The sequence below is a fragment of the Dipodomys merriami genome, unplaced genomic scaffold (genome assembly GCF_024711535.1).
Source record: "Dipodomys merriami isolate MVZ:Mamm:240054 unplaced genomic scaffold, mDipMer1.0.p SCAF_13, whole genome shotgun sequence".
In the NCBI taxonomy this organism is placed as follows: Eukaryota; Metazoa; Chordata; class Mammalia; order Rodentia; family Heteromyidae; genus Dipodomys; species Dipodomys merriami.
In genome coordinates, this window is record NW_027202604.1 from 13,257,804 (window position 1) to 13,367,533 (window position 109,730).

At 42.5% G+C, this 109,730-nt stretch overlaps 3 protein-coding genes across 7 annotated transcripts; 2 read left to right on the forward strand and 1 right to left on the reverse strand.

The window, feature by feature from the left end:
* Positions 1-20,779: 20,779 nt before the first annotated feature.
* Positions 20,780-79,261, forward strand: LOC138824678 (ubiquitin-conjugating enzyme E2 E1). Of its 2 annotated transcripts, none has more exons than XM_070018692.1 (6): positions 20,780-20,986; positions 22,054-22,145; positions 26,083-26,133; positions 75,996-76,128; positions 77,601-77,748; positions 78,502-79,261. In XM_070018692.1, exons 2-6 carry the CDS (start codon positions 22,105-22,107, stop codon positions 78,597-78,599), a joined length of 471 nt encoding a protein of 156 aa, XP_069874793.1. In that variant the 5' UTR covers positions 20,780-20,986; positions 22,054-22,104; the 3' UTR covers positions 78,600-79,261. The 2 variants fall into 2 exon arrangements, with proteins under 2 accessions (XP_069874793.1, XP_069874792.1); XM_070018691.1 differs by having other exon boundaries at positions 20,785-20,986; positions 21,961-22,145.
* On the reverse strand, positions 78,388-91,918 carry Nkiras1 (NFKB inhibitor interacting Ras like 1). Of its 4 annotated transcripts, XM_070018694.1 has the most exons (5): positions 91,724-91,918; positions 91,410-91,464; positions 85,602-85,711; positions 82,241-82,482; positions 78,388-81,943 (listed from the first exon to the last, which is right to left on the reverse strand). In XM_070018694.1, exons 3-5 carry the CDS (start codon positions 85,693-85,695, stop codon positions 81,701-81,703), a joined length of 579 nt encoding a protein of 192 aa, XP_069874795.1. In that variant the 5' UTR covers positions 85,696-85,711; positions 91,410-91,464; positions 91,724-91,918; the 3' UTR covers positions 78,388-81,700. The 4 variants fall into 4 exon arrangements, with proteins under 4 accessions (XP_069874795.1, XP_069874796.1, XP_069874794.1 ...); XM_070018695.1 differs by lacking the exon at positions 91,410-91,464 and having other exon boundaries at positions 91,744-91,918; XM_070018693.1 differs by lacking the exon at positions 91,410-91,464.
* Positions 91,919-92,023: 105 nt separating this feature from the next.
* On the forward strand, positions 92,024-94,408 carry Rpl15 (ribosomal protein L15). Its single transcript, XM_070018690.1, has 4 exons — positions 92,024-92,117; positions 92,806-92,987; positions 93,189-93,325; positions 94,049-94,408. The coding sequence occupies exons 2-4, from the start codon at positions 92,816-92,818 to the stop codon at positions 94,352-94,354; spliced, it is 615 nt and encodes a 204-aa protein (XP_069874791.1). The 5' UTR covers positions 92,024-92,117; positions 92,806-92,815; the 3' UTR covers positions 94,355-94,408.
* The last annotated feature ends 15,322 nt before the right edge of the window (positions 94,409-109,730 follow it).

Sequence of the window (109,730 nt, forward strand, 5' to 3'; positions counted from 1 at the left end):
GAAGCCGAAGGAATTGAAACTAAGTGGAGAAGATGCTTGCAATTCTGGGTCCAATCCCTAGGACCACAAAAACAGCTAGCTAGAAAAATGCTTCTGATCAGTTTTTGAGCCCAAAGAAGCAGCTTGTGTATTCACTGGTTTAAACTATTACAAAAATGCTTATCTTCTAAATGTGAAGAGGAAAAGAAAAAATTCAGGATGTAAATGTATATACAGAATGGTCCCACTTTGGTAAAAATATACGTATGTAATGCATAAGCACATATGTGTAGTGAAAAAATCCTGGAAGGAAATGCAACTCAATATTTCTAAGGTTATCTCAGGATAGTGGGTTTTCATGTTATATTCGCTTTACATTTTAATTTTTGTGAAATCTCATTTTTAGTTTTTGTGATCTTTTATGCAGACAAGGTTTATTCAACTTTCAAAAATGGCCTATAAAGATTTAGAAAACAGTTGCAAAATCCCAAACACCTAACACATTTAATCTTATTGAATTCTCAATAGAATTGTTCTCAAACAACTCTTGTTGTTTGTTTGTTTGCTGAGACCAGATCTCACTATGTATCCTAGGTTGTCCTTAACTAACAATCCTCGTGACTCAGCCTCCTGAGTACTGGGATTAAAAACATAAACTGCAAATTCTGCCAAAACCCATCTTCATTTTATCTTTTTTGGGGGCGGGGGGGGGGTCCGGTCGTGGGGCCTGAACTCTGGGCCTGGGCGCTGTCCCTCAGTTCTTCAGCTCAAGGCTAGCGCTCTACCACTTGAGCCATAGCACCACTCCCGGCTTTTTTCTTTTTGCTTATGTGGTGCTGAGGAATCGAACCCAGGGCCTCAGGCATGCAAGGCAAGTGCTCTACCACTAAGCCACCTTCCCAGCCCCATTTTATCTATTTTTATCTTGGCTGAATCTCAGAAAGGTGGACCACACACAGTAGTAAGGTCCAGAGTGAGGAATTAGAATACCAATTCTAAGACAGATAAGCCAGGAAACAAATTACTTTTTCCAGTATCAGGGTTTGAATTCAGGGCCTCATGCTCACTTCACTTACTTGTTTGGCTGTACTCTACCACTTGAGCAAAGCCTCAAGCCTGGCTTTTTTTGCTGGTCATTTTGGAAATGGAATCTCTTAAGTTTTTCTTCCAGCTTGGCTTTGAACTGTGATCCTCCAGATCTTAGTTTCCTGAGCAGCTTGAATTAATGGCATGAGCCATCAGTGTCTAGCAAGCCATGGGACTTTAACTCCCTCCTTGTCTGTGTCCTGTTTTTTCACCTGTAAATGAAGAAGAAATCTGTAGAGCAAGCAGCAGAGAGTTCCACAACAGACAGTAGCCATTTTCATAAACTCTGAGGCTGCTCCTGAGTTACACCACACGTACACTTCCCCTACCAGCCAGCCTTACTGGAATCCATCAATGACTCTCTTATTGTAGGAGCCCTGAGCACAGCCCCAACTCACCCACGCTGAGACATAAATATTGTCGAAAGGCCTCTGTTTGCAAGAAGGCCCAAGAAAATACTAGGTCTTTCTTTCCTGGAGCGACTGACTGCAAACCTTCTTCTTCTTCTTTTTTTTTTTTTTTTTTAAGGGAGGATCTTTAGATGAAAGGTTCACTTGGGGGCTGAGAATTAAAAGGTGATGTTCCTGAACTCCCCCCAAAAAACAAGTTTCTGGGAATTCTAAAGTTTTAAAATGAACGCAAAAGACCATGGATGAAGGGAGAGGGTGGCAATGAGGGAATTCAGGAATAAAAAGAAAAGGTAAAGAAGATTCATCAGAGCTGAGTGTGATAAATCGTGCCTATAATCCCAGCTACTTAAGAAAGAGGTGGGAGGATGGTGGCTCCAGGGCAAGCTAAGCAATTGAAGTTAGCAACACCCTATTTCCAAGAACAAGCCAGGGTTGGGCATCAGTAACTCATGCCCGCAATCCTACTTACATGGGAGGCTGGGTTCAGGAGAATTGCAGTTTGAGGCCAGCCTGGGCAGAAAATTTTTGAAATCCCTTCTCAACCTTTAGCTGGGTACCGTGGCATGCATCTGTCATCCTAAACTATGTGAAAAGCTGAGAATGAGAGGATTATGATTCTAAGTCAGCCCAGGAGAGAAAAGTCCACAGGACTCCAGAGCCAAGAAGGGAAGCTGGGAATGTGTGTCATTCATCAACTGTGGAAAGCATCAGATAGGCAGATTGTGTCTCAGGTACTCACTTGGGGGAGGAAAGAAGACTAGATAAAAATTAACCAGTAAAAACAGCATAGGGTAATGCGACTCAAGTGGTAGAAGAGCCAGCCTAGCAAGCAGAAGGTCCCGAATTCCAGAACTATTAAAAAAAAAAAACCTAAACTGAGTGTGGTGGTACATGCCTGTATTCCTCGCTACTTGGGAGATGGGAACAGGAACATGATAAGTTTGGGAAGGTAACAGCAAGCCTTCGGCCATAGTTCAAGTGGTACAGTGCTGATCTAGTATGCGCAAGACCCTCACAGAGTTCAATCGCCAGTAACACACATACATAAGACTTAGAAGAGAGAAGCCCACATATTCTGGCTTTGTGTGTCATCGGTCTAAGATCACTTGTTGAGGGAAAGCCAGTGGCAATGGTTTCAGTTATTCAGGTGAATCCTAACAAGGGAAAGGAGTGAGTTAGCCTGGATCAAGAAAATAGGCCTGAGTTTTGTCCTGCCCATTTCTCGTTCAATGGATGGGAAGGAAGGCAAGTGCACAGTGAGCAGTACTGGAGGTACTGCTTCAGCCCACCTGCCTCTTCTCAGACTTGCTGACTGTCCTAAGGGCAATGCCATAATGGAAGTATGGAATATGGCAGAGGGCTGACAGCCACAGAGCTCTGACTGCAGGGTAGTTATAGCTTAGATGATGTCTAGAACGAGCACAGCTGGTCCAGAGGCTTTCAGGGCCTTCCTCAGGATGAGACCACAGCCTTCCTTGCTCCCAGGGTGTCCTTGGAACAGCTGGGCCTCATGGAAGACCTCTTGAGTTACAATCTGTTTTGTTCCAGGAAGTAATGGCCTGGATTCCTGAATTCTTTCCCCATCACCCCCCTTTCTTTCTGTGCTAGTACTGGAGCTTGAACTCAGGGCCTACGTGCTATCCCTTTAGCCTTTTTTGCTCCAGGCTGGTGGTCTGTCACTGGAACACACCCACACTTCTGGCTTTTAGCCCTAATTAGAGATTATAGTCTTATAGACTTTCACCCCTAGCTGGCTTTGAACCTTGATCCTCAGGTCTTTACCTTCTGAGTAGCTAGGATTACAGGTATGAGCCACTGGCTCCGGGTTTCATTTAACAAATATTTCCTTTTATTTTTTCATTGTAAAGGTGATGTATAAAGGGGTTACAGTACATAAATAAGTCTATTTCTTTTCAAACAGTGTTACCCCTCCCTCATTTTCTCCTGCTTCCCCTCCCCCCAAACTCTCTTCCCTCCATAGTTGTAAAGTTCATTTCCAACATACTGTCTTGTGAGTATCACTGTTGCATTGGTTCACCCTCTGTCCTTTGGCTCATCATTTCTGTGATTCCCTTTCTTGTCCTCAAATCAGATAAACTTATATACAATACAAAGGGTACTAAAATCAAAAACAGTTACAACTGGGGAGAGAGAAAGAGAAAAGAAATAACTGCATACAACACACTAAGAAAAACAAAAACCAACCCTCTTGTTTCCATATCTTGTAGTTCATTTCAATTAGCATCATTTTATAAGGTCATATGTGCATAGCTATTGAGCTATTGTGATGTTCTGCTAGGACTTCCTAGACATATACTAATTATTACAAATGAGTAAAACCAGGCATCCTATCATTTCAGTGCATGAATGGGTCAAGAAAATGTGGTATATATACACAATGGAATTCTATGCTTTCATCAGAATGGCATCGCCTCATTCATAAGGAAATGTAAAGATTTGGAAAAAAATCATTCAACAAATATTTCTTAATCGACTGCTGAATGGAATGGAGAGAATGGGAAGAAGACATTTGGTCAGCTGGGGCTTGGGTCAGGAAGCACAGGCTGGCTTTGAAGGTCTTCAAAAAGAATGTACCTAGGTAGGCATTGGGGCTGTAGACTCACATCTGTAATCCCAGCTACTCAGGAGGCTAAGATCTAAGGATCACAGTTCAAAGCCAGCCTGGACAGAAAACTATGAAATGCTTATCTTAAAAAAGTTTTTTTTTTAAAAAAGAAAAGTAATGGAGCTGTGGTTCAAGTGGTAGAGCACTAGCCTTGAGCAAAACAAGCCCAGGCCCTGAGTTCAAACTCCAGGACTGGCACACACACACACACACACACACACACACACACACACACACACACACACACACACACACACACACACACACACACACACACAGGGAATGCACACCCAGGCAGCTATGCAGAATAGAAGAGATTCCTGGTTCAGCCTAAACCTCTTCTCTACTAATTCAGGAAATGTGAATCTTGAGTACAGCTTCCCAAACTTTAATTTTCTCCCACTTTCCTGGATAGTGGGTTCCGTGGGAGAATTCTACTTGGTGCAGAGTTTGCATAGGCTTAGGTGTTAAGATTTACATGATGGACATTGTAATCATTATTAATTGTTTGGGACTAGATAGGAAGATTAGCTTCTGGAATGAGAGCCCGAATTTGTACTCTGGCTCTATAACTGAACAACCCTGTGACTATTCTACTACTCAACCTCTCTAAGCCTGTTTTTCCGTCTGTGAGTTAGGGCTAATAAAGGTAGTACTTTAAAGGAATGGTGTAAAGATTAAAGAAAATAATGAAGGTAAGTCTTTAGGGAGCCAAAACATATCTGCCATTATTTATAACCCTTCCAAAAGGTAAAAATCCATCCAGTAGAAAAAGATATGTGAAATTTCCACAGAATTTTTTTTTTGTCAGCAGGGGGACTTGAACTCAGTGGCTAGACACTGTCCCTGAGCTCTTTTGCTCAAGGATAATGCTCTACCAACTTTGAGCCACAGTACCATGTACTTTCCTGCCCCGGGTGGCTTTTGAGCCACGATCCTCAGACTCCTGTTCCTAGAATTTCAGGCATGAGTCACCAGTGCCTAGCAGAACTAATTTTTATTACCACTAAGACATAATGAAAGATAAATATAATTTTTTTTAAACTCTGATAAGCCTGGCATAAGTGGCTCATACCTAAAATCCTAGCTAATCAGGAAGCTGAGACCTGAGCATGACAGTTTGAAGCCAGCTTGGGCAATAAAGTATGTGAGACTCTTATCTCCAATAAACCACTCAGAAAAGGCCTGAAGTGGCACTGTGGCTCTGTAGTATGCTGGCCTTGAGCACAAAGAGGCCCAGGGACAGCACCTAGTGCCTGAATTCAAGTCCCAGGCCTGGAAAAAAAAAAATCTATGATATAGTTATCTTTTCACAAATTGCTAATATTCTTGTTTTATTTTTCCCCCAATGAAGGATACATTTGTTTTCAAATCTATTTCAAAGATCTTACTGACCTTTTTATAAAGCCATAATAAATATTTCCAGAGGTAGGACTGCTACCAAATTAAACATTATGTATTGTGTGAAGCAGAATGGAAAGGTGGAAAAACAAAAACTTGGCGATTTTATTTTCAAAAGTCTTTTTTTTTTGTCAGCCCTGGGGTTTGAACATGAACTTTTGTACTTGCTAAGTACACACTCTACCACTAAAGCCACACTTCTAACTCCTTTTGCTTTAGTTATTTTTCAGGTAATGTCTTGCTTTTTTTTTTTTTTTTTTTTTTGCTTAAGGTCGTTGTCAGAGTGCCATTCTCCTACCCACACCTCTATCCCACATAACTGGGATCACAGGTGCTCATCACCACACCCAGCTTGTGTTGAGATGAGATCTCACAAACCTGTTTCCTAGGCTGTCCTTAAACCACAATCCTCCTTGTCTCTGCCTCCTGAGTTGCTGGGATTATAGATAGGAGCTGTTGTACCTGGCTACAAAGGTCTTTTGAGAAATGCAATCTATACTGGGTGGGTATAAGGACTGGATAAGGACTGTGTGACTCAGGTGCTGTTTGCTGAGTGTGATTTTTGCATCTGGGAGAGGACAGATACTGAGATAATGTGCTAACACTGAGTGCTCTTAGACACCTTAACCATAACCTTTAAAAAGAAAGTGCATGGCATCATGTTTGGGTGCAATTGACCAACTGACTTTCTTGATTCAAAAGCCTGAAAGAGAAAAAGGAAAACAAGAGGAATTTTCAAAACAGAAACCATAGAGATCTTTCCAGCTACCACATGGTCTGTTAAGATTGTTTTAGGACCAATTATGGCTATTTGAAAGTCAATATTGAAATATTTTAATGAAGTGAGCCATATGTCAAATAAAGCAAGACAAAGGAGTAAAATTGTGAAGAGGAAAATACAGACTATTTGTTGGTGCCATCAGTTCCTAGTCTGATTTCCCTCCAGGCAAAGTTCCTCATTGTCAACTCACTGTCAGTTGGATGACAGTACCACTAGAGCAGGTACTTAATACATGATTCAAATTGATATTTCATATTCACATTCTGTGTCTCACCCTGGAAGTACCTATTCATTTTAAGATTATTACAACAATAGAATAACGTTGGTGAAGGTCTGCAGAACAAACAACCACTGCTTCAAGTTGGTATGACACATTAACTTCCTACATAGGCTTGTAGCCAAGCTGACTGGCTATAATAACTAATCTTCCACTTGCCTCTTACCACCTGTTTGATCTGGGTCAAGTTGCTTAACCTCTCTGTGCTGTTTCCTCCCCTGTGTAATGTGACCATCTCTTGAGGGTATTGTAAGGATTAACTAAGTGGTGAAGGGAAGGATTTTTGCAAAGGATGTGTATAGTGATTCCTCAGTAGGTGATGGCTACTGGTGATGTGGCTCATTTTTCCTGCCACCCTTACAGCCCTGTGCTGTTAGAGAGGCTGGGATTTCTTTTGTTTCTCACAAAACAACTGAGGATGGGGAAGGGTAAGTGGTGGCATGGGTCCAGAGGTAGTTTCGTTCATTGTTGTTGCTGTTTAAGACCAATGTGAAATGGCAGATATTTCTGCTTCTCCACTGATGCCTTTGAAGAGACAGCTAGTCGCCCAGAAAGGTAGGGGAGGGCTGCAGGGAGGCAGGCAAGCAGCTTGGAGAGTTAGGAGACTGTCCTAGATAAAAGAGGTGCTTGGCTCTTAGTAGGATACTGATTTGTACCTAAAAGAAAATCAGGGGGAGCCGGCCCCAGTGGCTCACACCTGTAATCCCAGCTACTGAGGAGGCTGAGATCTCAGGATCATGGTTCAAAGCCAGCCCAGGCAAAAAAGTCTGTGAGATTCTTATCTCCAATTAACCAATAGAAAACCGGAAGTGGTGCTGTGGCGCAAGCGGTAGAACACTCACCTTGAGCTGAAGAGCACAGGGACAGCACCTAAGCCCAGAGTTCAAGCCCCATGACCGACGAAAAGAAAAAAAGAAAAGAAAGGAAGAAAAAGAAAATCAGGGGGTTGGGAACGTGCCTTAATGGTTGAGTGCTTGGCAGCATGCATGAAGCCTTGGGTTTGATTCCTTAGTACCACATAAACAGAAAGAGCCAGAAGTGATATTGTAGCTCATGTGGTAGAGCACTATCCTTGAGCAAAAGAAGCTCAGGGACAGTTCCCAGGCCCTGGGTTCAAGCCCCAGGACTGGCGAAAGAAAAAAAAGGAAGGAAGGAAGGGAGGAAGGGAGGGAGGAAGGGAGGGAGGGAGGGAGGGAGATATCAGGGAACTGATCTCTAAGTTCAGATCCTAGTATTGCCAAACAAATAAGTGGTGTGCGAGGCCAGGGCCTAGCCAGATGCCATGTGCACATGTCTGTTCAGGAACACACAGCCTGTGTTTGCATCTTATACACAATTGGGAATTTCATGTATTTTTCATGAGCAGAGGATACAGAAGTTGTATACTGAAACAAAACCTCAGACCTCCTGGGAAAACATCTTTAGCCATTTTTGTGAAGGGCCAACCTAAGTCATCTAGTTTGAGAGCTATACAGCATTAGATGTGTAAGAAATAAGTGACAGAATGCAATGATTAACAGTAGGTGTTTGCTAATAAAATCATAAAATGAGATAATTGTAAAAGAAAGACTGCTGGGGGGTAGAGAAGAGAGGAGGAAGAAAGGAGAGGTTGATGGGGATTAATATGCATTTTATATATATAAATACACATACAAATAGGTGTATGTCTATAGGTGCACATAAATACATATGTGTATTTAAATACATATGATAAATACATGTATGCATGCACTTAAAGACATATATGTATATAAATACATATGAATAAATAAATGCATGTGTTGTAAATAAATGCATGTGTTGTAAATAAATGCATGTGTATAAATATACACACATACATTTGTGTGTATATTTATACAAATGTGTATATGTATGTGTATGTGTATATGTATATGCACTATGTATATTACACATGTGTATAAATATACACACATATGTACATATACATAAATTTTTATATACACATAAATATGTATTTACATTAATATAAATATCACACTGAAACTCCTTTGTATAACTAATTTAAGTAAGTGTTTGTAATGCAAACACATTGGGACTGTACTTTCTTTCTGACGAATAAGAGGACAGTTGATGATTTGTGTGAAGACTGATCCACAAGCAGGAACAGAGCTAAAATCTATAGAATTTGATTTCTCAACTCTGGGATCTTCACTGACCCTTTCACTTAGGAGTGACAATATTTGCAGAGAGTAAATGTATTCACCTCCAAGTTCATAAAATCTTTATTTTCCTTCCAAGCCAAGTTCAAGGAAAATCACAGGCTTCCATTTCATTCTCTAACAGTTTCCAAAAATAACATCTTAAATATATACCACTTAGACTAACCCATCACCCTAAGGATTTATTTTAAGCAAAGACACAAATGGAACCAAATAAACTCTCAGAATTGGAACATAAATCTGAGTATAGAAAGGACCTTCTGGTTTATCCACCTAGAGCAACCAAGAACACAGTGATGCCACAGGCTGACCTACACTGGCTTTTTCACTGTTCGGTGGTTTCTGAATATGAATTTTATTTCTTACAATTATAGGGGGAAATCTGTTTTCAGAGAACATTGAAAGCCATAACTAATGGCTATCAGTCCCTTAATGCAGTTAAAAATTTTAAATGCTAAGACAAAGTCTGGTGCCTGTGGCACATGCCTATAATCTTCGCTACTCAGAAGACTAAGCTCTAAGGATTGAGGTTCAAAGGCAGCCCTGAGCAGATAAATCAGAGAGATTATCTCCAATTAACCAGCAAAAAAGCCCAAAGTAGAGATATGTATCAAGTAGTAGATAGGGCCTTGAGTTCAAGCCCCAGTATGAGAACAAAAAAGTAATAAAAATATAAAAATATTAAGATAAATACTTCTCTAGATTCTCCAGTTCTCTCTTTTATATTATATGTAAGAACTTGAATAGCTCATAGAGGTGGCAGGAAATAGTCTTTTCAAAACAAAAAGTGTTGATTATAATAGGTTTATTGTTTCTAAGAATCCAGTATGTAAATTTTCTCAAGGAGAAGCAGCATGATAAGAAGCCTGAACAGTTCCATATTTTCCAATAAAATGATTAACAAGCTTCCCATGAATGTTCTTTGTCTTTAACATTTTTTCTTTTCTTTTTTCTTCTTTGCGGGGGGGGGGGGGGATGAGGGGCAGGTACCTATGGCTTACACCTACAGTCCTAGCTATTCAGGAGCCTGAGATCTGAGGATCACTGTTCAAAGCCAGCATAGGCAGGAAAATCTGTGAGTCTTATCTCCAATTAACCACCAAACACATAAAAGTGAAGCTATGGCTCAAGTGGAAAAGTGCTACCCTTGAGTGAAAAGGGTCAGTGCCTAGCCCCTAAGTTTTTTCACAAAGGCTAGCACTCTACCACTTTGAGCCACAGTGCCACTTTCAGTTTTCTGGTGGTTAATTAGAGGTAAGAGTCTCACAGACTTTCCTGCCAGGGCTGGCTTGAAATCACAATCCTCAGATCTCAGCCTCCTGAGTAGCTAGGATTACAGGCATAAGCCACCAGCACCCAGCTAATAAATATAATGTACGTTCTTTGAAAATTCCAAGTTGCTAGATCTCTTGATTTACCACCAGTACTGGACTGGGGATGGAAGCCAGGAAGCGTATGGTCAGGACAAGAACTACAACCTCAACTCTTCACATAACCCTCCTAAGGAGCCAAAGTACTACCTTTCCATCTCAAGAGAAAGAGAAATTAATTCCAGGTAATGAGCAGACATCTGCAAAGATCCTTTACCTGACAGTTTTCCCAACAACTTAAGCAGAAGAAGTAATACTTGGACCATTCTGGCTCATTCTGTTTAGAAAGAAGCATTTCTGAACATGGGCCAGATGTTTTCTCATTTACCTGTGTGTTCATGCTTTCAGAGACTCCTATTGCTCTAACCATCTATGAGCAGGTGGTTACTCAGCTCCAGGTATGAGCTTGGCAATGGCCTAAGCTAGAAAAGTGCAGGGTCTTCCTCCTCTTTTCCTTACAATTTCTCAACCAACAGAATAAGGTTTGCCTGCCTGTGCCCTTCTAATTTAACTCTGAAATGGCCTAACGAAGTCCAAAGTCACCAGGTGCTGGTGGCTCACACCTGTAATTCTAGCTCCTCAGGAGGCTGAATTCTGAAGACCAAGGGTGGAAATTAGCTTGGGTAGACAAATCAGAGAAAGTTTTATTTCCAATTAACCAGCATAAAGCTAGAAGTGGAGAGGTGGCTTAAGTGACAGTGCCAACCTTGAGCAAAAGCACGAGTGAGAATGTGAAGCCCTGAGTTAAAGTCCCAACACACACACACACACACACACACACACACACACACACACACACACACACACACACACACACACACACACACACACACACACACACACACACACACACACACATCTCTTTTCTCTGCTCCTCAGCTTCCTTCTGTCAATAGAACAGGCTGACCTGGATGAGGTCTAAGGTTCTTTCAATTTGGAATTCTGTAATTGATGACAAGTCTGGGAGTTCCTTTCCATACTGGGGGTCACTTGGCCTTACCCTGAGGTAACTCACACTCCCCTAGGGACCAACAACATGAACACACAAGAACTCTACATGTTCCTTGCTAACTATTTGATGGTGTAATAATTGTGTGACTAACAGGCATTTTTTTTTTAAGGGGGAAAAGAGTACTGCTGAAGGCAGGGATGGTTTTCATTTCCTATTATTATTATTGTTGTTGTTGTTGTAAGTTGTAGAGCTTGAACTCAGGGCCTGGGCTCTGTCCCTGAGTCTCTTTTTGCTCAAGGTTTATACTCTAACACTTGAGCCATAAGCGCCACTTCGGCTTTTTTGAATAGTCTATTGGAGATAAAAGTTTCACAGGGACTTTTCTGCCAGGGCTGGCTTTGAATTATGATCTTTAGATCTCAGCCTTTTGAGAAGCTAGGATTATAAGTGTGAGCCACCAGTGTCCAGATATCATAATCATCATCATCATCATCATCATCATCATCATCATCATCATCAACAACAACAAGATTTCACTATATAACCTAGACCAGCTTCCAAAACTCTTGATCTTCCTCAGCCTCCCAAGTGCTGGGATTACAGACATGCACCCCAGGCCTAATCTTTTTATTACATCTATTGGGTGCCAAACACTGTTGTCCAAGACCACACTAAACAGACAAATTCTCTGTTATCATGGAATTTAAAATTCCCAGAACTTCGGCATTGAAAGGTGATCAATTAAAATAAGGCTGGAGAATTAAGACTTTGTAATTGCTTCCCTAAGCCCAGACTTCTTCAATGGCTTCCTCCCAGGTTTCCTTGACTTCTTTCTGCCTTTTCTATCCAACTAATCTTCTTTAAAGACTCCTAAGCTAATATACCATTGAGGTCTGTTCTTTGTACTTTTTATCCTGTAATGAAATCCAGGCTTTTTTACCCTCCCCAAGTGCTCACTGCCTGTTTTATATCATTCCTCTTTCTACCCATTCATTAAGGTTTCTGAGTCCCTCAACCAGATGAGTCTATTCGTAGTCTCCCCAATCATTTTCTGTTTTTCTGCTTCTTATGTTGTTGTTTAAAGATTTAAGGCTTGGGTTTTTCAGAGAGTACTAGAGTAATGCTAGAGTCATCCACTTTTCTTTTAAGAAACAATACAGGAATTTAGATAATCAGTCCTTCATTTCATTCCCTCAGGTCACAAGAAAGTCACAAGAACTTTATAGAGAACATTCATATACCCTGTGCCAAGATTCACCAATTTCTACCATTTGGGTACGTTCTATCTGTCTGTCTGTCTCTCCTCCATCTTCTTCTCTCCTCTCCTCCCCTCTCCTCTCCTCTTCTTTCTTCTCCTCTTTCTCTCCCCATACCCACTGTTATTTTCTTTGCTTAAGTATTTGAAATAGTTTACAGACATCATGCCCCTTTGCCCTTTAATATTTCAGAGTATATTTCCTTACAAAAATATCCTCAGTATAATTATCTACTTCAGGAAATTAAACATTGATACAATACTGTTATCTAATCTAACTTCCATCCTCTAATTTTTTTCAATTGACCTAGTTCTGTCCTTTATAATTTTTTCCCCACACAGTACAGGACGGGGTCTTGGATCACCTGTTACATTTAGTTCCTTTGTCCCTTTAGTCTCCTTCAATCTAGAACCTTCTCTCTCTCTCTCTCTCTCTCTCTCTCTCTCTCTCTCTCTCTCTCTCTCTCTCTCTCTCTCTCTCTCTCTCTCTCTCTCTCTCATGCCAGTGATATTTTTGAAGAATAAGGGCCAGTTTCTTTCTGTATTTGTTTTCAACATATTCAGTATTTTAGCCAGGTGCCAATGGCTTATGCCACTCAGGAAGCTGAGATCTGAGGATCAAGGTCCAAGTAATAAAGTCTGTGAGAGTCTTCTCTCTAATTAACCACTGAAAGGCCTGAAGTAGAGTTATGGCTCAGGTGGTAGAGCACCAACCTTGAATGAATAAAGTTCAAGTCCCAGTACTGGTACACACACAAAATTAGTTAGTATTGTATAGTTTTTATGTATGTATATGTATATATACATACAGATATTATCCCTATTTTAAAAGTTACAAGGTTTTGCTATGTTGCCTAGGCTAAGCTTGAATTCCTAGGCTCAACAGATCCTTCTGTCTCAGCCTCCTGAGCAGCTCAGACTACAGTCAAGCACTACTGCTGCTTACTGGCTGCTATTTTTTCCCCATGTCATTCAATTTTTGAGAATGCCTCTCAAGCTTCCAAGTCCTGCTTGTCTTTCTAGGCCTGTGCCTGCTCTGGCTCTCCCTCTCTGCTCTCTTTCTCTCTCTCCCCCTGTCTGAGTCTCTCCCTCTCTTGGCAGTACTAGGGATTGAATTTAGGGTCTCTTGTATTCCCATCCCTTTTTATTTTTCTAAGTATATTATTATCTTTAAGTCATTGAACAAAGGCGCTGCCACTTAACAAAGCAGCTTATGAACACAATATGTTTTGATCAGTGTCACCCCTTTCATCATTCCCCCCATCCCATGCCTTTTGGTTTTCAGTTTTTCCCTTGTAGTCTCTGTCTTGCTTTGCCTGAGCCAGCCTGATACAGCACACCTCCTACCTCTGGCTCCCAAGTTGCTGGGATCACAGGCATGCACCACCACATTTAGGTTCTTGGCTTTTGCTGGAAGCCCTCTTAGGATCCTTTCCTTCAGCCTAGGCACTTAGACGAGGCTTACCCCACATGAGCTACTTAATAAATATTTGTTGATTAATTGACTTCAAGCTCAAACATGAGTACTATCTGTTGTGAAGACAGTATTTATCCCATCAGCTGACCAAGTCAAGGTTGACATCTTTGCTGTTGATGGCTTCTGGGCTTTGCAATTATTCAGGTAAATTCTGGATTTAAAACTAGACCCCCAACTGGGCGCCGGTTCACGCCTGTAATCCTAGCTACTCAGGAGGCTGAGATCTGAGGATCGCGGTTCAAAGCCAGCCCGGGCAAGAAAGTCCGTGAGACTCCTATCTCCAATAAACCACCAGAAAACCGGAAGTGGCGCTGTAGCTCAAGTGGTAGAGCGCTTGCCTTGAGCTGAAGAGCTGAGGGACAGCACCCAGGCCCAGAGTTCAAGCCCCACGACCGACCAAAAAAAAAAAAAAAAAAAAAAGAAAAGAAAACCGGAAGTGGCGCTGTGGCTCAAGTGGTAGAGCACTCACCTTGAGCTGAAGAGCGCAGGGACAGTGCCCAAGCCCAGAGTTCAAGCCTCACGACCAACAACAACAACAAAAAAACTAGACCCCTGACTACAGATTTGTCACACAATAGAACTGTGAAGAAGTTGACTTGTTCTGTGTGTGTGTGTGTGTGTGTGTGTGTGTGTGTGTGTGTGTGTGTACCTGGACCTGGGGTTTGAACTCAGGACTTGGATGTTGTCCCTGAGCATTTTTTTTTGTCGGTCGTGGGGCTTGAACTCTGGGCCTGGGCGCTGTCCCTCAGCTCTTCAGCTCAAGGCGAGCACTCTACCACTTGAGCTACAGTGCCACTTCCGGTTTTCTGGTGGTTTATTGGAGATAGGAGTCTCACGGTCTCTCCTGCCCGGGCTGGCTTTGAACCGCGATCCTCAGATCTCAGCCTCCTGAGTAGCTAGGATTACAGGCGTGAGCCACCAGCGCCCGGCATCCCTGAGCATTTTTGCTCAAGGCTAGTGTTCTACCACTTGAGCCACAGCTCCACTTCCAGCTCTTTTGGTAGTTAATTAGAGATAAAAGTCTCTTAGGGGGCTGGGAAGTTGGCTCAGGGGTAGAGCGCTTGCCTTGCATGCCAGAGGCCCTGGGTTCGATTCCTCAGCACCACATAAGCAAAAAGAAAAAAGCCGGAAGTGGCGCTGTGACTCAAGTGGTAGAGCGCTAGCCTTGAGCTGAAGAGCTGAGGGACAACGCCCAGGCCCAGAGTTCAGGCCCCAAGACCGGAACCAAACAAAAAAAAAGAGTCTCTTAGGTAGCTGCTGGGCACTGGTGTTTCACACCTGTAATCCTAGCTACTCAGGAGGCTGAGATCTAAGGATCACAGTTCAAAGCCAGATTGGGCAGGAAAGTCCAATTAACCACCAAAAAGCTGGAAGTAGAGCTGTGGTCCAAAGTGGTAGAGTGCTAGCCTTAAGCAAAAGAGTTCAGGGACAGGGTCCAGGCCCTGAGTTCAAGTCACCACTAACAACAAAAAAAAAGACTCTCATGGGCTTTCCTTCCTGGGCTGGCCTCAAACTAAGAGCTTCAGATCTCAGCTTCCTGAGTAGCTAGGATTACAGGTGTGAAACACCAGTGCTCCCACAGAAATTATTATTTTTTAAAAGCTTCACAATAATTATATGTAAAATAAAAATGATTTCCCCCTACTATTTCTTCCTCCAAACTCTGGCAAACTGAAAAAAAGTCTTAAAGTTAAAAAAAAGGTTTCATAGATTAATGAATGAGCCAAACTGCTCAAATCCCAACCTTGTAAATATCAGTATACTGTTCTTACACATGATCAATGTATGAAGGCTGAAGAAGGCTAATTTATTTAGGAAATATTATACAGAGGAGATGTTAAATCATAAACTGAGAAAAGAGCTCTCATCTTCAGTAATATTCATTCTTGGTCTTCAGATAAGCTCTTTTGTGCTTATATGAAAGAGCATTAGACTCTTATCAGACTGTGGTGAATTTTGAAAATCACATGGTGTTCAATGCCTCCATGTGGTAGAAGGAAAGAATTTAGTTCTATTCTAGCTGCCTTGGACAGTGACATTCAGGGCCAGTAGTGTCTGACAGCATCAGAGCCCTTCCATGGGATCAACTTTCATTTATTTTATTTGATTAATTATTGGCCTATGGGAAAGGAACTGATTCCCCTCCCCCCGCCCCGCTTTCTCCTCATGAACCTTCCTTACCTGTGTAAAGAATGGATGTCTTTCCACTAAGTAGCATTGCAAAGGGAAACAAGTGGACTGAAATTCAGAGTCTATCTTTCCTAGGAAAGCTTTGGAGAAATTCTTTGTTGCTGGGGCTTGAATTTGGGGGCTTGGCTTTTTCACTCAAAGCTGGCATTCTGTCACTTGAGCCACACCTCCACTTCCAACTTTTTGCTGGAAAATTGGAGATAGGAGTTTCATGGATTTGTTTGCCCAAAATGGCTTCAAACTGGGGGGGGGGGGAGGGTTGAGGTGGGGGAGGAATCCTCAGATATCTCAGTCTCCTGAATAGCTTGGATTACAGGTGTGAGCCAACAGAACCTGACTGAAGACATTCTTTTAAAGTTCCCAAACCAGCTACTTCATTTATTTCACAGAAAAAAAAAAAAAAGGAAACACCTTTTATTTTTAGTCATAGGTAAATTTTAAAAAACATATCAACAAATGCCAATTTGATCTTTCTTTGCCCGAGGAGATTGATTCTGTTTATGAAGTAGTAGAATTTCAGTGTCAGCAGGAAGCCAAAAATAGGAGCACTCAAAAAGTTATACTAGGTCTCTTTCTTTGGGATTAATGGCTTCGTTTCGCCTCTTGGGGTCTTGATTTTCAAGTGCTTCTACTTAAAAGTACTTGATACCCCCAAGATGACTTTGAAAAGCAAAAGGTAGGTACTAGAGCAGGGCACTGGTGGCTCCATGCCTGTAATCTCAGCTCAGAGGGTTGAGATCTGAGGATCTCAGTTCGAAGCCAGCCTGAGCAGGAAAGCCTGAGACCCTTATCTACAATTAACTATCAAAAAGACTGGAAGTGGTGCTATGGCTCAAGTAGTACAACACTACTAGCCTTGAGGAAAAAAGCTTAGAAATAGCACTCAGGACCTGAGTGCAAAGCCCAGAAGAGCCCCCTCCCTCCAACCCCAACTCCCCCTACCCCCCGCAAAAAAAAAAAAAAAAGAAAAGAAAAGAAAGAAAAAAATAGGTGCCAGGAAGAAGAAGAATGGGAGCCCATTTTCTTCAAGCCCAAGTAGTGTCTCAGACAGCATCACTGGGTTTACATCTTTAAAATGTAAATTGAGCACTCTAATCAAAGCATTCCTAAAGTCTGGCATTGACTTGTGTGTGCATAGACTTCAATAGGAATCTGTTTCCTCCAGGAAATTAGGAGTGGGGGGAGGAGCAAAAGGTCATTTTCTTTAGGGAAAAATAGCATTAAAACGTATGATATGTTTAAAAATATATCCATACATGTAAAATAAACAGTGAGGATTATTTACAGGTTGAGGAGGTCATTAGTTTATTCAAGGAAATGTTACAAATGCAGTGATTTCCTTAGCTTACTCAGTTTTCCCACTTTCCCAACTGTTTTGATTGTTAATGCATTCTTGAAAGCACTATCAAGTTGTTTTTTTTTTTTTATGATATAGATAGATAGATATTCCTCCTCCTCCCCCGCCCCCACAACCTCCCAGTGTAATTGAGGCTCTTCTACCATCCCAATATTGCCAGAACTGACAAGATTATCTAAGGACAGCAAAGGTCATAATTGTTATTTTGCCACCAATTTACTGTTTGACCTTGGGTTAGATAAACTGGCTTTCTTACCAGGCACTGGTGGCTCAGGCCTGTAGTCAGTCCTAGCTACTCAGGAGGCTGAGATCTGAGGATTGAGATTCACAGCCAACTAGCCCAGGAAAGTCTGTGAGCCTCTTATCTCCAATTAACCAGCAAAATGCCACAAGAGGAGTTGTGACTCAAGTGGTAGATATAACACCAGCCTTGAGTGAAAAAGCTAAGGGATAGTGAGTGCCCAGGCTCTGAGTTCAAGCCCCAGTACTTACAGACAGACAGACAGACAGACAGACAGACAGACACACACACACACACACACACACACACCCCAATTAGATTTCTTTACCTTACTTTCGTCATTGTAACATGAATGGTAAAATACTAATTTCTTGATCTGCCTCCCTTCTAGAAGATTTTTTTTTTTTTTTGAGAAGTAAAATTTACTTGAGAAACTCTCTTTAATTGGATGGGTCTAGAAGATTTCTTATGTACTACTTGTCTTCAATTGTAAATGATAAAAATTCAAATGCAAGAAGACCAGAGTGGAATTATTAATAATTTACTTTGTACAACAGTTAAGAAACCATGTTTGTTATAATACACATTTCATTCCGTCATTCAATATACTACAGGTAGAGAAGAAACTAAACTCAGAGAGGTCATTTTAATTTCTTAGACTTTGTAGTTAATAAGTAGAAGAGCCAGAAGTGTAAATTACTTTTTTTTCCTGTACTTAAAATACTCTGGCCAGGCACTGGTGGCTCACACCTATATTCCTAGCTACTCAGGAGGCTGAGATATGAGGATCTTGGGTCAAAGCCAACCCAGGTAGGAAAGTCTGTAAGACTCATCTCCAATTAACTACCAGAAAACTGGAAGGGCACTGTGGCTCAAAGTGGTAGCTTTGAGCAGAAAAAGCTCAGGGACAGTGCCTAGGCCCTGAGTTCAAGCCCCACAATGAACATAATAATAATAATAATAATACTCTGATGTAAAGATGAATCTTAGCTAAATCAGCTGTAATCCTAGCACTTGGGAGGCTGAGGTTGGAGAATGGAGAGTAGCTAGGCCAGCCTGGGTACATAGTAAGATCCTGTCTCAAACAAACAAGTCTTTTGAAAGCAGATTCTTTTTTTGTTGTTTGTTTTTGTTGGTCGTAGGGCTTGAACTCTGGGCTTGGGCGCTGTCCAGTTCTGTAGCTCAAGGCAAGCGCTCTACCACTTGAGCCACAGCGCCACTTCTGGCTTTTTTCTTTTTTGCTTATGTGGTGCTGAGGAATGGAACCCAGGGCCTCATGCATGCAAGGCAAGCGCTCTACCACTGAGCCACCTTCCCAGCCCCACAGATTCTTTTCTAAACACTTCAAGTTCTTTATTCCCCTGCAGTAGGTCATTCTAAAAACAAAAAGCAATAATTTACACTATTGCATATTAAAGGTTAGAGGTCATAGTTCACAGAAGAGGGTTACCAGTCTGCTGGACAGAGAAATGAGGACACATTCTCTGTACTGGAAGAGCCCTTGGAGTTCACAATTTATTCTCCAGTCTAGCATCAACTATAAAACAAAGTCTCATATTTCTTTCTTTAAAAAAATTATATAGCTTCCACCTGTACAATTTATGTCAACCAATATAAAGGGGAAAATCTATCCACTATCCTTTGTTTCAGCAAATCAGGCCTTTTATTTTTCTACAACTTCTGCCAGCTCTTGTCTTCATACTTGATTTTTTTTTTTTAATGCTGAGATTACAGGTGTGTAACACTACATTAACAAATGGCTTCATTTTGAAACGTGGTAACAGAACCTCTGAAACCAAACCCTGAGAGAGGTTATGTTCAGAATCTTCAAATGTTCAGAATCTGGAGGCAGGAGGCCAAAATGATGCTTTACAAGGATTATTTTATTTTCTGATTCTATGGCAGCTCCTGGTAAATATAGGTTTCCTTATAAGAATTGAGCAAGAAGTGGATATAATTATTTCATGAATATTAATAAAGATGAACTTTCAGATTAAGGGCTAGGAGAGGTAATAAGAATGCCTGTTTTCTTGGTTATTGGATGTGCCATGGGTTTTATAGTTTGTCTTGTCTTACGGTAACTAAAGCCACCGTAGCCATGGAAAATGACAGCAATTTGAATGAGATAATTTGAAATGGACCATAGCAATCAAGGTTATGTCCTCAATGTACAAGATCTTATATGTGTGGCCCAGCTGTTGTAGCAGGATAGTACATGTTTCTTCCTTTCAAATTGAAGGACAAATTGGCATGAAAATTAGTCATAATTTGAAGGCTTAGTATTTTTAACAATCCATTTTGATACAATGCTAAATAATTAGGTAGTATTACTGTGATTTTTTTCTAAATGTATTATTTGAAGAGCATTTATATTTGTAGCAAAAGTAGGTACAGCAGTCCCTAAAACTTCCCATCAATTTCTAAAAATCCAACTTTCTATATAATACACACGGACACCCCAAATTCCCAATCTTCTGTAATTGAGCAGTAGATGGGTTAGTCCCAGTGATTTCTTCACATTTGCAAGTCTCCCTGCACGACAGCTTTTACCTGTCACCAGATCCTTTCTATCACTTGCTATAAAACATCACTTTGGATTTTTTTTTTTAAAGTGAATAGACAATCCCATGTTGCAAAACTGCACGTGTCTCGGCCCTGAATAGAAAGGTTAGGGGTATGACCTCTGCCCCTAGCAGGTGAGTTGTCCAGGGGGGGAAGTAAGTCTCAGCCCAAAGGCACCCCAGTTATGGGAGATTCCCCCCCCCTCGGTCTCTGTCTGTCTGTCTATCTGTCTGTCTCTGTCTCTCTCTCACACACCTTTTAGAAGCCTTCTCCAGTACAAAGTCCTGGTCACCAGATGACCATCCCTCTGCGTCCCCTCCTTTGGGTGACCCCCAATTCCACGTAGTTAGGATCGTGTCCCCTCCCCAGCCCCCCCCCCCCCCCGCTTCCTTTCGGGAGCCCTGAAACCCAGATCCTCAAACCACTGAAGGGAAAATTCTCACCCGGGGCCCGCTCCCGAGCGCAGGGGGAGGCGCGGGGCTGGGGGTGCGGGTGGGGGGGACCGGGCTTTCCCGGGTCCTCCCGGCGGGGCCCCCCTTCCCAGGTGCGGCGGCGGAGGGGGAGGGCAGGTGGGGGCAGGGAGCGGGCCGCGTGGGGGAGGGGAGCGAGGAAGAGGAGGGAGGCGGAGGGGGAGGAGGAGGAGTGCGGAGCGTGTGTGGCTGGGGGAAGCCATTGCCTGTTTAATAGTTGCTGTTGCTGCACTTCCGCCTCTCTCTCCCAGTGAGAGAGAGAGAGAGGAGAGGAGAGGGGAGAGAGAGAAAGAGAGACACGAGTGGCCAGGCCCAGCCGCAGCCGCAGCAGCAGCCGCCGCGGCGGCCCGGAGGAGCCAGACACAAAGAGAGGTACGGGGATCCCCCCGCCGCCCGCCGCCCCCCGGCCGCGCCGCCGGGCCCGGGGACACCCCCGCCGCCTCCGCGACCTGTGCCGCCGGGCCGCGGGCCCCGGGGCCGGCGACGGCGGCGGGGGGGGGGGGGCGGCCGGGGCGCCCCGGGGGTGCGGGGCCCACGGGGGGGATGGGCGGGACCCCGGGCCGCGTGGGGTGCGTGGCCGCCCGCGGGGGGGGGGCGCCGGGGCCCGAACTGTCAGCGCCGCCCGGGAGCCCCCTCGGGTCCTCCTGCCGGGCCTGCGCGGGGTGCGGGGAGCCCCGGTTTCTCCCCCCCCCACCCGGGGCGGGGGCCCGCGGGGTTCACCCCTCGGGGCCCGCGGGGCGCATTGTTGTTCCTCGGCGGCGGAGGCCGAGCGTCCCCCCCACCGCCCCCCCCCCAGCCCGCATCCCAGCCGTCCGCGGTGGCGCCCGGCGGGTGCTGGGACCCCGCGTCCCCGGCCGGCCGTCCCCGAGGGGCCGCGGGCGGGCCTGGGCCTGGACGCCCGGGGGCCCCCGCCGCCCTCCCCGCCCCCACCGGGCCCCGCTCCCCGCCTCCGGCCCCCCGCCTCGGCTTCCTCTCTCTCCCCTCCCCGCCCCTCCGCTCTCCCCGACCCCGCCAAACTCCGCTCGCCCGCCCTCCCCCCCCCCCAGCCCCGCCAGGACTCCGGGCCCCGCGACCCCCCCCACACACGGTGGCGGACAAAACCCAGCCCCAGGCCGCCGGGACTCCCCTACCCCCCCCCGCGGGGCACCCGGCCCTGTCCCGCCTCCTCGGGGCTCCCTCCGGGCCGGCGGGGACCCCGGTCCCCACGGATTCCCCCCCCCCCCGCCCCGGGCCCCTGAATAAACAAGCCGGCGGCGGGCCCGGGGCGCGGAGCCCGCGCGGAGGGCCGCCTGACAGCGCCCGCATGGGCTGGCTTTCTGTTTTGTTTCCCCCCTCTCCGCCTGCAGGGGCCGTTTGCGGGGTGGGGTGGGGGGTTCGCTATGTCGGATGACGATTCGAGGGCCAGCACCAGCTCCTCCTCATCTTCGTCCTCCAACCAGCAAACCGAGAAAGAAACAAACACCCCCAAGAAGAAGGAGAGTAAAGTCAGCATGAGCAAAAACTCCAAGCTCCTCTCCACCAGCGCCAAGAGGTACCCCATTCTTCTACCCACCTCCCCCCTGCATGCCTTCGGCCTGGCCAGCCACCCACCCCCACCCCCACCCCACTGAGGGTGGCTGACATGCTCCTCATACTTTGTGTGCTCCCAGGAACGAAAAGGGAGCCGTGGGAATCCTATTTTCTCGATTGCTGCTTTTGTTTTATAGTTTAGTCTTCGTCCACTTGGCTGTAGTTGTGACTTGTCTGGTCCAGGTCTTGCTGAAGTTTGTGGGAATCCTTATTTAGTGATACACCCCCCCCCCCATCTCCCCTCTCCCCATCAGATTACAGATTCAAGGTTGATTCCTAGGAATCAGGAATCTATGACCCTCCCCAAGGCTGACATCCCCCTAAATAATCAGAGATACCTTCCTAGACAGCTCTGTCGAAATGAATTCTGTGACCATCTTTCTTGCTTTTCACCTGTTGCCGGATGATCTCTTTTGAATAGAGCTCTCTTCACCAACTGCATAAGGAATAAGTAATTCACACCAGTGAGTCAAATATTTAGTAGGAGGCATTTTCTGACGGGATTTAAAGAGCTGTTTCTGATTTGGAGAGTGAAGGCAAATGAATGATTGCAAAATGGTTATTACAGTTGTTGTTGTTGTTGTGTGTGTGTGTGTGTGTGTGTGTGTGTGTGTGTGTGTGTGTTATGGGGTCTCTTGTTCTGTTTAAGAACTTGTGCTTGCCTGTGTTCAGATTTTTTTTTCTTCCATTTTGTTTTTCTTCTCCTCCTCTTCGTCCTCCTTCATCTTCGTCTTCTTCCTTTTTGAGTTTGAACTTAGGGCCTTGTTATTTGCTTTATTGGTCACCTTTTGCTTGATGCCCCCACACCTTTTTATTCCGGTTATTTAAAAAAAAAATAAGGCCTTGTCTTTTTTGCCCCAGCTGACTTGGACCATGATCCTGTTATTTATACTTCCCTGTATCTGGGGTGACTAGAAATGGTGCCACTACCAACTTTTTGATTTGGTGGCCTTTACCAGAACCACAGCCCTACTCATCTAGGATTACCCACAGATACCACTCTTGTTTGCTCTGAGGTAAAATGTTACTTCACTGTTGGTTTTTTTTTCCCCCAACTAAATTCAAGCAGTAGCTTTTCCTTTTTTCTTTTCTCAGGAGGGAGCTACTTCTTACCTTTTTCATTCTCTTAGCCCCATGACCCTTCAAATAATCCATATTAGATTCCTGGGAGCCCTAGCCACCTTTGCATAAATTCTGTTCGCAGTCAGAAAGTTGTTAAACCTTAAAAAGACCAGCATGGAAGATAGTAAATCACCCAAATGGTGGGATAGGTAGGGTTCCATTCTGAAAAGAATTTAAAAGAAAACGAAACAGTAGGCTTCAGATCTCTCTGCTTTGGAGTTAGGAGTTTGAGACTGTCAGCTATCAAAGTCCACACTTCGATTTGAAATTGGAAAGGTTGGCAAACTGTTTTGGTGATAGAACCTTGGTTCATAATAGTGACTAGCTTCCCCCACGTCCCCCCTGGTCCTGCTGCTTGAATTCTGGGCCTGGGAGCTGTCCCTGAGCCTCTTTGGGCTCAAGGTTAGTGCTCTACCATTTGAGCCTCCATGCCACTTCTGGCTTTTTCTAGAGGTAAGAGTCTCATGGACTTTTCTGCCTGGGCTGGCTTTGAATTGCAATCCTCAGATCTCAACCTCCTGTATAGCTAGGATTACAGGTGTGAGCCACCAGTGCCTGATCTTTTTTTTTTTTAAAATAAATGTTTATACTGGGGCTTGAACTTAAGACCTTGCACTCTTGCTTGGTTTTTCCACTCTATACTGGTGTTCTATCACTTGAGCCACACCTCCACTTTTTGCTAGTTAATTGGAGATCAAATCTCTTGGATATATCTGCCCAGCTAGCTTCGAACTGTGATCTTCCGGCCTCAACCATCATCACTCAGCTGATTTTAGCTGTTTTAAATAGTGTGGAGGTCTTCAGACAAATAGCAGAGAGTCGGTTTGATTACGTATGAGCCTCTCAAGAGTCTTAACTGTTCTTGGATATAGCCTTATGTGGTTTCCCCAAAAGCTGGCATTTACCCTGTCCACTCTGGATGGGCTCTTCCTTAACAGTCTGCCCTCCCCCAAACTTAGAAGCTCCCCGTCCTTACTCAGCTGTTGGCCTGCTCTGCCCCACTGCAGGCTCTTTGCATTAAGTCATTCGTATTTCTATATTTTGCTGGCTATCTCCCTGGTATGCCCAAATGCATCTCAGGAGAAAGGGATCAAGTCAAAAGTAATTTGCTTTTTGTCAGTAAATTACTGATTTTTTTTTTCCTTAGACACAATTTGTCCATTTATCCTAAGGAAATTAAAAACTTACTTGGAAATGCCTGGGAAAGAGATGGTAGGTGTAGAAAATGAATGGTAGGAAGCCATGAATAGTAATTTTACCTATAAAATTAACATCATGGGTTTTTTTGGTTGTCGTTGTTGCTTCTGCTTTTTGGTGCAGTAAATTTTGATCCCTGAATGTCCTGCTTAAAGAGCAGCTGTTTGTGTTAAAGGAATAAGGTGAATATTCAAAAGGCACAAAGTAGAGGCTAGTGTAGCCGGGAAAGTGTAAGGCTAAATTGATGTTAGTGGGATCCTGTAGAGGTGGATCTGTGAAGGCTATTGATTCCAGTGCTATTGCCCATAGTACTGGAGGGGACACATCTACCAGGAGATGGAAGGAAAAGGAAGTAAACCTGAGTTGGCAGACTGTCTGATTCTCAGTGTACATTGGAAAGCAGAGGGAGAACCCCCAGGGAGAGTGGGCTGAAGTTGAAGAATTCTCCCCACTCTCCCCCTATACACACACACACACACACACACACACACACACATCTACCTGGGAGGTCCTCTTGCAACTCCTTAGCCAATTTTTTGGAAATGGTGCAACTGCAGTAGGTAAAGCACTGTGGTAATACAATTTTTAGGCATTAAAGAAGTAGTAATGCCTCAGGAGGAAATGTTTGCCTGTGCATAGATCCTAAGACACAGTACAAAAACATGCAAGAGATTCTTAATGAATCAGGAAACCAGGGTTCTAAACTCTTAGTCTAACATCCTATGAGTCTCAGAACAGAAATGCTTATTGGGTAGCAGTAGAACTGAGCAGGACACTGCTGTCAATCACTGTCAGTAGAGATGGAACATACCTTATCTGAAAGCTGCCCAGATTTGTAGACCACAAGAAATGTCTTTCAATAGGAAAGTTTAAAGAACTTCCCCACCCATCACACTTCATTTCTTTTTACTTAGAAGATAAGGGCCTTTAACTTCTTTACATATAAGTGACCTACCCTGGGAAAACATTTGCAAAGAGAAAAACATGTCTTGTCACCCACATTGTTCTGGGTTTTACTACACTGTGCCACCTTGGTGAGGTTTTAAAGTTGTAACCCCGTAGGGCTATGATAGAACAGGTTTTTTAAAGTAGAAGGTGGAGTTTGCCCAATAATTGATGCTCTGAGCCCCTAGGTAAGCAGAAGACTAAGGCCTGGCTTGGTGTGAACTGTCGGCCCATGGCCCAGGGGCGGGGGATGGGCCCTTTGTGAAGTGGGGGTGGCTGTGACCCACAGTGGGGCGGGAAGGGGCAGCAGGTGGAAGCTGGGGGGGGGGACAGGGGAGAGGGTGCCGTAGGCTCAGGGGCCGGTGCAGGGCTGAGCTGCGTGCAGAGGCCAAGGCCCAGAGGGCATCCCCACCCCCTCCACCCGCAACTTCATCATGCACAGGGCCCCGGCCTGTGCCCCCCCCATCCCAGCCCCGCAGGCTGCCAGGCCCATAGGGGGGAGCAGGGGCGGGGGGAGGCCTTGTTGCGGGCACACCGGGCACACCTGGGCATGCTTGGGCCTGTGCCCCGCCCCTGCAGGTGGGAGGCCATAGTCTTCACCCACTAATGCCCCTGTGCTTGTCTCCTCCCTCCAGGATTCAGAAGGAACTGGCAGACATCACTTTAGACCCGCCGCCCAACTGCAGGTGAGCGCCCTGTGCCAGAGCCTTTTCTTTTGAATTCTTTACCCCCTTCTCCCCCCGAGTTTTCTTCCTGGCATTGTGCTTCTCTGGTCAATGCTTTTTTCCGTGGTCCTGACCTCGAGTTGCAGCTAGAATTTCTGATGATTCGAGTTTTTGTGGGATGGTTTGCTGAACCTTTGACAAGTGTTGAACTGTGCTTTTCTGGCTCATGCCTACTCGGGAGGCTGAGATCTGCAGCTCAAGGCTGGAAGGCAGGCCTGGTAGGAAAGGCCCTGACAATCCTACTTCCAGTTAATCACCAAAATGCTTGAAGTGGAGCTGTGTGGCTCAAGCGGTGGTGGAGTGCTAACCTTGAGCAGACACTCAAGGACAGCATCCAGGCCCTGAGTTCAAGCCCCAGGTCTGGCATAAAAACAAATAACTATGTCACAGAGAATATTTGTTTGGAGTGGACCCATGTACGTGAAACAAAACGGCAAAGTCAATTTAAAGGAGCACCATTGTCCAGTGGACCATTGATACGTTATCTAAAGGCAATGTAAAACCTGTTTGGTACTCAGATACATCTTGGTTTAGAGAAATGCTTTGCTGTAGTAATCTCTTATTCAAGCTCCATTAAGCTTGTAGAACATAGAATTAGATAAATCAAACATTGGATCCCCCAACTTATTCCATGTGTGTAATTTTGTATTGGACTTTTGGCACAGTGATTCAGGAAATAATTTGTGGCTTGATAAAAAAGGATTTTGTTTTAAATTATAGATTTAAAATCTTACAAGGTGGTATTTTTCCTTGATATTGCCTCATTCAGACTGTAAATATAGGTGTGTGTTTCACTTGCAACACAATTGGAAACCAGCTTTTAAAGCGTTTGTTGGTCATTGAACTTCATTTAAAATAGCATTTTGCTACTATTGAGTCAAGGTGGAAAGAAAACTTGATGACTTTACTATCTTATATGAAATAGCAATAATGAGACAAAAGAGATGGAACCGTTTAAGGGAGACTCACTGTTCAGTTCTATTAACTCTTATAGTTTCATAATTAAATACAGAGTTGGCACCATGGCTCATGCCTATAACCCCAGCTGCCTGGGAGGTGGAGATGGGGAGGATCGAGGTTGCATGCAAGCCAGCACAGAAGTTTCAGGAGACATCATCTCACTAGCTGGTGGAGGTGGTGTATGCCTGTCATCCCATCCCCTATGCATACCTAAGTGGGCGTACCTCATTCAGGCAAAAATGAATGACTATTCAAAAAATGAGGCAAAAAAGTACAAGGAGCATGGATCAAGTAGTGAGAGTCCTGGCTCCACAGGGTTACCAGATAAACACACACAAACATAATTAATTAAGCCTCTCAGGATTGGTATATGAATTGCACGTGAGATTTCATCAGTGTTGTGAATTTATAAGTAGGAATAGAAATTAACAGAAAGTACCTAGTGACCCTATGCAAAATTTAAGGTGGATAGTGGACATGTTCAGATTGGAAGCTAATAAAATGTTTTGCTTATTGCCACTCAGTTTTCTACTGTAATGACTGGATTAAATGCAAGCTTTTGTGTTTGTTTTGGACACATTTGTTCTTGGTGTTGATCAGTTGTGAAATGCTCTTTGGTGACAGTTTTGCCCTGTTTCTGTGATGAAAGTCATACTGAGTTTGAAATGCTCTTAAAGGTGTAGTTTGTAACTGAACCATTTAATCACTCTGGAGGAGTTTCTTCATAGCCTATCAGAATCTTCTCAGATGGTGGAAAAAGTGGAAAAATATTAACAGCTCCCTGGTTGTTTGTGTGGAATCCCCATGACAGATCTGTGCTGTGGAGTTACTACTCCTGTCGTGTTCCTGGCTGTCCTGCGTATCTCTTGAGCTTTGGCTGCTCAAGTGATAATGCATAGTTTGAAAATGAATCATTTATTAAAACACATAGATGGCTTTCTTGTGAATAAGTACTGTCAAATTTAAAAATATAAACAATTGGAAGATTTTCATGGGATTAATCATTTTGTAACAACAGGATAAGTACAATTGAGTTTCCCCATCATTTTAGCTAAATTCATATCTGAGAGATTTTTGTTTCTGATGCTTGTGGAATTTTCAATCTTTGGAAAGCCCTTCTAATTAATTAATTCTTCAAGGTGAAACCTTTGGGCAGTACCTGTGGTCTTGGATGGCTCTTGGGTGGTTGGTGGTGGGAAGACCCCCCCCCATTCCCCCTCATACTTATCGGTTTCAGGGAAACTGTGATTTCAGAGCAGATATCAGGCATATTTATTTTGTAAGAGAATATATGTCGCATTGTTCTTCATAAATAATGACTGCTCTATTTTCTGTCCATAGGGGTCTTTTCAGTACTATAAACTAAATTTTCTACTTTTGAGTACCTTACTAGTGTTATCTTGGTGTCCTGATATTCAGCTCTCTTACTTGAACTTGGTTTTGTTTTCTGCTAGTACACTTACAGGATTTAACTATTTAACATGTTAATGTACTTTATTGTTGGAGATGGAAATGGATAATTTTCCTTAGTCATACTTTCTGAAGTTAGCCTCAATTAAAATATGTGAATTAAATGATATATTAAAGTCCTTGTGTTTTCAAAAAGATTTTCATAAGTTAGCCTCAACTCAGAAGTTTGGCTCCTGTTGAAATTGTAATCCCACCAGTATTATTATTATTATTATTATTATTACTATTACTATTGTTATTTTGTCAGTCGTGGGGCTTGAACTCTGGGACTGGGCACTGTCCCTCAGCTTTCAGCTTAAGGCAAGAGCTCTACCACTTCAGCCACAGCACCACTTCCAGTTTTCTCATGGTTAATTGGCGATAAGAGTCTCAGGGACTTTCCTGTCTGGGCTGGCTTTGAACTGTAATTCTCATATCTCAGGCTCCTGAGTAGCTAGGATTACAGATGTGAGTAGCCAGCGCCCTGCTAATATTATTATATTTTGAATGAGACAAAAGAATTGGTTTTCTACTCAGTGTATCTTAGAATATGTTTTTTTACTGTTCCCAGAACTTTCTTCAGTTAGTGAACACTGCTTCCTTCTATCCAGTGATTGCTGATAGCCAATCAGTATTCATTGTATAGTTTTAAATTTAAGCACATTACTTAAAACATAGCCTGTGGCACATAGTATCTTTCCAGTACTCAGTTATTTTAAATCAGGAGAATTACTATTTGTTGTTGTTGTTGGTTGTGAGGCTTAAACTCTGGGCCTGGAAGCTGTCCCTGAGGTCTTCAGCTCAAAGCTAGTGGTCTACCACTTGAGCCATAGCACCACTTCCAGTTTTCTGGTGGTTAATTGGAGATAAGAGTCTCATGGACTTTCCTGCCTGGCCTGGCTTTGAACCATGATCCTCAGATCTCAGCCTCCTGAGTAGCTAGGATTACAGGTGTGAGCCACCAGTGCCTAGCAGAATTACTGCTCTTGAAGGATGATACATTGCTTGTGTTCACTAATGTTAACAAATGACAAAAAGTACTTAAATTTGAAGTTATTGAACTTCAAAACTTATATTATTCATCGGGTGTATTATATTGAGTAGATTTTTGTTAGGTCAAATGTAATGCAGATTATACTTAATGACCAGGACAAAAGTATTGTCAGGTTGTTTTTTTGTTTGTTTATGTTTATGTTTTGTTTTATTTTGATGTACTGGAGTTCAAACTCAGGGATTCAAGCTTGCAAGGCAGGTGCTGTATCACTGAGCCATACCTCCAGCCGTTTTTGCACTGGTAAATTTTGAAATGGGAGTTCACTTTCTGCCTGGGCACATGCCTGGACCCCAATCCTCCTATCTTTGATTTCCTTACTGTAGCTGAGATGACAGGTGCATGCCACCACATCCATCTTCCCTCTGTTGAATGGAGACTTGAGGACTTTCTTGCTTAGGTTGGGTGAGATCTCCTAGATCTCAGCTTTCCTTGGAATTGAAGGTGATAGTCCTGTGCTGTTGCATCCAGCTGTGGGTTGAGAAGGGATCTCTTGGACTTTCCTGCCCATAGTGTTCTTGAACCTTGATCTTCCTTTTCTTAGCTGCTTCCTAAACATGTAGGATTATAGGAATGAGTCTGCATCACCTGGCTCAGATATTTTTATATTACTTTATATTGCTATATAAGTAAAAAAAATGTTTAGTATCTGAACTTTTAGGTATATGTATATATTGTCTCTGTGTATATACATATGAATGAATGAAATAGTCTTGCAACTCTATATATTTAGTTGGGCTTTTTTTCTACCATTTGGCTTTTTTCTTTTGGAAAATAATACCATCTTAACTGCTGTACTGATTTCCTAAAGCTTCTTCCATCATGAATTGTCAAATTATAGCTGGTGAACTGTGGGCCACCGCTCAAGCTTTGCCGAGCTGACTAGTTACAGCTATATAACTAGATATAAATGTGTATAGAATTGTATGTTTATCACAGTTGGCATATTTTGCCCAAGTAAATAATTTAAACTTCAGATTTTATTTAGTGGATGCATTTGTAATAAGAGTAAACTTCTCAGGGTTTGGTGGTGGTTGTTGTTGTTGTTTTTTGCCAACCATGGGGCTTGAACTCTGGGCCTGGGCACTGTCTCTGAGTTTTTCAGCTTAAGGCAAGCGCTCTACCACTTGAGCCATAGCCTGCTTCCAGTTTTCTGGTAGTTAATTGTGCATTTTCCTGCCCTGCCTGGCTTTGAACTGTGATCCTCAGATCTGAGCTTCTTGAGTAGCTGGGATTACAGGCATGAGCCATAAGAGCTTTTTTGAGATAGATCATGCTTTGTAGCTCAGTGTGGCCTTATACTTGTGATCCTCCTGCCTCAGTCTTTTGAGTAATGGGATTATACTTGGAAATACCAGTATTTTTGGAAAATAACAAATGTGAGTGACAGAAAGGTTAAGAGAGATTACTTTGACCTGGGTATGAAGGGTGGTGTGGGAGCACTTAGTTAATCAGGCCCCACAGAGGAGGCGAGAAGTTTGAGCAGAGGAAACCAGGTCAGCAAAGACAGAGCATAGGGCTGACAGTTGGACAATCAATAAACCTTTGGCTGACCAGGAAGAAACAAATGGGAGAATATAATAAGGATGACAGTAAGAGATAAAACTTGTGGTATTCCTATCTCAGGCTACTTTCATTCTGTGGAAACTGGAGAATCACTGAAACTTTTTTGAGCTTAAGCTAAAGTTCGTTCACCTAGGACTGCATCCCTGGATTGAGTCTAAGTAAGGATTGAGCAGAGCTGGGTAGAAAGTGGAAAGCTTGGAGATGGCTGCAGTATGCAGGTAGTCCTCATGCAAGTGGGAGAGAAGGGAGCAGAGGCAGTAGACTTGGTTGCTGAATTAGTGAGGAGAGCTTGGGAAGGGACCAGAGGTTCTTCTGGGTTTGGGGGAAGATAAGCTGCCATCAGAGAAGTGGGTGCTTCAGGAAAATGAACATGCATGGGGGAGGCAGGGATCCTTTCCCCCAGGAGCATGTGCTTCGTTGACCATACGCAGTGCATAGTATGTTGCTGCCACTTGGGTAGGCCCTAAGCAAATACTTGCAGTTTGATCCTGTATTGAGTTCATTATTCACCAAATCAGTGAACTCTCACATCTGCCTCCTTTTAAATAAGATTAGACAAATTAAGTCAACCCTAAATTCCCTAAAAGGCAAGGGGACTGATTTTACTTAATGGATACCTTTATGAATCAACCTCTCATGGAGTGATGTAATGTGACTCAGAATTCAGATTTTTGTCTGGCTCTCTATGTTTTCCCAGCTTTTTAGTTTGAAACAGTGAGCACTCCTTACCCTTGTTTCATCAACTTAACATTTCGCCATTGGTGTTGCTTTGTTTATGTGCTTATTGTGTAGGACCCTGTGGCTGTGGCCGTGGCTGTAGGCATCATAATGCTTCCATGTGTTTGTAGGCATTGAATCTGAGCAGGGTTGGGCCCGGGATTGGCCATGGAAGTCCATGTTAGATTTGCAAGTGTTTGTGATATAAAAGGCTTGAGATTGCCCAAGGGAATTGTGTATGGTAGTGCACCTGACAGCCTCAGCACTCACAAGGCTCTACTCAGTGAAACCTTGTCTCCGAAACGACAATAAGAGGAAAAGGAGGAAGAAGAATTGAGAGCTGTCAAAAATGAACAATGGGTAAGGGAAATGGACACAGAAAAAGCAGTAGAAATTGAGTAAGCACAGCTTGTAAAAGCACTAGCAGGGAAATTAAGGAAATTTCTTAGAAGGCTACAGTGTGAAAACAGAGGACTAGGCCTGTGCACTAGAGGAAAAGTGAACAGAGGAAGAGGATGAAAAAGCAAGGGAGGGAGAGATATAGAGGTATTATTTTTCTTTAAAAAATGTAAAGGTGATGTACAGAGGGGTTGCCATTTCATAAGTCATATATTGAGTGCATTTCCTTTTGGACAGTGTCACTCAGATGTAGTGTTTTTAAACACAGTTGTGGAGCAGGTGAAACTGAGGCCCCAAGTGCAGATTGTGTTTACAGTTCCCCCCACCCTGGTCATGGGGCTTGAACTCGGGGCCAGGGCACTGTCCCTGAGCTTTTTCCACTCAGGGTTAGCACTCCACCACTTTCAGCCACAGCACCACTTCCACCATAGTATTTTGAAAAGCTGGTAGCCTGAAGTTTTGATGGAGTGATAGTTTTCTGCAAGATCAGAAGTTGTCTTGGGCAGGATGTTGAGACAATTTGCTGTGTAGCCCAGACTGGTCTTGAACTTATGTAGCCAGAGTCTGGTCAGAAACGAAAATCCTTCAGCCTCCCAAATACTGGGATTACAGGTATGCACCATTACATCTGACTTCGAAACATTTTTTGGTGCTTGAGAAACACTAGTTCATTCCATAGAATTCAAAGAAACAGCATCTGTCTCCCGTTTAAAAATCTCTCAGTAGACTAAGCTCCATAAAAACAGGGATTAATATCTTTTCATTCCTGTAATGCCAAGAAAGGATAAGCAATACAGATTTGTCAAATTAAAACACATATATGAAAATGTAATTTAGGTGTGATGGTTTAATGAAACCTCTTCATTACCCTCTTCAGAATATAATTGGGAAATGCCTGGGAACATGGCTGACAGTCTTTCTGAATTGGCACCCGAACAGTTTGGCAATCTGGACCCTTCTGGAATTACACAGAAGCTGGAGTCAGAGTAATACAGAAGATGTGAGCTGTGCCAAAGGCTAACCTGAAATGAGATAGCAAAGAAGTTAAAGCTCCGCCTCACAGGTTAAGGCTTTATGAAGTTACCTTGTGCCAACAAGTGGGCCTGGGTCTAAGGGTACTAAATGTATTGATGGGGCTTCCAAAGATGCTCTCTCAAATCCTGCAGCTATTCCAAATAGTTGGTTGTATTAGAAATGTTGGCACCTGCTTTAGATATCTGACACATTCCTTGTCACCAGTGAAATGGGACAAGTTTTCATAGGCCCATTCTTAGCCATGCTTTCAAGAGGAGCACAAGACCTAGTATCAGGGGTCAAACTATGCTACAGGTCCTCTGGCAACCTGTTCCATGGACTGAAAGCTCATTAAAGTCTTTGAGGACCATAATCCAGGAACTGCCCATACTAATTGGTCTTTTCTTGAAGCATGTATGCAGGTGGTGGATTGCTTTTATCACTACACAGGTTCATATGGAGACTATAGAGCTGTTCCCAGGTTTTGCTACTGAAGCAGCATACTATTCACTAATACTTTTTTTAATAGAGTCGTTAACAACTGAATTCTGTCTGCTTGTCAAAGAACATGCTGACCTGAATGTGACAATGAAATAGCAGGGCAAAGAAAAGGAGCTGGTATTATTTAGCTCTTCATAACATCCAGAGATTTGCCAGAGGTGTCACATCTGGACTTGTTCAGATTGACCTATGTCAGTTCTAAGTTTTAAAATAGTAATAATCAATGAAGAGGTGTCAAAGAGTTTCTGCTAGCATTGAAATGATGGTCATTATATGCACTGTCAGGACCTGAGGCATTTGTATTTATTTTAATTGATGGCAAATTGATGTGGGATGGGTCCCCCTAGTAAATTCTACAGAGAAGTCAGTGAAGCACATTTTCAAACAGTAATTGTAGCTGAGGAAGGATGATCTTACCTGAAGAAAAATCGGAATGATGATCAGGAAGCAGTGTTGTGCATAGTAACAACAGCATGAGTAAATCAAATCCTAGTCATTTAAAATAGTATTGTGTGCTGTGAATGAGGTACCCTATAGGTGAGGGCAACAAAGCTAGCCTCTGTCTTGTGAAACTTGAGTTATAGTAGGCAGTACAGACAGCACATAAAAGGAGCAGTACAAGTTTTAATGGCTAGTTGGAAAGAAAATAATGGAGTATGGTGATGGTGAATAATTAGTAGATGGAGGAAGGTGGGGAACTGGGTGACATGGATCATGTAAACCACTGTACAGACATTCTAACAACAGTCAACAGTAAGCCATTTAGGTAAAAGTGACATGTAAACCACTGTACAGACATTCTAACAACAGTCAACAGTAAGCCATTTAGGTAGAAGTGAAGAGCTAAGCTAGTAGTGACTTAATGATTTTAAAGGCTTTTCTCACCCTCCCTGTTGTAAGGAAAATAGCTGTGAGGAAGGCACTAGTGGTGGGGGGAGAGTATTTTCCTGTTGGTAGTAAGGCTTTAGGTGCTGGCAGTGGAGATGAGGTTAGAATACCTGGACCTGTTGCGGTTTTGCTATTGGTTAGATGATAATAGTTTACAGATAAGTAGAAGCCTTGTGTAGAGCCAATTGTATGTGTGCTCAAGGAAGGTATTAACTGAGGGGTATAGCTCAGTGGTAAGCGCACCTAGAAAGCAAAGGTTTAGTGAGAAGAGGCCCAGGATGGAGTGTGGACACTAGCATTTATGTTTATGTTAGGGGAACCCATCAAGGAGACAGAAGGAAAATGAATATGTGGTGTGAGAAAGCAGGACGTAGAAAGTGTTTGAAGGTAGAGTGATCAGCCATCAAGCCTCAAATGTTAATGACCATTGAGTACAACTTTAAGTTCAATGATTTCACATGACAGCTAGACCCAATTAAGATAACATGATTAAAAAAAAGAGAGAAAGATTGAAAGAGAGGAGATAAATTTATCCAGAAGAGATTGGTTACCATCTCACTTTTCTTTTTCAGGACAGACTTTCTTAATATTGTATATATTATTTTTCAGGGAGGGAAGGTATGTCATTTTTAGTGAATTCTCAATTTTTTTTGGTGATTTTATAACATTGTAATATGCTATTGTAAATAAATAGTACTAGATTTATATATTACATCTTGATGAATTCCTTTTGCCAGGACAAAGTTTGAAAATACTGGGAAGTATGTAAATTGGAAAATCAACAAATTGCTGCTGTCATTATTTTTATTATTATAAAAGTGATATACAGAGGGGTTACAGGTTCATAAGTCAGGTAATGAGTACATTTCTTTTGGAACCATGCCAGCCATTCTTCACTGTCTCCCAGTTTCATTCTTAAAATTGTTTTATGCTTTGGTTTACATCAACCTTGTGTATTTGCTTAAACTCAAGAGTGCATTAGAATGAGTGAGACTATGTGCTTGCTTTTCATTGTTAGGGATGGAACCCAGAGTCTCTTTCTTGCATGTTAGGGAAGTGCTTTACAACTGACTCATATACCCATATGTTTACTTTGAACACAATAGAAGTTACTCATCATATTTATTTTTTTCAGCCTTTTTAAGACTGCTTTACATTAGAACTCTTTAAAATACCTTATAAGCATCATCTTTCTAGTCATCTACTGGTCATTTCAGGTTATTCTAGGTGCTTATGGCTCTGCTTAATTTGAATAGTAGAGGGTTGAATTTAGAAATTTTCAGGCTTAGGAGTCATTCTAGTTCAAAGAGCAGTAATTTGGGTTGCAAAAGCATTAGATGCTGCCAGAGGAAAGCCAGAGATAACAGAGGGAACCACAAGTGTTTTGGCTACCTAGGAATTTTGCTGTGCAGGTAGGTTAACTTTCTCCTCCTACTACTCACAACCTTTGATCCTCTGTTGGAAGTAATCACTGGACTCATCATTATCAAAATTTATTTCCTAGCACATTTAGTCTAAAAAAAGAAGATCATTGAATTGTTATACATAAAACCCTAAAAGAAAACATTTGTTTTTTATTGTACACCTCAGGAGGATTTCTTTTTTTTTTTTTTTTTTTTGGTCCAGTCATTGGGCCTGAACTCTAGGCCTGGGCTCTATCCCTCAGCTCTTCAGCTCAAGGCTAGCACTGTACCACTTGAGCCACAGCGCCACTTCCGGCTTTTTTCTTTTTGCTTATGTGGTGCTGAGGAATCGAACCCAGGGCCTCGCGCATGCAAGGCAAGCACTCTACCACTAAGCCACCTTCCCAGCCCCAGGAGGATTTCTTTTTTTTTTTTGTCGGCCGTGGGGCTTGAACTCTGGGCCTGGGCGCTGTCCCTCAGCTCTTCAGCTCAAGGCGAGCACTCTACCACTTGAGCTACAGCGCCACTTCCGGTTTTCTGGTGGTTTATTGGAGATAGGAGTCTCACGGTTTCTCCTGCCCGGGCTGGCTTTGAACCGCGATCCTCAGATCTCAGCCCCCTGAGTAGCTAGGATTACAGGCGTGAGCTACAAGCGCCCGGCTTGAGGATTTCTTATAAACATAAAATATAGCTTTTTTTTTTTTTTTGTCAGTCGTGGGGCTTGAACTCCGGGCCTAGGCGCGGTCCCTCAGCTCTTCAGCTCAAGGCAAGCGCTCTACCACTTGAGCTACAGCGCCCTTTCCAGTTTTCTGAGTGGTTTATTAGAGCTAAGAGTCTCACAGACTTTCCTGCCTGGGCTGGCTTTGAACCACGACTCTCTGATCTCAGCCTCCTGAGTAGCTAGGATGACAGGCATGTATGTGCTGGCACCCAGCCATAAAATATAGCTTTAACCACAGTAACTTTCAAAATAAATGCATGCTCAGTGATTGTAGTATTGCAGAAACAGACTGACAGTGAAGTTAGTAACTTAGACTCCTTATTATTAGCTTATGGTACTGTTTGGGCCTTTATCTTTTTTCTTCATAGCTTCTGGGTGAAAATTCTCTGGTTGCATAACTTCACTCTTCAGAAATACTGGTAGACCCCCCCCCAGAGGGGGGGATAGCTTAGTATCCCTGAGATGTTCTCCCATCCAAAGTAAACAATGTCCGTTGATAGGGACCAATCCAGAAATAAGTCACCTGTTGAAGATATATGTAGAAGTTCTTGGAGCTGAAATTGAAATTGGTTTCCCTGTTGTCCATTCATTCTACTGGATCAGGGTTCTTAATATAGCAGTGACTTAGTACCAAGAAAAGTAGCAGTAGTCTTATCCCTTCTGCCTCCAGGTGATGTGTTTTAACTTAAAAGCTTTCTATATTCTGTGATTTTTCACCACTTTCCAAAGATTTGAACTTCCCACCTGGTAGTTAGCCCTCTGAGATCTTTGAGTTCTGAACCTCTGTTTCCCTTCAAATCCCCATGAAGGAGTACTAGGTATGAGGATGATCATGTTTACTCAGCATCATTTGATCAAAATGCATAAAAAGAAATGCCATCTTGCTGTGTAATATACGGAGTTCAGTCTCAATGTGTTTAGTAACATTACTGCAGGCTTAATTTGCATCTTTCTCTCTGGTTGATATGTTTTGTCAGTTTACTTGTAAAATTCTGACTTTCTCTAAGCCTGGTGTGCTTCCTTCCTTTCTTGCTCTGTTAAAAACAAAAACAAAAAAACTTGCCTACCTCCCTCTTCCCTCCCCTTCCCTCACATCCTAAACTCTCTCTCCCTCCTTCCTCTCCTCTCTCCTCTGGTCTTGGTCTATATCCCAGGCTAGCCTCAAACTCAAGATCCTCTTGCTTAAGCCTCCTCAGTGCTGGGATTACAGGAGTGTGACACCATACCTTGTTTATGAATTCTGAAGGGCCTAAACTTGGTACAAATGCATACCAAGCCCAGTAGAATTAGTAGTTTTCTCCTTTGAGTGAGTTTAAAAATATATATAGCATATCAAATACATATTGTTTGCATCATGAGAATCATCTGTACTAACAACAGATTTTTGTTTATTCCAGTTAAGTCTTATTACTAGTTTTGCAAGTACACTGAAGCCTGGCGTAGTTACTGGTGACTCAGCTGGGGTGGGAAGGGCTTTCTTTTACCTGCCCCACCTATATTTCTCTGCCTGTTGCATAGAGTCCCAGCCTGAGCAATGCCAATCACTGACATCACTGCCACTACTTTGGTCCCTCTACTGTCCTGGCTCACTTTTGTCTTGTGGCCCTTTGATTCAAAGTACAGCTATGAGCAGTGGATCCTCACCATACTCATTAATTCCAGCATTTTTATTTGGCATTTACTATTGTGTGAAGTGTACTAAAGATACAATAGTAGGAAAGGTGGTGTCATGCTCTCATGGAGCGTTCATTCATATGCAAGGAAAGGCATGTGTACAAAAGTAATTTCAGATAATGGCACTGAGAGATTAAATGGGGAGTAATGACACAGCATGTGACTGGGCAAGTTGAGGCATTAGTGGGCACTACGATTTGGAAGATGGCTGATACTGGTTGAAAAAGACACAACTATGCAAAGGGCATCTTAGGCGAAATGACAAGTAAACTAGAAAGATGCTGAACAGAAAAGGCCAATGTGGCTGGACATAGAGTAAATGGCAGGTGAGAGGCATGGGTCAGGTTTTATTTTTAGTTCAGTAGGAAGCTACAAACAGAGAGCTTTAAACAGAGGAGTGATATACCAACCAGGTTGGCCTGTAGTTGAATACTACAAATCTCCAATTTATGAAAACAGAGATCATGGAGATACATGTTTGTATGTAGATGTGTGTGTGCATGCATGCACGTGCCACAACCAGTACTGAAGTCTGAACTCAAGATGTCAAGCTTTGCTTAACTAATTGGAGATAAAAGTCTCTCTTAGAAGTGGCACTGTGGCTCAAGTGGTAGAGAGCTCACCTTGAACTGAAGAGCTGAGGGACAGCGCCCAGACCCACAGTTCAAGCTCCATGACTGACTGAAAAAAAAAAAGTCTCTCAGTGTTGTCTGCTGGGCTGGCTTCAAACTTCAATCCTCAGATACCAGCCTCCTGAGTAGTTTGTTTATTTATTTAGCTGTGGTTCTTGAACTCAGGGCCTGGCCACTGTCCCTGAGCTCCCAGCTCCCTGCATAGTTTAGTAGCTAGGTGTGAGCCACCAATACCTGGACCCCCGCCCCGCGCCCCCCCCCCCCCCCCGTCCTGCCTGGGCACTGCCCCTGAGCTGCTTTTGCTCAAGGCTAATGCTCAACCACTTGAGTCACAGCTCCACTTCTGGCTTTTTTGTTAACTTAGTATAGATAAGAGACTCTTCTGCCTGGGCTGGCTTTGAAACCTAACGGTAATCTTTATATCAGCCTCCAGAGTAGGATTACAGTAGGATTACAGGCAGGAGCCACTGGCATCAGGTTTTCTAAATACTTTTTTGTGTATGTGTGCCAGTGCTGGGGCTTGAACTCAGGGCCTGGATGCTGTTCCTGAGCTTTCAATTTTGTTTTTGTTTTTTGTGTGGGTTGTTTCCCTCAAGTCTAGTGCTCTACCATTTGAGCCACACCTCTACTTCTGGCTTTTTGGTAGTTAATTGGAGATTAGAGTCTCAAGGACTTTCCTGCCTGGGCTAGAACCTGTGATCCTTAGGTGTTAGCCTCCTGAGTAGCTAAGATTACAGGTGTGAGCCACGCAGCTGTAAGTACTTTTTTGCCTTAAAAATTTCACTGACATTTCTTCATATATCAGTTGTCATATTTTCTATAAAACTTAGCAAAAACTTGTGTCTCCACCTGTGAAAGGAAGGATAGTACTGCTAAACACAACGGATGAAAATGTGAGTGCTTTGTAATGGAGATAGAACATTCAAGGCTAACAAAAACCATTTCAAGTCTGCTTGCTTGGGCCTGAGTCCTGGCAGTAGAAAGCACCAAGAGCTTGGCCTTCTACCTCTGCAGAGCAGGAATAGCAAATGAGATGGCAGGTGGGGAAACAGGCAGAGCTGGGCAGCTTGGAAGCAGTCAGGGGATCTCAGCAGTCCTGGAGACAGCCCACCAGAATGCCTACCAGTCCCTACTTGGTTCCTCACGATCTAGAGGGTTTATTTGTACATTAGGAAGCCGCACACCTACATGATAATGACTATAGAGAGAATGCTTTAATGACTTCCTTAATTTGATAGATGGTTTTTGGAGTAGTAATTTTTCCATAGTATTCAGTTAACAATCATTAGAATTACAGGGAATGAATTAGAATTTCATCTATGTCCAGATGAAAAGGCTTAAGAAATAGATTGGTGTAATATTTGTTTTGTTGCTGGTCCTGGGACTTGAACTCAGGGCCTGGGTGCTGCCCCTGAGCCTCTCTGTGCTCAAGGCTAGCACTCTACCACTTGAGCCAGAGTGTCACTTAATATTTTTTCTGAGTAGTTTATTGGAGATAAAAGTTTCACAGACTGGGCTGGGAAGGTGGCTCAGTGGTAGAGCGCTTGCCTTGCATGCCTGAGGCCCTGGGTTTGATTTCTCAGCACCACATAAGCAAAAAGAAAAAAGCTGGAAGTGGCACTATGCCTCAAGTGGTAGAGCGCTAGCCTTGAGCTGAAGAGCTGAGGGACAGTGCCCAGGCCCTGAGTTCAGGCCCCAGGACCGGACCCAAAAAAAAAAAAGTTTCCTGCCCAGTCTGGCTTTGTTGAACTGTGATCCTTAGATCTTAGCCTCCTGTGTAGCTAGGATTATAGGTTGAGCCACTGGTGCCTAGCTTAGGAGTGGTTATGAAATTTCAGGTAATAAATGTTTTTGTTTATTTGATTGGCTGTGCCCAAGTTTTGAGATTAGAGACACATAACTGATGTGCCCAGCTTGTAGGTTTAATTTTAAGAAAATATACCCAGTGATTAATGTTGTGTATTCCTTTTTTTTTTTTTTTTTTTTTTTTTGGTCGGTCATGGGGTCTGTGGGTCATGGGGTCTAAATTCTGGGCCTGGGCGCTGCCCCTCTTCATCTTAAGGCTAACACCCTACCACTTGAGCCATAGCACCACTTTAGGCTTTTTCTGCTTATGTGGTACTGAGGAATCAAACGCAGGGCCTTATGCATTCTACCACTGAGCCAACTTCCCAGCCCTGTGTATTAGTTCTTACATGTGAGAAAATGGATCATTCTTGGCTCTTTACCTATGCTAGCTGAAGCAGCTGATGATAAAGGCATTGTAATTGATGCATACATAGAGATGAGCTATGTTTGCAGTAAAACAGTAATAACTATCATCAAAAAAAAAGACTTGAACATTTCTACTGGACTCACATAATTACAAGCTGAGCATTTATATGTCTCTCTGTCTCTGAGTATGTTTGTATGTGTGTGTATATGTGTGTATATATATGTATAAAGGGTGTTACAGATATTTTCAAATAAGATGGACATTAAATAGCTAATAAATAAGACACTAAATAGCTAGTAAATGAGGATCATTAGTGTTCTAACATATAAGCTTACGATTTTTAAAATCATAATTCCTGTTTGTGATTGTAGTGCTTCCTTAGATATATCTCATCCTCTAGTGATTTATGGTGTTGCTCCTGTCCCAACACAGCTGAGGAAGAAGAGAAAAATCTATCAGTAATAACACTGATGGAGTAGTGGTAGGAGAAGTTGTCAAATTCAGGGGGAAATAATAGCCCTCCAGGAACTCTGACCAGTAATGGAGTAGGGGTGGTAGAAACTGGAGGAGTAGTCCTTCCCTCATGTATTCATTCCCTGAGGAGAAATGAGGGGAAAGCAGGTGGGACCCTAGCTCACACCTCACACAGGACCCTGAGTTCAAATCCCAGTACCATTACAAAAGGAAAATGGAGAATGCTGACACCAACATTGTAGGCTTACAAATTCGGGAGTGGGAGAGAAAATGAAGCAAAGGACTGAGAAGGTAAAGGAGTCAGAGAGGGCTAGAAGATGGGGTTTCATTGCTTTTGTCCATACACTTAATGTGCTACTTGGTACAAATAAGAGATATCTGAAAGAGAAGCAGTAAAAAGAGAAGTTGAAAGGCTTCAGAGAGGTGTGAACAAATAAACATAGATGGATTGGCTGTTGGTCCTGGGTAACTAGAAGAATGGTCCTGTGGTTTGCTGTTCAGTCAGAACTTCTGTAAAGGCCCTAGCGCTGTCAGCCTGTAGGCCTGCTTCGTGTTTCCTGTCCTCTCCCACTCTTGCTATTATCTGGCTTGCCACACCCTGAAACACTGGCCATGCTTACTCCTAGTTAAGGAAGGACCCTTTCAGGATGGTGGTCAGGTTTATTGAGTCTTCATGAAGTCTTCTGATGTCCTCTGACAAATCCATAGGATGAGTAGAGGAAGTCTCAGTTCTATTACCGATTAGGGTTCACTTAATCTCTTCCTACTCCTATTTACATAAAAGTAAAAAATCACAAGCAGTGGAGAATTTTGAAAATTATAATACTCAGGATTGATAGATATCTAGAAAGATATCTATATATAGAGAGGTGTGTGTGTGTGTGTGTGTGTGTGTGTGTGTGTGTGTATGCTGATGTTATCTGTTGAATCTAAAAGCATGTAGAAGTCCCTACTTGTAGAAAATCAACAGCCCAGAAAGGAAGAACAGTGTCTACTACACATACCCCCTCGGGCATGTTGCGTTTGGGCTGAGAGGAACCTTCTTATAAAGGAAGAATGCCATACTTGGAGAACCCAGCTGCTTTTTCTTACTGTATTACTCTTCTCCACTCCCCTAGGTGTAAAACTGCACTGGGAAGAGTAGCTTTAACCATTGCTCTATATGTGCCATGAGGGCCAGATGTGTAGTCACATTGAAGTATCAGTAAGTTGGTATCTCAAAGTATTAGCTTTCCTTATAGTGGTAATAATAGAATAAAAACAGTAATAGCTAAATCCTGTGGGTCAAACCTTGTTCTATTGGCTTCGAGTATAGAAATGACTTAAAAATTTTTAAATATTACCTGGATGCTCTCTAAATACAATGTCCATAACTTTTTAGGTGCTAGCCAGTATGCTTTATCCTAATTTTCAGGCAGAAAAACTGGGAAATGTCCCTATTTCTTTTCAAACTTTGTATTGTACGAGGAGGATATATTTCAAAAGTTCAGGATTTGTGGGGGGGTTAACTATTGGCAGGTGTAGGTACGTGTGTGATTTATACCCATCTTTTGTAAACCTTAAAAAAAAGACGCAAAAAAAACATAAAAAGAAATGAATAATCCTCTTTCCTTTCCCTTAACTCATAAAATGTATTATAAAAAATAAATTTAGGGGCTGGGAAGGTGGCTCAGTGGTAATGCACTTGCCTTGCATGCATGAGGCCCTGGGTTCCATTCCTCAGCACCACATAAGCAAAAAGAAAAAAAAGCTGGAAGTGGCGCTGTGGCTCACGTGGTAGAGTGCTAGCCTTGAGCTGAAAAGCTGAGGGACAGTGCCTAGGCCCAGAGTTCAGGCTGGACCAAAAAAAGAAAAAAGAAATTTAAACCAGTTACCAGTAGCTCATGCCTGTGATCATAGGTACGCAGGAGGCTGAGATCCGAGAGTCTTGGTTTGAAGCCATCCCAGGCAGGAAGATCCATGAGACTCTTATCTTCAATTAATTACCAAAAAGCTAAAAGCAGAGCTGTGGCTCAAGTGGTAGAGCACTAGCCTTGAGCAAAAAAGCTAAAGGACAGCACCCAGCTCCTAAGTTCAAGCTCTAGGACTAGCACAAAAAAAAAAAAAAAAAAAGAAAAGAAAAAAGAAAAATTTATACCGAATTTTATTCCTTATGATTTAGTAGTATTCCCTAGAATGCAAAACAATCAGTGTACGAAATCACTGCCAAAACTGGCATTTCAGAAAAAGAACATAGTAAAGTTAAAAACTGGCTACACATGGTTGTAATCCTATCTAATCAGGAGGTACTGATCAGGAGGCCCAAAGGTTAAGCCAGTGAACAGTTACTGATACCCTCTGTCTCAACCAATAAAAATCTGGATGTGGTAATATAAGTCTGTCATCCTAGCTATGCAGAAAAATGCAAATAAGAGGGTTGTGATCTAGGCTACCTGGGCAAAAAGTGTGATCTTATATGAAAGCCAAAAGAACCGGAGATAGGGCTCGAGTGGTAGAGTACCTACCTACCTAGCAGAAGCCCTTAAGTTTAAACCCCAATACTGTCCTCCACCAAATATACACTTGTAGAATATTTTAACATTTCTACGTTTTACATACTGAATAAAATTGATCATTGACTTGAAGAAATCTAGCATTAAGTATTCTGTGTTTAGTGCAGTTGTGTGTGTGTGTGTGTGTGTGTGTGTGTGTGTGTGCCTGCGTGCGTGAGTGCGTGCGTGCGTGCGTGCGTGTGTGCGTGCGTGCATTCATGTGAGTGTGCTGCTCCTGGGGCTTGAACTCAGGGCCTGAGCACTGTTCCAACTTGAACCACAGCTCTACTTCTGGTGTTTTGGAGGTTAATTGGAAATTAGAGTCTCATAGATTTTCATGCTTAGGCTGGCTTCAAATTATGATCCTCAGATCCCAGCCTCCTAAGTAGCTAGAATTATAGGTCTGAGCCACTGGCATCCAGCTTACAGATAGCAGATCTAGATATCAGCCAGCATTGGTGGCTCACACCTGTAATCCTAGCTACTCCAGAGGCTCATGGTTCACAGCCAGCCTGGTGGATATAACCAGTAGAATGCCAGAAGAGCGGTATGGCTCACATAGTAGAGTGACAGCCTTGAGTGAAAAAGCTCAGGGACAGTGTCCAGGTCCTAAATGCAAGCCCCAATACTGGTACCTAAAATTTAAAAAGAATAAATATAGGTGGTGCCAAATACTGGTGGCTCTCACCTGTAATCTAGCTAGCTACTCAGAGGCTGTGACATCTCTAAGAATCAACGTTTGAAGCCAGCCTGGGCAGACAGATTAGCAAAATGCCTGAGGTGGGGATGTGGCTTAAGTGGTAGAGTGCTAGCCTTGAGCTGAAGAGCTGAAGGACAGCGTCCAGGCCCAGAGTTCAGGCCCCATGACCGGACCCCAAAACAAACAAACAAAAAAAATTAGGTAAGAACACAAGGTCCAGGCCGGGCACTGGTGGTTCACACCTGTAATCCTAGCTACTCGGAAGGCTGAGATCTGAGGATCACAGTTCAAAGCCAGCCCAGGCAGGAAAGTCTGTGATACTCTCCAGTAAACCACTAGAAAACCGGATGCGGTGGAGTGCTGGCCTTGAGTTGAAGAGCACAGGGACAGCACCCAAGCCCAGAGTTAAAGCCCCAGGACTGACCAAAAAAAAAAAAAAAAAAAATACAAGGTCCTGTGATCAAGCCCCAGTACTGGCTTAAAAAAACCCACTACAGATACTAGGGCCGCACCCCATTGAAATAATCTCTTCAGGGGAACTTTAGCCATAAGCATTAAAACAAAACTGAAGCCAGATACAAATCCAAGGAAATAATGTATATTTTACATATAGTGTGCCTCTTATTAAACTGATTATTTAAAACAAAATGGTCATTCAGTTTTAGGAAACATCTCTACCTTTTTTTCAACTAGGAAGAAAAGCACAGAGCTGTATATAGCAGAGCAGATCTGTAATTCTAGTACTTAGCAGGAGGAGGCAAGGAGGATCATTAGTTTGAGGCCATCCTCAGCTATATACAACAATACCCTGTCTCAAAAACACAAGAAAGAGAGAAAGGAGAAGAAGGGAATTGGAGAGAGACAGGGAGACCTCAAAGTAAAGATAAATGTAACTGTTTATAGATTATTATTTGAAGAACTGGTGATTTTAGAGGTATTAAGTATCTGTGTGTTCTGTGGATAATCCACACAAAATAATTCTTGAAGTAAAAGGCTAATTTGCAAACATAATAGCTTTATACTTAAAAGGCATTAGGAAAAGGGGAGAGGGAAGGTTAGCATCTGTTTCCTTTGAGGTTTAATCTATTTTCTAATAACTTCAGCTGCTGCTTTTACAATCTAGTTATAACACAAACAAGACAAATATTTTAGAAAAATTTCACCTTCTACTGCTGGTAATATGTTGGGCCTGGGCATCAGTGGCTAATGCCTATAATCGCACCTACTCAGGAGTCTGTGATCTGAGAATCATGGTTCAAAACCAGCCTGGGCAGGAAAGTCCCTAAGACTCTTATATCCAGTTAAGCACCAAAAAGCTGGAAGTAGAACTGTAGTTCAAGTGGTAGGAAGCTAGCCTTGAGACAAAAAGCTCAGGGACAGGGCCTAGGCCCAGAGTTCAAGGTCTAGGACTGGCGCTTGAGGGGATTGAACCCAGGGCCTTGCGCACGTGTATGGCACTCTGCCATGCAGCACTCCTCCTCATTACTTTCTTGGTTAAGTGGTGTGTTTGGAACAAAGACTATTTAGGATACAGATGGAATTCATTGGAAGAGTAAGAAGTTAAAGCACTCTCCAGAGGCTTGTGAACAAATGTTTCAATCCAAGTTTTTCTAACTAGGAATATCCAAAATGAATATCCAGCTAGTAAAATTAGCCATCCCATCCATGAAGATAAGGGAATACCTTGTTGGGGGAGAGAGGTGTAATACAAAAGTAGTTTCTCAATTCACAAGCTTTTGCTTGTGTTCACTCATTGGATGTCAGATAACCTTCCACATACCTAATGTGCTGTGTTTGGAAACACATAAAAACAAGAGAGACTAGATTCAGGTACTGTTGGAGATCTTATTGTAGAGGAGGAATTTTAAATAAATAAGACCTTGAAATGGTTCCTCTAAAAAACAGCAAAATGCTTCAATTAGGTAACTTTTGACCCTCAGAAGAACAAACAACACCAGCTTTTTTTTTTTTTGGAAAATTTAGATCTGGAAGAGAACTTAGATCTAGTTCAGTTCTTCATTCTACAGATCTTTCACTCAGATCTAGGAAAGGGATGTGACTTTCCTGAGGACTGGTGTGGTTAAGTAAGTCCTCAGGGGCACGTGAAAGTAAGTGACACGGCAGGATCATGCCCAGAATCTGTTCATTCTGCAACTTTCATGGATTGATGCTGGGATTGCACAAAATGAAAATGATAAAGTTCTTACTGCTTCATAGTTCAGTCTAGTACAAAAAGACAGGCAGGCAATTTGAGAAGTCTAAAGGAGTTACTTGTGTAGCATAGTGATTACAGTGGTACTGATTTAAAATCCTAGGTCCCCACGTAATGGGTAATGTAATTTTGGAAGTAACATCTCAGTTTTCTAATCTGTAAAAAAGGAGTAATAATTCTATCTTACAGGGTTTTGGGGGTTTAAAAATACACATAAAACACTTGGTGCAATATCTGGCTCATGAAAAGCACTCAGTACATACTAGTTATCTTTTCTTTCTTTCTTTCTTTCTTTCTTTCTTTCTTTCTTTCTTTCTTTCTTTCTTTCTTTCTTTCTTTCTTTCTTTCTTTCTTTCTTTCTTTCTTCTTTCTTTGTATTGATCGTGGGGCTTGAACTCTGGGCTTGGGCACTGTCCCTCAGCTCTTCAGCTCAAGGCGAGCGCTCTACCGCTTGAGTCACAGAGCCACTTCCGGTTTTCTGGTGGGTAATTTAAGAGTCTCACAGACTTTCCTGCCCCAGCTGGCTTTGAACCATGATCCTCAGATCTCAGCCTCCTGAGTAACTAGCGTTACAGGCATGAGCCACCAGCACCGGCGCTATCGTGGTCTTAAAAGGCAGTTCCTAAGGTTATACATATAGGAAACTGAAGCAGGAACTTAAGTGATTTGCCCATGATTACATAGCTAGAAAGTTTGGGAGCCAAAATTTAAAAATAGGGAGTCTAAGCCAGTGTCTGTTTGGAACTGGGGTCAGCATGCTCCAAACCTGCCACCCATACAACAGACATTTTCAAAATTCTAAGCATGCCAGGATTTTCATTAGGACCTGGAAGATAGCAGTTTGTTTACTTTGAACTATGGTTGCTTTCTTCTGAAGAGAAGTGGGGCTAGGTTTGGCAATGTTGACTGCTCTATTTGTCCAAGTCCAAGTTGCTATATATTTTGTTTTTAGCCATTGGCTGATTTCAACTGCAAATTCAAAGGATTTATGATGTGGCATGTTAAAAATGACTAGGTTCTTGAAGCATTGGACACAGCAGTTGTTCAGTTAGTTGGTCTAGGTTTTGGCTTTTGTTTTCTAATTAGAGGGGTAGTTTATGTAATCTGAGTAAGAATTGTCTCTTTGAGAAGTTAGAGCATTTTTTATTTTATCATCTTCAGTCTTTTGAGGAACTTTAAAAAATTACTTTATTGTTTTAGAGATGATATACAGTGGGGTTACTTTTACATAGATCAGGTAATAAGTACATTGCTTTCCTTTTGCTTAGTATCATGTTCCCTCATTCCCTCCCTTCCATCTCTGCCCACAAGTTGCTTGGTTCACTTTCATCAGTGTCCAGTGCAGCCAGTGGGCCCCACTGCTGCACATTTTCACCCATTTTCCACCAATGTGTGTCCTCTCTCTGCCTTCCCCCAGACATGCACGTGTATACACCGTGTATGAGGTAAAGAATACAGAGTTATCTAAACACAAGAAGACACATTAAGAAAAGGTCCTTTGTTTCCTTATCTTTGGAGTTTTCAGTATGTATATTATTTTATATGCATATAAAAAGGTGCCTGGGTATTACAATTTGGTGTTTTTCTCTTAAAAAGGATGACTTAGGTAATACAGAGAATTGAAAATCAGAAACTTTTATCATAGTGTTGAAAATTTCCCTTTCTACATGTGTCGTGTACTTCAGCACTTCAAAGTCCTTACAAAGCAGCTAGCAGTCCATACTGAGTATCTAATAAGTAATAAGTAGTAGCTAATAAGTAATAGCTGATACATAACTTCAAAAATAATTGATAATGAGTTTCTTTTAAGTATCAGGTAATTGGTAATTGAGATTTGCTTTTCACTTGCCTCACATCTTTTTTTTTTTTTTTTTTTTTTTTTTAAATAACTGGCAGTTAGGACAATTAACTCTCAAATCTACCTCCTGTCATTTGTCACGGTGCCCTCTGGACTCAGATTTTCAGACAGTGGAAATGAAATCATATGTAAAACTTTATCATTCTTTCAACTGAATATTTTTCCTTTGTTCCTTTTTCAAGTACTGATTTTTTTCCATTCATTTCTGTGTGTGTTCACATATGTGTGAATGTCTTAATATATGTGTGTGTCTTTAGAGATAGAAATGGTCTGTCCAAGGTGTAAAACTGATTGCTTTTCTTACATTCCTACCTTTTCTTTTTAATCTTCAATTGGTTGTACAAAGAAATTGCCATTTGACAAAGTTTATGAATACAACATATCTCGATCACTGTCACCCCTTTCAATATTCTCACCCATCCCCTACCCCCACCTACCTTCCTTCCTTCCTCCCTCCCTCTCTCCATCCCTCCCTCTCCCCCTTCCCTACCCTTCCTCTGCCCCTCCTTCTCCTCCTTCCCTTCCCTTTCCTTCCCTTCCCTTCCTCTCCCCCTTCCCTTCTCTTCCCTTCCTCTCCCCCTTCCCTTCCCTTCCCCTTTTCCTTCCCTTCCTCTGCCCCTCCCTCTCCCCCTTCCCTCCCTCTCCCCCTTCCCTTCCTCTGCCCCTCCTCTCCCCCTTCCCTTCCCTTCCTCTCCCCATTCCCTTCCCTTCCTTTCCCCATTTCCTCCCCTCCCCTTCCCTTCACTGTCATGAGGCTTGAACTCAGGGCCTCCCCATCCCTGACATTTTTTTGCTCAAGGCTAGTGTCCTACCTTGAGCCAAAGGTCCACTCTTGGCTTTGAGTGATTAAAGATAATTATCTCATGGACTTTCCTTCCCTGAGCTAACTTCAAATCATGATCCTTAGATCTCAGCCTTCTTAGTAGTTAGTAGTTCAGGCATGAACCACCAGTGCCAAGCCCATCCTCAATCTTCTTAATTTTGTAGGATATATGTTGGATTCTTGACTAAATTCTCTCCCTCTTCTTGTCATTGGTCTACTTTTTTTCCATTGGCCCTCTCCTCATTTTGCTGAACTTTCCCTTTCTAAGGAAATATACTATGTCAGTTCTCCCTTGAATCTACCATATTTGAGTGAATATGCTTGTATGTATTGCATAGCACCAACATACTTATTTATAAGTTTATAAGCTAAATCTAGCTTTCACATATACAGGAAAACATGCATCTTTTTTCTCTCTAGGCCTGACTTGCTTCACTTAGCATAATTTTTTCCAGGTCTTTCATTCTTTCTAGTGGATGAGTAAAATTCCATTGTGTATATATACCATATTTTCTTGATCCATTCGTCCATTGAGGGGCATCTGGGCTGATTCCATACTTTGGCTATTAGTAAACAAGGTTGTGCTGGTGGCTTTACTGTATCCTGGTTGTAATCCTTTGGATAAATGCCTAGGAGCAGAATTGCTGGCTCATAAGTTAATTCTGTGTTCTTTTTGTTTTTGTTGTTGTTTTGTCAGTTGAGGGGCTTGAACTCTGGGCCTGAGCACTGTCCTTGAGCTTTTTAGCTCAAGGCAAGCACTCTACCACTGGAGCCACAGAGCCACTTCTGGCTTTCTGGTGGTTAATTGGAGATAGGAATCTCACAGGGACTTTCCTGACTGGGCTGGCTTTGAACTGCGATCCTCAAATCTCAGCCTCCTGAGTAGCTGGGATTACAAGTGTGAGCCACCAGTGCCCAGCTGTATTTAATTTTTTGAGGAGCCTGCAAAATTCATTGAAGTTTACATTTCCATCAACATGTATTAAGATTCCCTTTTGTCCATATCCTCACCAGCATCTGTTATTGTTTACTTTCTTGATAATAGCCATTTATTTTCTTGATAATAGCCATTCTAACTAGGGAATGTGTTAGATCACTGTTCTTTTGATTTTCATTTCCTTTATGGCCTGAGATGTTGAGCTTTTCATGGGTCTTATTGGCCATTTTCACTTCTTACAACAATCTTTTGAGCTCATTAGTCCATTTATTAATTGGGTTGTTCATTTTTTGCAGATTTGAAGGATTTGCTTTTTTAAAGTTTTCTGAATATTCTGGATTAGAATTGTCTGATTACACATTGTAGTTGGGAAAAACCTTTTCCCATTCTATAAGCTGTTTCTGTCAGGTGGAAACTTTATAGTTTGATGAAATCTCATATATTGTCTTTCTTTGATTTGCTATGCTTTTGGGTCTGTTTTATTCTGTGTATGTAGTGTGTGTGTGTGTGTGCACGTGCGTGCGTGCACACACATGCGCGCACATACATTGGTACTAAAGCTTGAACTCAGGGCTTTGTGCTTTTGCTCAGTTTGTTTGCTACTAATGGCTAGTGCTCTTATTTGAGCCATGCCTCTAGTCTGGCATTTCGCTACTGAATTAGAGATGCAGTGTCAAACTTTACTGCCTGAGCCGGGCGCTGGTGGCTCACGCCTGTAATCCTAGCTACTCAGGAGGCTGAGATCTGAGGATCGCAGTTCAAAGCCAGCCCGGGCAGGAGAGACCGTGAGACTCCTATCTCCAATAAACCACCAGAAAACCGGAAGTGGCGCTGTAGCTCAAGTGGTAGAGCGCTTGCCCTGAGCTGATAGAGCTGAGGGACAGCGCCCAGGCCCAGAGTTCAAGCCCCACGGCCGACAAAAAAAAAAAAAAACAAAAACAAAAAAACTTTACTGCCTGAGCTGGCTTCAAACTACAATTCTCAGATCTCAGCTTCCTTAGTAGCTAGAAAGACAGGATTGTGCCACTGGCAGCTGCGGTTCTCATTTTACAACATCCATTCTAATGCATTTCAATATATTGTCTTTGTTCTTGCAGAATGTTTTAAACTCATATGAGTGGTGTGATCTCATTCTATTTTCCACATTTTAATAAGCACAGTGTTTTTAGTCTTTTCTAGCTGTAGAAAAGGTGTATTTCATTGCTTTGCGCCTGCCACATGGGCATATAACCATTCTCTTCAAAATCTCACTTGCTCTCTGTTCTCAATACTGGCAGAGCTAGTGAACATTCTGGTACATATCCTTTTGTGGGACCTCTGTGAACAGTGAGCCGAATTGCAGGAGATCATAGAACTTGCTGAATTGTCGTGTGGTAAATAATTCTCCAGAGGCTTTTCTCATCTCTTACGTCCACAGAAACTGGTTATGAGAAATCCCATCTTCCTTTGATGTCTTGACTTTCTAATTTTTACCAGTTTCACTCTAAACTTACAGAGACTATATCTAGCAATAGCTGGGTCAGTCTTAGAAACAGAATACATCAGTGGTGGTAGGGTACTCCTCCAGTACTAACCACAGTGTTTTTATTACCCTGGTGGTAAGATAAACAGAACCACCACACTAGCTGGAGTGTTCAGATTGTCACAAGTATTTCACAAGATTTTAATGTATGGTTTTGCTGACACTAGAAAAGTACTGGAAAAGGTTAGGTATGTTTAGTCAATGGTGTAGGGGAAACTGACACGCTGTAGAGACAAACACTGTAGAGACAAAACTGAATCACTGCCTCATAACATAACAAAAGTAGACAGGGTAGATGAAAAGTAAAACTGTAAAGAAAATGTGACCCACAGGCTAGAAGAGCTTTTTAAATTTTTTAAAAATTAATTTATTTGTTTTATTGGTGTTAATACTTGAGATGGAATTTTAGGACTCACACTCTTAGCATTTTTACTCAGGCATGGCTTAGTGCTCTGCCAATTGAGTCATACTTCCAGTTCCAATTTTTTGCTGGTTAATGGAGATCAGAGTTTGTGGATTTGTATACCAGGGCAGTTTTCAAACATTAATACTTGGATCCCAGCCTCTGAGGAGCTCAGATTATAGGCGTGAGCCACAGCAGCCTGCCTGACTATAAGGGACTTTTTTTTTCTTTTTTTGTTGGTCATGGGGCTTGAACTCAGCCTGTGCACTGTCCCTGAGCTCTTCAGCTCAAGTCAAGCACTCTACCACTTGAGCCACAGCACCACTTCCGGTTTTCTGGTGATTAATTAGAGATAAAAATCTCATGGACTTTCCTGCCCAGGCTGGCTTTGAACTGTGATCTTCAGATCTCAGCCTCTTGAATAGCTAGGGTTACAGATGTGAGCCACCAGCACTCACCTTATAAGGACGTACTAATTTTAAGGTAAATGAAATTAATTTCATCACATGAAACTAAGTATTCCTGCTTAATATGTGGAATATTTCTTCCTTTTTACTAGCTACCTTAGGATCTAAAATGTGTAGCAGTGCTCATACACTTAGAAATGAGTCAACTGCTGAGCACTTACCGTCTTTGCAGAAGACTGAAAGCCTCTGTTGACTGTTACTCCTACTTCACTCAGCAGTGAAATTAGGAGCCTCCGTGGGTCAAGTACTGCCTTTTCTGAGCATCTGGAAGAACAGAGTCTAGATCAGTGTTTTGTTTATGCTGGTCCTGGGGTCTTTTGCTCAAGGCTAGATAGAGCTCTACCACCTTGAGCCACAGTGCTGCTTTTTTGGTGGTTAATTGGGGATAAGATTCTCATGGACTTTCCTGCCCCAGCTGCGATCCTCCATCTCAGTCTCCTGAGTAGCTAGGATTACAGGTGTGAACTATCTTGTTTGAATGTGTTGCCCATTTCAGAGTCACTTGAGTTGGTTGTCTCCTGCTCCTTTAGTACATAGGATAGAAGGGATCTGCATTGCGGGGGCGGGAACGCTATAGAGTAAGGACCAACAAACTTAGTATACACCTAAATGGTAAATATGTTAGACTTTACAGGCCTTGTGATCTCTGTTAAACCATTTGACTCTACTGATAGCACATAAGCAATCACATTTATAATACATAATACACAAATGAAAGAAGATGTTAGCAATCCAATAAGACTTTTTGGGGGTGGGGTGGGTCAGTCGCGTGGGGCTTGAACTCATGGGCCTGATCACTGTTCTTGAGCTCTTCAGCTCAAGGCAAGCTCTCTACCACTTGAGCCACAGCGCCACTTCTGGCTTTCTGGTGGTTAATTGGAGATAAGAGTTTCACAGAGACTTTCCTGCCCGGGCTGGCTTTGAACTGCAATCATCAGATCTCAGCCTCCTGAGTAGCTAGGATTATAGGAGTGAGCCACTAGCGCCCAACTCCAATAAGACCTTATGGACACTGATATTTCAGTTTTACAATTCAATATAAGTTTATTTTCTTGTGTCACAAAAGATATTTCTTAGGATGTTCCCTCCTGTCATTCAAAAGATATAGAAGCCAGGTGCCGGTGTCTCATACCTGTGATCCTTGCTACTTAGGAAGCCAACATCTGAGGATTGTTGTTTAAAGCCAGCTGAGGCAGGAAAGTCTGTGAGACTTACCTTCAGTTAATGAGCAAAATGCTGGAAGTAGAGCTGTGGCTCAAGTGGTAGAGCACCAGCCTGGAGTGAAAAAACTAGGGTACAACATTCAGACCCTGAGTTCAATCCCCAGTACCAGCACCAAAACAAACAAAAAAAAATAGAAGGGGCTGGGAAGGTGGCTCAACGATAGAGCGCTTGCCTTGCATGCATGAGGTCCTGGGTTCGATTCCTCAGCACCACATAAGCAGAAGAAAAAGCCAGAAGTGGTGCTGTGGCTCAAGTGGTAGAGTGCTTGCCTTGAGCTGAAGAGCTGAGGGACAGCACCCAGGCCCAGAGTTCAGGCCCAGGACTGGACCCAAAAAAAAGAAAACGTGTAACTAGCAGACCAACCAGAAACAGGTGGTGCCATTGTAGTTTACCTCGTGTGAGTCACTTCATCATCTGCTTCACAGTGATCTTGAGGCAATGGTAGTTTGAAAACCAGTCTTTAGCTTATTGGAATAATTAACTGTTGTTTCTTATATTCTGGAAGCAAAATTCTGTGTCATAATGATGAGAATTTCCATTACTTTGAGAGAAAGTAGTTCTCAGGGGCTGGGAAGGTGGCTCAGTGGTAGAGCACTTGCCTTGCATGTATGAGGCCCTGGATTCGATTCCCCAGCACCACATAAGCAAAAAGAAAGCCGGAAGTGGCGCTGTGGCTCAAGTGGTAGAGCACTAGCCTTGAGCTGAAGAGCTGAGGGACAGCGCCCAGGCCCAGAGTTCAGGCCCCACAACCAGACCCCCTCCCCCAAAAAAGAAAGTAGTTCTCAGTGGCCAGAAAGGAATTATTAAATTAATATCTAAGTCTATTAATGCAGATTTAAAGTAACATCTAATTTTATGTCCATTTTATTATTAATCTTAAACTGTGCATGTGTATTGTTTTAAAATAATTTTTGAGATTAAGTGATTACATAAATGTCACAGCATTTTGGGATAGTGATACTTAGAGTCACAAATATATCACAAATGCTTTTTTTTTGTCTGTCATGGGGCCTGAACTCTGGGCCTGGGTATTGTCCCTCAGCTCTTCAGTTCAAGGCTAGCGCTCTACCACTTGAGCCACAGTGCCACTTCTGGCTTTTTTTTTCTGCTTATGTGGTCTGAGAAATTAAACCCCGGGCCTCATGCATGCAAGGCAAGCGCTCTACCACAGAGCCACCTTCCCAGCCCCTGTTTTGTTACTTTAGAGATAGGATCTCCATATGTAGTGCATACTGGCCTCCAACTCTGAGTCCTTCTGCCTCAACCTCCCAGGTGTTGGGATTGTAGACGCGAACCACAAATGTGGAATCATTTTAGAAGCACTTGTAGGTCATGTATTACCAAATGAATTGAGAAGTAATATATATGCAGCATTTTTTAAGGCTTTTTAACTGCTTTTTTATTTTAAAAAGTTGTTACCATGTAGTCATTATATTTTTTTCTTGGTAATACTGGAAATTGAATCTAGAACCTTGCTATTGTCAGGCAGGCCACTTGAGCCACACACCCAGCCCTTTTTTGGGGGGTCAGGGGTGTCTAGTGCTTTACCACTTTGAGGCACAGTACCACTTCCAATATTCTGCTGGTTAATTGGAGATAAGAGTCTCCTGGACTTCCCTGCTTGGTTTGGCTTTGGACTGTAATCCTTAAATCTCAGCTTTGTGAGTAGCTAGTATTAACAAGCATGAGCCACCAGTGCCCAACCACCCAGCCCTTTTGATTGCATTTTTTTTCTGGTGGCATTAGGATTTGAACTCAGGGCCTCATGCTTGCTAGGTAAGCTTTCGACCACTCAAACCATGTACCCACTCCTATAGTTTGTTTTTGAGACAGAGTGTTGTCAGTTTTTCCTGACTGGCCTTGAACTCAGATCCTCCTGTTTCTATATTCTGGGATTGTAGGGTGTTTTGTGTATGCTGGTCCTGGGCTTGAACTTAGAGCCTAGGCACTGTCCCTGAGCTTTTTTTTTGATCAAGGTTAGGGCCCTGCCACTTGAGCAACTGCTCTACTTTCAACTTTTTTGGTATTCTGTTGGAGATCACAGTCTCGTGGACTATCCAGCCCAGGCTGGCTTCAAATGTGATCCTCAGACATCAGCCTCTTAAGTAGCCAGGATTACAGGTTGAGCCACTGGTGCCTGTCTTGATTTTTTTTTTCTTTTTAAATTGTTTCTTAAACATACATAAAATGGGTAGTAGAGAGGCTAGAGGTATAGCTCACTGCTCAAGTGCTTTAGCTGGCAGATGTGAGGCCCTGCAAAAGTACATACAAGATGTTTTTTAGAAAAAAAGATAGTGGGGCTGGGAAGGTGGCTCAGTGGTAGAGCGCTTGCCTTGCATGCCTGAGGCCCTGGGTTCGATTCCTCAGCACCACATAAGCAAAAAGAAAAAAGCTGGAAGTGGCACTGTGGCTCAAGTGGTAGAGTGCTAGCCTTGAGCTGAAGAGCTGAAGGACAGCACCCAGGCCCAGAGTTCAAGCCCCACGACAGGACCCCCCCCCCAAAAAAAAAAAAAAGAAAAGAAAAAAAGATAGTGGATCGGATACTGGAATGTTTAAGCTGTGTTTTAAAGTCATAGAGAGTATGCCACTTAAGGTAGAATTGTTAGAGATGAGAAATAAACACAAAATAACTTTCCTAGGTTAAAAGATATACTCATTGATTATTATGTCAGTAGAACACAGTGATTCAATTTCAAAGAGAAAATGGTAAATGTTATTAAGATAACTATAACTGAAATGAAGTTAAACATTCAAGAGTAGAAACACTCTAGTAGTCATATTAAAATATGGTATATTAAAATACAGTGTATACTTTTCAGTCTCTGTATTACATTTGTGTACAATTTTTATTTTGGAGTTAATGACACTCACAGCTGAAACATTACAAAATTGCATATGGAAAAAGTAGGAGCTGGGCACTGGAGGCTCATGCTTTGTCACCCTCGCTACTCAGGAGTCTGAGATCTGAGGATTGTGATTTGAAGCCAGTCTGGGCAGAAAAGTCTGTGAGATTTGTATCACCAGTTAACCCGCAAAAAGCTGGAAATGGAGCTGTGGCTCAAGTGGTAGAATGGTTAGCTTTGAGCACAAAAGTTCAGGGACCATGCCCAGGCCCTGAGTATATTCTCTCATTTCCAGATGCAAAGGCTTCCTAGCCATCCTGTATGAGTAGCTTTAGGTATGCAGGCCCATAGGAATATAGCATCCCAAAGCAGGACTGCGAAGGGGTCTCAACTCCATTTTAACTGTTTCATTTTTCCCCCCTCAGGGCGAAATGCGTCACCACTGACCCACACTCCCAGTCCCCTTCCATTTTTGTGAACACAGTACTTTGTTATGCACTTCCTTATCTTGTTTTTTAAACAGAAGATAGCTTAGACTTTCTCCACTAATTCACACGAAGCCTTAGAATTTGAGAATCCAAACACTTCAGTGTCTCAACTGTTAGAGTGAAAACAGGATACAGCAGGTGGAACGGACCTCACCTAGTCCCATGTCACTCATCCTAGTTGAAACACTGGTGCATTACCATATGATGTGAAACCAGCTTCAGGCTTTGTGTGCATATGAAACAAAATGATAGCTCATGTCTGTGCAAATATTCTAAAATTCAAAGTTGGTTCCAAGCATTTTGGATAAGAGATATTCAACCCCTATCTGGTTTTTAGAAGTACTAGAATTTGAATTTGGGACCTTGTGCTTGCTAGCCAAGCACTCCGCCAACTTGAGCCACAACCTGTATTTTTAGTCACAGAAATGGACTCATTACCTTACTTTATGTAACTATACCCTCTGGTACATAACCCTTACAGTAAAATAAAATTAAAAAATAAAATAGGGCTGGGGAGGTGGCTCAGTGGTAGAGCGCTTGCCTTGCATGCCTGAGGCCCTAGGTTCGATTCCTCAGCACCACATAAGCAGAAAAAGCCAGAAGTGGCTCTGTGGCTCAAAGTGGTAGAGCACTAGCCTTGAGCACAAAGAGGCTCAGGGACAGTGCCCAGGTTCTGAGTTCAAGCTCCAGAACTGGGGGAAACAAAAAAAAAAGTCCAAAACTTGGCTTCCAAGGTTGTCATTTTAAGGTAATATAAATTAAATATTTTGCTAATCAAGCACTTTTATTGTTAGTTTCCATCATTTTCTTTTTCCTCAAATATGTCCTAATCATTAAGATTGTAGAAGACAATGGTCACTACCTTCAGAAGAAATTCATATGACAATGAAATTAAACTATATAGAAGATTCAGTTAATAACTGCCTCAGCAGATCAAACACAGGACAAATTAAAGTGGTTTGGTATAGTCCAAGAAAATTTTAAAGACTGTAGAGAGACTGAGTTTTAAACAGAAGGTCCAAAGGAAGGACATCTAAAAATGTGAGGGTAGTAAAAGCTTGAAGGTCCAAATGGAGCCATAATGAGAAGTTATAAGCTTAAGGGATTTAATGAACAGTGGAACTCATGAGTATTCATATGGTTTTTGTTTTGTTGTTTTTCTTTTTGCTACTTCAGACATTGCATTCAGCTGATGCTCTACCCCATGAACCACACTTCCAGTTTGGGTTTTTGATAGTTGGTTGGTTTGTGCTGGTAATAGGGTTTGAACTCAGGACCTGGGCACTGTCCCTTACCATTTTCACTTAAGGCTAGTGACAAGATACAGCTCCATTTCCAGGTTTTTTTGGTGGTTAATTTGAGATAAGAGTTACATCCACTTTCCTGCCCAGGCTGGCTTTGAACCACAATCTTCCTATCTTATCCTCCTATGTAGCTAAGATAACAGGCATGACAGTTGACAGATGGTTTTACTCTTTTGCAGTCTGGATGGTTTTATTTCTTTGTCCTGCCTAATTGCCCTCCTGGAATTCCCATATACTATTGAACAGAAGTAGTTAGGATGGACATGTTTGTTTTGTTCTTTGAGACAGAACATTCATTTCTGGTGGTTAATTGGAGAAATTTCATACTTTCCTGCCTGGGCTGGCTTTGAACCACATATCTCAGCCTTCTGAATAGCTAGGATTACAGGCGTGAGCCACCAGCACACAGCTGGCCCATGCTTTTTATGACCTAAGAGATCTTTGCATCCCAAGGATTATAAAAATTTTTCTCCTGTTATTCTCACAAGTTTTATAGTATTCTTAAAGGTAATGTTATTCACAATTGAAATTTTAAGTTTAAAGGCATGTAGTAGAGTTGGTAGAGAGAAGAGGCACTTGTGGCCAACTTGTTTCTTGTATTGATGAAAACAATGACATGTAAGCCTGTAACCTTACATGTATAGCTTTGACCATCTGTAGTGGTCATGTATTATTTTCCACCTAATATGTTATTGGAACCAATGTTTACAGTAATCCTTTCCATCTATGTGGTTCAAAGGTATCTTCTCTTACCTGTGTCCCACTCCCCCCAAATACCCAAGAAGGGTACATAACTTAGTCCTACCTCACTTAATTCATCCTATCAACACTGGATTGGTACAGGGCAGGGTCTTTGACCTAATATGAACTGACTAGAGCCATGGCAGAAGAATTGGGTGCTATTTTTGAGGGCTGAACCTTTTCTTAAGGTAGCAGTTACTTGAGGGCATGATTCCTACGTTTCTGCTATCTCCTTTTCCAAATCATCTTGTGTGAAAGCCTCAGAAATGAAATCTGCTGAATACTGGTGGCCCATGCCTGTGTGTCATCTTTGCTTTGTGGGCTGGGAACAGAAGGTTCCAGGCTAGCTGAGACAGAAAGTCAACTGAAGAAGCTGGATATGGGGGCAAGTACCTACCATCTCCATAGTAACTGAAATCCTAGGCAGAAAGTAAGACCTTATCTCAAAAATAATCAGCACATAAGGAATGGTTCGAGTGGTAGAGTACCTGCCTAACTAGATGTAAGGCTTTGAGTTCAAACCCTAGAACCACACACCCATACACACACACACACACACAACCACACACATGAACTCAAAGGCCCTGAGTTCAAACCCTAGTATGTCCCTCCTACCCCCCAAAAAGAAAGGTTGGTGAGGAACATTTCATGACTTTCTTTTTGAGTCCTGAAGCCTTCCATGACTTTTAAATTACTCGGCTACCCAATTCCTTTTTGGGCTCAGGCTCTTCTTGTTAAGTATCTGTGCTGGTCAAATAAATGTCAAATAAAGGGTTGATATATAGGAGGTTCAAATTCCACTCTATTAATTGATAGACAGTGAAGGAATAGTAACTTGTGCATGTGTTGGAAGATTTAGTTCCTTATGGCTTGAACAAAAGCTCAAAGATTCTGTTAAATACCAGGATCATGATACTTGTGGAAGACTAAATTTAAGTTATAGGCTTAATGAGACTTAAACATCTGTCTGCCTTTAGTGAGTATTCATTTAGCCAACTTTTTAAAATTTTAATTGTTATTATAAAGATGATGTACAGAGAGGTTAGTTGTATAAGTCATGTAATATCAGCCAACTTCTTGTTAGTATTTTATGGAGAATGAAATACATATCAAGGCTTTGCTCCTAAGAAGGCAGATGGTTTTGAAAAGAGGATTTTCAAGTGTAATTTTTATTATTTTAATGACTTTTAAAAAACTTTGAAACTAAAATGAGAACTATTTCAACTTAAAGTTTCACACTTTAAATTACTTCAGGTGTATAACAGAATTTTTTTTGGGGGGGGGGTCAGTCATGGGGCTTGAATTCTGGGCCTAGGCACTGTCCTTGAGCTCTTCAGCTCAAGGCGAGTGCTCTGCCACTTGAGCCACAGTGCCACTTCCGGTTTTCTGGTTGTTAATTGGAGATTAAGTCTCATAGACTTTCCTGCCTAGGCTGGCTTTGAACCACAATCCTCAGATCTCAGGCTCCTGAGTAGCTAGGATTCCAGGCATGATCCACCGGTGCCTAGCTAACAGAATTTGTTATGTAGTGGTGAAGTTAGTGTGCTTATAGCACTGGGCATGGTGGCTCACACCTGTAATCCTAGCTACTCAGGAGGCTGAGATTGGAGGATCTCGGTTCAAAGCCAGCACTGATAGGAAAGCTCATGAGACTCTTTATCTCCAATTAACTACCAGAAAACCAGAAGTGGTGCTGTGGCTCAAGTGGTAGAGCGCTAGCCTTGAGCAAAAAAGAGCTTAAGGACAGCCCCCAAGCCTTGAATTCAAGCCCTGTGACTAACCCAAAAACAAAAACAAAAAAGGCAGTCTGAACATAGATAATGTGGATCTTGGAAGTATCTTTGCTTCTTATCTGGCTAATGGAAACCATCTACCATTCATACTAATTTTTAGTTGTATTAAATTAGTACTTCATTGAAATAATTAAATTATTTTGGGTATTGTTTCATCTCATCATACTTTCATTAATGATATGAAATTTTTTTACCTTTAGCCTGAAAAAATTAACTATTGAATATTAGAAAGTGAAAATGTAGCTTTACATTTTTGTGACAGTTATTGATACTCAGTTGAGCAGTTGTTATTTCTATGGCAGACTTAGCAGTAGTTTTAAAATGAATTTTGTGGAGTAGGACATGGCAGTGTATATCTGTAACTGTATCAGGAGGATCACAAGTTCCTGACCCAGCCTGAGCTGCTGAGCAAAACACTAACTAAAACAACAAAAAACAAAAAAATGGTATGCATAAGTTAGAGGTACTTTATATAGTTCTCTCTTTAGGTCCTTACAGGTTCCGTTGAGTGAAATGGTCTGAGGGCTATCACTAGCTGTGCTTTCCCGATGAAGAAACAGATGTAGGGCTGAATTAGAATTTGCACACTGCTCTGACTTTCAAGTGCTCAGTGTGGTTAGTTATACCAATGAAATACACTTTTAAAGTTTTAAAAGGGAGGGTAAGGCATTGTGCCGGTAGTTCATCCCTGTAATCTAGCTACTCAGAAGGCTGAGATCTGAGGATCTCGCTTCAAAGCCAGCCTGGGCAGGAAAAGTCTGAAACTCTCTTATCTCCAATTAACCATCAGAAAACTGGAAGTAACGCTGTGGCTCAAGTGGTACAGCTGTAGCCATGAGCTGAAGAGCTTAAGCCCCCCAAAAAGCGGGGGGGGGGGGGGAAACAACAGGATAACCCTTTCTTGAAGCCAGGAAAGCATTTACTGTGTCTTAGTATGGCATTATTTCCTAATGCGTGGTCAAGGCCCAGCAAGGTTAAACCAACCAGCTGTTTCTAACTAATCTGTATCCAGTTCTAACTTTGCCTTCTTCTCCTTTTCTCTTTGCCTGAATGCCTGGTAAGGTCTCTTCCTCCAATACTTCTCCCCACATTCCTCTTGGTGGAAGCTCCCATTGGATTTGTTGAGTAGGGAAAGGCTGCAGAAAGGGAGGTAGGGCCACAGTTCCAAGCCAGGGGACAACCTGGAAATTAATGCCATAGTGTGAGGAAAGTTTCAGGTTATGCAAAGTGGGAATTGCCATTTAATTCTGAGGTGAGGTTACAGATGAGCTTTAGGAGACTCATTCACTACAGAACATGGAGGTGAAATAGAATTGATCCCATGGAGTTGTACATACCCCCAGGTTGGCATGAAGGGCAAGAGGAAAATAGGTCAGTAGCCCAAAGGGAGGAGGATGGAGGTGTTTATGTTTGGGGTCTTCCCTTTTCTCCGTTCCCCTCAAGGGGAAACTTGTAACCAAGTGTTCCCTTGATAAAGTAAGAATTTTGGTAAATATCACATTTATTGGAGAGAAGAGCACACACTTCTGAGTAAAGATAGAAGTGGTGTGTGTAGACAAAATTTGACTGAGTGGCATCACAGTAAGTTCTCATCAGCAGCACTTCAGGGTTGCCTATCAGAATAGAGATGTGATGTGCCTGCCATGGCAAGTTACACTGAATTTCTTTAGGAAACAATTTGGCACCAGAGGTTTCACTTCCCCTGCAGATTGTGAGAGACTTGTCCTGGGGCATGCATTCACCCTGTAAGGGAGACAGGACTTGCTTGTGGTTAGGAAGCTCTGGGCAACTCTGAGAGGGGTGGCGCTCTGCTTCCTGTCTGTGAACTTTAAACACAGATGAAAACGTGCAGTGTGGGCTTCTCTTGGGAGCTAGTCTGGGTAGGAGAGAGCAGTAGGGGCCTTGTCTCAGTTCTGCACACTGAAGACATTGTTGAGAGATTCTAGGCCACTCAAGCCACAGGCCCTTTCTCTGTAGCAGACACCACTCAAGGCTGCATATGGTGTCACCTCTGAAGTCTACATTTCCACATGGCAGGCTGAGCTACCAGCTTAGTTTGTCTTGCACAGATAGTGGGGGATTTACCACATTGGTACTTCATAGAGGTATGTGCCTCATAACAAAAGAAAACTTTTTTTTTTTTTTGGTCTGTCGTAGGGCTTGAATTCTGGGCCTGGGCGCTGTCCCTCAGCTCTTTAGTTCAAGGTGAGCGCTCTACCACTTGAGCCACAGCACCACTTCCGGTTTTCTGGTGATTAATTAGAGTTAAGAGTCTCACATTGGGGCTGGGAAGGTGGCTCAGTGGTAGAGCGCTTGCCTTGCATGCCTGAGGCCCTGGGTTTGATTCCTCAGCACCACATAAGCAAAAAAGAAAAAAGCCGGAAGTGGCGCTGTGGCTCAAGTGGTAGAGCACTAGCCTTGAGCTGAAGAGCTGAGGGACAACACCCAGGCCCAGAGTTCAGGCCCCACGACCGGACCCAAAAAAAAAAGAGTCTCACAGACTTTCCTGCCCAGGCCGGCTTTGAAGCGCAATCCTCAGATCTCAGCCTCCTGAGTAGCTAGGATTACAGGTGTGAGCCACTAGCGCCCCACCTTTATATTTTATCAGTTAAATTTTATGGAAAAATGTAATGCTTTAATCCTTTTCTCTTTGCTGGAACCACTCACTGGCCTACAGCACTAGGGCTGTTCTTTTTTTTTTTTTTATAGATGTAAAATATTTTATTTGTAAATGGTGATCTCCACAAATCAATTCTGCTTTTTTGCTTATGTGGTGCTGAGGAATCGAACCCAGGGCCGTGAGCATGCAAGGCAAGTGCTCTACCACTGAGCCACCTTCCCAGCCCTGAGGGCTGTTCTTTTTGGGAAACTTGTTCTATATACTTTTTCCTTCCCTCTCTCTACAAGTGTCAGGGAGCGTTTCTTCTGGTTGAAAACTGGTGTGCCACTTGCTGGGCTGTGTGTGCAGGGGATGGGGCAGCCATTTGAAATGTTGCTAAGCCTTTCTTTGACCCATTCACTAGCACTTTACCTTCTATTTTGATCATTTATTTTCAGAGCTCCTCTTACTGGATGTTTTAGGAGAGTAGGCATTAGCTTTTATAACTGTTTGCCATTGGTGCTGAATGTAGGTGAAACTGCTCCTCGTCCATTCCTCCTGGTTACCTCACCAAACTCCTGGCCACCAGCACTGTGCTAGTTCCATCCTGATGCTACCTGGCTCAAGGTAGAGCTTCTGTGCTACCCAGGAAACCTGGTTGGTGTCTAGAAGAAATGATCAGTCTTGGCCTCATTTTCATCTTTTCCCAGGTAGTGGTATGGCTACTGCTGCCCTTCATTTCTTCTATTTTTGTGTGCTTGTTTAAGGGAAGAGAGAGGCTTGGAAATTCCCCTTGCTATATGTGTCTCTTGTCCATAAAATTCCTTGTGCCTCCTCTGACTTGAACACCATGACCCCAGGCTTCTTGCTAAAAGCAGTTGGCCAAGTGAAACTTCTCCCACCTGAGCAACAGAAGAGAAGGTCATGGTGTACAAAGTATAGGCTTTAGAAAGATACACATGCGTGCATGCACTCACACACACATGTACATGCACACACACACACATACATGCCAGTTAGTAGCTGTGTGACCTTAAGCTGAGGTTAAGTACTAAACACTGTGAGCTTGTTTCTTCCATGCAAAATGGGAAGAAATGCTCTTTCCAAAATCATATTTTAAATAAGCTGCTGTGGCTTTGCTTTATCTAATGTACTTCCTGGTTTTTAAAGGCCTCAGTCTGCCCACCTAGGAGGCAGACTTCTTTTATGCCCTGCATCGTACTGAACAAACAGTAGGTCTGCAGTGTTATTAGTGCATCTCATACCCTAACTGAGACAGGCCTAGCGGTCCTAACTTAAGAGCCACAGAATTTCCCTTTAGTGCCTGTGAGGTGGCTGCGCAGGGCAGGGCCTGGGCATGGGGAAGTCCTTTCCCCAGCAGCCTCAAGTACAGAGGCGCGCCTGCCTTTGCCAGGGCGCTCTCACCTTGGCTGGCTGAAGATGAACATTCTGTCCCCTGATCAGGTTTCCACAGGCTGGGGCCTAGTACCACAGCTGCTTCACCTCCAGTACTGCTGGCTGCTGCTCTCTAACTTTGGTGTTTAGCCAAACTGGAGTCTACTAATTTTATCTTCTTAGCAGTGTCTCAGGCGAGGATGTCTTCTTTGTGTAGTACTCCTTGCCAGTGGAAATACCCATTAGCCAGTACCACCAGGGACAAGATCTCCAGTTTCTTTGGCAAACTTAATTCTGAGAGGAGCATAGTTAGTAGTGAGCGATGCACTGCATTTTAGTGGCCAGCCTATGAGTTTACATCATGTTTATCTTTGTGCCTATTGGTGTTGACTGTGCATTTGTAAGCTTCACACTTGTCAGCTGTGCATCTTCAAGGAACAGACCAACTCGCGACCAGAGTACCAGATGAACTGACTGTAAAAGCATTTGTTTTACTCAAATGTGTTTTCTTCAAGTATATATAACTTTATTGTGAGCTATAAGTCTAGTGCTTTTATTCAGGGAGGTACTAAGAGTTTGAACTTGGCCTGTGCTTGCTAGACAAATGCTGAGACACACACACACACAGGCCTTTTTGTTTGTTGGTTTGTTTAAGCTATTTTTCAGGGTCTTGACTGCGATCCTTCTACCTAAGATCTCCCATACAGCTGGGATTATAGGCATGAACAAACCACCACACTTAGCTTGTTTGTTAAAATGAGATCTCAGTAACTTTTACCCAGGCTGGCCTAGAGGTCTTCCTGAGGTTCCTGAGTAGTTGGAATTCTAGGTATGCACCACCATACCTGGTCCATTTATGTAATTTTGAAACTGCTGCATATGGTAGCAAATGAGCATATAACTAATCATATACTTATTAACTAGACAAGGTTATATACAGGAAGTCACTTTTTATTAGCAGATAATGCCCCTACCCCCAACTAGCCAGTCAGGGTCTCACTTACATAGCTCAAGCCGACTTGGAATTTGCTATGGTGTCCAGATTGGACTGAAACTTACCATCTTTCTACCTCAAACCCCTATATCACCCAAGCACGGAAATTACGAAGTATAGGCCACCACACCCAGCTTCAAATAATATCTTTTTTTTTTTTTCCGGTTTGGTTCAGTTTGGTTTACATGTTTTGAGACAATGTCTCTCTATGTAGCCCAGGCCTCAAAGTACTGAAATTATAAAGCCTCCTAAGTACTGAAATTATAAAGGTGCATCATGAAGCCGGGCTTGTTTTGGTGGTTGTTGTTTTGTTTTTACAGACAGGTCTTGGCTCTGTAACCCAGTTTGTCCCAGATACCGTCTTAATTAATTGCTTCTTAAGTAAGTATGCTTGAAATGATGCCGGTTATATGTGATTAACAAGACTGCTGGGGATTGGACAACCCCACATGACACAATTTGGGTTCTTTTCTGTTAGACTACATGAAGTTCTCTCATTTGTGGATTTGTTCATGTGCATACAGGATCTGTGGTATACAGGTAAAATCCTTTAGAATTGTTATAGGAAGTATTTGGTTTTCCCAGACTCCTGTTCTTACTGCACTACTGTAGTCCAGACCTGGACCTTCCAGCCTCTTAAGTAACTAGGCGCTCTTTTTGGTTCTTAGACTTCTGAGTAGGTTGGTGTTCCATATTTGAGGGTTTTCATTTCTTCCCATAGTGACTATGCCCTTAGCAATGAAACTCTATTATAACCTAAATCGCTCCATAGGCATTAAGCCATGTGTGATCAGTCCTTGTTGAATCTTTCCAGTTCATGTCTGCTCTATCTCCATTTTACCCATCTGTTACGCTCCAATCTTAGCATAGCTTAGGCCCCTAGACTTGCAAACCTTCCCAGTTCTCCTTAGAATAAATTTCCCTACCCTACCTGTTCTTTTTATATGTATAGATACCTAGTGGTACTGGAGAATTGAACCCAGTACCCAGGGCCTTGTATGTTCTAAGCTAGCCTTACAAATTTGAGCCACATCCTTAGCCCTTTTGGTTGTATTGTTGATGCTGAGACTCCCTAACTGTCCTCAAATTCAAATTGTTATCTGCCTTCTGAGTAGCTAAGATTATAGACATGTGCCATCATACCTGGCTATTCCTTTTTAAATTTTACTTTATTGTAAAGATGCTGTACAGGAGGGTTACAGTTACATGAGTAAGTAATGAGTACATTTCTAGTCAAACATTGTTATTCCTTTTTTATACTCTTTAGTTTGCATTATATTATACACAGTACAGTGTGCATTGAACACTGTAACTACATTGCTAAGATTCCATGCTCCACCTCTGGGAACTTCTGAATGGTCATTTGGAAAAATTGCTACCTAAAATGTACATCACTTCACGTCATAGAGAAGCTCCAACAGGCAAAAAGAACTATGTCTATCACATGATTAGAGATTGTAAGAGATGTCCTTTTTTTTTCCTCCTTCTCATTTGTATTAAAATAATGTACTAACTTAGTTTAATGACATATTACAAAAAGTTGTTTCAGCAGCCTTGCCTGCTCTTGCTGTTTAGTGGCTATTACTTGTACTTTTTGAGCTGGTTAGTTTGCATTTCCTCCGTGTTTTTAGGTATTGGGCTTACTCATCACTTGAGGTTTTGGTTCTGTTAATAATGCTGGATTCACAATAGTGGGTGATGAATTATGTGCTTCCCCATCAACCCTACTACATGGTCCTGTTCTGTTTCACACCACATTCACTGTTTATACAGTATGACCATTACTCAATACAACATTACTCATTACTTTCCTTCTCTGTGTAAGTTTTTTCAATGAAGTTGATTGTTTTTTTTTTCCATTTTCCTTTTGGCTTCAGACCCCACCCATCATTTTTTCTACCTACTTGTCACTAGTTAAACCCCAGAAGCACTGGGTTTTATGAGAATTTTATGTGTCTTGAAGTAGTCTCTCCTGGTGCTTTGTGACCTGCTCCAGTTTGGACAGCTCCCTGCTAAGTGTGTATACGGCTGTCTTGCTGGGCTCCCTACCACTGTCTTTTGGGGGTTTGATTTTTACTAATATCCATTGAATTTTTTGTTTCCTCTATCTTTTTCTTGCTTACACCCTTGTTTTTATAGAATACATCCTCCATTAGCTTCCAGAGAAAGGATTCTTGGGAGATGAATTTTTAGATACCTCAGATGTCTGAAAAGATTTCTATTCTCTACTTCAACTTGATTGATGGCCTGTCTGGGTATAGAATTTGTGCTGGAAATCGTTTTGAAGACATTGCTGCAGAGCTATCTTATCCTGCTGCTGTGCTGAAATCCAAACCCAGCTGCTTCTGGGCCCATGTACATTATCCCATCGGTTATTCTTTGACACTGGAAACTGCATGTCCCTTTTACTGAGATATTTTCCTCTGGTTTTGTGCTCTTTCTGTATGTGCCAGTCCTGGGGTTTGGACTCAGGGCCTGGGCACAGTTCCTGAGCTCTTGTGCTCCAGGCTAGTTAGTGCTCTTCCACTGAGCCACAACTCCCTTTCTGTTTTTGTTTTTGTTTGTAGCTAATTAGAGATTAGAGTCTCACAGATTTTCCTTACTGGGCTGGCTTCAAACTCTGATCCTCTCAAATCTTAGCCTTTTGAGTAGCTAGGATTATAAGTGTGAGCCACCAGTGCCCAGATCTGTGCCCTTTCAATCTGGAAATTTTCTCAGGTTTTATTATCTCTTATTACCTCTTTGTGAATCACTCATTCACATTTTGGACCTTCTGATAGTCCTTTCATTTTTGTAGGCTTTTTTTTTCTTTTCCATCTTTCTTTCATCAACTTTACTGAGATTTTTTTTTTTGTCTTCATTTTTAATTTCCAAAAGCTACATTTTGTTTCTCTGAATCTTGTTTTGGCCTATGCTTCCTGCCTCTCCCCCAGTTAGGGGACTTGAACTCTGGGCCTGGGCGCTGTCCCTCAGCTCTTTAGCTCAAGGCTAGCACTCTACCACTTGAGCCACTGCGCCACTTCCCGTTTTCTGAGTGGTTTATTGGAGATAAGGGTCTCACTGACTTTCCTGCCCGGGCTGGCTTTGAACTGCGATCCTCAGATCTCAGCCTCCTGAGTTGCTAGGATTACAGGGCAACCGGTGCACGGCTTGTTTTGGCCTATTCTTGTTTCATCAGTTTAGTTTTTGTTTTCTATCTTTGGCTATTAATGATACTTCTATTCTGAAGTTTCTTTTTCTTTATAATTCATGGCTTTTTCGTTGCTGGCCATTTTCTAGTTTGTTTTACATGTTAGAAATCCAACAATTATTTGTACTTGGTTTATCTTTTACTTAATTCAGGAAACTTTAATGTCAGTTTATCAAGACCTTATTTCTGGGCCGCTCAGATTCCCCAAGAGGCTTCCTGGAGAGTGAGGGTCAGACTGTTTTCTGGGAGCTCAGTGGAGGAAGGGGGGGGGGGTCTTACTTTCCAGTTTGCAAAGGGCTCATATTTAGCACACCATTTCTGCTGGCATCCAGATAATGACCTGGTGCAGAGACCCTCCATTTAACCTTCTCCAGAAAATGAAGCGCATGCTAGCAAGATTTTTATTGCTGCTTAACAATAGTGCAAATTTATCAGTTCAAAACAGTGGGCACAGTTAACGAGTGTCAAGAAACCCAGCAGAGTTTAGCTGTGTCCTCTGCTTAAGGTCTCTCAAACTTGCGGTCAGGGCTGGCCTGTGTCCTCCATGGGAAGTCTTCCAAGCTCACACTGTTAGCTGAATTCATTGTCTATTGCTCTGGGCCCCTGGCAGCCTCATAGTGGTTCTCTAGCCTTTCTGTGGGCAGCTTGTCATAGCGGCTTGCTTCTGCAAAGCTAGCAAAAGTCAGTAAAGTCTGAGTTTTAGGTAGATCTGAGACCACCTGGTTTAGGGAGTGTCACCCTGTGAACATTGCCATGTCCTGTGGGTTAAAAGCCAGTCACCGCTTTGCCCACACTTGAGATGCAATAGAACAGCCCCTCAGAATTCTGCCTGTCACAGAGGGCTTCTTATAAATACTTGGCCAAACCTTTTCCTGCCATACTGCCAACATTTAGAGCTACCACAGATTCCTGAGCCTGGAGGGTTATGTGGAATATGTGGCTCAATCTTGGTCAGAAGGAAAGAAACACAAGGTTAAAATATTTCCACTTGCCTCATTTTTGATCCTTTAGTGTTTGTGTTTTGCAGTCACGGATTACCTTAGGCTTGGAGCAACTGCTTCTTTTTTTATTATTATTATTATTATTATTGCCTTTTTTTGTAGTAGGGATCAACCCCAGGGTATTGCACTTGCTAGGCAAGTGCTTTACTGTTGAGCTACATGCCAGCCCCTCCTTTCAGAACTTTGCGACTTGTCTTTTGGCTTTTTCCATAGCACATACCTTAGAAATTAGTTCTTTGAAAGTATGTTTTGTAGGTAATTTGGATATGCTTAGAAGGTAACATTTTTGTTAGGAGCCATCTTTATTTGAGGATACTGCTTTGCAATCCTTTGGTATTAAATATTAAATAACTCCTAGTGTCATTTTTGGAAGCACATGATGCCAACATGGAGTGCATATGCCTGCTCAGTGTTGATTTACAAGTCAGTTGAAAATCTTGTGCTGGCTTGCCAGCCCCAGTACAAGGCCAGTGATGGAATGTCCTGTGTCAGGGTTCCTCTCAGCAGCTGCTCTGTGCCTAGCTTTGTGAAGTGTGTGCTCTGTTGCTCAGCTAGAAGGGTGTGTTTGGGTGCACACAGCAGAGTGAGAGTCACTTAAAGCTAGAGTTGGTGATTCCCTTCCCAGCTCATCTCCACATTTTGTATACTGGGCCCAGCTTCACTCATCCCGTCCTTCAGCCCTGTACAATCGCAGACAGTCCTGGGTCCAGAGACACACTGGTGACTCCACAAGTGCATGAGTAGCCAGCTCTGTGAGTCCTACAGAGGAGTGGAGAGGGAAGGAGCAGAGTGCAGCAGCCTGCCCTGCACCCAGCACCCAGCAGGGGGTGATAGTGAATCCTCACTATCATTGGCCCAAGGTCCAATGACTGCCAATTGCAGTGCCACTGCAGCCTAGAATAGAATGGATCCAAGTTCCTGAAGTACATCTGGGGACAACCTAACCTCTGAGCTAGGAAAAGTGGGTGCCAGGTTCTGTTACCTGCCTATTAGCCCTAGAAGAGACCAAGTTGTTTCTTTGCAGTTTAGGGCCATATCAGTTAGTTGAATTGAACTGATGGCTTGTTTTCCACAAAGCAGTCTTTGTCTTTTATTAAGGCAGGGATTTGGAAGATTTGGGCCTTGTCATGTTTTTACTGAAATCTCCACTAAGTACCATAGTACTATGTGTGTGGTTTTCAACTTACTCATTTCTACAAATAAAAGTCAATTTTTTGTTTCAGAAGTTGTAAAGCCAGGCATGGTGGTAAACAGCTGTAATGCCAGTGCTCAGGAGGCTGAGACAGGATTGTGAGTGAGAGACCAACCTGGCCTAGGGTTTCTAGTGAAACTCTGAAGCCAGAAATACAAAACAAATAAACATCTTTTAGCACATCACAAGCTTTTCTTTATAAGCCTTGTGGGTATAGTAGAAGGAATAGGCTGAAAACCAGACTTGGCTTGGCCAGAACTGACTTGCAAGCTTTACGACTTTACACAAACACATTGCTGAACTTCTTGTGTCTGTTTATGGGAAAGATTGGAGGAAGTCGAAGTTTATGAAAAAAAAAAACTTAGAAAATTATATTTCTACTACCAAAGTTTGGTGTTTTTCTGTCTGCTTTATATTCTTGGAATGGTATTTAGACATGCAGGTATGAGATCAGAACAAACATATTGTGGAGAATTGAATTCCAATTTAATTTTGCTTGTATTTGGATAACTGATTTTTAGCTTCACTTTTGTGGAAATGTCTTTGTTATTTTAGGTGAGTGGCTTTTGACAGTAGGAATTTCTGCATTTGAAAGGAGAGGAAGAGCTCCCCCTTTTGGTAGAAAGGCCTCCTGCTTGGGCAGTCTGGTCACTTGCCTTTTGAAAGTAGATTTGCATCTGCTGCTGGAGTAACCTTGAGCCCTTTGATTTACACTCTGGCAAGATTTGCATCTCTGCCAAGTTATCTCTGCTCCTGTCTGAGAGTGTAATAGAAAGAGGTTAAGAAAAGAAAGAACATCTAAGCTAAGAGGAAGGGGGAAGGCAAGACAGTGAGATCATGTCCATTCATGCTAGATATTTCCCAGTGTTCAAATTAAATATCAGTAGAAGTTTTTATCACAGGTCCCATATCTGGCTTCGTTTCTTTTTCAAGTACTGGGGAGTAAACTGGAGAGTGGGACCTTTTACTTTGTTTTTTTTGGTCGGTTGTGAGGCTTGAACTCTGGGCCTGGGTTGCTGTCCCTCAGCTTTTCAGCTCAAGGCTAGTACTCTACCACTTGAGCCACAGACCACGTCTGGTTTTCTGGATGGTTTATTGGAGGTAACAGTCTCAAGGACTTTCCTGCCCGGGCTGGCTTTGAACTGTGATCCTCAGATCTCAGCCCCCTGATTAGCTAGGATTACAGGCGTGAGCCACCGGTGCCTGGCTAGGGGCTAGGCCTTGCCCTTTCTAGGCAAGTACTTTTTTCTCTTGAGCCATGCCTCCAACGCTTTTCCACACTGGTTATTTGCAAAGTAGGACCGTGCTTTATGCCCAGATCAGCCTGAGCCGCAATATTCCAATTTGTGCTTCCCAGGTCACTGAGGATGACAGGCACAAGCCACTGTACCCAGCCATGTACTTCCCTCATAGCCTAGTTAGCATGCACACATCACCAACCCCAGTCATTGGCTGAGATGGGGTCTCAAGAACTTAGATGCTCTGGCTGGTCTTGGGCCACAATCTCCCAATCTCCACCTCCTAGGTAGCTAGGATTGCAGGTTTGTGCCACCTCCCTCAGCCTCCCAGCTTCATCTGATGTGACAAGGGCTACAGGGTATCAAACCATTCATAGTCAATGGTGGTTTACAAGAGTTTAATTGGGAGTGGGAACAAATATAAACATAACCTACATGTATTTTAAATTTTCACCCAAGATGTGGTAGGTAATAGGTTGAGTGTCTCTAATCTAAAAATTTGAAAGTTTTATTCACATAGAGATGACACCTTAAGTGGAAATCCCACACCTGAACTCACGTGAAACTGCTGTCAAAGGCAGGAGCATTAAAAGTTCAGGCTATGTGTAGAAGGTAGATAGGAAACCTAAGTAAGTTGTGTTTAGACTTGGTTCTGTCCTCAACATAGTTCATTAGGTATATGCAAATATTCCCAAATCCCCCCCAAATCTGAAATCCAAAACATTTCTGGTTCCCGACATTTTTGGATAAGGGATAATCTGTATATCAAATTATGATTGAGTCTACACTTCCAGGGTGGAGCAGTTATTTATTGCTGCCTAACAAATACCTCTTATTCCAGCTTTTTAGATAATTGCCTGAGCTATTGATCCTCAGAGCTCAGCCTCCTGAATAGCTAGGAATACAGGAATAATCACGTGTCCAAATTTTCCCCCTTTACTTTTCTTATTTCAAAGTAGTTATACAAAGGGGTTTCAATTTGGCCTATCAGTTTAGTACAGTGTATCTTAATCAGCTCTTCCACTGGATACACTATTTCAGATCGGAGCTTTTGATTATATGGTTAACAACTGGATTTTTACTGTATTTTAAGTAAATGCTTAAGATTAAGCATTAAAATAGCTGTGATTTTAAAATAAAAACATTAATAAAAATATCATTTTAATGAAAGTAGCTACTTTCTAAAATAAAAAAACTTCAGAGAGTAGCACTGTTTTATGTATTTGCAAATTGCTTTACTGTCTGGCTTAATAGAAAACAGCTGGGCTTGCATATCTGCTTCTGCACTCAGTCTTTTGCACATCACATCTGGTGCAGCAACAGGTTGCCAAAATAAAGAGGGAGGTAAGATGGCTGATCAGAAGTGCAGGAAAGCATCCTGATTCCCCTCATAATCTTGTAGCATTCAAATTAGAACACCCTGTGTGTGTGTGCATGCAGGTCAAGGGCTTGAACTCAAGGCTTGGGTGCTTATCTCTGAGAGTTCCAGCTTAATTGGAGATAGAATTTTATGCACTTTCCTGTCCAGGCTGGCTTTGAACCATGATCCTTAGATCTCAGCCTCCCAAGTAGCTAGGATATAGAATGCCTTTTTTGTGTGTATATCAGTACTGTGATACAAACTGAGGGTCTCATGCTCTCACTTGACTTTTTCACTCAAAGTAGAGGCTCTACCGTAGAACTTGAGCCATGTACTTCATTATTGCTGAATAAAAGTTTATCATACAAGAATCTAATCATAGATTCACATACTCTGAGTATGTGACCAAAGTCACTGGGATAGTGGCTTAATTATTTTGCCTGATTTACAATTGTGTGTGGTGGGGCGCTGGTGGCTCACACCTGTAACCATAGCTACTCAGGAGGCTGAGATCTGAGGATGCTGGTTCAAGGCCAACCCAGGAAGGAAAGTCCATGAACTATTACCTCCAGTTAACCACCAGAAAACCAGAAGTGGAGTTGTGGCTCAAAGTGGTAGAGCAAGCTAATCTTGAACTAAAGAACTCAGGGACAGCACCCAGGCCCTGAATTCAAGCTCCATAAGAACAAAAAAACTTGTGTGTGTTTCTAAACAGTGGCATGTATTTGACCACTTGATTAAATATTAACTCCTCTTAGGCCTATCTTATAGTCTCAATAGAGGAAATTACTACTCCCTGGATACCTAAAAAACCTAGGGTAAGAGAGTGCTCCTAAATGAGAGTAATAATAATAACTTGCACCACTGCCCTGCTCCCACCCTTCAGTTTATAATGCAACATGCTGTATCAGTCTGTTAGACTGTGTTTAGGTAGGATTGTGGAGATAAAGTGCAAGGAAGACCCTGTGAAACCTTGTTACCATGCTGGGTTCCATCCCCAGTAGTAGGGAGGAGGAGGAAGAGCTAGTCTGTAGTTCCGAATGGAATATTTGGGTACTTAAAATGATCACAAGTGATGTAGCTAGTTGGAGGGAGAGAGGAGGCTGTAATTTGCCACTAATGTAGCTTCTGTGTGCTAAGATATATTTTTTTTTAATTATTGCACTTTTTATGCATCAAGGAGAGGTTTGAGAGTTGAAGAGTTTACAATGAGTTTAACATTCTTTTCGTCATCTGAAGGCTGGTGGGTTTGTTCACTTCAGCATCAAGAAGGGGATGGAAAGAGGTGATATTCCCTTTTCTAAAAAGTGCCATGACTGACTTACCTACTGCTTTGTTTTACAGTGCTGGTCCCAAAGGCGACAACATCTATGAATGGAGGTCGACCATTTTAGGGCCTCCTGGGTCTGTGTATGAAGGCGGTGTCTTCTTCCTGGACATCACTTTCACACCAGAGTACCCCTTCAAGCCTCCAAAGGTGAGGAAGCCGTTTATGCTCAAGCTTACAAATACCTATGGAAGTTTTGGTATTCATCTATAGGAGCATTCCGAGCTGAGTCCTTGGCTTGACTTTGCCTCGTTGACAAAGACCCTCTCTAGGAGTGAATGCTTAAAATTGTACTACTTAGAAGTAACCTTGTTAGCAGATGATGATTAATCCACTATTTTCATCCTGCTGGGAAAAAAAGCTTTTTAGCAGCTCAAATATCTATGTACTAAAACACTAGATCATCAGAATCTCCTTGCTGTTATCTTTTTTCTTACGTTCCATTCCTTCCATCACTAGGATAGACAGGGAGCACCCAGACCACCACCCACCAGTAGCCTGAGAGGCGCTGGGTACCATCATGGCATAAGAATTACACCCCCCCCCACACACACACACATCTCTTTTTTTAACAAAAAGGTAAAGTTACAGGGGATTTGTGGACTTTGGTGTATTCTAGTATGTTTCACAAATTAAAATGTGGGAGTCAAAGTAGGTCCTGCCACTTGTATTGACATGTCTATTACTGACTCCTCGCCCATGCACAACTCCCATCTTGGTAAGTCTGTCATTCGCGTAGACGTAATGTCTGGACCTAATGTGCGGTCAGAAAAGACATCTCTTAATTTTGTACAGTATATAAAATCATTTGTTTTTGGGAGAGGCAACACTGAGGAGGTTTGAATCTTGTGGCCTCCTGCTATTAGGCAGGTACTCTACCACCTGATCTCTCTTTTGCTTTTGCTATTTTTAATAGGATCTGTTCTTAGACCTGTTTATGCTTCCCACTGTAGCGCTGATGGCAGGCCTACATCCTTTTCTGTTGCAGTGGCATCTTGAGAATTTTTCCCCCCCAGCCTTGTCTAGTACCAATGTTCTCTCCCATCTCAGCCTCCCCTGTAGCTGGGATGATAGACACATGTCACCTTTGCCCAATTATTGGCTGAAATGGAATCTCAGGGGTTTTTGACTGAGGCTAGCCCTGAACCTCAGTATTCTGAATCTCAACCACCCAAGTAGCTAGAATTTCAGGCACAAGCCACCAGTGCCTAGAGTTCGCTATATTTTTTAATGAGTAGGATGATTTATGGTTCTCAGTATTTGATTCTGAAGCTTACTTTGAAACAGTGCATTACTACCAGCTAACACAAGAGGTCAGCAAACAACTATTGAAACTTGGAAATGTTACTATTTTTAAAGGTATTAAAATTGCTAAAAATGACTTTTAAGTATGGAACTTCCTTTGCTTCTGTCAGTCAGTGGATAGTACTTGAAAATGAGAATGACAATCCCTGAGAAGTGGTATCAGGGAATACCCTCCAACCTCTATCTTACCAGTCTTCCCTGTCTTGTCAGACTACCTTAAACTACCTGGGAGATTGTTTTCTATCAGAATCACTCAGTAGAAAATTTAGTAGGAAGTTTGTTGTTTGAATAGTGTTGACATTGCCTTATTCTTGTAGGTTACATTTCGGACAAGAATCTATCACTGTAATATTAACAGTCAAGGAGTTATTTGCTTGGACATACTCAAAGATAACTGGAGTCCAGCACTAACCATTTCTAAAGTCCTCCTTTCTATCTGCTCACTTCTTACAGACTGTAATCCCGGTAAGATTGATTATTCTTGTTTTGTTTTTCTACAAGTTTTCTACATTTTTGAGAAGGTGAAAAATGCAGCAACTTCACCCTTACGTGGTAGGGAACACATATTTTGAACTGAAAACTTAGCTGAGGCTGTTTACTTGAGTTTTTTACGTTAGATCCTTCTCCTTGTTGTGGTATTTCCCTTCTGGGTGCCTGTGGGCTCACAGAGCACTTGCTCCATATCTGTTGGCCAATGTGCTCAATTTTGTACATATTTTTCTCTTACTAAATACTTAGTACTGAATTGTGATTGTTTTTGACTCAAAATAATTTATTTTTCTGCCCCAAACCACAATGTTTGAGATTGTACTTTCAGAGAAACACCAACTGTGGGCCCAGATTTTTACTTTATAAATTAGTTTTTGTGGAAGAAAATAATGTTCCATTGCAGCAGCTGAGTACTTGTTAACATTTCCCATGTTCCATGTGAACAGAGTGCGTGTTAGTGGAATACCCACCTTGACCATTCCAGGCCATACCCAACTTGGCCTAAACAGTTAGGAGAAACAGAGTAAGAGAAGAAAGCCACATGCACTTCCTGTTTTGCTAGGATAATCTTACCACCCCCTTGCTACACTTCATGTGACATTTCAGTTGCAAAGATTGGTTTAATCACAGTTGCTTTATTGTACATTTCTACTTAAGCAGTCCAGTTTGCTGTAGTTTTCAAATGTTCTTTTCCTTTCTCCAAAGTAATCTACATTTTTTTTCTTGCAGCCGACCCTTTGGTAGGAAGTATTGCCACTCAGTATATGACCAACAGAGCAGAACATGACAGAATGGCCAGACAGTGGACCAAGAGATACGCTACATAAACTGGGTTTTCACAGTTCCTACATTATTTGTCTGTCACCGAAGAGAGCTGCTTATGATTTTGAAGGGATGGGGGAGGGTGGGAGTTGGTAAAGAGTAGGATATTTCTATAACAGATATTATTCAGTCTTATTTCCTAAGATTTTGTTGTAACTTAAGGTATCTTGCTACAGTGGGAAAAATTGGTAATAGCAACTTTTAAAAACTGTCACTAGTTCCGCAATATTAGCTGATACACAGTACAGAAAAGAATGTACATTTAGATATTTGGGCTCAATTGCTTGTAGTCTTAATTTTAAAACAACATAATTTTGTACAGGTTATACACAGCCATTTATGTAAAATCTGCTTTCCCTTCTTGGAAGGGAACATTGATATTTAACAGAGTTTTTAGAGATTGTCATCTCATTATATATATATTTTATATATATATAATGGATACGTGGCTATAAGACACCATGTAGGAAATGAACAGTTAATGTATTTTATTTTATATGCAAATCTACTTTAGAGGTTTAAATCAACTTGGAAATCCTGTAGTGAAATACCTTAAGCTGTTAACTGTAAGGCGTGGAATAGGAGTCGCTCAGTGGATTGGTTCTATGTTGTAGACTTCTTACGTCTGCATTTGTTACTGTGCTAATAAACAACATTAAAAAAACAACTTGATTCTGCTGTTGTTCACTTGTTTTCTTCTGCCTGTTCCTTACAGCTTGCTGTTTTAATTAATGAGTAGGTTATCTTTACCTATGCAAGAACTGGAGATGTCTTAGATGGTTTAGACCATGTAGCCTTTTCTGGGTTTCAAAGACAAACTCCTGTGGTCTTTACTTTCTTTTAAATTACAAATGTATTACTTCTAGTGTGGGGGCAGAAAAGTTCAGTGTGTGGTTTGTGATGGTTATAGGGCTTAAATGCTGGGCCTGGGGTCTGTCCCTGAGCTCTTCATCTCAAGGTGAACACTCTACCACTTGAGCCATAGCGCCACTTTCACTTTTTTGGTGGTTAACTGGAGATAATAGTCTCATGGACTTTCCTGCCTAGGCTGGCTTTGAACTATGATCCTCAAATCTCAGCTTCCTGAGTAACTAGAATTACAGGTGTGAGCCATCCATGCCTGGCTCTACCAGTGTGTTTAGCAGTATGGAGAACTGAGGTCTTCCTGCTTGCAAGGCAGATTCTCTACTATAGTAACATGCTTCCAGCTCCCTGGCTGTCTTTACATGCTGGAGAAGGCAAAACAGCCCTCTTGGGACACTAATCCAATTAATGAGAGGACACCCCTGTGGTCTAATCACCTTCCTGCATCTTCTAATTTGCAGATGCTGTGGTAGAAGCACTTAAGAAGTAAGTTCCCACAGGTAAGTTGGAGAACCACCTCAGGGCAGTTCTTCTGTCCATTTTCTTCAGAAAAACTCACCCAAGTGTACATACGTTCATTATAGTATTTTAAAGAACCTGGTAATATATGGGTATTAACATAGTGGGGAAAAAAAAGCAAACTGCAGGGTAAAATATGTAGGAAAAAAAAATTAATGACAATATCTGGTAACATTTTGGCCTAAAAATGTACTTGTGATGAGAAATACAAAAGAGTTAAAACAGTAGCAGCAATTGTATTTTTTTTTTTTTTTTGGTCGGTTGTGGGACTTGAACTTTGGGCCTGGGTACTGTCCCTAAGCTCTTCAATTCAAGGTGAGTGCTCTACCACTTGAGCAACAGCACCACTTCCAGCTTTTTCTGTTTACGTAGTGCTGAGGAATCAAACCCAGGGCTTCATGCATGTGAGGCAAGCACTCTACCACTGAGCCACTTTCCCAGCCCTGTATTATCTTTTATATGGAGCAATTCTTGGTTTGAACTCAACTAATCATCCAAGTATTCCAGTTAAGGCTGTGTCTTCTAGCAGTAGAGTGCCTGCCTAGCAAATACTAGGCCCTGAGTTCAAACCTCAGTACCACCCAAACACACACAAAAAATCCATTTAAGATGTTACAATTGACTTGATGTCAATACTCTTTGATAATGGCTTTTTTTTTTCCAGTTTTTTTTACCTTGAAGTTTACTAGTTAACTCACTGATTCACAGCTGTAACTAAACACTTCGTACTTTATTTTTTTTTTAATTGGGTTTCACATAGCAAAGGCTGATCTTGAACTGCAGATCCTCTTGCCTTGGCCTCTTAGGTACTCAAGTCATACATTTAGATCACCATGCCTGGCTCTTGCTTCTTAAATAAGTTGTAAAGCTGTCAAACTGCTAAATACAATTAACCCCACTGCTCACATCTTGCCAAAATCATAAAACCACAGTACAAGCTCTGCAAAGGTGGCTCATGCCTATAATCCTAGCTATTTGGTAGGCTGAGGTGTGAGGATCACAACTCAAACGGAAAAGTCTTTTAGACTCTGATCTCCAATTAACTGGCAAAAACAAAAACCAAAGTAGAGGTGTGGTTCAAGTGGAAGAACTCTTAGCTTTGAGCAAGAAGCCAAGTGAGAGCCTCAGGTCCTGAATACAAACCCCTACCCTGGGTAGCCTGGTATTTTTCTGGTATATTTTACTGCATGTGGCTAGATATGAGACTTAAACTGCCACAACTACTACCTTCAAGTCATTAAATATGATTGGAGCAAAACTAAAACGACTTTTGTATAACAAAATATCCATAAGGTAAGAAACTAGCTTATCCGAAGTTTGTAGTGTCATTGCTCCAATATAAGTATACTGTCAAGTTTTAAAATCCTGAATATTGCATGGCTTCTATGCATACAGCTACATACAGTGAGTGTAACTTCTGGACAGGTTGGGGCTTACGTAGGTGCTACTTGGGTGCTTTCCAAACTTATTTTACTATTTTGACAAGTGCAACATCAGTTTAAAAAGGCTTTGAACAAGAATGAGAATATATTTTATATCAGGCAATAGAAATAAACTTATACCAATAGTTTAATTACAACCTAAAGTGCATTATTAGGGTTCTATGGAGTTCCCTAAGGACCAAAGGTAGGCATGAAGGACCTATTTTATGAATTCATCTTATGTACCATGTTTTTGCACTTACTGGGGATCACTGTTCACATGCCATTGTGGAGTTTGACTTTTAGTTCTCAGAGCTGGAGTTGCCTTTGTTTTTTCTCCCAGGCAAAGGGAAGCTGGTCTTGCTCTGGGGCTGGGAGAGCTTACTGGCTAATAAAGTGAATGGCTCAATCAGAGTTTTCCGGTCTGTCACAGTCACCTCCCACAGTCTCACTTTCTCACTTCTTGCCCACTGTTGTGCCACTTCAGCATCCACTTGCCTCTGCTCCGAAAGGTCGAGTTTGTTTCCTAATACAACAATGGCTACCTGGAAGAAAACAGGTTGAAAGATTACACTCTGCCAGCATAGGTGTCCAGGCCAAACAGTTGAGGAAGGAACATTTCTGTCTAACTACCTGCTTCGTTAGTAGGATCTTCAGGTGTGACTGGGATGGTAGGAAGGTTTCACCTCACTCCTTTTCCCTAGTAAACTGCCAGTTGCTAACTATTAAGGTTTAAGTTAACAGGGAAAGTCACTCAAGCACAAATGGAAGTGTGTAAACTACCACCACAGCCCACATTACAGTGTTCTAATTCACACAGTGCGTTGAACTTAACCACTTACCTCTTTTTTGTCCTTGAACTTATCGATTTCTTTCTTGAGAAGCTCTACTCTTTGAAAGGATTCAAGGTTATTCACGCTGTACACGAGGACAAAGCCATCAGCGAGTGAAAAATAATGCTTTGGAAGCTCCACCCCATCCTGCAGGCCTCTGGTGTCATAGAGGTGCAGCTGCTCCTTTACGCCCCGATCAGTCTCCACAGAAGCCATGTATACATCCTCCATTGTCTCACAATCTTCCATTCCTCAGATTGAAGAACAATTTACTCCTTTCAGATAAACCAGCAAATAGCGCACTACCCACTTGTCCTTTAGACACTAGCTCTCTAGCTTTCCTATCTATCATATATACAGTCAGCTCTATTTCTACTTGGAAATGAAAGATGTTTGTTTATAGGAAATTCACAAAGTGCTTTCTAAAAATATTTCTTCTGGGGTTAGGGATGTAGGTAAGTGGTAGAGCACTCAGCACTTAGCCCTTGGTTCATTTGAAGAAAAAAAAAACAAGCAAAAAGCAGTGAGAATTATTATTTTTTTTACAAGTTCAAGAATCAAGGGACTCAATACTATATTGAACAGTTAAAAGGCTGATATTAAAAGTAGCTTCAAACTGAGCACTGGTGGCTTGTAATCCTAGTTTGTAATCTCGTGTAATCCTGGCTACTCAGAAAGCAGAGATCTGAGGATCTCGGTTCCAAGCCAGCCTGGGGAAGCAAGTCCATGAGACTCTTATTTCCAATTAACTACCAGAAAACCAAAAGTGGTGCTCTGGGCTCAACGTGTTAGAGCACTAGCCTTGAGCAAAAGAGCTCTGGGACAGTGCCCAGGCCCAAACCAAATTCAAGCCCCACAATCGACCAAAAAAAAAAAAGTTGCTTCAGGGTCTGGGAGGGTGGCTCAGTGGTAGAGCACTTGCCTTGCATGCATGAGGCCCTGGGTTCGATTTCCCAGCACCACATAAGCAAAAAGAAAAAAAGCCAGAAGTGGTGCTGTGGCTCAAGTGGTAGAGTGCTAGCCTTGAGCTGAAGGACAGAGCCCAGGCCCAGAGTTCAAGCCCCACGACCGGACTCCAAAAAAAAAAAAAAAAAGTTGCTTCAATAATAAAATAGCCTCCTTTGTTGTGCCATCAAGCCACAATATGAACTCTGCTGTCTTCTGTAGAACCCCAGGGTCTCTTTAAGGGACCCTGTACATGTCCAGTCCAAGCTGGAGCTTTAGGCTTTCATGTGAAAGTCCCTCTCAAACTACTCATAGTTCTCTTCCCTCCATTTTGCTTCCTCCCTTCATTGCAATCCACTGGGCAGTCTGCAGAGTTCTTGAACAACCACAAAAAAGTGAGAAAGTTAACACAAATTGCCACTGTACAAGTTAAACACCGCTCCAGCGCAGCCTCCTTCCAGTGCCCGGGGCCCACTGTCTTCACCTGAGCTACTGCTACAGTACAGCAAGCACCCAGAAAACTCTGCTTACCCGTGGAAGACGCTGCTAATGATTACCCGCTTCTCTTTCAGTCCCTTCTGGGCTCTGTCCAGGTAATGTCGTGTTTTAATGTTTAATCTTTCCATATCTATCTCCAACGAGAGTGTAAATACCTTGAGAGCTCAGATGGGTTTCTACCTTTGTAGTTTTGAGAACAGATAGGCATATACAGGAAGCTCTTCATATGTATCTGATAAGTGAATGATCTCATAACATGCCAATTTCAGTTCCCTTCTTGCCTAAGATCTTTTTAAAAAATGAATTTTACCTATTTGTTCCATTTGTGCAGGGTTTGTCTCCAACAGGTCTGTAAATCCCTTGAGTGAAATGAACCTTTCTGGGGGAGTGGGAGTTTTTTTTTGTTTTTTTTTTTTTGAGGCAGTCTTGCTATTGTAGCCAAGACTGCCCTTGAACCTTAATCTTCCTGCCTCAACTTCCAGGTACTGAGATCACAGAAAAGAATCAGAGCAAATATTCAACAATCCTTCACTGATCAAGAAATAAGAGGAAAATACTCTTAATTTTTAATGAATACAGCAGAGACATGATATGACTCCCATAAACAGTTTTATATTTAAATTTCATATTAAGAGTTAGGAGCATGGTTCAAGTAGTAGAGCAATTGACTACATAGCCTGCCTGCACAGGGTCTGAGGCTCAATCATCCAAAAAAAGAATTATGTTTTAAATGAGGTACATACAGAGGTAAAATTCCATGGATTAACATCACACTCAAAAAATAGATATTATACATAATTATATAATATGTATATACTATATTCTGTATTACACATTTATAATATATACATAAATATGCAATATATTATATAAAACTATATAATGTATAACATGCATATAATATATATTGTAAATAGTATATATAATATATATCATACATGTGACATTATACTTTTTTGAAAACTTTGGTTGTAATTCTAAACAGTGAACTGTCCTGATAACCTACAGGGCACTGATGGCTCACACCTATTCCTAGCTACTTAGGAGACTGAGATCTGAGGACTGCAGTTCAGCAAAGTCCATGAGACTCTTATCTCCAATTAACCACCAGAAAACTGTAAGTGGAGCTGTGGTTCAAGTAGTAGAGTGCGATAGCCTTGAGCAAAAGAGCTCAAAGACAGCACCCAAGCCCTGAGTGCAAGCCCTATGACTAACAACAACAACAAAAAACTGGAGATACGGCTCAAGTGGTAGAGCACCAGCTGTAAGCAGAAAAATAAAATGAGCAGGACTGAGGAGCTCTGAGTTCAAGCCCCAGTGCTTGCACATGTGCGCGTGCTCATGCACACACACAGAAGAAATGTCCACAGGTATTAAAACTTCCATAAATATTAAGTTAAAAGGAATAATGACATATAGATTTCATAATGAGAAATTTTGCTTTGATCATCCAAAGTTTGCATATTTGGTAAGGAAAATTACTCATAAACTTGATGAGTCTGTGGCATCCTTTCATCAATTAGGCCTTAAAGAAATTAAAGGTTATTCTATTATTATACAAACTTACAAGATTTTGATTACAAAGAAATGTTTCCTTGTTCTTATCTTCTCTCTTACACCTCGTTTTTTTTGGGGGGGGGAGGTCCCAGTCGTGGGGCCTGAACTCTGGGCCTGGGCGCTGTCCCTCAGCTCTTCAGCTCAAGGCTAGTGCTCTACCACCTGAGCCACAGTGCCACTTCCAGCTTTTTTCTTTTTGCTTATGTGGTGCTGAGGAATTGAACCCAGGGCCTCAGGCATGCAAGGCAAGCGCTCTACCACTGAGCCACCTTCCCAGCCCCTACACCTCATTTTTGTACAATCACCCTGCTTGACTTCATCTCATGACCAACAAAACCAGAGTTAGAGAGAAACTCAAAAATAACCTTACCAATGGTGTGATTTCCATAAAGGAGCTGCTCCAAAATCGCTGTTTTCCCCACAGATAACAATCCACAAACCACAACCTTGCAGCCCTTTCCCATCTTCTCTCAAATATCACTGTGAACAGAATAAAAGACTTAAATTCTACACTGCCAAAACAGCCTTTTTTTAAAAAAAATGAAATTTAATCAATGTTTAAATGTTTAAATATTACATAAAAACAACACGGGCTGGGAACGTGGCTTAGTGGTAGAGTACTTGCCTCACATGCATGAAGCCCTGGGTTCAATTCCTCAATACCACATACACAGAAATAGCCAGAAGTGGCACTGTGGCTCAAGTGGTCGAGTGTTAGCCTTAAACAAAAGAAGCTCAGGGACAATGCCCAAGCCCAGAGTTCAAACCCTGGGACTACAAAAACAAAAACAAAAAACTCCTCAAATATGCTATGTCTTTCCAAACCCCATTCACAGTTCCCCATTCACACCTTTAGGGTTAAGAGTTTGTGTATCTTCAGAGATTATCTAGATTTAAAAGCACATAGATATGTTCACCTGACCATTTAAAAAATATATATCCTTGGTAAGAAGAGTTCAATGATTGAGTCTATAAGAACCTAAAAGGGCAAGGTGCTGGTTGCTCATGTCTGTAATTCTAGCTACTCAGGAGGCTGAGATCTGAGGACTGCAATTCAAAGCTAGCCCATTCAGAAAAGTCCATGAGACTCTTATTTCAAATTAATGAAAAGTGGAGTTGTGGCTCAAAACAGTAAAGCATCAGCCTTGAGTGGAAAAAGCCACATAACAATGAGAGGCCCTAAATTCAAGCCTCAGTACCAGCAAGGGGGGGGGGGGGGAAAGGAACCTAATTAAATCTTAACTAACAGGAAAGAAACTGCCTACTCAGCAATATTTCAGGGGGGGATAAATATTTAAGTAAAAAAAATTGTATTAGTATACGTTAATTGTAAGAGGTGAATGCTATGACAATTTCCATATGTGCATACAAACTCACCTCTTGTTATCATTCTCTTAAGTAAAACCTTGAAGAGGCATTAAGGTAAGATTTTTAAGACTTTGGGAGTAGAGGATAAACCTGATTTTTTTTTGGGGGGGGGTACCGGTACTTGAACTCAAAGCTTAGCTTTTTCACTCAAGACTAGTGCTCTTCCACTTGAGCTACATACACTTCCACAGTTCTGGCATTTTACTAATTGGAGAAAAGAATCACAGGATTTCCTGCGGAGGCTGGTTTTAAATCTGGATCCTGAGATGGATCTAAGCACCCTGCACAGCTAGGATTACAGGTGTGAGTCATTAGCATCGATCAGAGTTGGATCTGATTGTTTAAAAGAAACATTAATGCTATTAACACCTCCATCAGTCTTTTCCCAAGGTAGTGAAAGACTGGATTTGGTAGTCCTATGAGCTCTTAGTCATTGCTCCTTTTCAGGAAGAATAGGTAATACAGGATGACTGAGACACTTCAAACTAAAAAAAGGGAGTCATCTCCCTAAGCTTCCCAAATAATCCAAGGAAGAATAAAATTCAGTGATTCTTTCTTCAACTTTCCTCAAAGTGTTTGGTTTTCAAAAGGAAAAGTGTCAAAGCAGAAGAAAAAAAAGGCTCATTCATTAACTACAATAAAATAACACAATAAAACATTCCAATGGGGTTGGAGGCATGGCTCCGGCACTAAAGCACCAGCCAAAAAGTGCAAACATCAGATACTAAGTTCAAGTCCTAGTCTTGGACAAAAATAAGTAAATAGCTTCCAATGTCCTCACTGATTTTTGCCATTTTCTACTACCTCCTTTCTCCCAGCTCTCTTCTTACCTCCAGTTGAACACCATCAAGTCACCCTGGCTACAGGGACAGTTCATATTACTCCTTGCAGTAAGAACAACTACAGAAATAGGAGTTGGGCCAGGCACCAGTAGCTCATGCCTATAATCCTAGCTACTCACTGTTCAAGAGGCTGAGATCTGAGGATTGTGGTTCAAAGCCAGCCCAAGCAGGAAAGTCCAGGAGACTCTTATCTCCGATTAATCACAGAAAAACTAGAAGTGGCATTGTGGCTCAAGTGGTAGAGCACTAGCCATGAGCATAAAGGAACTCAAGGACAGTGCCCAGGCCCAGAGTTCAAGACCCCCCCCCAAAAATTACATATATTTGCCTATATGGGAATAAATGTATCTAAAGTTATACCCTGAATATTATAATACACATTATACCTAAGTGGTTCTTAGGCTTAGATATACTCAAATTTGCACACAAAACTACTAAATAGTTCTAAAACATTTCACACCATGGTTATATTTCATAATCACAATGAATGTACAATCATTTTCTTCCAAATACTGGCAATGAATCACATGAACAGATTCTGGAGTGGCTATACTTCATTACTGAATCTAGTTTCAAGAATTTGGAAAGACTTCAGAGTAGATAATGACATAACTTAGGTTTCTTGCAACACTGATGCTCTGATAGTGAAAAATGCTTATCCAGAACATGCATAAACACTGAGGTTAATCTGAAAATCATTTATTAAAGCTATTTGTTAGGGCTGGGAATGTGGCTTAGTGGTGGAATGCTTGCCTACCATGCATGAGACCCTGGGTTCGATTCCTCAGCACCACATAAGCAGAAAAAGCTGGAAGTGGTACTGTGGCTCAAATGGTAGAATGCTAGCCTTGAGCTGAAATGCTGAGGAACAGCGCCCAGAGTTCAGGCCCCACAACACACACACACACACACACACACACACACACACACACACACACACACACACACACACACACACACACACACACACACACACACACACACACACACACACACACACACACACACACACACGCCAGGCCCCACAACACACACACGCGCACTGAGGAACAGCGCCCAGAGTTCAGGCCCCACAACACACACACACACACACACACACACACACACACACACACACACACACACACACACGCCAGGCCCCACAACACACACACGCGCACGCGCGCTAGGCCCCAATGGCTCACACCTATAATCCTAGCTACTCGGGAGGCTGAGATCTGACGACCACGTTCAAAGCCAGCCCGAGAAGCAAAGTCTGTGAGACTCTTATCTCCAAAAAAACAGAAGTGGTGCTGTGGCTCAAGTGGTAGAGCACTAGCCTTGGGCTGAAGAGCTGAGAGACAGCTCTCAGGCCCAGAGTTCAAGCCCCACAACCAACCAAAACAAAAAAAAACATGTTTCATAGGCAAAATCCAATACAGTCTTGAATGCTATCTGCTTTGCTTCCCAGGCTTATCAAAATGTTGCTGAAGAATACACACCCAGTTTGGTTCACTTCTATGGAAAACATTAAGCTTATTCAACCTCTTTGAAGAGCCATTTCTTCTGCATTAGGGACTGACTCCTTTTTTGTTATTGTTGGGGGGGGGGGATGTTTGTTTTGGCCAGTCCTTGTGGTAGAGCTCTATCCTTGAGCTCAGGGACAGTGGACCTGGGTACTGTCCCTGAGCTCAAGGATAGAGCTCTACCACTTGAACCTTGAACCACAGCACCACTTCGAGCTTTTTCTATTTATGTGGTACTGAGGAACCAAACCCAAGGCTTCATGCATACTAGGCAAGCACTCTACCACTAAGCCACCTTCCCAGCCCTTATTCTATTTTTATAAGCAAAACACAAATTTTTATGCAACCAGAAAAATACTGAAACCCTGTTAACATCAGGGGAAGATGTTATAAACCTTATATAAAGAAATAGCATCAGGGACCTGCTTGCAATCCCAGCTACAGAGGCAGAGATCAGGACTGATGATTAATGCTGTTGGTTGGCCTAGGTGAAAAACCAAAACACCGTATCTGTAACAAAATTAAAGCAAAAAGGGCTGGGGACATGGTGGAGCACCTGAGTAGCAAGATCCAAGTCTTGCTTTCAAACATCAGGGTTGCCACATGGAAAGTTAAAAATAAAAAATAAAAATAAATATCATGTGGGTAGAACTTCTACAATATGTATCTATCTGCATAGATACTATGTAATGCTGTGTTACATTACATAATAATGTACTACATGTGGTACTTAACACTTTTTCACCCCATATAGATGTATTTTGTGTAACAAACCATGGGTTTTTGCAACTATTTCACATTGTAAAATGTCATTCTAGTCTTTTATTCATTTAATAAACATTTACTGGGCATTAGGAACAAACTAAGGGACAAAATCAGAAATGCTTCCTATCCTTAGGAATCTTGGAACCAATTAGAAACAAATACAACTTCTGGTAAACTGCTGAGACATAAAACCAAGAAAACTATGTTAGCAGTGATTATTCACATTGCTGATTCATCTCACCCCCCCCCTTCATCACACTTGGTAGTCAATCACCCTCAATTCATTTCTCTTACACCCCATATCCAATCCACCAATAAACCTTTGAAATGCATCTATGTGCACTGATTGACCCTCTCTGACACAACTCAAGTGGCTGCATCTATTGTTCAAAGATGTCCCTATACTAATCCCTTTAAACTGTGAGGAATCTATTTTACCACACAAGGGGTTTTTTGCAGGGATCAATACATGAAGATGTTGATTTTAACCTAGTGAAATTTCTGATCTACAGACTACAAGTCAATAATGTGTGCTGTGTGATGCCAGGAAACTTGCTACGATTTGTTAGTGACAATAGGAAACCAATACAGCTGGCTTCCACCTTTTCTCCATTTAGCCTCAAAGCAGGTATATAGCCTTGTAAAACGTAAGGCAGATGCTTAGAATCATCCAGGTTTCCAGTGTCAGGCAGTTTGAAATCTAAAGTCCCTCTCCTCTTTGAGGCCATTCATCCATCCCTTCTTTCTCTTATGGTTGATTAGTCTCTCTGCTTCCTGTTGTTTCTCTTTTCCCTCTGCCAGATCAGCTCCCTGCTCCTCAAGCCCAGTTGCCAGTCGAGAGGTTTGAGGGCTTTTGTTGTTGTTGTTTGTTTGCTCCTGAGGAGCAAACCTCCTAGCCTCCTAGCTGCTAAGCACAAGCTCTAGAACTGCACTACATTCCCGGGCCTATAGTCTACTCTTACATGTTACCTTCTTATGGAAACTAACCCAGAATATTCCATCCAAAACTGCAACTTCCATCAGGTGTACTCAAAGAGTAACCACGATGGCAGTGAATTGGGAAGCAGCACCCTCCAACCCCCTTCGGTCCTGGAAAAAAAAGCCCCCACAGAGCCCGAGGTCTGTCTCTGCCTACCCAGGCTCAGCGGCAGAGGCGGGAGGTAGCGTTGAAGGCAAGGGCGGTCATTTCAGGATAACGTTGATGATGAGAACTTCACCCCCCAACAATCCCTTCCCCTTCAACCCATCTTTGTTGTTCCTTAGCATTTATCGCTTAACACAAACATTACCTACTTACTGTTTAAGGTTTGCTTCCAAGAAGGCTAGAATTTCTGCCTTGTTCGCTGCTGCACCCCTAAATCGTTATGGGTCAGTGTCTGGGGCGTTTTAGGCATGTTATAAATATTTGTTGATTCAAAGAGCAGGTGAAGACTCTTAAAGTGGAAAAGCTGTGTGTGTTTTTTATGAATAAAAACTTAAAAGACGGAAATGCACTGATTTCCAATGTAAAAATGATTTTCAAGCCTTGGTAATACCTAAGAGTAGAAATTGGAAGGGAATTAAAACCTCACGGCTATGTATTATATAGAAATACCAACATATCAGAGATGAAAAAGAGAAACACGCCAGCGGACGATTTCTGAGTTAAACAAGGTAATGCCCAATGCCAGCATTTTCCTCCGCCTTTCTTCCCAATACCTTCGTCTTGGCAGATCCATCACCTGCAGTTCTGACGCTGGCACATCGCGTGCACCTGCAGGAAAAGCCCAGGGAGGACAGGGGCCCAGCAGCCGGCACCCAGCGGTCCTGCGCCCCTTTGGAAGGCTCAGCCCCCCACCCCCGGAGCCGGGGATCCCCTCCCCCTCCCACGCTACCCCCCCCCGCGCGGCGCCCTCCCCGCGAACGCCTTCCCGGGGGCCGGGGAAGCGTCCAGCCCGGACGTGGGCGCCCGTCCTAGGGGGAGGCAGAGGCGGCCAGTTCCGCCGGAGGAGCCCGCGGGTCCAGAAACAAACCTATCGCTTCCGCAACCTACAAAACGGCGGCTCCACCGAGCTCCGCAGTTCCCAGTTCCAGATCCCGCCTCCAACTCGCCTCCGCCCGGCAGCGGAGTGAGGGAACAGCCGAGTTAGCCGGGAATCACTAGCAGGGTGGAAGGCATCACCACCACCGCTCGCCGCCCTCTGCGTACCCGGGACGCTCAAGCTCAGTCCTGCAGCGCAGGAGGGGGTGGGACAACCGGAGGCTGCGCCCAATCCTGGCTTAGCTCCGCCCACCAGGCTCGCTGCGGGAACTACAAGTCCCATGAGGCTTTGGGAAACCGCATCGTTCCACCGGAAAGAAGAGGAGGGGCCCAAAAGGAATTGTGGGAGAAAGGTCTCTTCCTTTCCGTCTGGCGGCAGCCATCAGGTAGGCAGGGGTTTTTTCTCGCTAATCTATCCATCGTTAATCTCCCTTCTTCTCAGCCATCCGTGCCTGAAGACCCTGTGTTCTGATAGCTCTTCCCGCCTCGCCTGCGGCGGGAGTCTAGTGAGGATGGGGAGCGGCGACAGTGTGGCGAGGCATCGCCCTGGGGTCGGGGAAAGACGTGATGGCGGCGGGAACTGGTGCTGGGCCCCGAGCCTGAAGCAGGCCTGGGGCTGAGGGGTGGGAGGTTTGGCTTGAAGTGACCCTAAGTGAGGCCGCCTGGTTGGGTGGGGTCGGTGCCTTTTCCTGGAGAGCTGATTGACTGCGGCGGCGGCAGCATCAGCAACTTTTCCTATGGCGGCGACATCTCGGTGACACGCCGCCGGCCGCCGCCACCCGTCCCCTCGGTGCCCAAATCCAGCTCCGATCACCCGTCCACACACCAGCCGAGCGCTTCCCGGGGCTGCCCTGCGCCGGGGTAGCAGAGGTGACGGCGCGGCTTTCCAGGGGTCCGGGGTGGGTGTTGGGTGCACTGTCGCCTGCAGTTGGTGCAGAGCCATTTTCACTCCCTGCGGTTTCCTTGTGGATGGTGGAAAAACAACCAAGATGGACGGGCGCAGGCTGCGGACGATTCCCATGTTTTTTAACTCCTGCCATTGCTATAATTGAATAACCGCCTTTTATCTCCAAGGTAAGCCAAGATGGGTGCCTACAAGTACATCCAGGAGCTATGGAGGAAGAAGCAGTCGGATGTGATGCGCTTTCTTCTGAGAGTCCGCTGCTGGCAGTACCGTCAGCTCTCCGCGCTGCACCGGGCGCCCCGCCCCACCCGGCCAGATAAGGCACGCCGCCTGGGATACAAGGCCAAGCAAGGTGTGTGGTTTCTCTATGGATGCTGGGATGTTCTGCTCCGTTGTCATCTCTTAGTGTTTTGGTAGAACAGTTCCTGTAATTAGTAAGTTACACATACACTACTGTCAGGAGTGCCAACAGCACGTCTCAGGTTTGAGCCTAGGCTAACACAAAAGTTCCTTCCAGTGTAACAATGAGTCTCCCTGTTTTTTAAATGTATAGGTTACGTCATATACAGGATTCGTGTGCGCCGTGGTGGCCGCAAACGCCCGGTTCCTAAGGGTGCAACTTATGGCAAGCCTGTCCATCATGGTGTTAACCAGCTCAAGTTTGCTCGCAGCCTTCAGTCTGTTGCTGAGGTAAATGGTTTTGACTGGCTGTTGTAACTACCTATTAATGGTAGTTAACAAAGACTGAGCACCTTGTCTGTACCTAGTGTGTGTGATGGGTTTGTGGGGGTGACATTTATCTTGACAGTGTAGTTGGTCAAAATCATTGTGTTCTAATCTGAGTTTGTATATGCTACATGAAAAAGGTATTTTGTGATTAATTAACTTGAGAGGGGCCTAAGCTTTTAAAGGGAAGTAAAGTTGTCTTCACACGGCTTATTTACTTTGCCAATGTGCTCCTTTATTTGGAGGTTTTTTTGTTTTTTTGGGGGGGGGGAGTCCGGTCATGGGGCCTGAACTCTGGGCCTGGGTACTGTCCCTCAGCTCTTCAGCTCAAGGCTAGTGCTCTACCACTTGAGCCACAGCGCCACTTCTGGCTTTTTGCTTATGTGGTGCTAAGGAATCGAACCCAGGGCCTCGTGCATGCAAGGCAAGCACTCTACCACTGGGCCACCGTCCCAGCTCCTATTTGGAGGTTTTTTTATCTTAAGACATGTGCAGAAAGTTTTGTTGGCTGCATTTGTGATTGAAAGTGTTGGGGCTGGGAGTACAGTTGAGAGGGTAGAGTGCTTTGCATTTTTTTTAATTAAGTTAATAGCTTAAATCTCTTACCTAGGAAAGATACATGGTTAACAAGGTTTACCGGTGTAAGCCAGGAAGGAGGCTGATCTTGGGTCTTTTTTCCTATTCCAGGAGCGGGCTGGGCGTCACTGTGGGGCTCTGAGAGTCCTGAATTCTTACTGGGTTGGTGAAGATTCTACATACAAATTCTTTGAGGTAATCCTCATTGATCCATTCCATAAGGCCATCAGAAGAAATCCTGACACCCAGTGGATCACTAAACCAGTCCACAAGCACAGAGAGATGCGTGGGCTGACCTCTGCAGGCCGCAAGAGTCGTGGCCTTGGAAAGGGCCACAAGTTCCACCACACTATCGGCGGTTCTCGCCGAGCAGCATGGAGAAGGCGCAATACTCTCCAGCTCCACCGTTACCGCTAATAATAAAAGTAATGTTTGTACAATTCATACCTAATAAACAATTTAGGACAGTCATGTCTGCTTAAAGGTGTTATTTGTCTGTTAGAAGTAGTCTGCAGATTATTTCATGACTGCTTTGTCAAATTATGGAAGTGCAATAATGTTCAAAATCTAAAGTGATGGTGTGTTGTTTCTACTAAGATAAACTTTGTCTTTGCTTTATCTTATTAGGGAATTATGTCAGTATTTAAAACATGCTGTGTGGTAAAATAGGTGTGAAATTCTCGAAAGGAGGAGCACTGAGGCTAGCCCTGTAGATTTGTTTAGTGCATGTTCTGGAACCTGTAGCTGTATTGGCAAGGTGTTGGTTTTTGGAGATGACAAGCACAAACAAGATTGGATTTTGCTCTGAAATTTGTAGTGTGAGAACATGCTAGCCAGCTTTGATCATGTAGAAAAGCACTAAAGCCAGCCCATGTTTTTTTTTTTTTTTAAGTGGTGCAATTGCTGCATCTGGCTTTCCAAATACCATTTTCTAAATTAGATAAACCTGTTACATGCTTCCTTTAAGAAAATATAGCTAGCCGGGCGCTGGTGGCTCACGCCTGTAATCCTAGCTACTCAGGAGGCTGAGATCTGAGGATCGCGGTTCAAAGCCAGCCCGGGCAGGAGAGACTGTGAGACTCCTATCTCCAATAAACCACAAGAAAACCGGAAGTGGCGCTGTAGCTCAAGTGGTAGAGCGCTCGCCTTGAGCTGAAGAGCTGAGGGACAGCGCCCAGGCCCAGAGTTCAAGTCCCACTACCGCCAAAAAAAAAAAAGAAAATATAGCTTAATCTGGGTAAAATCTGAGTACCTATTATCAGAAATTCATGAGAGGGTGTTAATGCGGTCATCTAAAATGATGATAATGGTATTTTGAAGCTGATAGAATCTGAATAAGAAGTGGATAGGAATTATTTGTAAGATTAGCAGTAGATGGGGGGTGAGGTTGGTAAGCCAATACTGACATTTTTGAGTGTGAGCTTACAGTGAAATTCTAATCTACATTTAAAATTCCTATAATAGTTTGACAGTGGGAGGAGGGGCTTAGGCTATGCTTGATGTAGTCAAACTCATGGAACAACTCCGATCTATACCATTAAGGCTACTAAGAAAACTATATGTAGTTTCCAATCTAGCTTTGTGTGTTTCTCTTTCTTGTTCAAATTACCCTCAAAATTGGGCATTCCACAAAATTAGGTCATCCATTAAACGCCACCACATTGTATTTTTGCTTGTGTCATGTCTTCTCGTAGACTGTGCTGTTTCCCAATGGGTTTTGAGTATGGAATAAGTGCAGGAAGAATTTTCCTTTATTAGAAATTCTGGGTTTCTTGTCAGTAATGGATAGTTCAATTTCCAAGTCAAATTGCTGTCTTCTCTGAACTGATTTTTCTCGGGTTTTAAAAGGGCCTACTGATTTTCCAGAAGATATTCATAGCAGGCTCCTTTGAGACCTAACTGTGTATAGAGGTTGTTCAACTAAAGGAATAAATGTGTACTGAACAAGTGGACCTTGTTATCTTTTGTCATCTAGTCCTAAATGTGCTTTAAAACAAAACCAGCAAAAAAAAAGAAAAATTAGGGAAAATTAACTACTCAGGATTCCCTTTGTTCTTTTGTTAGAACAAGAATTAGAAACTTGACGGTTTTGTTCAACTATTCAGATGTTTCCTCCCTAAGAGGAAAGCATTGGCCAAAGGCCAAAAAAAGGCTTGCTGACTACAGTTTTTATTTTTGCCAGTTCTGGAGCTTGAACTCAGAACCTGCTGTTTGGAGATTGTTTTGCTCAAGGCTGGCACTCTAAACCATTTGAACTGTGACTTCTGGATTTTTTTTTATTAGAGGTAAGAATAAACAAAAGCAAGTTTCCTTTGGCTGGATTTGAACCCATTACCCTCACCCTCCTGAGTAGCTAGGATTACAGGCTTGAGCCACCAGTGCCCAGCTCTGCCTACATCTTTATCTCCATAGCAACTAAAGGAACTTATCAGGCACTGTTTTGAAAACCAAGGTCCAGTAGACTTGTGTCCTGTGAGTCCCCAGCCTGTATTTTTTTGTGTGGGTACTAGGCCTTGAACTCAGCTTTTGCTCTACCACTTGAGCCACACTATATTTTTACTTTTTGCATATTAATTGGGGATGAATCTCCTCTCATGGACTTTCCTTCCCAGGCTGTGTTCAAATAAAGATCCTCAGGTCTCAGCCTCCAGTAGCTAGGGTTTATAGGAGTAAGCCACCAGTGCCTGACAGAAAAAAAAAATTTTGTTTATCCTGTGGCTTGAACTCAAGGCCTGGGCACTATCCCTGAGCTTTTTTTGATACCACTCAGCCACAGCTCCAATTCCCTTCCCTCCCCCTACTTCTCCCCCACCCCCAATTCCATTTTCTGGTGGTAAGAGTCTCACTTTACTGCCCAGGCTGGCTTTGAACTACAGTCCTCGGATCTCAGCCTCCTAAGTAGGTAGGGTTATATGAGTAAGCCATGGGTGCCCACCCTGGCTAAATCTTTTAACTGGACACCTAAAAACATCTCAATTTACTTGCTTGTGAATTCAGGGAGGTATTCAGAGAGAGGTTCATTATTTGACAGTGCTACTTCAGAATAATGGATTGTGTAATGTAATCTCAAGTTATCTAATAACTACACTTTCTAAAGAGTTTGTTAAGAGTTTCTAGAGGTTATTGACTGCTAGGAAGTTTCATTTCTTGGACAGCAGAATTTGGAAAATGTTTTATCTCCATTCAACATCACTGCATTGTCCCCAGTTGGATTCTGGGTAGGGTATATTGGACTCAATTACTGACCAAAAATCCAGCACTCACCAGTTTTAATGAAAACATTTTTAATGCCCCACCACCTTTTAATATAGCAATCCTCATTAATTCATTAAGGCCTAAGGCTTTTTCTTTTTCTTTGTAAGGCAAGGTCTCCAACTTCAGATCTTCCTGTGTCAGCCTCCTGAATGCTGGAATTACAGGAACATCCTACCATCCCAGCTTGTTAGTGCTCAGTTTTTGTATATTATTTTGTACAATGGCTGCTTAGTAGATTTTCTCTTCAATTCTCTCTTTTTTTTTTATTTTTGCCCTGCTATGAATCAAATCTAGGACCTCATGTGTTAGTTAAGAGCTGTACCACTAAACCAAACTCCAGCTCTTCTCCCCTCTTCTAGTCAGTCTATTAGAAGAGAATTGGTGTCTACCTCCTATCACCCTAAGTAAAATCAGTAACAAAACCTAGTGAATGTGGCTTAGTGGTAGAGTGCTTGCCTAGCATGCATGAAGCCCTGGGTTCGATTCCTCAGTACCACATAAACAGAAAAGGCTGGAAGTGGCAATTGTGGCTCAAGTGGTAAAGCACCAGCCTCAAGCAAAAGAAGCTCAGGGACAGTGCCCAGGCCCTGAGTTCAAGCCCTAGGACTGGAAAAAACAAAAACAAAAAACACCACCTAGAAAGACCAAGACCCGGGCTGGAAAGTTGGCTCAGTTGTAGAGTGCTTGCCTCACATGCATGAGGCCCTGGATTCAATTCCACAGCACCACATAAGCAGAAAAAAAAAAAAAAAAAAAAGCCAGAAGTGGCCCTGTGGTTCAAGTGGTAGGACGCTAGCCTTTAGCTGAAGAGCTGAGAGACAGCACTCAGGCCCTGAGTTCAGCCCCCATGACAGACAAAAAAAAAAAAAAAAAGAGAGAGAAATGCCAATCCTAAAGACACAAACCACCACCTGCTACTGAACAGTTTTCCTAATATAAACCCTTATGCAAAGTAGAATATCATTGTTTTATATAAGTAGGGTTTTTTTGTTTGTTTGTTTTTCCCCAGTCCTGGGTCTTGAATTCAGGCCCTGAGCTTCTTTTTGCTCAAGGATACCACTCTACCAGTTGAGCCACAGCACCACTTCCAGCTTTTTCTGTGTATGTGATACTGAAGAATTGAACCCAGGGCTTCATACATGCTAGGCAAGCACTCTACCACTAAGCCACATTCCTAGCCCTTCTGAAGTTTTTGTTATGGATTTTTTTTAACATTTTGAGCAACAGCATTACTATCATTTCAAAATAATACTCTTCCACTAACTATACGTCATAAATCTCACCAGGTGCTAGAAACTAAAATAAACCTTTCACTACAAGATCTGTAAAAGTGGCTGGTCTCTAAGTGGGCTGGGACAGTCAAGACTTTTCTGACCAGTTGGGCTGGCATTGGTCACCATTACCACCATTCATGATCATCCTTATATTCTAAATGTGCAGCTGAGAGTGACCAGGAGAGATCATCTGAAGAGGTTAAGTAGAATCCTAGTCAAATCTAGAGGATAACAAGAAAGAACTAGGTGTATATCCTGTTAGATCATCTAGTTTTACAAGAAAAGTAAGACTTGCAGATGTGTTATTCCTATAATGGGTAAAACAAATTAGGGTTTTAATATACTGAATACTGGATGTCCAGATCAGAATTTTTTTTTTTAGAAAGAAACATTTCTTTGATGTAACAAATGAAATTTCACTTAGCCAATTTCTGAGCTCAGGTGATGGTACACCTCTATAATCCCAGCACTCAGGAGGCAAATTCAGGAGGATCACAGGTTCCAGGCTAGCCTCCACTACATAGCAAGACCCTGCCTAAAACCCAACCAACCAATCAACAAGAACCGGTTCATTTTCCTGTAACCCTGGACTACCCCAAGCAAGTGCTTGACAATCAATGCTTCCAAATTATCCAGGAATAGATCTAAGCTATCTGTTTATATATTACTGAAATAAGATGGTTATTAACCTCCTAGTCCTAATTAGTGAACTGATAGTTTCCAAATGCATAAAATATGTTTGATTCTGATGCTTTGTTATATTTGACCTGTATGAACAAATAAAGCCTACTGCATCTTGAACATGATCTAGAGTAGGGTATTAATACTAATATTTTCCCCTAGAAAAGTGGTAATGTGAGAAATGCTAGATGTAGAAGCAGACTGCAAGTCAAGGATTTTCTGATAGTGGTTTGTCACCAAAGTCTGGGGAACCATCAAGGCTTGGGGACAGGGAAGAGAAGCCAAGACAGAGTACGATCTCCATCCAAGTCTTACCCAGAGTTGTTCAACCTCCAGGGAAACGGGTGGAAATTGTGCTTCTGATGTGGCAAGAAAACTGTGGGCTCATGTATCATCTTAGGAGTCAGTCACCCATGAGCAAAACCTGCCCCAGGACATTGCATATTCCTAGGCCTGTCTAGGTGCAGGCAAAGTGCTCTGGTGGCTCAAGGCTGTTCTATGGGGGTGAGGGTGGAAGTGTCAAACAGGCCATTAGGAACAAAAGCACACAGGAACTGAGCAGGACCACAGAAAAGCAGTTACAGATCTAAATAACATGTCTCCAAAGAACTTGGTTACTGCATTTTCCTCTCTCTACCCAGGTGTCTCTTCTAAAAGCATTGCCGTTATCTATACTTCCTTTGGCCAGTATTTCAAATACAATAAAGCCAGTGAATGATTTTGCTTGTTCTGGATCTGCTCTTAAAGCTCAATCACTTTTAGGTAAATATTTAAATGTAGCATTTCAAAATAGGTTTGTGCCTCCAGTGGAGGCCTAGTTGTTCAATTATCTGTTATGATTTTTCTCACAATCAAATAAGTACTGTAATTTCTAGGCCATAGATGTTCCATGAAAGTTTTCTCAACACTCTTAATATGAAATTGTTCTTTTCAAGCTTGCTCCAAATCAGTTTTAATTTTGAATGAGTAATAAACATATGCTTGCTTTACTAGCTAGCTAAATATGGAGAGCATTTCAAGAAATAGTAAGTTGTTCAAAATTTGTCATAACACTAAGGGAAATGCTTAAAATGAAGAATTAAAATTAAAGCCATGTCATAGATTGCCCATAAATTTATTTGTTTTTAAATGCGCTTATGTGAGAGTTGTTAACAAATAAGTAAGACTGCTCTGGTGTCAGGCACAGTGGCTTGTCCCAGACACTTTGAAGGCATAAATTGGGAAGGATTGAGGTTTTAAGCCAGTTCAAGCCAAATATATGAGACTTTGCTTGGAGAATAATTAGAGCAAAAAGGCTGGAAGCATGCCTTAAATAGAGGAGCACCTGCCTGACAATAACAAGGCCCTGGTGAGTGCCAGTGGCTCACACCTGTAATCCTAGCTACTCAAGAGGCTGAGATGTGAGGAAATGGTCCAAAGGCAGCCTGGCAGGAAAGTTCGTGTAACTCATATCTCCAATTAATCACCAGAGTACCCGAAGTAGAGCCGTGGCTCAAAGTGGTAGAGAACTAACCCTGAGTGATAAAGCTCAGGAACAGTGCCCAGGGAAGGCCTTGACTTCAAACACCAGTACTGAAACTTGGAAAAACACAAAGAATGAAAAATCATTTGAGCTTAGTGCTGGGAGTTTATGCATGTAATCCTCTCAGGAGGTTGAGATCTGAGTACCATGGTTTGAAGCCAGCCCCAAGCAAAGTCCATGAGTCTCTTATCTCCAATTAACCACCGAAGAGCCAGAAATGAAACTGTAGTATAGTAGTAGTAGTGTGCTAGCTCTGAGCAAAAAATTTCTGGGACAGTGCCCAGACCTTGAGTTCAAGCCTCAGGACCAGCCTTTTGCTGGTTAATTGGAGATAAGTCTCACAGACTTTCATGTCCAGACTGGCTTCTAACCACAGGCCTCTGGTCTCAGCCTCCTAAGTAGCTAGGATCAATCATAGGCATGAACCACAGTGCCTGGCTTTTTTTTTTTCTATACTTAGGAAAACGTATAGGAGGGGCTGGGAATGATGTAGCTTAGTAGTAGAGTGCTTGCCTAGCATGCATGAAGCCCTGGGTTGGATTCCTCAGCATCACATAAACAGAAAAAGCCAGAAGTGGCTCTGTGGCTCAAGAGGCAGAGTGCTAACCTTGAACAAAAGAAGCTCAAGGACAGTGCCCAGGCCCTGAGTTCAAGTCCCAGGACTGGCAAAAAAAAAGTATAGGAAAGATCTGATCTTCATAATGGTAAAATGAGTAGTCAAATAGGTAAAGAACAAACGGTTGGAAAACAACTATAAAAACATCAAATTATGTGGGTACTCAGACATGTGTATATGTGTGTTTATGTATGAATTTATATGTATACACTTGTACGTATGTCTCTATGTGTATATACGTGCATGTGTGGACATATGTCAGTGTATTTGTTTATAGGTGTATTTACACATGTTTATATTAGCTATACCTATATACATATGTGTGTGGGTATATGAGTGTTTCTGTCCCTATGAGTCTGTATGTGTAGTGTATAGATGTATATATATGTGTGTGTGTGTGTGTGTGTGTGTGTTTACATATGTGTTTACATATGTGCGTATCATATATATCAAGACTAATGAAAAGCATACGAGAGCTAACAAGAATTACAGAACCCAGATCTTAGGAACAAGGTAGCATTCAGGGTTGCTCACCTTGGTCAGTACTTGCTGGTTGCAGAAGAGCATCTGGGAACCAAAGAGACTCAGGCTCAGTGAACTCTACCACCTTTGGTGACTAGAAGGATAAAACACAGGGTACCAGTGAGTCACCAGTCACAGGAGAGCAGGGAAGGTCTGACAAGCCCTCTGCACTTTGGGACAGGTTCCATAAAATCTGTTCACAAAGCAGCAAGATTTCTGGAAGTAGCAAATCATATCACCCTTTTGCTTAAAACCCTCTAGTGACTTTAAAAAGGCAAGAGACCTAGAAATCTCCTACATTGCCACTCTCAACCTTATTTGGGGGCGGGGTCAAAGGTCCCAACTTCCCCTTTTTATAATAGTATTGGAAAATGTCCTCTTTGCTATTTTGAAACAGACAGATGATCTATAGCATAATTTCAAAAAAACCAAGACTGTTCAAAGTGTAACCTAAAGAAAAAAGAAATCTGTAGGTCAAGTACTAGTGACTCATGATTGTAATCCTAACCATTCAGGAGACTGAGGTCTGAGCATTACGTTTCAAAGCCAGCCCAGGCAGGGAAGCGCTAGCAGTCCTGAGTAAAAGAGCTCAGAGACAGTGCCCAGGCCCCAAGTTCAAGCCCTATGACAAGAAAAAAAAAAGAAAAAAATCTCTAATAAAATATTATGTATTTCAACATGTGCATTTCTGGAAGCAATTATATCAGAGGTCAGCGCGAAGTCATAGGACAGAGTATTTTATTTATACCTATCTGCAGAATCACCATGAATTCAGTCTCAGCCAGCTGTGCTCAGCCAGCAAGTCAATGCCCTAAGCAATATTTCCAACCATGACTTATTTCTGAAGTATTTTGAAAAATTTTTACAAGCTAAACAAATACCTTCTTTCAATCTCTGGCAGTTACATTCTTAGAAAAGACAGTCTGTAATATAACTGTGAGACAGTATGTTGTGTTTTTATGTGCAATGGGCTTAAATTTGAAGCTCCAATAATAAAAAAATATTTTCTTCTCTATAAATATCTGGCAAGACAGTTGGAAGCCATGCCGAACACAGGACAATTCCCCACTAAGTGACACTGCCCTCATCATTGTCAGAATCAAAAGTTAAGGCCACTAGGAGCTGGGAGCTCATGCCTATAATCTTAGCTACTTTAGGAGGTTGAGATCTGAGGGTTGTGGTTCAAAGCCAGGCCAGGCAGGAAAGTCTGTGAGACTCTTTTTTTTTTGGGTCTGGTCGTGGGGCCTGAACTCTGGGCCTGGGCACTATCCCTCAGCTCTTCAGCTCAGGGCTAGCGCTCTACCACTTGAACCACAGCGCCACTTCCGGCTTTTTTCTTTTTGCTTCATGTGGTGCTGAGGAATCGAACCCAGGGCCTCAGGCATGCAAGGCAGGAGCTCTACCACTGAGCCACCTTCCCAGCCCTGTGAGACTCTTTTTTTTTTTTTTTTTTTTTGGGTCCGGTCATGGGGCCTGAACTCTGGGCCTGGGCGCTGTCCCTCAGCTCTTCAGCTCAAGGCTAGCGCTCTACCATTTGAGCCACAGCGCCACTTCCGGCTTTTTTCTTTTTGCTTATGTGGTGCTGAGGAATCGAACCCAGGGCCTCGAGCATGCAAGGCAAGAGCTCTACCACTGAGCCACCTTCCCAGCCCCCCCTGTGAGACTCTTATCTCCAATTAAATCACAGAAAAAGCCAGAAGTGGAGCTGTGGCTTAAGTGGTAGAGCACTAGCCTTGAGCAAAAGGAGCTCAGGGGCAGTGCCCAGGCTCAGAGTTCAGGCCCAGTGGGTGAAAAAACAAATAAGAAACCCATAAGGACCTGGTACCAGCACACAAAAATAAATAGACAGATGATAAATAGAGATAGAGAGTTGAGAGAGAGAGAGAGGGTGAGAGAGAGAGAGAGTTGCCAAATATCCCTGAGATAGAGCCATCATTCCCCTGCAGGTTACTCATTTAGAGATTTTGGGGCTGACCTCATTACTACTGCATTTCTCCTGGCTTCTGTATATCTGCCCTCGCTCTCTCTCTCTCTCTTCTCCCTCTACTCTGATCAAGCCTGCTACAGCTTCATGAATCTTTTTTTTGGGGGGGGGGGGGTCGTAGGACCTGAACTCTGGGCCTGGGCGCTGTCCCTCAGCTCTTCAGCTCAAGGCTAGCGCTCTACCACTTGAGCCACAGCGCCACTTCCGGCTTTTTTTTTTCCTTTTTGCTTATGTGGTGCTGAGGAATCAAACTCAGGGCCTCAGGCATGCAAGGCAAGCGCTCTACCACTGAGCCACCTTCCCAGCCCCCAGCTTCATGATCTTTCCAAGGACACTACGACTGTTCCATCTGCCATGCTCCCAAATACAGAGGAGTCTCCCTTCTTCTCCCTCCCTCAGGCCTTTGCTCCCACATCACTTTTTTTTTTTTTTTTTTTTGGTGCTGGTAGCAGGGCTTGAATTCAGGGCCTGAGCAGTGTCCCTTAGTATTTAACTCAAGTCTGGACTATATCACTTGAGACACTTCCAGCTTTTTAATGGTTAATTACAAATAAGAGTCTCATAGACTTTTCTTCCCAGGTTGGGCCTTGACTCTTGGCCCAACAACCTTCAGATCTTAGCCTCCTGAGTAGCTAGGATTACAGGCATGAGCCATGGGTGCTGGCCCAATATCACCTTTTCAGTGAGACCCTCCCAGGCTCTTTCTTTATAATCTCACTCCCTCATGGGCATGATGTACACCAGTGGCCTTTCCTCAACCCTCTTTCCCTGCTTTATTTATGTGTATTCCACAACATCTCCTCTGACATTCTCTCTGTTTTCTTATTTATTATTTTCCTAGCCACTTCCATGTCCAGAAGTTTCCAGTGTAGTACACTTTAGATTTCCTATCTGTTTTGTCTAATGATAGGCTCAATAAAAATAGAAACTATGAAGCTCCATCAGGACCTTGAGTACTGCGGGTGGCAGGGAGAAGGACTTTAGGACATATTGAGGTATAGACCAAAAAAAAAAGTCAGTAAAGTAAAACAAAGGGAAGGTCAGTCCATACCCAGACATGGGCTTGGTCACATCTGTTGTAACATCAGGGAACTAAGGTGGGCTGGGGTTTGACAAGTTGCCCTAAGATGAATGCTTCTCTTTGTTCTGACTCCTGCTACAGTTCATCATGCTTGTTACACTGTTTGAACATTATCAATTGGTCCAGGGATCTTCCATCTGCTTAACTCATTACAAATGTCCTTATGACATAGATATGCATTTTCTATGAGTAACCCTTAAATGAAATCTCCTTTTAATACAATCTCTTTTTAAGGCAGTATCCTTCCTTAAGATATATATTTTTTCTTCTCTTACAAACGCTTTACAAGATCAAAGGAGTCACTTTTAAAATATATTTTTATTTTCTTTAAGTAGTTGTACAAAGGAGTTGCCATTCAACAAAGCAGTTTATGAATACAATGCCTCTTGATCAATGTCACCCCAGAGGAGTCATTTTAACCAATATTTTGTTCCCAGGATAAGTGTCTTAAAGATAACCCTGTTCCCAGAATGTACTAATCATTTGGCAAGCAGTCAAGGTCAGAGGGAGAGAGCTCCTTTTTAACAGCTTAGTGCAGGAGTGTGACACTTAAAGCTAAGAAAGCAGTGCCAATTGTAATCTGTCTGTACATCACCTCTATAATAACAATAAAGTAAATTAATTAAAGAAAGCAAGCAGTGCCTGTGTGCTTTGAATGAATCTATGCTCAAATGCAGTGTGTTCTCTGAATTCCTGGCTCAGATTACCCGGCCCTCATTTTCTCTAAGTCTCCCTCCTGAAGGAAGGGAAGGGAATGAGAAAAAGAGCAAAGGAAGGGAAGGAAGAAAAGGGGAGGAGAGAGGGAACAAAGGAGGAAGAGGGCAGAGAGGCAGGAAAAAGAAAGATGAGTTTCAGGAAGTAGCAGAGGGTCTTGAGACCCAAATTCATCTCTTTGACTCTCAACCCATTAGTGAGTTTAGGAACTCTAAATTGAGCTGGCAGCTGGTAGCTCATGCCTGTAATCCTAAATAATCAGGCAGGAAGTCAAGATCTGAGGATGATGGTTTGAAACCAGCCCAAATAGGGAAATCCATTGGATTCTTATCTCTAACAGTTAATTGCCAAAAAGCTGGAAGTGGAGCTGTGGATCAAGAGGTAGAGCACCAGCCTTTAGTGAAAAAGCTAAGCTAAGGAATAGTGTCCAGGCCCTGATTTAAAGTCCCAGTACTAGCACAGAAAAATCAGTTCCTTAACCCCCAAAACTTCCCGTATCCCCTTATTCTTTCTAATAGGAACTGAGGAGAGACAAGGTGTTCTGTCAAGTCTTTTCCTGGGAATCTGATTATTTTATTGGTCATTAAGAGCTGCCCAGGGATTTTTACCTTTCTGGGTTTATTTTTTAGGAAAATATAGGTAAGAACCTCTATAAATTATGTTACTCCAAAGACTGTAAATGGTTAGAAGGAGTGTGTCTTAGAGTTCCGGATTCTACATAACCACACAGCAGTCAGAAATAAGGGATTGTAGACACAGCAGAGTGTTCAAGGGCTTTTAAACAACTATCACAAGTGTGAATTTGTCTAGGAAATGAAGCCCAGTAAGAGGGACTCAACAAAGAAATTTCAGCTGGGCACTGAACAAAGAAATTTCAGTTGGGCGCTATAATCCTATGTACTCAGGGGGCTGAGATCTGAGGATCAAGGTTTGAAGTCAGCACAGAGAGGAAAGTTGGTATGAGACCCTTATGTCCAATTAACTACCAAAAAGCTGAAAGTGGAGATGTGGTTCAAGTTGTAGAGCACCAGTCTTGAGCAAAAAAAGCTAAGAATAGTGCTCAGGCCTTCAGTTCAAGCCCTGTATACACACACACACACACACACACACACACACACACACACACACACACACACACACACACACACACACACACACACACACACACACACACACACACACACACACACACACACACACACACAGGAAATCTTCATTGTTTTGCTATCTGTCTCTGTCATTTAATCACACATGTAGAAGTTACTCTCCCCAGCTACTTCCCCAGAACTCTTCTCACTGTGACCAGTTTCTCCTCAATCATCCTATGCTTATGGTTACCTCTTTTTTTTTTTTTTTTTTTTTTTTTTTTTTTTTTTTTTTTTTGTCGGTCGTGGGGCTTGAACTCTGGGCCTGGGCGCTGTCCTTCAGCTCTTCAGCTCAAGGCGAGCGCTCTACCACTTGAGCTACAGCGCCACTTCCGGTTTTCTGGTGGTTTATTTGAGATAGGAGTCTCACGGTCTCTCCTGCCCGGGCTGGCTTTGAACCGCGATCCTCAGATCTCAGCCTCCTGAGTAGCTAGGATTACAGGCGTGAGCCACCAGCGCCCGGCTTTATGGTTACCTCTTATGGGCATTTGGAGATATTTTCAGTTGTTGCAAATGAGAAGTTGTTTGCCAGTGACTTCTGTTTCCTTTTGCTCAATGCTAACGCTCTACCACTTAAGCCACAGGTATATCTCTGGGCTTTTTCTGTGATTAGTTGTGGATGAGTCTTATGGACTTTCTTGCCTGAGCTGGCTTTGAATTATGATCCTAGATCTCAGCCTCCTGAGTTGCTAGGATTACAGGCATAGCCACTGGTGCCTGGCTACGTCTCTTTCTAGAAGAGCAGGAATTCTATTGATGAGACTTCCATCCTCCGGCACAAATTAATCTCCAAAGGCCCCAATCCCAATCTTGAGGGAGTGAGGGTTTTAATATATGCATTTGGGGGAGGGGAATACACAAATTCAGTCCATGGGAAAGAGCAGAAAGCATCAGCTATTGCAGCGATTTGTAACCTCCAAAATTTGATATCATCTGACAAATTCTTATTCTGTAATTATAGGGAGATTTTTAATTGTATTTTACTTTTTCTTAGGTACATAATAATGAAAAGAAAAAGATTGAGAAATACCACTTTTCACTAAAGAGTGTCATTAATCCTTTCTAACAGGGATCTGTGACCTTTTTTTTTTTTTTTTGTCATTGGCTTGAACTCTGGGCTTGGGTGCTGTCCCTTTGCTTTTCAGCTCAAGGCAAGCACGATACTGCTTGAGCCACAGCATCACTTCTGATTTTCTGGTGGATAATTGGAGATTAGAATCTCATGGAGCCTGGTGCCCATAGCTCACGCCTGTAATCCTAGCTACTCAGTTGAGATCTGAGGATCACGGTTCAAAGCCAGCTTGGGCAGAAAAGTCCGTGAGACTCTTATCTCCAATAAACCACCAGAAAGCCGCAAGTGGCTCTGTGGCTCAAGTGGTAGAGCTCTCACTGTGAGCTGAAGAGTGCAGGGACAGCACCTAAGCCCAGAGTTCAAGCCCCATGACAGACCAAAAAAAAAAAAAAAAGAATCTCGTGGACTTTCCTGCTCAGACTGGCTTTGAACCGTGGTCCTCAGATCTCAGCCTCCTGAGCAGCTAGGATTATAGGCTTGAGCTACTGGCACTTGCTTCTGACCTGTTTTGTTGTTGTTAGATTTTTAGTGGAATTCACCCATAAGCTGTTAGAGAACTTTAGTCCAGTGACAAGCCAAACATAGCATTAATATATATATATATATATATATATATATATATATATATATATATATTTCTGTTTTTGTTTTTGTTTTTGCCAGTCATAGGGCCTGAGCTCTGGGCCTGGGCACTGTCCCTCAGCTCTTCAGCTCAAGACTAGCACTCTACCACTTGAGCCACAGCGCCACTTCTGGCTTTTTCTGCTTATGTGGTGCTGACGAATTGAACCCAGGGCCTCATGCATGCAAGGCAAGCACTCTACCACTGAGCCATCTTCCCAGCCCATATATATATATATATATGTATATATATGTATATATATATATATATTTCTGAAAGATAGATTCATTTTTATTTTATTTATTTATTTGCTGGTCATGGGGCCAAAACTCTGGGCCTGGGTTGCTGTCCCTCAGCTCTTCAGCTCAAGGTTAGCACTCTACCACTTGAGCCACAGCGCCACTTCCGGCTTTTTCTGTTTATGTAGTGCTGAGGAATCAAACCCAGGGCCTCATGCATGCGAGACAAGTACTGTACACTGAGCAACCTTCCCAGCCCTCATTTTTAAGTTTGAATGCTTATGAATTTTTTAAATATGTCTACACAAAGGCAGACTTACAAATTTACTGTTCAGTTACCATATACTTTAGGATCTTTTTTTTATTTTTTTTTATTTTGGGTCCGGTCGTGGGGCCTGAACTCTGGGCCTGGGCACTGTCCCTCAGCTCTTCAGCTCAAGGCTAGCGCTCTACCACTTGAGCCACAGCGCCACTTCCGGCTTTTTTCTTTTTGCTTATGTGGTGCTGAGGAATTGAACCCAGGGCCTCAGGCATGCAAGGCAAGCGCTCTACCACTGAGTCACCTTCCCAGCCCCAGCCCCACTTTAGGATCTTTTGTCCTCTCTTTAACTCTTCATTTTTTGATTCCGCACTACCCATCCCATTAATCTGAAAAAAAAAAAAAGACACTCCAAAATAGAATGTTTTTAACTTTACTCAAATAAAGTTTTTGTTAAACAATATTTCAAAAGAGCTTATTTAACCGGGCACCAGTGACTCATACCTGTACTCCTAGCTACTCAGGAGGCTGAAATCAGGATCATGGTTCAAAGCCAGCCCTGGCAGGAAAGTCCGTGAGACTCTTCAATAAACCACCAGAAAACCGGAAGTGGTGCTTTGGCTGTGGTGTGTAGAGCACCTGCCTTGAGCTGAAGAACTGAGAGACAGCACCCAGGCCCAAAGTTCAAGCCCCATGACAGACAAAAAAGGGGCGGGGCTTATTTACATTGTTTACAAATTGTATAACAAATATTTCTATGAGCACAAAAGTTTTAAGTTTTGATAACTTGAGTATTTTCAAGAGTTG

Bases quoted from the DNA above. Each gene is read 5' to 3' on its own strand.
- Nkiras1 (XM_070018695.1), bottom strand. From the start codon at position 85,695: ATGGGAAAGGGCTGCAAGGTTGTGGTTTGTGGATTGTTATCTGTGGGG. The intron at 82,483-85,601 runs GTAAGGTTATTT...CTTCAATCTGAG, and splicing joins TTATGGAAATCACACCATTG to GAATGGAAGATTGTGAGACA. The intron at 81,944-82,240 runs GTAAGTGGTTAA...GTTTTCTTCCAG, and splicing joins AGTTCAAGGACAAAAAAGAG to GTAGCCATTGTTGTATTAGG.
- Rpl15 (XM_070018690.1), top strand. From the start codon at position 92,816: ATGGGTGCCTACAAGTACATCCAGGAGCTATGGAGGAAGAAGCAGTCG. The intron at 92,988-93,188 runs GTGTGTGGTTTC...TTAAATGTATAG, and splicing joins GGGATACAAGGCCAAGCAAG to GTTACGTCATATACAGGATT. The intron at 93,326-94,048 runs GTAAATGGTTTT...TTCCTATTCCAG, and splicing joins GCCTTCAGTCTGTTGCTGAG to GAGCGGGCTGGGCGTCACTG.
- LOC138824678 (XM_070018691.1), top strand. From the start codon at position 21,994: ATGTCGGATGACGATTCGAGGGCCAGCACCAGCTCCTCCTCATCTTCG. The intron at 76,129-77,600 runs GTGAGGAAGCCG...TTATTCTTGTAG, and splicing joins ACCCCTTCAAGCCTCCAAAG to GTTACATTTCGGACAAGAAT. The intron at 77,749-78,501 runs GTAAGATTGATT...TTTTTCTTGCAG, and splicing joins TCTTACAGACTGTAATCCCG to CCGACCCTTTGGTAGGAAGT.